This window comes from Heterocephalus glaber, unplaced genomic scaffold (genome assembly GCF_053883595.1).
Source record: "Heterocephalus glaber isolate CG9 unplaced genomic scaffold, H.glaber_assembly_v1.0 deba00001586, whole genome shotgun sequence".
In the NCBI taxonomy this organism is placed as follows: domain Eukaryota; kingdom Metazoa; phylum Chordata; class Mammalia; order Rodentia; family Bathyergidae; genus Heterocephalus; species Heterocephalus glaber.
In genome coordinates, this window is record NW_028258364.1 from 9,042,670 (window position 1) to 9,163,390 (window position 120,721).

Here is a 120,721-nt window from a genome sequence, read left to right on the forward strand (position 1 = left end):
TTAAGAAATTCACACTTTGAAATAAGGAGTGAAAGGAAATACTGTATAAAATGTATTCTAGTATTCTAGAATGATTTGATTAATCAACAGCAAAATCAAATCTAATTGGAAGATTGGGATCTGGGAGCAAAATGAGAACTGATCAAGCATTATAATATATAACCTTTAAGGAAAGATTGCCCGAAGTGAAGTGGAAATTTTTTTTTTTCCTCTAAAAAAACATTTTAAAAACAGCTTCCAGACAAACATAGATAAACTTGATGTATCCATCAATTTAGAAAAAAAATCTAAGTATATGCACTGGACCTGCTATATATCCTTCCTGAAAAATCATAATGATCTCATCTGCAAAAAGTGCATCATCCTCACCTTATCTTGATCCATACATAACATGTGTAACATGCCTTATCTGTGTTACTATACAAATAACATAATACTTAATAGTTTAAAATTAAGAATGGAGTGTGAAATTAGACACTCCTGAAGAAGCTACTACTATAAAATTCTTCAAAGATTAAAATGCAGACAGGCTTGGAGATAATGAGACAAAGGCTACTTTGGACCTTTAGGAAATAAGCCATTAGTTCTGATCTCTTGCATCTTACCTAATATCCTCAGGACACTGAGGTAAAACAATGACTTGACCAATCTTCTCCCTAAGAAGGCAGTGAGACACTATTTCAGTCCAATGGTCAGGGTTTCCCAGCTTTATTTTAGCCAGCCAGTGGGGTGCCATAACAATGTATTCACCTTTGTTCTCTACCTATAAATGTTACTTTTTTCTCATACTTTTCCTAGCAATTTGAATCTGTATTCCCGGATTTAGGTTACTCATATTTGGCTCAGAATATACTACCTTCTTACTTTCCTTTAAGGCAGAGTCCTTATTTTGCATCTACAGGTGTTGTTTTCCTAAAACACTAAGAACAATTACAGTTAGGAAAAACTATGGAGTAAGCTACAGAGGCATAACCGGTGTTCCGTGCAGCAGCTTTCAATTCTTTTTTTTTCTGTGCTTTCTGCCAAGTCTAGACATTTGAAATTTTAAAATAGTTTTTCATTTGTTTTGTGTTTGTGTTTTTGTTTTTTTTTTTAAATGGTGCTGGGAAAAGAAACCAAGGCCTCGTGCTTACTATACAAGCAATCTACCACTGAGCTACACGTATTCCAGCTCCTAGGATAATTTCAGATCTTTTCTGAAATTGGAAGTAACTTTTCAGACTGTGAAGTAACTTACCGGTTACAAGCGTCCCTCTCTTAAAGCTTGCCATTTTAACCGCCTCGCAGCGGGTATTCCTAGCGTGGGACCGCAGGGACCCGGTTCCCAGTGCCCAGGGGCCGCCGCACTCCGGGAGCTGGCCCTAAGATCCGGACCCCAGCGCACCGCCCAGGAGGGCCTGGCGCGCATGCGCGCCCCGGCGCAGCCTCTCCGGAGCTGCCGGGCGCGTTACGTCACCGCCAGCTTGCTAGGAGGGCAACCGGCGGGTTTTTCAAAATGGGAGCGCAGAGGCACCGCCCAGGCCTCGGAAGTTGTCGAGGAGACCTTTCGGTGGCTTTGGCGTCGTCGCCGGCAGCGGCGGCCTAAAGAGCGAAGCCTGATGGGCACCAAGACCGGTTGGCTGCTTGGAGCGCTACCTCGAAGGGGCTGTGTGAAGGGAGCTCATCTTGGGAGCGTCGGCTGGGGCCTGGAAACATGGCGACCTGCATCGGGGAGAAGATCGAGGTGCCGAAACTGCAGTCTGCGGCGGGGCGGGCCTCGAGATCGCGTGGGAAGGGGAGCGAGTGAAACTAACGGCCGTGGGGCGGGCACTGAGGTGCTTAGGGAGAGTCGCAGGACCCGGCCGGCTGTCTGGGGGCGGAGCGGTCAGCCCCTCGCCGCCACCCGGGAGGCCTGCGGCGGGACATCTGCTAGGGGAGTCCCGCCGCTGTCTGTCAGCGATCCCGCGGGTGCTGCCGCGCTGGAGCCCGCCAGGGCCTCCTTCCCCCTCCCCAAGGGAATGGCGGTTAACCCCGGCGGGAGCTGCGGCGGGACTCTAGCACTGCCAGCGGCTCCCAGGGCTTGGCTAGAGATGGGAGGAGGGCGTTGAGGCTGCACTAGGTTGAGGAGCCCGACTGATAGGGTGCTTCAGCTCGAGCCGGGCCTGGAAGCTCAGGAAGTCCCGCAAAGCATCACCATGTCTTCTACCCCAGACACCTGCTATATTGAGGTGTAAATACCCTCTTGACCCATTTTAGTTTTTCCTAGTCCCTTCCCTTCTTTTTTTCCTTTCAACTCCTGTGAGTCATAACATAGAATCTTTAATTTTTAGGATTTTAAAGTTGGAAATCTGCTCGGTAAAGGATCATTTGCTGGTGTCTACAGAGCTGAGTCCATTCACACTGGTTTGGAAGTTGCAATAAAAATGGTAAGAATATGTTAATCAGCGTTTCTCTTGTACTTTGTAAGTAGAGGGGTATGCCTTGTAAGGTGTCACAAACTCCTTACCTACCAGTCTTTAATTATGCTGCAAAGAATATAGTGTATGGACAACGGACAGTAATGCCAAGTTCAGCAGTTGAGCTAAGTACATTTTAGGAGAGCCTTAACCTTGCTTAAGTGTTCTGTGTTCATTAATGTTCAAAACACCTGGTATATGTTTTAATTATTCAGACTTGGAATTATGGGTAAATATCAAGTAAATAATGTTTTTATAATAATAATACACTTGGGCCAGAGATGTAGCTCAGTGGCACTGCACCTGGCTGGCAAGCACAAGGTCCTAAGTTTGATTTCCTGGTACTGGGAAAAAAAAATAATAATACACTTGTGTTAGTTCTTTAACAATCCAAAATACTATTCTTGATTGTTAGAAATAAGTCTACTAGAAATAGCATAAACATAAGCAAATGAAGAATTATATTTAAACCTATTGGGAAAGGGGAAAAGAAATTTGGTTTTAAAGCTTGGCTATACATATTTAGACTTTCTTTTCCTTATGAAAAGTTGCTTAAATTGAAAGAGGGTGTTAGAATACCTTGGGCACACCCAACGGAGATGTGGAGTGGGACTTAGACAACAGTGTGCTTTGACCTCAAAGACATATATAAAAGGGCTTCAGACTATTTTAAATAAAAATACACTTCGTTTTCAAAGTTGACTTTTAACAACTTCATATTTGAAAATTTATTGTCAACATTAAGTGTCTATTATTTTTAGATAGATAAAAAAGCCATGTACAAAGCTGGAATGGTACAGCGAGTGCAAAACGAGGTAAAAATACATTGCCAATTGAAGCATCCATCTGTCTTGGAGGTAAGGTACAAGATTTTTGTTTGTTTTTGTGATGAAGTTTCACTGTGTTGCCCAGTGTGACCTCAAACTTACGATCCTCCCACCTCAGCCTTCCCAGTAGCTGGGATTACAGTTATGTGCCACTTGGCCCAGCTATGAGATTCATGTTTTATAGAAGTAGCCAAGGAGAACGAATTTTTGTATATCATAATTCATTACACCCTTTCACATTTCAGCTTTATAACTATTTTGAAGATAACAATTATGTATACCTGGTCTTAGAAATGTGTCATAATGGAGAAATGAACAGGTACCTAAAGAACAGAATGAAACCTTTCTCAGAAAATGAAGGTAAGCTTCTTTTTTTTTTGGTAGATAAACATCCTACTTCTCAAAGTGTGGTTTTGAATAATGTGCTACTTTGTAATATTTAGTAAAGTTATTTCAGTTATTACTTTAGGCTAGAAAAAGAGATCTTTATCTCCAAAATAATCTAGTACTTATAAAGAATTCAGATGTTATAGAAATAAGAAATATGTTATTCTTCTATCCCAAAACACATTTTAAATTAAATCAATGGTAGCAATTTGCTGTTTACCTTTTAAATCTAGGAAGCTTTTTAAAATGCCACTATTCACTGTAGTTCCTTAATCAAACACAAATAACCACTGAAACCATTTACTGGAGAAAATGTGAAACATGAGTAATGAGACCCCTTAAAATTTATCACTCAACTATCAAATCTATGGAGTCATCTATACCCTTCTTACCCCCATAACTCAATTGAATATATATCTTTATAGAATATGAACTTTTGCAAAAACATAACCACAAAGTCATTATGATACCTAATAATGCCTTACTATGAAATGCAAAGTCAGTTTTAAATTTCCCATTTCTTATAATTTTTAAAAGTTGATATCAAAACCAAATAAGGTTCATATATTGTCCAACTAAGTTATCTTGCCCTCTTAGCTGAGATTGCAGATAAGGTAAGAAAGATGGGTGCTGATAAGCTTTTTGTACATTTATATGTACCGGAGAATAATTCGGTCATATGCATTTAGTTATAGAAATGTTCATATCCTTTAACTCAAATTCCATTGTTAGGGCCGGGTATTTAGCTCAGTGGTTCCGCCACCTGCTTTGCAAGTGCAAGGACCTGAGTTCGATCCCCGGTACCAAAAAAAAAAATTCCATTGTTAGAAGTGTATTCGGAGTAGCTAATACAAATTGGAAAAAAATTCCATACACATATTGGTGATGATTACTGTATTTTTCAGAGTATTTTACAATTTAAAAGGCCTTAATAATGTTAAACAAGAGAATAAGCAAAAGATATAAAGGAAAAAATGATCAGTTAATTCTCAACAAAGTTAAGAGACAAAGATAGGAAAATATGTATATGATGTATGACTAATGGTCTCTGGATGTAACTCAGCGGTAGAGTGCCTACCTAGCACGTACAAAGCTCTGAGTTCAATCCGCAACAACTGAAAGAAAAAAACTGCATGTATAGTCATGTGTACATTTTTTGTAGTCATACATGTACTCATTTTTTGTATATAGTCATGTATATGATTGGAAATTTTATATAAAAATATAAGGCATGCCTAAGAAGAGATAGTAAAATAGAAAAGTGATATAGGCAGATAATTCACAGAGAACAAAATATAAATACCAATAAACATAGGAAAAGATGTTCAAATGCAATAGTAATCTGAAGATGCTAACCAAAATTATGAAGTTACCATTTTTAGGTGGAGACTACCTAATATTAACAAGGATGTGCATGAAACTGTCGCCTATTTAAGAATAACCTGACAAGGACTGGGGATTTAGCTCAGTGGTGCCACTGCCTGCCTCACAAGTGCAAGGTTCTGAGTTTGATCCCTGGTACTGAAAAAAAAACTTGACAAGATGTGAAAGTAATAAATTTTTCTAAACTTCAACTCAGTGATTCTACATCTTGAATGTACTGTAGAGAAACCACCATACATATACATAAGAAAACAAGCATGTATAAGAATGTCTATTGCTATATTTTTTCTAGGCTAGAAAAATCAGAAATGACCCTAATATGCATTAACAGCAATTAAGTAAAATCAGTATCTATGGTATTGCCATAGAAATATTTGTTTTGGGGTCGAGGGGGTGAGACAATGTCTCGCTATGAGGTTCAGGCTGGCTTTGAACTCGAGGCAATCTTCCTGCCTCCGCCTCCCCAGTGCTGGGATTATAGGCATGTATCACCATGTCTGGCTGAAATATTTATAAGAAATATTGTAATTGGAGATAAAAGTAGTGAAACTATATTTTGATATAAATTTATGTTTAAAAAGTATTTATTACAATGCAGCCATAAATTTAAATGTATGTAAACATGCAGAAGAAAGTTATGCAAATATACAGAAATTGTTCACAGTGAATACTATTTAGGAGAGTTTAGGAGGCATCAAAGGAGCTGCAGGTTTTTTTTTTTACACTTAGTATATATTTATGAATTGCTTGTATAATCAAGAATAATTACTTTTTGAAAATAGAAGGAAAAACTGGACAAAGCTTTTGAACTTAGGGAGGGGAGGAGGCTTGGCGGGGGGGAATAAAATAAAATTTATTTTTTAAAAAAAGGATAATTGGACCGGGGATTTAGCTCAGTGGTGCTGCCACCTGCCCCTCAAGCATAAGGTCCTGAATTCAATCCCCACTACCAAAAAAAAGGATAATTACTTTTCTTAATTATTATGGACTTTTGGTTACCTTTACCATGCCATTTGCTAAAAAAATTTAGCTTCTCTTAACTCTGTAAAAAGTTCATCATTAGCTCAGTGGTTTTGCTGCCTACTGCGTAAGCACAAGGACCTGAGTTTGATCCCTGGTACCAAAAAAAAAAAAAAGCTCATCAGTTTATTTTTATTTTATTTTATTTTATTTTTTTGGTACTGGGGATCGAACTTGGGTCCTTGCGCTTGCTCAGCAGGCAGCGAAACCACTGAGCTAAATCCCTGGCCCGCTCATCAGTTTATTACATCATGAGAATGATATTTTGGTTGTTAAATCTAAGTTCTGAGCTATTATTTTAATAAGTGTTCTTGCTATGTACCTGAATTTCATAATGTATTCGAAACATTGACTCTTCAAGATTTTTCTCAGTTGTAAATTCTCTTTTCTGGATCCTCACAGCTCGACATTTCATGCACCAGATCATCACAGGATTGTTGTATCTTCATTCTCATGGTATATTACACCGGGACCTCACACTTTCCAATCTCTTACTTACTCATAATATGAACATCAAGATTGCTGATTTTGGGCTGGCAACTCAATTGCAAATGCCACATGAAAAGCACTATACATTATGTGGAACTCCTAATTACATTTCACCAGAAATTGCAACTCGAAGTGCACATGGACTGGAATCAGATATTTGGTCCTTGGGCTGTATGTTTTATACGTTGCTTATTGGGAGACCACCTTTTGACACTGATACAGTCAAGAACACATTAAATAAAGTAGTATTGGCAGATTATGAAATGCCAACATTTTTGTCAAGAGAGGCCAAGGACCTTATTCACCAGTTACTTCGTAGAAATCCAGCAGATCGTTTAAGTCTGTCTTCAATATTGGACCATCCTTTTATGTTTCAAAATTCTTCAACAAAAAGAGATTTAGGGACTGTAGAAGACTCAATTGATAGTGGACATGCCACAATTTCTACTTCTGTTACAGTTTCTTCCAATACCAGTATAGGTGGTAGTTTATTTGACAGAAGAAGACTTTTAATTGGTCAGCCACTCCCAAATAAAATGACTGTATTTCCAAGGAATAAAAATTCAAGTGACTTTTCTTCAGGAGATGGAAGCAGTCTTTGTAGACAGTGGGGAAATCAAGAAGAAAGCAGTAACAGTAGAAGGGGAAGAGTAATCCAAGATGCAGAAGAAAGGCCACATTCTCGATACCTACGTAGAGCCCATTCCTCTGATAGATCGAGCAGTACTAATAGTCAGTCTCGAACAAAAACGTGTGCGATGGATCGGTGTCACTCAGCAGAAATGCTTTCAAAGTCCAAAAGCTCAGGAGTGGAAGAAAATGAAGATAATGACAATATTTTCCACTTCTTTAAAGAAAAAGCATCCAGTGGTTCTGGATCTTTTGAAAGACCGGATAACAATCAAGCACTGTAAGAATAATTCTTTCAAAAGTGTTTTCTTTTTTTTGTGGTACCAGGGATTGAACTTGGGACCTTGCGCTTGCGAGGCAGGCGCTGGAACCACTGAGCTAAATCTCCGGCCCAAAGGTGTTTTCATTTGTGCTAGCACAAATATGAAGCATCACCTAAATGAGGTTTACCCGGCAATTAATGCCTTTCTAAAACACTGTCAGATGTTTCTGAGGCACTTTTCATAATTTTCTTATAGAGTAATAATTTTAAAATATGGTTAAGATCATTTTTAAAAGTGTATATTCAGCTGGCATGGTGGCACATGCCTGTAATCCCAGCACTTGGGAGGCTGAGGCAGGAGGATCACTTTGAGTTTGAGGCCAGCCTGGGCTACATAGTCAGGGCCAACCTGAACTACAAAGTGAGATCTTGAATCAAAAAACAACAAAAAGTATATATTCATAAGTGCGTTTATAGCATGTGTCTAATTCTTGATAATATTTAGTTTCATTTTTATATGGAACAGGTCTCCATTTCAAGGCACTATATATCAGATCTGAACCCTAAAGTATCCTGGTAATAACTGTACACATAGAGAAGTAGAAGCTGAGCTTAAATGATAAGTAATAGTACTGACTATTTCTATCATGAAAACTACTTTTTCTAGTAATTAAAGGGTTTTTTTCTGATCTATTTATGATTTTTGTGCTTGAATCATGAAAGGCCAGTGACCATACAGAAACATTATCACATGCCATGGTATTTTGGCATGTTAATTCAACTGTTTAGAGATAATTTAACTATGCAAATACTGTTTCTCATATTTATTCTAATATAGTATTCAGGTATTCAGCTATCTATTTTCTAATATTTTTACCTTAAACCATTGCCTTGGGGCTAGAGGTGTAATTTGATGGAGTACGTGTTTAACAAGTGTGAGGCCCTAAATTTGATCCCCAGAATCAAAAAGAAAAAAAAGTTGCCTGTTAAATTTTTATTAGTTTATGGGAATTTTTTTTTCCCCTTTAGCTCCAATCATCTTTGTCCAGGAAAATCTCCATTTTCAGACCAAACACCTCAGACCGAAATGGTACAGCAATGGTTTGGGAATCTGCAAGTGAATGGTGAGTTTTTAGTTATTTATTTGCAAAACATTTATTGGTACATTTTTGATATACATAATGATAACATTCATCATAGGGAGTTTGTACCAGTACATGATGTATCTTGCTTCTTTTTTTCCCCATTTTCCCCCTCCCTTATGTACAAAAGCTTTGTTTCCATTTTTTCCTTCGGCTTTATCTTTTTTCCCTTGTCCTTTCCTTCCCATCCTTCTCCCCCTCCCTTGTTCCCCTTCCCATTTGAACATTTTCTTCCCACTTCCCAATGTCTGTTGTAGAGTTTAGTCCTTATTTCCACTTCTGATTTCTCACACCAGAGAAACAAATGCGGTATTTAATGCAATATTTAATTAAAAATTAGTGACTTTTTTTTTTTTTTTTGGTACTGTGGATCGAACTCAGGTCCTTGCACTTGCGCAGCAGGCGGCGAAACCACTGAGCTAAATCTCCGGCCCCCTAATGACCTTATTAATGACTTGACAAGCACTGTAGTTTTCTATTTGCATTTTCTTAAGGAAATGAAATATTTTCAGTAAATGTCAATAAAGCTGTATTACAGTAATAAAACTGTTCACATATTTTGAATATTTACTGTAAGTCAGCTGCTCTCCTTAATACTAAATGTATGTGATTGACTTATAAAATTCTCACCTTAAAAAGGGGGAAGATACTGTCACTATCTGTACTTTACAGATGAGTAAACTACACAGTACTCAATTTGCACATGCTACACAACCATTAAGTGGAGGTGCTGGCATTCCAATCCAAGCAGCCTTGACACAGAAGCCTTTTTCTTAAGCTGTCTGCTCTTGCAGCCTCTAGCATAAGTGCCTATCAGTGTGCATAAAATAAGCAAACGATGGTTGCCCTTTTTGAAAAAAATTTTTATAGTTCATATTTGCAGTTTATAATAATTACATTCATTGTGGGTAGTTGGTACATGTACATAAGACATCTTAATTTTTTTTATATATCACTTTCTCCTTCTCCCCCTCTTCCTCTATTTTTTGGTCCCCTTCCCGTTTGCAAAAGATATATCTCCTTGTTTCCTATTATCTTTATTTTGTTCTTTAATGTATTTATATTTTGGGTTTCTCATATAAGGGAAACCATGCAGTATTTAAGCTTGTGTGCCTGATTTATTTCAGTTAACATTATCTCAAGGTAAATCCATTTTCCTATAAATGACTCAGATGTATCCTTTATAGTGGAGTAGACCTTGTTTTGGGGTAGAAGCTGATAGGGAAATTGTGCTCTGCCAGTATGACCTCATGCTAAAATACACAGCTACTAAAAACCTTTTTTATTTAAAACGTTTTTAAGCAGCTGTTATTCGAGGCATTATAGATAAAGAGCTTGATGGTTAAAACACTCCTCATTCATGAACATAACAGATTGGGAAATAATGATGAAAAAAAAACATATGGGGAGGAGGAAATCATTTTTTATTAAGTATTGTGTTACCTCACAGAGTGGATGTAATTTAAGCAGTTGTTATGTCAGCTTAGGAGACTATTCCTTCTTTTCAGAAGAAATGTAGATGATTTTCAGAAGCTCAAAAGAAAATCTTTTTATTTCCCTGCTGGAGATATTTCAAGTTCATTTTGTAAACTATAAACCTGCCACATACACACTTAATCTTGCACTTCTGTTGTGGTCACAGGTGTTTTTCTTTGATAATGCAGATTTGTCTGAGAAATAACTTCGTTTATAATAATATAGTGCTGCTGTAATTTTAAAATATTTTATTTGATACAAAGTATTTTTTCATCATGGTAAGAATGGAGGGGATGCCTACAAAATCTTTTAAGGAAAAAATCATAATGTGGTTTTTTTGAGTATAGAAAAATTACCTTACAGAGTTTTATATAATTTAATCATGCAAGTCCTTTAAAAATAATAAAGTTCAGTAAGAACTTTTTAAAAATATGAGTGCAAATTCATGATAATATTTAATAATATTAAGGCTACAGTGACAGGTTTTTTTCCCTTAATTTAAAAAATCGGGGGTGGGGGATTTAGCTCAGTGGTTTTGCCTCCTGTCTCGAAAGCTCAAGGACCTGAGTTCAATCCCCAATACCAAAAAAAAAAATTCAGTTCTATTAGTAGCTCTTCTTAGTCTTAAAAATACTATAAAGATATTCATTTGAGGGGTGGGGGATTTAGCTAAGTGGGGCTGTTGCCTGCTTTGCAAGCTCAAGGTCCTGAGTTCAATCCCTGGTACAGCAGAAAAAAAAGAAATATTTCTTTGAGATTGGTTTACAGTGTCCTTTTTATGTCACATGTGAAACTTCTTTTTTATTAGAAAAATTAGGAGCTCTTATTTTTTTACTAGTCTTCAAATTTTATTATGTATTTTTAAGGCATATAACAATATTACAAAATTCATATATAATAAAATGATTCTATATGCATATGACTAGTTGAATAAATTAACATAGCTATCCCTCACATAGTTCTCCCCCACAAATAGAGGCTATATTTGACTCATTTAGCAAAAATCCTGAATACAGTACACTATTGTTTTACTAGAATTTTTTTTGTTTTAAAAAATACTATTATAATCAGCACATTAGATGTAGCTTGTTATTTACTAAACTGCTTTTTTCATTGTATATTATAGTTCATTTGAGAGAAACTACTGAGCACAACACCATCAACCCAAACAGAGATTTCCAGGGCCATCTGGATTTGCGGAGCACATCAAGAAATGCCTGTGCTGATAAAAGAGTCAGAAAAGGCTCTGGTGCTTCTGATAATGCACATTCTGTAAAACAGCCAGATACCATGAAATATATGACTGGAGTTCGTGGTAAACCTGAGATAATTCAGCAAGAACCTATTTTCAGCTTAGATCCTCTTTCTGAACAAAGCAAAACTAGGGGTATGGAGTCAATACTTGGTCATCAGAAACATTCGTTACGAAGCATTACATGTCCTTTGGTTGCTCACAGGTTAAAACCAATCAGACAGAAAACCAGAAAGGCTGTGGTATGTGTTTTTTTTTTAAGTTACTATTTGATGTTTTTCCTAGAAAACACTTCTTGAGGATATATTTTCTAGTTCCCTGTAATGTCCTTGGACTTTGGGGTATGTTACCCCATAAATTTATTTAAAGGGAAAAGAGATTTGATATTCATGGAAAATAGCTCTTTTTTCACTCTGGCTTTTTAAGAATGGTGAATTGATACCCATGAGTTTTGAATTTTAAATTATTGACTTAAAAATGAAAAATTATTGAATGAAAAATATTTTACAACATTGGCTATAAACTGTTAAAATATTATTTTACCTACAATTCCAATGAATTGATACTTGTTATCCCTTAAGTTTTTATTTCTGTATTTAATTTAGTCTCAAAAAGACCAATGAAAGAACATAACTCTTTTTAACAACAAACTATTTAAAGAAAAGGAGCATGCAAATTGAGAATTTAAAATTTACCATATATGAAGTGGAAATGGTGATTTATCCTGTCCCTTGTTTCCCACTTCACCCAGTCTTGCCTTTGTTTGGCTTGCTATTGTCTTTTCAGAGTCCTTTTTCTCCACCCTACCTTCTGCTCACTGTTATTATTTTACATGTCATTATACATGCTCACCTTTGGACCTTCTGGCTCACAGTTGTGCTCAAGTACACCTCCAGTCTAGACTGCTGGAGTGAAGCAGCTGTTTCATTTTGGCTTTAATAATCGTTTTTACTATGGTTAGGTACTATTCTCTTAAATGTCCTGTGTGTCAGAGGTGTTGTAATAAGAAAATTTTTTAGAGATTTCTGTTTTTTCTTTAGGTAAGCATACTTGATTCAGAGGAAGTATGTGTGGAGCTTCTAAAGGACCATACATCTCAAGAATATGTGAAAGAAGTTCTTCAAATATCTAGAGATGGGGATATGGTAAGGTCCTTATTTTATTATCTTGTGACTTCAAATCGTCATTTATTAAGTTTATTGGAACATTTTAGGTATACAATATGATGACATTCATCATTGGGAATTTGTGCCTTTATGTGCTATATCTTGGTTCTTATTTTTTCCCCATTCCCCTGTCCTCCCTTTACCCCCTCCACCCCTCCCTATTTACAAAAACTTTGTTTCTGTTATTTCCTTTTCTCATATTTATTCCTTTCTCTTCCCTTTCCCCTTAAAATGTCATTTAAATATTCAGCATTTCGATTCATTTTACACTAAAATCTTTTTTTTTCACTGAAATCTTTAAATCTGTTTAAAAGCAGCTTTCCTAATATGAAAAAGTGTCTCTGGAATTCAAAAACCAAAGTAAGATGCTAAACGTATTTTAATAAACCAGTGCAGTTTTAAAAATAATTATAGGGCTGGGGTTGTAGCTCAATGGAAGACCACTTTTCTATCATTCACAAGGCTCTCCGTTTGATCCCTAACACTGCAAAAGATAAATAACTAGTAAAACAATATAAAGTCTTAGTTTAAGTTTAATAAGCAAAAAACAAAAGACTAGAGAGTATTTTAACATTTTTCTGTAAAATGATGTTTTATATTATGTTTGAACCCTTTTCATAGTTTTTGGTAAAATAGTGTATCTTAATAGTGTCTGATTAGAAATCTTTAAAATTTTTTTGGCAGATCACTGTTTATTATCCAAATGATGAAAGAGGCTTTCCTCTTACTGATAGACCGCCCTCACCTACTAACAACATCAGCAGGTACAGCTTTGACAATTTACCAGGTATGTAAATTTACTAGGAAGTAAATTTAGATAATAGATTTATATATGCATAAATTGTGTTCCTATTGATATACTAGGTTATAAATGTCTTGGCTTCAGTCAGGCTGCAGGTCATGTTCTCCTACTTTATATCTGATGGGGTTTGGTGTACCTTATTAATCCAGTGTTTTGCTTTGTTTTGTTTTTGGTACAGGGATCGTACTCAGGATTTTGTGAGGCAGGTGGTGGCACCACAGAGCTAAATCCATAGCTGTTAATACAGTGTTTACCATTCATACTTTGTGTTACGCCATTGCTACTTTTTTCGTTTTTTTTTCTTTTTTTTCTTTTTGCCTTACTGGGAATTGAACCCAGGCAAGGAACACGTCCATCTATATCCCCATCCCTTTTTAATTTTTTAAATCTTAAGAAAGGGTCTGACTAAGTTGACTAGCCTGCCTTTGAACTTCAAATTCTTCTGCGTCAGCCTTCCGAATAGCTGGGTTAACAGGCCTGGCCTTTATTCTATTTATTTGAAAATAAAACTCTGGAATATTACTTAAATATTACACAAATATAATTTGTGCACTTGTTTAGTTACTAATCTGGTCAGAATCAGTTACAAATATGTGTCTAGGGCCGGGGATTTAGCTCAGTGGTTTTGCCACCTGCTGCGCAAGCACAAGGACCCGAGTTCAATCCCCGGTACCAAAAAAAAATGTGTCTAGTATTTGACCTTTGAAATCATCATTGTGGTACATAAATGATCACAGTTAACTCACTTGACTCCTGGTTCAGATTCCGGACATTATTGATTGGGGAAATAAGTACTCAATAGTAAGACATCATTGAGGTGACTTTTAGAATTTAAAAAGGAAAATTTAACCTTATTAGGAATCAAAACAGATAAAACTGTATGTCAATACTTTCTTTCCCAAATATTGAGTAATTTTTCTACCCTTAGAAAAATACTGGAAAAAATACCAATATGCATCCAGATTTGTACAGCTCGTAAGATCTAAATCTCCAAAAATCACCTATTTTACAAAATATGCTAAATGTATTTTGATGGAGAATTCTCCTGATGCTGATTTTGAGGTTTGGTTTTATGATGGTAAGTACTGTTTAGAAATGGTGTTTTTTCCTTTTCTTTGTAATTAAGTGTCGTGTGTGTGTGTTTTTAATTCACTATAGAAAGTTACATGGCACAGCATACCACATGTCAAATCATGTAACCAATGTTTATATATACCTTCCTGTAAATAATTTGTATATACATATATTATTTCTCTTTTTATACCAGCTCCAGTTGAACTGCATCAAGATTGATGATATACAAATTTCATGAATAAGCAATCTTCTATTTCTAATGAGAACTTGGATGGAAATTATACAAAAGTGTAGCTAAAAGGATTTAATGAACACTCATTCTTTAGATTTTCTGTAGGGGTAATTTACCTTTTAATTGGAGAGCTCCCCTTTTTAAGGGGTATATATGTACACATTACACAATAATATCATTATACCTGTCCTTCAACTATATTTTTGTATGAGAGCAGTGATTTTTTAAAAAATATCATAAATGAAAAAAATCATAAATGTATAAAAAGCCAAAATATTCTAAAAAGAACAATGAATGGCCTATATTTATTGAATAGTTTTGAAAGTCTCATTTCATTAATGGTCCGTAAATGAGTATAACTGACATCTTGATCTGAGAGCTAGTATGGTAATGAAATAAATTATAAAACAGCCATTTTCTTATGTTTTAGGAGCAAAAATACACAAAACAGAAGATTTTATTCAAGTGATTGAAAAGACTGGGAAATCTTACAATTTAAAACATGAAAATGAAGTTAATAGCTTGAAAGAGGAAATAAAAATATATATGGACCATGCTAATGAGGTACATACCTACTTTTAGGTTTTTTCATATCAACTAATGATGATTACAAATTACATAGGTGAAATATTGACAGAAAGCACTCTTCTTTTGAAATAGGGTCATCGTATCTGTTTAGCACTAGAATCTGTAATTTCAGAAGAGGAAAAGAAGAGTAGAAGTGCACCCTTTTTCCCCATAATTGTAGGAAGGTAAATGTTTGAAAATCTTAAACATGTGGCTAAAATATATGGTGTTTTTTTATTTTGTTTGATGTTTACATTAGAAACATTCTTTAGTTTTCTGTATCTTGAAAGCTTTAAGGGAATATATTTGAACAGTGCTTTCTCCTGCAGAAAACCTGGTTGTACTCATTCACCCAAGGCTTTACTAGCTTCTCCTATGGATCCAAACAGCACATTGAGAGATGGTCCATCTTTGAATAAATTGGTCATGAGTAGTGCTGCTTCTCCAATACAGGCACCAGTACTTAATCCTTCAGTAAGTAAATGTGTGCCACTTCTGTAGTTTAAACCCTTCAGTGATTGGTAGATGCCCTTCTTTTTTTCTTTTTTGCCTTGAAGTTTGCATTTTATTTTATTTTATTTTCCCATTAAGTTTATTGGTACATTTTTTGTATAAAATACAGTTACATTCATCATTGGGATCTTGTACCATTACATGAGTATCTTGGTTCTTATTTTTTTCCCCTTCCCTTGCCCTCCCTTCACCCCCTCCACCCTCCCTTATTTGCAAAGACCTTGTTTCCATTTTTTTCCTTTTCTCATATTTTTTCTTTTCCCTTTTTTCCTTTCCCCTACCCCTCCCACTTCCCCTGCTCCTTTAGACCTTTTCTTCCTGTTACACAATATCAGTTATACATTTTTTAAATTACAATATCAAGATCTAGGAGACATTACCACAGATTTTACAGAATTTAAAAGGATATAGAAAGCATAATACAAAAATCTTTTTTGAAATGAATTTGACAGCTTCTAAAAAGTACCTTGGAAGACAAATTAATGAAACTAACTCTGGAGGAAATATAAAATTTGAATAGCACCTATTAAAGAAAGGATATTCCTAGCTTGAAAACCTACCTATATGACAACAGCAGGCTCATATACATTTTAACTGATAAATTATATCAAACAATTAAAGCAGAAAAAAGAAGGAACACTTCTCCCCTCATTTTAAGAACTCAACATTGTGCTAATCCTAAAACTGGATAAAGATAATAGAAGAAAAAAGTATGAACATAGATAAAAATTTGTTTAACACAACAAACTATTAGAAGTCAGATCTGGCAGGATGTAGAAAGTGGTTTTTGTTATAGGGATGGCAGTGTTGGTGCAGCATTGGAAGATCCACCCCCCAAAAGTCATCATTTTAACAGAGGAAAGGAAAAAGCCATATGATCCTGTCACTAGTTGGAGAAAAAATATTGGACTAAATTCTACAGCTGTTAATGGTAAAAGCTATCAGGCGACTAGAAGTAGAACAGAACCTTCTCAACAGATCAAAGACATATACTCCATACTCCCAGAAAGAATGCCTTTTATGAATGGAGAAGATACAATGCTTTCCCCTTAAGGTAGGGAACAAGGGCAGATAGGCTTACTCTTTGACCATTAAACTTTGAAACCTAGGCCCCACCAAAATAGTCTTGCAATAAAATGACACAATTAGGATAGGATTGGCAAGGTAGAAGCAAAATCTTTATATGTAGATGAAATGATCATCTACAGAGAAAATACTAAGAAAACTAGGAGCCCCTAGAACTTGTACTTGAATTTAGCAGGATTAGAAAACACAAGGTATATATAAAAATTCAGGTCTGTGTATACTTGCTATAAATGAAGAATTGGATATTGAAATTTAAAAGTTATGTAGGAGTACAAAGGACCTAGAAAAGTTAAAACAAAAACAAAAACAGTGTTGGAAGACGTTTAGTACCTAATTTTAAGACTTCTTCTAAAGCTACAGTAATCAAGGCAGTGTTGGTGTAAGGAAAGACATATAGATCATTTGAATAAAACAGAATCTAGAAATAGAACCACATATATATGGTCCACTGAGTTTTGAAAGATTATTTAACATTAGCATTTTATAGAATATAAACTCAATTCAAGAGCCAAGGAAGAGATAGTGTTTTCAGCAAACGGCACTAGAACACCTGGTATCCGTATATAAAAAATTAACCACAACCCTTTATTTCCATACATGAAAATAACTTGAAGGGATCTATGAACCTAAATATGAAAACTTAAAAGTATAAAACTTTAAGAAGAAATTATAAGGGAAAATGTTTATGAATTCAAGGTAGGCAAGAACTACCTAGGATACAAAAGACATGATGTATAAAAGAAAAAAATTGATAAATGAGATTCCATCAAAATTTAGAACTTTAAATGACATCATTAAAATCTTAAACAGACCATATTTACAATACATATAACCTATGACCAGAATATATAAAGAATTCTTAGAGCTCATTAATAGACAACCCAATTAAAAAGTAGACATAAGAAGATGATAAATAGCCAGTATAGCACAAGGAAAGGTGTGCAACTCTAGAATCAGAAAAATACTAATGAGTACAATAATAAGATTGAATTATACACTCATTAGGGAGATGAAGTCATGACTTTTTCTTTTTGTTGGATTCTCCCCCTTTGTGTTTAATTTGTCACACCCAATGGATTCATTCTGCTGGGTTTCCTGGTGTTGTGATCCTCATTGTCTTTTCCTAGGGTATTGTCTAAAATTTTTTTGGAGTGCCAGTTTGATATTCATGAAGTTCCTGAGGTGCTCTTTATCATGAAAGTATCTTATTTCTCCATCAATTTTGAAAGATAGTTTTGCAGGGTAGATGCCCTTCTTATAAAACTAAAATGTGGGGAGCTTAAGGTAGAATGCCTGCTTAGCATGTACAGGTCCCTAGGTTTGATCCTTAGCACTACCAAAAAAAGAAGAAGGCCTTAGTGTTTCTTTATCCATTACCTACCTCATACCAGCCTCATCTCCTACTATCTATTTGAACCTCAAAGGCCTTCTTTAATTCTTTAAATTTAAAAGTCAAAGGGCCTTTCACATGCTGGGTACTTTTTGACTTATTATTAACAAAGGAAAAAAGAAAGCTATGGAATGAGAACAGCAAATGTGTGAATTTGTTTTGTTTTGTGCATTTTCCTTGTTTTTAATAATGTGGTTAAATTTTAATTTAAAAATTTTTGTTTATAAGGGTTAAGATGTGGCTCAAAGGTAGAACACTTGGCTAGCATGTGCATGGCCCTGTGTTCAATCTCCAGCACCATTTTTAAAAATTGCTTTTTAAAAAATTACTTAAGGCTAATTAATATACAGTGATTTTTATACTCTTAAGCTGATATCAAAACACTGAGGAATAATATCTTCCTGTCCTTTACTGTTTATAGGTAGTTACAACTGAAGGACTTAGTCATATAATTACAGCCTCAGGAACAAACATCTCTTCTAACAGTCCAAAAGATTTTCTTCCTAAATCAGCACAGCTTTTGAAGTCTGTTTTTGTGAAAAATGTTGGTTGGGCTACACAGGTGAGAAGTTTCTAGGAAAGTGAATTTTCTCTGTGAATTTCTTTTGGTTTTCATGTATATTAGACAGTTGCCCTCTCAAAAATTTATTTTAATGATTCCTCCTTACCAGGATGGTTTTATACTTTTTTGTATTGATTATATCATTTAAAATGTTGGCTTTTTAAATTTATAAGAAACACTAGATATTATTTTTTTTGGTTCCGGAGATTGAACTCGGGACCTTGTGCTTTCGAGGCAGGCGCCGGAACCATTGAGCTAAATCCCTGGCCCAGAAACACTAGATATTATTGATAATAGATTATGCGTTAAGGCCTGGATGACCGATTTTTGCCAGTTGTTTTTAAGAGTAGAGGTCATAGCTGGCTATAAGGCATACATACTTGTAATCCCAACATTTAGGAGGCTGAGGCAGAAGGATCGCAAGTTTGAGGGCAGCCTGGGCTACATACTGAAACCCTGTCTCAAAAAACTTAAATAAATAAGAAATAGCAAGTAGAGGTCATAATTATAAATAACTATGACGAGGGCATTTTATTTTATTTTATTTTTTGGTTTTTTGATACAGAGTCTCACTATATATAGTTCAGGCTGGCCTTGAACTCACTATGTAGTCTAGGCTGAACTCAAACTCACAGCAATCCTCCTACCTCAGCCTCCTGAGTGCTGGGATTACAGGCATGCCCAGCTAGGGCGTTTTAAATTTTAGGAACTAATCTGTGTGACTAGAGTAATTATCATCTGGCAAAAGAAAGGAATTTTTTTTAAAGTTGAGTGAACATAAATTTCAAATTTACAGAATTTTTTTGTAGATATGAATGTACATGTATATATTGGAGAGCCGAAACCTAGAGACTTATGAGCATGGCACATGTGCTTTTACCTCAGTAGTGAAGTAAAGTGCACCCAAGTACTTTATGGGAGTAGGTAATGTTGAGTACTTGGTATGTGGCACTATGTTTTTCACATATATTGTCTAGATTATCCCCCAAAATAACAATGAAGTTGATGCTGTCACTTCTTAAAAATAGTGAAATTAGGATTCATAATGCTATCAAACTACTTGTAAGTGGGCAGAGTCTAGATTAAACCTAGGTGGGTGTGATTCCAGTGTCCATGTTTTTTTTGTTTTTTTCTCTGTATCATGTGCCTCTATTTGGAGTAGCACATTGTAAATATTCATGACCAAAAGAAGTAGTTTCAAAGACTGATGTAACATTCTCAGGCAAGGGAGAAATTCTTGAGACTTAAGGACAAAGAGTTGCTTTTGTTATTCCTAAGTCCCTTCTTGGTATGAAATTCTATGTGCAGAGAGGAAAAAACAAAAAACCTACTTATATCCAAACGGAAATTATGGGAAACAGGATTCATTTAGAATTTTTTATAACTATTAGAAAAATTGTTAAATACCTTTTAAGAACCCCAGATCCCCTACTGTATAGTCATCCTGATGGTTATTATTTTTTCTAGTTAACTAGTGGAGCTGTGTGGGTTCAGTTTAATGATGGGTCACAGCTGGTGGTCCAGGCAGGAGTATCTTCTATCAGTTACACATCACCAAATGGTCAAACAACGAGGTAAGTTCTTAAAATATGAGAGTCCGCCCTTTTCTATAATTTTGCTTTCTCTGTATTGTATTTTGAAGTAAATGATTTAATAAAGTTACTGTCTTTTGACAGTCATATTGTTCTTTGAACTTTTCATTATTTTTAGCAGTTCCTAGTCTTTTTTTTTTTTTTTTTGTACCGGGGATCGAACTGGGGTCCTTGCGCTTGCACAGCAGGCAGCAAAACCACTGAGCTAAATCTCCAGCCCTGTTCATAGTCTTTTTAATGATGCTTTATGATTATTTGCATTAATGTAGGGCAATTGGTATGAATAATCCAGGTATAATCCACTCATGGTTAAATTCCTTGGAGCCTTTTCATCTATAGCTTAGTTTGGACCTTAATATACCTGTTTACTTAAAAGAACACAGGAACAAAAAAAAAAAATCTCTTAGAAAATAACTTGATTATTTTTCCAAATGAAAGGCTATATCCCTTAATGTAAAGTGATGAATGTTTGAAAGGCTTTTTTTTTTTTGGTACTGGGGATTGAACTCAGGACCTTGTGCTTGTGAGGCAGGTGTGGTGTCACTGGGCTAAATCCCTGGCCCTGAAAACGTTTTTGAATGTGAATAGTTAGCCCTCTGTATATACAGGTGCTGCATCTAAGGAGTCAACTAATAGAGATTGAAATACTTAAAAAAAATTACATCTTTACTGAACACATGCAGAAGTTTTTGTTATTCCTTAAACAATATTTTAGCTGCTTACATAGGACTTAGATTGTTTCTGACATTACAGATAATCCATAGTTTATTTTGGTACTGGGCATTGAATCCAGGAATGCTGTAACACTGGGCTATATCCCAGCAACATTTCTTTTTTTCTTTTCTTTTTTTTTTTTTCAGAGAAGGCCTAAGTTGCCCAAACTGGGCTTGAACTTGTAATTCTCCTGCCTTAGCCTCCCAAGTAGCTAGGATTACTGGCCAGAGATGACTTTAAAGTACAGGAGAATGCATACTTTATATGCAAACACTATGCCATTTTATACAAAGGTCTTGAGCATCCTAGGATTTCTGTATCCAGGGGCTTCTGAGGACACCAAGGGAGAACTATATATTCATGCTGTATGAATGTGTTCTAGCCATCACACTAAAAATAAGAACTCTGGCAATAGCAAGAACTGTATTTAAACCATAACTTTCTAAAAGAAGAAAGTACTCACTTCTTGGCCTTTTGGCTAAGATCAAGTGTAAGAGGAAGGTACTGACAATGCTAATACTAAGATGCTACTTCATGAGAAGTTTGCCTATTGTAGTGGGAATACTTGGGGCAAATATAATTTGTGGCCATCTCTACTCATTGCTTTTTTGTTAAATATGCATATATGCAGCACCATCATTTAAAGAACTATACTTACAGTGAAAGGCTTTGTTAAAAGCACTTTCAAGTGCTCCAGGAAGTGGAAAGATGCAGATAGAAAGTGACTAGAACCCATGTCCACAGGATAAATGTTGAGATTTTTTTATTTGCTATGATCATTTGGAAATTTTTAGCATTTAATAAAAATGCATTGCTAATGTATTTTATCTTAGTATTTTCTTTAGAAGTAGGACCTTCATTTTAATGAAAAATCTAGTCACAGAGTGCTTTAGAGATTATAGTCAGTTCAATACTTTTATCAAATTTTCTTTTTATTTGAATGTTTAGAAATTGCGGGGGGTTTTTTCAGTACTGGGGATTGAATTCAGTACCTTGCGCTTGCCAGGCAGGCACAGCACCACTGAGCTACATCCCTGGCCCAACTGTTATATTTTTAAAAGAAACAAATTGAGTATATTTCTCTTGATTAAGGTATCTACTCTTTTTTTTTTTTTGGTACCGGGGATCAAACTCAGGTCCTTAGCTTGAGGCAGGTGGTGGAAAAACAGCTAAATCCCCAGCCCTAAGGTATCTACTCTTAATAAATAATTGTATACAATTTTTCTTAAGGTGCCTCTTGCTGTTGAAGAATTACTGAAAAGTATGTTTTTGGTACTCTCAGAAGAACCAAGTAATTGTGTTTTTACATTTTTTTCCTATTTCACTTAGGTATGGAGAACATGATAAATTGCCAGAATACATCAAACAGAAATTACAGTGTCTTCGTTCTATCCTTTCAATGTTTTCTAATCCAACTCATACATTTCTTTGATTAAAACTCTTTCCAGATTTTCTATGTTTAATAAATAACTTTCTGGTTGGCTTTCAATAAAGTGATTCTTTTTTAATATAACTTCTTCAGAAAGCCTCTCTGTTAAAGCGAATTTAAATTTATACTGTGAAGGATATATGCTGAGAACAAAGTTGAATGAAATTTGAGTGCCTTACCAAATATGGTGATCATAATGTAAAACAAGAAACCTAACTTTGCTCTGAGGATGTACACCTGCAAGCTTATTCTCTTCATATATTTGTATTGTACAAATTTTTTTAAAAGCAAAAATATAAAAGGTGTGTGTTGTGTTTGTACTTTTGTTTTCCCTACTTCTCAGACATGTTGAGAATCATGGATAAAACATGCCATGGTTTTAGAATTGTTGACATGTAAATTATGTGTATTTATGTTGTAAGTAACATATGTAATCATGTATATTTGTTTTATATTTATTTTTGTAGCACCAGTGAAGAAACAATTCTGCAAATGTATTTTATAAAAATAAACACAGCTATAAGTTACTTTATCTTTTGATTTATTTACTTTGAGGTAACATAAACTAATTTTTAAATTTTGTTGCTTATGAAATGCCAATTAAATTTTAAAACTTAACTAAATTAAACATTAAAAATCATTTCTGTATTTTATCTGAAAATATCTGTACATTTTAATGTAAACATTTTAATACTGAAGAATTTCATGATGCAATTAATTAGCATGAAAAGAATATTTGATAGTGGGACAGCAATTCCTAATTTAAAAAAAGGATTATAATACAACTACTTAAATATACAGATTGTTTAATGTTTCTTGCTGGTTTATGTAATCAAGAAAATATTAGAGCTCTATTAAGTAGGCAGGTAAACTATGTCACAATTATTTAATATTGTTTTGGAGAATTGTGCCTAAGGCAATGAAAAGAAAAAAAATAATTATAATTACAGCATAAATTGCAGAGTTAAAATAGCCACAACCAGCCCAATAGAAAAATGGAAAAAAATATGGAATAGATTATTCATAAAGAAATCCATATGATCAACAAAAATGGAAATAAGCTCAACTTCATTAAAGTTGGGGAAATGGAAAAATTAAAACAATAACCAAAGAGTTGGTTAAAAAAAAAATTGCACCTACAAACGCAGGTAGAAAATTCTCAGGTGTTATTAATTAGAGTATAAATGATATTAACAGTAACAGCAATATCTTAGAATTAACGTTTAAATTCACTGGTAACCTAACTTTGGGGGAGAAAATTAAGTAAGACTTAGAGAAAGTATCAGAATTGAGTTAACCTTTAAAAAAGGAAATAAAATAATTGCTAGCAAAATTTTGAAGATTGAAACAATGCACATTTTTGCTTTAACAACTTTACTAGGTACAACATAAGGTCTTTCCATCTCTATAAGCCTTTTTTTAGATATTTCTCTTACGCAAATACATAGCTGAATTTTTTTAATACAGTTTAGTAACTGCTCTACCCTAATTTGTTTACATTTATTATTATTTCTGGTATATTTTACTATTTGTTTTTATAGTTCAATTGGATTTATGTGTACTGATTTATTTTGTATCATGTGCCATATTGTAACTGCTTTCCTTTTTCTCCTTCCCTTCCCCTTGCTCATTAAAGGGTGTTTCCTGTAATTTTTTTTTGTTTTTTGCTTGAGAGGGATACAGTGATAATTTAATATCCAAAGTTTACATTATCAGGACTATGAAAATATTCAGTTGATCTCTGTCCTGTACTAGAATTACATTACTTGAACAATTTTTATTTTCTGGAGTTATTTTATTTCCTCCAAAATATAGGTAATCTGTGCCTCTTTCCCCCTTTTCAAGACACCTTTTTTCTTTTCTACCTGGACTGATTGCTGTGTAGTGTTCCAGTGTATAAATGTAATTTATCAGTTATACTGTTGATGGACCTTTGAGTATCCTGATTTTGGCTGTAAGACATTCTGGTACACAGGCACACAAGTTTCTGTAGGCTTTTACTCAAGTGAATTTGCTGGATCTTAGGAGTTAAGTATAATTTCAGACTTCAGACTTCAAGAACTATCAAATGCTTACACTTCTACCTGCAGTGTATATACTGTTGCAAATCCTCACCAGAGCTTGCCGGTTTGACATGTATCGAATGGTGTATTACCAGCCAGGCGTGGTGGCACACGCCTGTAATCGCAGCACTTGGGAGACTGAGGCAAGAGTATGGCCTCAAATTGGAGGCCAGCCTGGGCTGTAGAGTGAGTTCAAGGCCAGCCCGAACTACACAGTGAGACCCTGTCTCAAAAAACCCATGAATAATGTATTACTGTGCTTTTAAATTTGCACTTCCTCATTACTAAAAACATTAAAATATTTTATTACATATTTGCCTATCCTCTTGAGACAATGTATTTTACCTATTAGTCTGTGTGGCATTTTTCTGGTGGCTACTAAGATGCTATGCATCTTGTCTATTATATGTTACAAACAAGGCTTGTCATTTCAATCTTATTTTACTTGCTATGTAAATTGCTAACATTTAATAGAAATGTAGCTTAGTATTTTCTTTAGAATTAGGGCCTTTAATGAGATGTTTTTTCTACTTTATAGCTCAGTTAATGATTTTTCTTCTCAATCTCTACTCTCTCCACCTTAGACTTTTTTTTTTTTTTTAAAGGTAGGGTCTTGCTATGTAGTTCAGGCTGGCCTCAAACTCACCGTGATCCTCCTGCCTCAGCCTCCCAAGTGCTAGGATTAAACACATGCATCACCAGTCCAGCCTTAAACCTATCTTTAGTTCTGAGAAACCTTCAAAATTTTCCCACCTCTACAGCTTTGCACAAGCTCTGCCTTCTACCTGAAATGCATTTGTTCCATCCTCACCAATCCCAATCAATCATTCTCCATCAGATTAGTCTTTGCTAGTCATTAACTACTTGGAGAGATCCCAGCTTCCCTATTCAGGTCAGGATTCCGATACTTTTCACTCTCCTTCCGTTAGTCCAGTTACCTGTGTCACATGAATAATGTCTGACTTTCCTGCTAGTACATAAGCCTCACAAGGGAGAAGCTGTGTGCATTTTGTTTATTGCTCTGCCCTCAGCAGTTATATCACAATCAGCAAGTAGTGTGTGCCCCCTTAAATATTAAAATTACACATGAATAAAGTTCTGGGATGAAGGTAAATAGATACAATCTTATTTATTAGAAAATGAACAAACAACGTAAAATAAACATAGTTACAAGTAAATCTGCAGTAGTAAAATGGTACCCAGAATTTCTTCTCAAGTTATATTTTTGAACAGATGTAGCTAGTTTATGTCAGTAAAAATTACAAATTTATTTCATTTTGTGCAAAATAGCTTTATATGAAAGCTTATAAACTGGAAGAGTTTTAAATGTAGACAAGATTAACAATAGCTAGAATAGAGATGCTATGTGGGGTTATAAAACCATAACAATTATGAAAATCTTGAGTTTAGGTTTACCAAAATAACATTCCTTAAATATACACTATTCTTAGCTATTTTTTAATACCTTAAAGTCTCCCATCTTTTTTCACTTTATACTCATTTTATCCTACTCAAAACCTCAACTGGACCATTTCTTTCTCAAATTTTATGTCCCTGCTCTTCCCCCAAACCCATGTCGCTTCCCTGTCTTCTCTGGTGCCAAGACACACTTTGGCATAATCCCCCAGAGTCTCCAGGGCTGAGGATTTAGCTCAGTGGCACCACGTCTGCCTTGTAAGTGCAAGGTCTTGAGCTTGATCCCCAGTACGGCAAAAAAAACAGTCTTCAATAGAAAGGAAGGTGCAGTCACTTTTATAAGGTTATAGTTTATCTGAATTATAACTTTATTTTTTGGTACCGGGGATCAAACTCAGGTCCTTGCGCTTGCAAGGCAGGCAGCAGAACCACTGAGCTAAATCTCCAGCAGAATTATAACTCTATTTCTGTCTCATTTTTTCACTGCCAAAATTGGAATCATAATGGTATCTTCACCCTGTAAATACTACTGTGAGAATTACATTGTACATTACATGTTACCAGGAATATAGAAATATTTGCTCTTAATTTTTTATCATTATTATTTCATTATGGAGAGTGGAATTTACTCTTTAGGACTAGAAGTGACCTAAAAGAAAGCCAGGACTGTAGGACAATAGGTAAGAGAGACTGCAGGACCTGACCAAATAGCCAGAATCCTGGCTAAGGTTCTGATAAATCTACTCAAGAGTGTTGCTATGGGAGGCCAACAGTGAAAACAATCCCCCAATCTCCACAATTCAACAGAATGATTTCTATCAGAATAAGCCTTTAATTACCGCTGGACAAACTGGGTCTGAGAGAACAGCAGTGTAAAGGGCAGATTATTAGTGTTTATTTAAAAATATAATAAAGAAGGAAACTTCAGGGGCCGGGGATTTAGCTCAGTGGTTCCTCTTGCCTCACGAGCACATGGACCCAAGTTCGATCCTTGGTACAAAAAAAAAAAAAAAAAAAGGAAACTTCAGGAAAAATATTTTTGCATTTCATAATGCTGATTATCCAGTTTTTTTGTTTTTTTGCAGTACTGGGGATCAAACTAAGCACCTTGTGCTTGCAAGGCAGGTGTGTGACACTGAGCTAAATCCCCAACCCTCCATACAGTGTTTTAGTGATGTGTGTGTGTGGTTGTTTTGCTTTGAGTACTGGGGGTTGAACCCCGGGCCTCTGCACTGAACCATATCCCTACCCCTTTTTTCTAATTTTTTTCTTTTCAGACAGGCTGTCACTAGGTCACTAAGCAGCCCCAGCTGAGCTCAAACTTGTGATCCTCCTGCCTTGGCATTTCAGAGTGCTGGAATTACAGGTATGCACCACCATGCTCATATAGTTTTTTTTTTTTGGTACTGGGGATCAAACTTGGTCCTTGCACTTGCCCAGAAGGCAGCAAAACCACTGTAGCTCATATAGTTCTTTACTAGAAATTTATTCACATCGAGGTAGAAATGTATATAATGTGATTTAGCCAGCTTCAGGCAGACACAGTAAACTTAGGTTAAGGCCCCTGCTTCAAATACTTATTAGGCTGTCTAGATTAGGCTATTAGGTTCCATTCACATTTAAAATTCAGCTAAAATTCTGTAGCTCTAAATAGCTCTATACAGACAGACTGAAAATTGTTGTGTTCTTTCTTGCCCCTATTGAGAGACAAGGAAGTATTTAAAGTAGAGTTTAAAACTGGAGTTTAGAGTGTGGGAAATTGTAGAATTTAGTTATCTAGTTGTAAGAATAGATCAAAAGAAGTTTGTTAACTGAGAAAATTAAGTCGTTTCTGGGAAATTCCACAAGTCTGTTTATTAAAAGAATGCCAGAAAATTTTAAAAGTTTCACGGGAGAAAAACAGGTTTTCCTAGTTTTCTTATTTACCATTGTCTGGGATCAGAGAACTGCAACCCAATGACCCTACGGTGGTGAAAGAGATACGACTCACTATGCACATCTGTGATGTTTGTGGTGGGCCTGTGGGCTTGATTTCAGTGGGCTTGATTTTGGATTTCGGCTGAAGTCGCCCTGCTCTCTTGGTACCATCTGATAAGAGGAGGGCTGCGATGTGCTCTTTGATGTATGGGATTGGTGAACAGAACGGGGGACTTGTGAATTCACCTGTAGCTTTTATGAGTCACTTAAAAGTCACTTGTCACCAGAGGTTAAATCAGAAAGGTAGCCAAAATAACTAAGCTGCTTTCCTACATGTATAAAAGCCGTACTTCTTCCCTTTGTGATTGTAGAACAGTGTCAGAGGAAATAAACTGCTGTTCATCCCCCAGGCTGTCTCCTTTTCTTTCTTTAAAGGTCGGTGCTCCCCGGGGTCGTCTCCCTTTAGAGAGACCACCAACATACAGGAGTTGGAAAATAACAATAATTTTAAGAACTTATTTACTGTTTAGTGCGTGTATACAATAATATATCTGGCTTCTGTTTCTAAAGTGAATTATTAGAACTTGAAAGAAAAAAGTAGCCCTATTAAAGGTAATGCAATCCATCTTGATCTCAACCCTCTACTGCTCAAATATTAGCACTGTTCTTCCTCATATGTTAATTTAGGGGTTAGATCTTAAGTTAAAATAAGATGAGTGCAGTATTAGAATAGAGACTTAAAGAAGGCAGGGCAGAATGGTAGGCAGGTTAAATGGGGATATGAGTCATGATTTTTATTTTATAAGGAAACCAGATAATAGAATATACATTTTTATAATAAAAATGCATCTTTGAATAAATAACATATTAAACAAATTTTCTATACTTTCATTCTGCTGTAACTCATACACAGCTCTCCTGGTTTCACTGCATAGGTAACATTATTTTAATGACACCGCTGCAGTTTGCATTTATTTATTTATTTTTTTTGGTACCAGGGATCAAACTTGGGACCTTGAGCTTGTCAAGTAGGTGGCAGAACCACTGAGCTAAATAGCCGGCCCACTGCAGTTTGTATTAAAGAGGGCAACTTCACATTCACAGATCATTGTCCATTTGCTCTTTAGTTCCTGAAACTCGAAAATTGCAGTATTAGAATACTTCATTTTTGAGATAAAGAAGTTATGGCCCAGAATGTTTTTATACATCATATTCATAATTACATGTATTCCCTCTGTTACTCAATATATGTTCTTGTTATTCAAAATGTGCAAATGTACAGCCTGGCTTTGGAGACTGGTTGATACCAACTGTCTAGCAGAGCCTTTAAACCAGGGAATGCCACGTAGTGCATACTTCCACCACAGGCTTAGCTGGGTGACTCCTGAATTCTCCCATACCTTATGGAAAAGGCAATGAGTCTTTTGTATACCACTCCCAGGAGTGTGACGGTGAGTAGCACTATTCCACACACAAGGCTGAATGCCCATCTCGGCCCCAGGTAACTATACACATGGCTGATAAATACAGGCCCCAGAATCCGAGCTCCACTTCCAGAAGCTGTTAACCAGCCCATGTAGATGCCCTGTGGAGGGAAGGACAGGAAAAGCAGACAAATGCTCAGGTTTCATTATTTTAAAAACAATGATATTACCAAAGTAGCACAATCACTTTCTCTACCTTATGCTTTTAAAATGAAATGTCCCTATAAATCCAGCCAATAATAAATAATAAACAATCCCTATTAAAGTCAGCTTAAGCAAAAATAAAAAGTATGAAGGAACAACCTTTCTCCTCATTTTTGGTCCTGATTTAACTCAGGTCTCATGCACGCTTGGCAAGTACCCTACCACTGAACTAAGACTTCAGCCATAATGGGAACAATATACCTTAGTAATATACCTTCTAAAGCTAACATTTATTTTGTACCTGTTGCATGCTGGATACTGAGGTAGGTGTTTTACATGTGCTGTTTCTAATGTTCCTAAGTTTCCGTGTCTAACAAATACAGAAACTGAAACTCAGGAAGGTTGGATAACTTGTCCAAGAGACTTCAAGCTGCCATAGCTACAACTAGTATTCAAAACTATGTCCCATTCAATTTATCCAAGAATATTTAGTGTAGCATTATTTTGTTTTTTGTTCTTGTTGTTTCTTTTGTATAGTGCAGGGTGGCCCTGAACTCACTACAGTATGTACCTCACGTTGGCCTCAAACTCAGTGATCCTTCTGCCTCAGCCTCTTGAGTGCTGGGATTAAGGGTGTGCACCACCAATTCAACATGCTGCATTACATTCAATAGCCCAAAACTGAAAGCAAACTAATTGTCCTTGTTAGATAAAGTAGATAAATTGTGGCATATTTGAAAACTGGAATTTTAAGCAGCTATTTAAAAAAATAAGGGTCAGAGGAGGAGGCTTCCAGGTCAGGTCGATGTGCCACGGCTCCCAGTGCAGAGGAGGTGAGCCGCGGGGGTGCCAGCAACACCCTCCCCCCCATACCCCCCACCAAAATGAGAAGACACATAAACAAGCCTCAAAACCAGACTTTCAGATCACCTACAACAACCGCAAAGGGAAACGAGATAGAACAATCTGATACTCAACCACCTGGACTCCCTGAACTGGCAACAAAAGAGGATCTGGAAAAAATGAAATCAGAAATAATTTCTCAGGTAACAGGAGAGATTGTGCCCATAGTGCAACACATGATTAATAAGTCTAGAGAGGACACAGATAAAAAAAGAGAGGAGCTGAGGAACATGATGGAATTCCAACATAGGAAACAAATGGAATCCATAAAACAGATGCAAACATTTCCAGGAGATTAAAATCCCATTGAAAGTTTATGCAGCAGAATGAGCCAATGTGAGGGCAAACTTTCAGATACAGAAGATAAGATTGCAATTAGTGACCAGGAAAAGAAAAATTTCTTTAAAACAGTAAGTGACCACATGAGAAATCAATCCAGCAGCTGCGAAACTATGCAAAGAAGACTAACATAAGACTAATCTGAGTCAATGAAGAAACAAGAGAGAGTGCAGATGACATAAAATGTTCATAGAAGTGATGGCAGAAAACTTCCCAAGCAGGGGAAAAGAACTTGACATACAGATAAGTGAGGCATATAGGACTCCAACTAGCCTTGATCAAAAAAAATCTACACATAGGCATATAATTGTTAAGATTCCAGAAACACAACAGAAGAACAAAGTTCTACAAGCAGAGAAAAGAAACAGATCACATACAAAGGAAAGCCCATCAGAATCACAGCAGACTTTTCAACGCAAATGCTTAAGGCAAGGAGAGCTTGGAGTGATGTATTTCAGCCCTAAAGGAAAACAGCCTCCAACCCAGATTGATATACCCTGCAAAACTATCTTTCAAAATTGATAGAGAAATAAGATACTTTCATGACAAAGAGCACCTTACGAACTTCATGAATACCAAACGAGCACTCCAAAAATTTTAGACAATATCCTAGGAAAAGATAATGAGGATCACAACCCCAGGAAGCCCAGCAGAATGAATCCATCAGGCACGACACGAAATTAAACACAAAGAGGGAGAATCCAAGACAAAGAAAAAGTCATGACAATGATAAGTCAATATTTATCAGTTATAACCATCAAAATAAATGGTCTCCATTCACCAATCAAAACAAACAGACTGGCAGAATGGGTCAAGAACCAAGATCCAACAATATGCTGCATACAAGAAATATACTTAATTCAAAAAGAAACACACAGATTGAAAGTTAGAGGATGGAAAACAATACTCCATGTGACAGGAACCAAAAAAAAAACAGAAGAAGCTATCCTCTTTGCAGATCAAGTGAATTTCAAACCAACACTGATTAAGAGAGACAAAGAAGGACACTAAATCCTTGTAAAGGGAACAATCCAAGAGGAAGAGATGACAATCATTAATATATATGCACCAAACACTAGTGCACCCAACTATATAACACAAACACTAACAGACATGAAAAATCATATAAGCACTAATACAATAGTAATGTGGGTCCTCAATACCCCACTGTCACAAGCAGATAGATCAACTAGACAAAAAATAAGCAATGAAATAGTAAAACTCAATCAAACTCTTGAACAAATGAACTTAACAGATTTCTACAGAGTGTTCCACCCCACAAAATGAGACTACACAGTTTTTTCAACTGCACACAGGTCATTCTCCAAAATACACCACATACTCGCTCATAGAATGTGTTTAAGTTAGTGGAAGGAATTGAAGTTATCCCCTGTATATCAGACCATAGTAAGATGAAATTGGAGATCCACAGCAAAAGAAACTGTTAGAATTTCATAAACACATGGAAACTGTAAAACACATTTCTGAATAACCAATGGGTCACAGAGAAATTAAAGAAGAAATCAGACAGTTCCTACAATTAAATGACAATGAAAACACAACATATTGGTATCTAAGGGACACAGTGAAAGCAGTCTTATGAGGGAAATTCATAGCAGTGAATACTCATATTAGGAAAACAGAGTGAGGCCAATTAAACAACCTGATGCTGAACCTAAAGCTTCTAGAAAAAGAACAGGACAAACCTAAAACTCATACAAGAGAGGAAATTATAAAGATCAGAGGAGAAATCAATGAAATGGAGACTAAGAACAATACAAAAAAATTAATGATGCCAAGAGTTGGTTCTTCGAAAGAATAAACAACATCGACAAACCCTTAGCCAACCTTATCAGAAAAAGGAAAGAAAAGGCCCAAATCCATGCAATTAGGAATGAAAAGGGTGAAATTACAACGAACCCAGCAGAAATTCAAAGGATCATGAATACCTACTTCGAGAACCTGTATGCCAATAAGATGGAAAACACAGAAGAAATGGACAGATTCCTAGATACATATGAATTACCAAAGTTGAACAAAGACCTAAAAATTCTAAACAACCCAATATCAATGAAATTTAAAACGTTATTAATAATTTATCAATTAAGAAAAGCCCAGATCCTGATGGCTTCAGTGCTCAATTCTAGAAGACATTTAGAGAGGAACTACTGCCACTACTGTTTAAGCTCTTCAATGAAATTGAAAGGGAAGCAATACTCCCAAATGCATTCCTGGAAGCAAGCATCACCTTCATCCCCAAAGAAGGGAAAGACCCAACTGAAAAAGAGAAGTATAGGCCAATCTCACTAATGAACATAGATGCAAAAATCCTTAATAAGATACTGGCAAATAGAATGCAGAAGATCATCAAGATCATACACCCTGACCAAGTGGGATTCATCCCAGGGGTGCAGGGATGTTTCAACATACGCAAATCAATCCATGTAACACACTATATCAACAGAGCCAAGGACAAAAGCCATATGATCATCTCAATAGATGCAGAAAAAGCATTTGACAAAATCCAACATGCATTTATAAAAACCCTACAAAAAATTGGAAAAGATGGTCTCTACCTCAATCTGATAAAAAAGCCATCTATGAAAAACTAACAGCCAATATCACACTAAATGGTCAAAAACTGAAATCTTTCACAGTAAAATCACGAACAAAACAAGGATGTCCACTATCACCACTCCTGCTCAATATAGTTTTGGAAACATTAGCCATGCCAATTAGACAAGCAAAAAAAAAAGGAATAAAGATAGGAAATGAAGAAGTCAAATTGTCATTATTTGCAGATGACAAGATACTCTATATAGAAGACCCCAAGAACACCACCAAAAGTCTTCTAGACTTAATAACCAAATTCAGTCAAGTAGCTGGATACAAGGTCAACACACAAAAATCAATAGCTTTCCTCTACCCAGACAACAGACTCACTGAGAGAGAAATAGGGCAAACAATTCCTTTCACAATAGCATTCAAAAAACTGAAATACCTAGGAATCAACCTAACAAAAGAAATCAAAGACCTCTTCTCTGAAAACTATAGCACTCTGAAAAGAGAAATGGAAGACAATATCAGAAAATGGAAAGACATCCCCTGCTCCTTGGTAGGAAGGATCAATATAGTGAAAATGGCCATACTTCCAAAACTGCTATATAGATTCAATGCAATTCCAATTGAGATCCCAGCAGCATACTTCATGGACCTTGAGAAAAGTCCAAAAATTCATTTGGAACAAGAAGAGACCCAGAAAAGCAAAAGCAATTCTAGGTAACAGAGACATGGCAGGGGGTATTACAACCCCCAATTTCAAACTATGCCACAAAGCTACTGTGATAAAAACAGCATGGTACTGGCAAAGAAACAGACCTGAGGACCAGTGGAACAAATCAGAAGACATAGAAACAACTCCAGATACACTCAGCCACCTCACCTTTGACAAAGGAGCCAAACACCCTCACTGGAGGAAAGATAGCCTCTTTAATAAATGGTGCTGGAAAAGTTGGGTTTCAACTTGCCAAAGATTAAAACTAGACCCATATCTCTCAGCATGCACTCAACTAAAATCCAAATGGATCAAAGATCTCAATATTAAAACAGAAACGCTGAACTGGCTGGAACAGAGGTTAGGTAGAACTCTTGAAGACATTGGTGTAGGAAAAGATTTTATGAACAAAACCTCAGTTGCCTGTGAACTAGCACAATCAACACGTGGGATCTCTTATTAAAAAGCTTCTGCACAGCCACTGAAACCATCAACAGAGTGAAGAGACAACTGACAATGTGGGAAAAATTTTTCACCTGCTGTTCCTCAGACAAAGGTCTACTACCTCAAATCTATAAAGAACTTAAAAAAATCAGACCTCCCAAATTTAAAGACCCAGTCCAAAAATGGGCATCTGAAATGAACAGACATTTCTCACACAAGGAAGTAGAAATAGCAAATAAACATATGAAAAAATGTTCAACATCACTGGTCATTAGAGAGATGCAAATGAAAACAACGCTGAGATTCTACTTCACTCCAGAAAGAATGGCTGCTATCATGAAACCAACCAATAACAAATGTTGGTGCGGCTGTGGGGAAAGAGGAACCGTGCTCCACTGCTGGTGGAAGTGTAGACTGGTGCAACCACTGTGGAAATCAGTATGGAGATACCTCAAAGAACTAGGACTGGAAGTCCCATTTGACTCAGCTATTCCTCTGCTGGGTATCTTCCCCAAAGGATTAAAAGAATCATACCACAGTGATATATGTGCACCCATGTTCATGGCAGCACAGTTTGAAATAGCTAAAAGTTGGAAACAGCCCAAATGCCCATCAACTGGTGACTGGATAAAGAAAATGTGGTTTTTAAAAAATAAAATGGAGCACTACTCAGTCACAAAAAATGAGAAATTAGAGATATTTGTAGCTAAATGGATGCACATTGAGGCAATGCTCTTAAGTGAAATAAATAGGACACGTGTAAATACTAATAGTTTCTCTAGTGTGAGAAACTGAAAGTGTCAATAAAGACTAAAAGGTATAATAGATAATGTGAATAAGAAGAATAGGGGCAAAAGGGAAGGGGAAGTGGGAGGGGTAGGGGAAAGGAAAGAAAGGAATGGAATTAATATGAGAAAATGAAAAAATGGATACAAAGTCTTTGTAAATAGGGAGGGATGGAGGGGTTGAAGGGAAGGAAGGGGAACGGGGGAAAAAATAAGAACCAAGAGAGATTATGTAAAGGTACAAATTTCCAGTGATGAATGTCATTATATTGTATACCTAAAATGTACCAATAAAATAAAATTTTTTTAAAAACTGAAAGAAAAAATAATAAGGGTAAGATCTGAGAATAGCATAGATATACACATGGAAGGAAGTTATATTAATTGAAAATATGCAGAAACAATTAGATGTACAAGCAATTTAATGTTTTATTTTTCTGAAATGTAAATGTGGCTACGTTTGAATAAGCATAAAAATGACTTGGGTGCAGTGAAGCTTTTGTTATACACATTTCTAAGTTATTTGACTTTTGTTGTAGTCATCAGAATTGCTTTTATAGTTAATATTATTTTATTCTTTTTTGAGACAAGGTCTCTTCAAGTGATCTTCCTGCCTTAGCTTCCCTAGTACATGGGAGTAGAGGTGTGCTACTATACCCACTAATTCTTTTATTTTTAATTTTGAAAAATTAAAAATATAATCTTCAAAGTGAAAATCAAACACAGAGCTTGGTATACAGCTCAATGGCAGAGCATGTGCATAATGTGCATAGGCCTTAGGTTCTATCCCTAGCACCAAACAAAAATCAAACCCAAACCAAATCCAGAAATTGTTACCAAAATGCTTACTCTTTATAGCTTGAAAACACAGGCATTAAATTTTTTCTCTTTATTTCAACAGAGGAACACTAATTTCTGCTCTGAAAATGTAAAGTTATTAATTTAACTTTTTAAGAATGCTACAGCTGGGCGTGGTGATGCATACCTGTAGTACTAGCTAGCACTTAGGAGGCTGAGGGAGGAGGATTATTGTGAGTTTGAGGCCAACCTCAGCTTGCATAGTGACATGTATTAAAAAAATAAACAAAGGGTGCTAAAGATATATTTCATAGAACTGTTAATGTCAGGGTAGCTGGCTTACCTGAGGTTTTGGTCCCAGAAGTTTTGAATAGAGAGTATAGGACATAACATTACAGGCTGGATAGCCCATTCCAATGAACACAGCTGATGTGAAGAACTGTGCCATGTGGATCACTGGGGTGTAGAGGCACCAGGCTTGCTCGATTGGGCAACCAGTTGGTAGTTCATTGTGATCTTCTCTTGATGACTTCCAAAGACCAATAATGATTTCCCCAAATGTGGTATTAGGGATTGAATTATTATGTAAATCTGTAAAAACAAAATGAGTACAGTGCATGACTTACTAATTTTAGATAGTCAGGAAATGTTACAGAATTATGTATGTCTGTACCTTTCCACTGTATATTGGGAAACTGATTTCCCCAAGGTAGCAAGATAAAGAAGCCAGCCCATATAACAAGGAAGCCTCCCAGCAGAACAGCACGCTCACCAATCCTGTTAGGGAACAGAGACTCTGTGATTTTAAAATGAAACATCGTAACACAGTTCCATTACTTCTCGACTTCAAAAAAACTGTACAATTTTAATAATTTTAGTGATACATATCAATTAATATGAGCTAAATATGATTTACAACAAGGCTGCTCTGGAAGATGTCTGATTTCAGGTCTGGGACAGAAGAACCAGAAGATGAAGTGAGGAATCTTTTCAGAGCAGCAAGCACTGACACTATCAGGGATGATCACCTCACCAGAAAAGGGTGCAGGGCCAGTTTGAAGAAGACCAAAAACGCAACAGTGTGATGCTGAAATAATAATAATGGCAGTAGACTGAAACACACAGGGTGTTAGGGAACCAACTCATTATTTTAAAATTCAGTTATTAAAGGAAAGAATAAGTATTTATCCACCCTTCCACACACACACTATACCTCAGGTTAACTGAACAGTGGTGAAGATTTTCTTTATAGAAAGTATTATAACAAAGGTTTTAATGATAAAATACAGTTGTCACTTGTTATCTGAATGGGACTGATTACAGGACATCCCTGAGGACATCAAAATCCTAAAATACTCAAATCTCTTATACAAAATTACACGGTACTTGCATATAATCATTGTACCTCTTCCTCTGTACACATCTAGCTTACAATAACAAAATGTAAACACTGCTATCCCATATTGTTTAGGAAATAATGACAAGAAAAAGAAGTCCATGTTTAGTATAGACACTTTTATCCAGAATATTTTTTATTTAAAATTGCATGAATGCATGCATGTGGTACCTGCAGATTGGAGAGGCTTAACTATCACCATTTGGCAAGGATCAATTAATGGATCTACAATTAATGGATAAATAAAACATTGTTCTGATATAAGGACATAACACTACCTACATTCTTGCAAAAAACAACTCAAATCTCATTAAGCTAATTCTAGATACAGCTATCAGTTTTCAAGGAACATAGTAGATAGAGGAATATGCTAAACACTACAGTGATGGGATCAGCAAGATCCAAACTGGGAAACTATGATGTAGAAAACTGCAGACATCTTGATTTCAACTTGTAAGGGAGGAGAAGGGGAGGGGAGGGGAGGAGGGAGAGGGTGGAGGAGGGAGGAGAGGGAAGAGGAGAGGGCTGATTTAACAAATACCTAAGAATACTTATGTCATCAGACTTGCCTAGCATCATCAACATCCCACATGACTAAACTGACTGTTATACAAGCATTTTCCAGAAGTGTTTCTTATATACACTTTTATAAAATAATTCTCTCTTTAGGTTGGGGATTTAGCTCAGTAGTTCTGCCGCCTGCCTCACAAGCGCATGGTCCCAAGTTAGATCCCAGGTACCAAAAAATAATAAATAAAATAAAATAAAATAATTCTCTTGAAAAAATGTTATGTGGCTAAATAAATGAGAAATGTTACAAATAATATTTGCTGTGGTGACAAGGTGGTGTTGACATACTGAAAACTTAGAAATTATAAAACAAATTTAGTTATCTTAACCAGATTTTCCAAATTTACTCACTGAATAGAGTATACAAATATTACAGTCTTAATAAATTTTAAATGTTTGCAAACTTTCAAGAACTAGAAGCTATACATAATGAGAGAAAAGTTTTATGGTAGTTCACTAGCACATTCATTTATATTGTTTCACTATTTTTAATAGATTTGAAATAAAGCCAGCTGGTGATGGACAGCTATAATCCCAGCTACTTGGGAGGCTGACGCAGGATGATCATAAATTCATGGCCAGCCTGGGCAATTTACAGAAACCCTGTTTCAAAATTTAAAAATAAATTAAAAGGGGATATGTAGCTCAGAATGAGGCCCTGAGTTCAATATCCAGTACTACCAAAAAAAAAAAAAAAAAAAAAACCAAAATAGAGAGACAGAGAAAGAGATCTGAAACAAAACTAAAAGCTGGGCCGGGGATTTAGCTCAGTGGTTTCACTGCCTGCTACGCAAGCGCAAGGACCCGAGTTCGGTCCCCAATACAAAAAAATGTACAAAAGTAAAAGCATAGAACCTACATTCTGGAAAGAAATTTAACCCCCGTGAAAACAATAACTGCCTCGACTCCAAGAGCAGCAAGTATGATTCCATTGTATAACACAGCTTGTTCTTGGGTCCAAGCATACATATCCATTGTTAACGGAGTAAGGATTCTAAGAAACAAAAACAAAAACAAATTATTTTAATCACAGTAATAAAGTGAAGGATAAGCTTTAATGACACATACACATTCAAGAATTTGCATCCCTTTAACAGTGACCTCAGGCCGACATAAGCAAAAGTTTGAGCACATTTTGTTGCTACATTCCTAATCTTGACTGTTTGTATTTATATAAGTAAGATAGCTACACTGCAAAAAGTCTGAAAAATAGGAAAAGAAAACAAGCAAAACCAGTCGTAACTCCTGCCACTGTAATATAACTAAATAAGCATGGTGATACTTTGGTTTAAATTAATCTCTTTTCACAGTCGGGTGTGGTGACACACACCTGGGATCTGAGCACAGCTGAGGCAGGAGGCTTGCTGAAAGTTCAAGGCCAGTCTCAACTACATAGAGAGACCCTGTCTCAAAAGAAAAAAAAAAAAGGAATGAATGAATGGATGAATCTCTTACAGTAGTAGTGCTGTGAACTTCTGGGGATTGGGCTGCCAGTACTGCCTTCCTTTTGGGGAGCTATGACTGACTACATGGTCACCAGTGCTTCCCTTTAAACAGTGTCTGTCTGCACAAGGAATATTTAAAGTCGTCATAGTTTTCAAAATCAGAAAATGGTTGCAGTTCTGATGAAAGTCCTCCTTTTCATTATTTTTTCTTCCTCCAGGGCCTTCACATGGAGCTATTTTATTATTTTTTATTTTGAGACAGGGTATTTCTAAGTCACTAAATTGCCCAGGCTGGGCTCAAATTTTCCATCCTCCTGCCCCAGCCTCCGAGAGTACTGCTAGTGCTACCATGCCCAGCTTGAAAGCCCATTTTTCTGGTTGCTTTTGTTTTCTCCTTATCACAGCAGCATACCTGCTACTGGCTGTCCAGAACTGTTCCATAACGTCTATTATCTTACTTAAATACGCAAACTTAGCTGTGCATGGTGGTACGGGCCTGTAATTACAGTACTCAGGAGGCTGATGCTGAAGGATCATAAATTCAAGGCCACCCTGGAGACTCTACCTCAAAAAATAAAACAAAATCTTATCTAGTGCCTTTTATAAAATAAGGAATAAACAAATTATATTGCTAAAAAGTAAATAATAAAAAAAGGGAGGGGAGGAGATGAAAAAAGAATAGATGTGGTATGTACCTGCACCAAGTGTGCATGATGAATGTAATCATTATCTACTACAAATATGTACTAAGGAAAAACCTAAAGTAATAAACTTCACAACTCATAAGTAAATAAGCTGGTCTCTTTCCTATGCAATGTTACTGTTAATAAGTGATTAGAACCTACTCAATTTTTTCTTCCCCAAAAGTCTCTTACATTCCTGAGTTCTTGATCACACATACTTTTCTCCCTACCTCTGAATGTCTCTAGTCCTTTATACCATTGTTTCCTTCCTTGCCAAGCTCCTTTTCCTATGTTCTAACTCCTGTTAACTGCCTACAAAATGGAGTTTTATACTTAAAATATTTTTTGAAAAAAAGAATAGTATTTTATACTTTAACATCAGATAAGCTGGTACAGAAAACACATAGGTAGTCTCTCAAAAAGTTAAATATACAATTAGTATGTGATCTAGCACTTCTATTTCTAGGTTTATGTCCAAAAGAATGGAGAGCCAAGCTTCAGATACTTGTACAATAATGCTCACAGCAACATTATTCAAAATAGCCAAAAGGTGAAACAAAGTGCTTGCCAATGGATGAATGGACAAATAAAGTAAAACACCTACAATGGACTATTATTTCAAATAAAGTCAGAAAAGTCTGCTACGTGCTACAGCATGGTGAACCTTAAAAATATGTTAAGTGAAATAAGATGAACACAAAAGGAAAATATTGTAGGATGCAATTTACAGAAAGTACCTAAAACTGGCAAATTTGGATGACAGAAGATGGAACAGAAGTTACTGGGGTCAGAGTGGAAGGTGAATGGGAAGCAAATCTGTAGTGGTTTAGATTTATTGTTTGGGATGATGAAAATTTCTGGAAATGGACAGTGGTTATGGTTGCACAACGCTGTGCCTGCACTTAATGCCACTGAGATATACTCTTTAAAAAGTTAAAAGAAATGAAGCATGGTGGCACATGCCTGTAATTCCAGTATGCTGAGAGGCTGAGGCAGGAAGATTTCAAGTTTGAGCCCAGCCTGGGGAATTTGGCAACTGAGCAAGAGCCTGTCTCAAAAAATGAAAAAGGTCTAGGACTGTAGCTCAGTGTGAAACCCTCATCAATCCCCAGTCCTGAAAAAAAAAAAAAAAATTACAACAGCAGATGCCCCTCCCAAATAAGATGAGCTAAAACGTTCATTTATCTCAATAATTTTCAAAGTAAATATATCAAGCAAACTCTACATGTACTGACATAAAAATGTCACAATATACTGATAAGTGAATAAGCCAGCTGTCAAATGATAACATCATATAGTCTGTGAGTTTAGCAAATATTCTTTCATGGAGGTGCATAGAATAAAATGTTTGAAAACACAAACTAAAGTATTACAGTGGTTACTACCACAGAAAGCAGCAGATGTGGAAGCGCAGTTGTAATATTTGGAATTTTTCTTTTTTTGATACCGAGGATCGAACTCAGGAGCTTGCACTTGTGAGGCAGGCACGGTGCCAGTGAGCTACATCCCCAGTCCAATATTTGGAATTTTATGAGAATGCACTATTTTTATAATAGGTATTTTTAAAATAAAAGGGCCTATGATAAATAGAAGTCAATGAAGCCCGATACAGGAGATTTTGTAATATACTAGTTCTTTGTTTTTAAGTTCAAGGATTAGAGTTAAAATTGCCAAAATAAATAATGTATACATAAGCTGGGAGTTATATAGCTTAAGTTAAGTAACAATATATAAACTTTTCACATTGTGATAAGAAAAATGTCTTAAAGTTTCTTATAGCATGTATAAGCCTAACTAGCACTGCATTAAATGATAAACTTAATATATAATCTGATTTACATGAAGACAGAATAAAACTTACGTTTCAAAAAGGGCAAAAATAAACAGAACCACAAAAAAAAGAACATTGGTGGCCACAACAGCAACTTGATCGATATTTCCTTGTGATATCTGAACTTCCTCTGTATTTGCTAGAGGTAAATAGAAAAAAGAATATAGTTACCTATACATTTAATTCTTCTTGATACTAAAATAATATAGAAATTATATGTGAATAAATATTTAAATCATTTTAAGGCTGCAAAGCTGTTTAGAAGGAACAGAATTTAGCCTGGTGTAGGGGTGCACACCTGCGATCCCAGGACTTGGGAGGCTGAGTCAGGAGGATTGCTGCATGTTCAAGGCCAGCCTGGGCTATGTAGAGAATTTAAGGCCAGCCTGAAATACATAGTGACACCTCGTCTCAAAAACAAAACAAAACAAACAAAAAAACACGGAACAGAACTTATACAGCAGAAATAATTTTTAAGTAACATTTAAAAGTAAAGTGAGGGCCAGGGATTTAGCTCAGTTGTTCCTTCGCCTGCTGTGCAAGCGCAAGGACCCGAGATCAATCCCCAGTACCAAAAAAAAAAAGTAAAGTGAATTTTCTTTCTAGGAGATAAACTTATGTACCGCAATTACTCATATTTATTTTGTTTGGTGTCTATCAATCGAAAATAAGAATATATTTTAAGCAATTCCATAACAAAGTGATTTCATACTTCACATTTCAGTTGCAGGTGTTTTTTTCTACTTTACTTATTTTGTGCATGGTACTAGAGGTTGAACACAAGAGCTTCACGTTTGCCATGCAATTACTTTATCACTTAGGTACATTCCTAGATCTTTAGATGTTTTAAATTCTGGGACAAGGTCTCACTTGCCCAGGCTGGTCTTGAACTTGTAATCCTCCTGTCTCAGCCTCCTGAGTAGTTAGAATTACTGTTATAATGAGCCACCACACCTGGCATATACTGATAACTGACTTTATATTGCAACTATGTACACACATACACACACATTTTTTACAGGCTTTATGCCTGGTAGGCAAGCACTCTACCACTGACCTATATCTCTAGCCTCCTAAACCTTAAACTTAAAATGGTTTCCTGAAGAACTCAAATAGTTTACTAACTCAATGCCCAGTTCTATGATTCACTTCAATGTGTGCTTTTAAATATAGATATATTTAAATGCTATATGAAATAATTCTTAGTAAAAATCCTTCTGTCATCATGCCATTTTTAAAAAATATATAATTTTATTATCATTCACTAAACAGCAATGCAAGGGAAAAAAACTATAATGTTCAAATATAATAGAACTTAACCAAAGCAAAACTGAAAAGTACTTAAACATTTTTCCATATAATTAAAAAAAAAAATCTCAAGCATTAACAAGACGTCAAACAATGTGATTTGTTTCAGAAAGATTTTCAAAACTAATATTGAACAAATAGTGGTCTGGAAAATAATTCTAATTAGCTAGTAGACTCCACATAGGCCCAATTTTTTAAAATTTAAATTTCAATACAGTCATGTGACATGATGGAAATATAATCTGAGAAATATGTTATTATGTAATTTCATCCGTGTGAATTGCAAAGTACCACACAGAGTGCCAATTCTAAGTGCAAACTGAGAAGGTATATGTCAACCACCTGTGATGGCCCCTTAATATTATCCAGATATGCAGTTAAACACGAGATACATGAGGCTACCACTGGCATAGCAGCACACTGTTTTACAGTAAACTTTTATGTAAGTAGGATTATGCTCTAAAGGATGAAAAGCACAGCATGTTATGGTAAGTAAATAAAACAGTAACAGTCATTTATCACACTGTGTGATAAATGTACTGTGTATTGTACATAATTGTATGTGCTTCTTCTGGAAACACACCCCTTTCCTTTGATCTTAGTGACTCTTCCTTCCCAACACACTGATGAGCTCCAGCCTAGTCTCTATCTACATCTCTTCCTATAGTTTTAAACACAATCTATATATGGATTCTTTCCAGATTCCAGCCTGTAACTCTGATCTCTCCCCTTCCCCTCCTGCCACCCCTACCCCTTTGAACCTTTTCTTCCTATTTCAAATTATCAATTATTTGTTTTAATCATTTTAATCCTTAATTACACTTTCAGTTTCTCACACTAGAGAAACTATTTGGTATTTACACGTGTGTCCTATTTATTTCACTTAAGAGGATGGCCTGAATATGAATCCATTTAGCTGTAAATGTCTCTAGTTTCTTGTTCTTTATAGCTGAGTAGTACTCCATTTTATAAAAAAAACACCTTTTCTTTATCCAGTCTCCAGTTGATGGGCACTTGGGCTGTTTCCAAGCTTTAGCTGTTACAATTTGTGCCACTATAAACATGGGTGCACAAAAATCACCGTGGTAGGATTCTTTTAATTCTTTGGGGAAGATACCCAGCAGGGGAATAGCTGGGTCACATGGGACCTCTAGCCCTAGTTCTTTGAGGTATCTCCACACTGATTTCCACGTGGGTGCACCAGTCTGCACTCCTACCAACAATGTACCCACATACCACACCCCCGCCAGCATTTGTTATTGGATAATTTCTTGATAACAGGCATTCCCTCTGGGGTGAGGTGGAATCTCAGTGTTGTTTTCATCTGCATCTCTTGAATGACCAGTGATGCTAAACATTTTTTCATGTATTTATTTGCTGCTTTTACTTCTTTGTCTGAGAAATGTCTGTTCATTTCAGATGCCCATTTCTGAATTGGGTCTTTGAATCTGGGGGGGTCTGATTTTTTTCAGTTCTTTATATATTCTAGATAGTAGTCCTTTGTCTAAGGTACAGCTGCTGAAAATTTTTTCCCACATTGTAGGTTGTCTCTTAGCTCTGTTGGTAGTTTCTCTTGCAGTGCAGAAGCGTTTTAATAAGATGAAATCCCAGTTGATGATTCTTTGTGCTAATTCCCGTGCTACTGAGGTTTTGTTCACAAAGTCTTTTCCTATGCCAATGTCTTTGAGACATTCAATGCCATTTTTAAAAATCCTTATACTTTTGCAAAGAAAAAACAGTTTTGATGGAGCAGGAGGGCAGAGGACTTCCAGCAAGATGATGGAGTGAACAGCAGAGAAACGTCCTCTCTGAGATTTGGTGTCCAGATGCTGGAATATAGCAACATGAGGAAGACAGAACAGAGGGAAGTGGGTCCCAGGGACCCAGCAAGGATCTGAAGTGAGAAGTGAAGTCCTCAGGGAGAGGGAAGAGACCTCATGTAGAAGGATGTGGCAAGTGGCACTTTGTCCCTGAACCCTGACTCACTGCATGGGAGAGGTGGCCTGATTCTGCAGATGCATGGTGACTACTGGTGACCCCAGAGGCATCCACAGAAACATACCAGTGGAACGGAGTGGTGGACACAGCAGGTGCAGTGGCTGGTGAGTTCTTTGGGTTCAGATGGCCCCCAGGAGAGGGCGACTGGCCAGGAGACATCTTGGAGAGAGGCCAACTGAACTCTAAATTCAGAGTAGCTGTGGGCTGGTTCCATCTAGCAGCACCCAATGTCGGGGTGAGGTGGAACCAAGTTCAAATGAGCAAGTGTCAAGGAGCCAAGCTTAAAGCATCAGGGAGCTGAGTTCAAGCCAGCAGGAGGCACAGAGCATTGCAAGCTGAACAAATCAATTTTCAGCCTCACAGCAGAAACCAGCCTGAGTTTCAGAACTAAAGGTGTAGGCTTGTTGGAATTATCCACTACCCTGCTGTATATCTATAGCTGACTTGCTGAAATTAATCAACACAGATCTAGCACTGTGTGCCCTGTGTCTACCAGTGACAGCAGACACACCTTAAAGTGGACTTACTTTTCTTATGTTTTTGCTTTTGTTTTGCTGTTGATTATTCTTGTTTTTTTATGTGTGAACACTGTTTCAAGTTTTTTTGTTGTTTTGTCCTGTTCTTTTTATTTCTTTCTTCTCTCTTTCCCTCTCGTCTTCCTCACTAGTTTCACAGAGTTTGCAAAATCTTCCTTTGTCCTCCATCCTTGCTTCTCATCTCTTCCTCTTCTTCTATTATCCATTTTTTTCCCATCACAGCCCTTTTAAATCTTCTCCCATAAGGATAAAATTGCCATATGGAAGGCTTATTTATTGCATACAATTTTCTGATTTGTTTTAGATTTTCGTTATGTAACTACCAATTTAGTTCATGCCATTAAAGGTGGCAAATTAATAATTTCCATAGTTTGTCATTTTCTAAGCTGTGTTTCATGCTGTTGTTATTGCTCATTGTACTACTTTAGTAAAGGCATAATACTTGTTCTAATCAGTTGTACTTCCTGGTGTGCAAAGACTGAGACTGCCTAAGAGTCATAAACAACACTATAGGCCAGTGTTAAAGAATCAGGGGGTAGGCCAAATAGGCAGCAACTTATCATCCCCAATAAATTGAAGAGGCAGGATCTTACAACACACTCAAAACTCAAAGCCACCTGGAAGACATCTCTGAGAAGTAGTCATTCCTAAAGGGTTCTAAATACTTGCAATAAAGCTACTTGTAAAGCAATTTAAAAACATCAACCCAGGAATTAAACTAAAGAAAAAAAGAAAGAAAATCAAAAGACACTTAAACAAGATGCAACTTGTCCAGACTTTCAGCTCACCAAAGGTAAACCCAGTGGACAGTGAGTGGAACAATCCAAAAGCCACCCACCTGGACTTCTCTGAAGTGGTAACAGTGAAAGTACCAAAGCAAATGAATAAGGCTATAGAAAAAAATCAAATCAGAAATAATCTCTCAGATAATTATAGAGATGGTGACCATAATGAAAGACATGGTGAAAGACTCTAGAGCACATACAGATAAAAAAAAATAGAGGAGCTCAGGAAAACAACGGAAACCATGAATGCCCAAAATAGGAAAGAAATGGAATCCATTAAAAAGATTCAAACAGATATCCAGGAGATTAAAAATTTGATTCAAACCACACACAGCAAAATGAGCTAATGTGAACACAGAATATCAGATATAGAACACAGGATTGTGGTTAGCAATCATGAAAAATATTTTTTTAAAATAGCGAGGGACCAAGAAAAATCAGGAGGTAATAAAAAATGACATAAAAAACCTGTTCACAGAAATGGCAGAAAACTTCCCAAGCATAGGAAAAAAAAAATTTGACACAGATAAGTGAGGCATACAGAAATCCAATTAGCCATGATCAAAAAAAAAAAAAAACTACACCAAGGCATATAAAAGTCAAGATTCCAGAAATTTAACCCCAGAACAGAGTATTAAAAACAGTTCAAAGAGAGAAACAAATCACCTACAAAGGAAAGCCCATCAGAATCACAGCAGACTTCTTAACACAAACCCTCAAGTCAAGGAAAGCTTGGAGTGAAATATTTCAAGCCCTAAAAGAAAACAAACTCCAACCAAGATTGATGTACCCCACAAAATTATGTTTCAAAATTGATGGAGAAATAAGACACTTCCATGACAAAGAGCACCTGAAGTAATTCATAACCACCAAACCAACACTTCAAAATGTTCTGAAGGCCATTTAAGAAAGAGATAACAAGGACTACAACTCCATGAATACAAACAAAATGAATCCACCAGGCAAGGCAAGCAATTAAACTGAGGAGGGAAAAAAAGGAACCAGCAACAGGAAAATAACATGACAAGGATAATTCAATATATATCAGTTATGACCATCAATGTTAATGGTCTGTTCAACAATCAAAAGAAGGAGACTGGTAGAAAGGATGAAGAAGCAAGATCCAACCATATGCTGCATACAAGAAACACACTTAATTTAGAAAAATTCATAGACTGGGCCGGGGATTTAGCTTAGTGGTTCTGCCGCATGCCTCGCAGGTGCAAAGTCCCAAGTTTGATCCCCAGTACCAAAAAAAAAAAAAACAGTTCATAGACTGAAAGTCAAAGGATGTAAAACTACACTCCATGCAACAGGAACCTGGAAAAAAGCAGGGGTAGCTATTCTCTTTGTAGACAAAGTATATTTCAAGCCAAGGCTGATTAAGAGAAACAAGGTCACTGCATCCTTGTATAGGGAACAATCCAAGAGGAAGAGATAACAATCATAAATATACATGCACCAAATACCACTGCATCAAACTATATAAAATAAATACTAATGGACATGAAAAATCAAATAAGCACTAATAAAACTGTAATGGGGGACCTCAATACCTCAGTGTCACAAATAGACAGAACAACCAGAAAAAAAACCCAAAGAAATAAAATTGAACCCAACTAGACTTAGTAGATGTCTACAGAGTATTCTACGCCACAACATCAGAATATACATTGTCAGTTGCACATAGGATGTTATCCAAAATAGACCACATGCTAGCTCATAGAACATGCTTAGGTAAACGCAAAGGAATTGAAATTATTCTATGCATACTATCGGACCATAGTGCAATGAAATTGGAAATCAATGGCAAAAGCAACCACAAGAATTTCGTAAACATGGAAATTAAATAACACCCTCTGGAACAACCAATGTGTCACAGATGAAATTAAAGAAGAAATCATAGTTTCTACAATTAAATGATAATGTTAATAAAACATATCAAAAATATTGGGACACAATGAAAGCAGTCCTAAAAGGGAAATTTATAGCAGTGAATTCCTATATCAGAAAAACTGTGAGGGCCAAGGATTTAGCTCAGTGGCACTGTGTCTCCCTCGCAAGCACAAGGTCATGAGTTCAATCCCTGGTACCAAAAAAAAAAAAAAAAGAAAGAAAACCAGAAAAGCAGAGTGAGCTCAAATAAACAACCTAATGTTGAACCTCAATCTTCTAGAAAAGGAAAAATGAATCAAGCCCAAAGCTCATGTGAGGGAAGAAATTATAAAGATCACAGCAGAAATTAATGAGATTGAGACTAGGAAAACAATGCAGAGAATCAATGTATTGAAGACCTGGTTCTTTGACAGATTAAATAAAACTGACAAAACCCTTATCCAACCCTATTAAAAAAAAGTAAAGACTCACATCCATGCAATTAAGAATGAAAAGGGTAGAGAAAGAAATAAAAGGAATAAAGATAGGAAATGAAGAAGTCAAATTGTCATTATTTGCAGATGACATGATACTTTATATAGAAGACCCCAAGAACGCCACCAAAAGTCTTCTTAGACTTAATAATTAAATTCAGTAAAGTACCTGGATACAAGGCCAACATACAAAAATCAATAGCTTTCCTCTACACGAACAAAAGACTCACTGAGAGAGAAATAGGGCAAACAATTCCTTTCACGATAGCATCCAAAAAACTGAAATACTTAGGAATCAACCTAACAAAAGAAATCAAAGACCTCTTCTCTGAAAACTATAGCACTCTGAAGAGAGAGATTGAAGATGATATCAGAAAATGGAAAGACATCCCCTGCTCCTGGGTAGGATCAGTATAGTGAAAATGGTCATACTTCCAAAACTGCTATATAGATTCAATGGAATCCCAATTGAAATTCCAGCAGCATGCTTCATGTACCTTGAGAAAACAGTTCAAAAATTCATTTGGAACAAGAAACCCAGAACAGCAAAAGCAATTCTAGTTAACAGAGATATGGCAGGGGGTATTACAACCCCCAATTTCAAACTATGCCACAAAGCTACTGTGATAAAAACAGCATGGTACTGGCAAAGAAACAGACCTGAGGACCAGGGAAACAAATCAGAAGACGCAGAAACAATTCCAGATACACTCAGCCACCTCATCTTTGACAAAGGAGCCAAACACCCTCACTGGAGGAAAGACAGCCTCTTTAATAAATGGTGCTGGAAAAGTTGGGTTTCAACTTGCCAAAGATTAAAACTAGACCCATATCTCTCAGCACGCACTCAACTAAAATCCAAATGGATCAAAGATCTCAATATTAAAACAGAAACACTGAACTGGCTGGAACAGAGGTTAGGTAGAACTCTTGAAGACATTGGTGTAGGAAAAGATTTTATGAACAAAACCTCAGCTGCCTGTGAACTAGCACAATCAACACGTGGGATCTCTTCTTATTAAAAAGCTTCTGCACAGCCACTGAAACCACCAACAGAGTGAAGAGACAACTGACAATGTGGGAAAAAATTTTCACCTGCTGTTCCTCAGACAAAGGTCTACTATCTTGAATCTATAAAGAACCTAAAAAATCAGACCTCCCAAATTTAAAGACCCAGTCCAAAAATGGGCATCTGAAATGAACAGACATTTCTCACACAAGGAAGTAGAAATAGCAAATAAACATATGAAAAAATGTTCAACATCAGTGGTCATTAGAGAGATGCAAATGAAAACAACGCTGAGATTCTACTTCACTCCAGAAAGAATGGCTGCTATCATGAAATCAACCAATAACAAATGTTGGTGGGGCTGTGGGGAAAGAGGAACCGTGCTCCACTGCTGGTGGAAGTGTAGACTGGTGCAACCACTGTGGAAATCAGTATGGAGATACCTCAAAGAACTAGGACTAGAAGTCCCATTTGACTCAGCTATTCCCAAGCTGGGTATCTTCCCCAAAGGATTAAAAGAATCATACCACAGTGATATACGTGCACCCATGTTCATGGCAGCACAGTTTGAAATAGCTAAAAGTTGGAAACAGCCCAAATGCCCATCAACTGGTGACTGGATAAAGAAAATGTGGTTTTTAAAAAATAAAATGGAGTACTACTCAGCCACAAAAAATGAGAAATTAGAGATATGTGTAGCTAAATGGATGCACATTGAGGCAATGCTCTTAAGTGAAATAAATAGGACACATGTGTAAATACTAATAGTTTCTCTAGTGTGAGAAACTGAAAAGTGTCAATAAAGACTAAAAGGTATAATAGATACTGTGAATAGGAAGAAAAGGGGTAAAGGGGAAGGGGAAGTGGGAGGGGTAGGGGAAAGGAAAGAAGGGAATGGAATTAGTATGAGAAAATGAAAATATGGATATAAAGTCTTTGTAAATAGGGAGGGATGGAGGGGTTGAAGGGAGGCCAGGGGAAGGGAGAAAAAATAAGAACCAATAGCGTATGTAAAGGTGCATATCTCCAATGATGAATGTCATTATATTATACACCTAAAATGTACCAATAAAATAAAATTTAAAATAAGAATGAAAAGGGTAAAATCACAACAGATCCTGCAGAAATCCAAAAGATCATCAATACCTACTTCGAGAATTTGTATTTTTTTTTTTTTTCGTGCCAGGGATTGAACACAGGACCTTGTGCTTGCATGGCAGGCATGGTGCCACTAAACTAAATCCCCGGCCCTAGAACTTGTATTCTAATATGATGGAAAACACAGAAGAAATGGACAGATTCCTAGATATACATGAATTATCAAACCTGAATCAAGAAGATATAAAAATTCTAAATAAATCAGTATCAGTCAATGAAATTGAAGATAAAATAAAGCAGGAGGACAAAGTGAATGTATTGACTTCTCTTGAACCATGAAGTTATACCTGTACACTCACTATAAGCTATAACTGAGAAGTATGTTGCCTATACATCTATTTATTCAGCATAAGCTATGTAAATAGTAAGAGAATGTGCTTGTTTTTGCTATCTTTAGTGTGGGTGGCATGGACATGGTACATACAGCTTTCCTACAGCACAGAAGTTTCCATATTGTTTTCATAATAGCCTATACTTCTATCTCAGAACTCCTAAGGAGTTCTTTCCCCAATAGTTTGGAAATAGTTTGCTATATGTAGAGGGAATTACAAAGCTTAGACATTCAACACAGGCTTCTGACCTTGCTTTCTAATCATACAAAGAAGGGCCTCAGATATGGCTCAGAGGTAGAGTGCTTGCCAAAAACTAGTATTATTAGTCACACAAAGAGAACTGTTCACCAACGTTGACTCCTTTAACTAATATAACAACAATGCCCTGAGTCATACTGGAATTTGTTTCATATATGGTTAATTTCTTGTAGCCTACACCTATGGTTGGGTTTAATGAGGAATCTCAAAAATATATGCTACACTGCAAGCACTGACTTAAAATATAACAATTTTAAGAAAAGATTACATTATTATATTGATTTAAAATTTATGTATCTGGAAATAATAGTCCTATCCCATAACCTCTTTAAATCTGAATACTGCTATGGTTTGTATCCGGAATGCCCCCCAAAACCTCATGTCTTGGAGGCTTGGTCACCATTGTAGCAATGTTCAGAAGTGGGGTTTTGGAAGGAGACTGGATTTGTGAAGGTTTTAATGTCATCAGTGGGTTGATTAGTTGACGGTTTATAATTTGCTATACTTACTGGGAGGTGATGGGAATTTAGAAAGTGTGGCCTAGTTGAAAGGAGTGGGTCAGGGGGTGTGCCTTGGGGACTATATCTTGTCCCTGGCCCATCCTCTCCACCATGAGGTGAAATTTTTGCTCCACCACAGGCTCCCCAAGAAGACAGAGCATCTCACCACAGGCCCAGAAGCAATGACACCAAGTGACCATGGCCTGAAACCTCTGAAACCATAAGCCCAATAAATCTCCCCTCCTTTAAGTTGATTTTCTCAGGTATTTTGTCACATTGACAAAAATCTAAGACAAATATCTTTTCAACTTAAATAAGTATGGGAGTTTTTACCAGATACATTTTAGCCAAGGATGTATTAAAATTTAAAAATGATTTTATATGAAAGTGCTTGGTAAAATAGAAAAGTGACTTTTCCATAATATTATAAACTTGTTGAGAGCAAGTACCAAGTTTCATTCTTCACTGGGAGGACATTGGCCAAGGAGTATTTAACCATAATTAGTACTTAAATAATAGCTTATTTGGCAAAATATACCTATTTACCAGACTGGGTACTTATTTATAAATCAGAGATCAATCTAAAGGATAAAAATATACATTTGTAAAGTATAAGAAAAGCATAAAAGTAAGAAATCAAAACCATACCTATTATGCTAAGATGATTAAGAACTGCTTGAAACAGAAAGTCAATTTTGGTAGCAAAGTTTTTGAAATCACTCCAAAATCTCAAAAGTTTTAATACATTACTCTCTGAAAATAAGACAAAGTGATTCCTAGCACTGGTTTTAACCTTGCCAGTCATGAACACCAAGTGATGAGATGGGTAGGTCTCCTTAATAAAACCAACTTAGAGCTGGGGTGGTAGTACATTCCTGTCATCTCAGAATTGAGGGAGCTGGGCCAAGAGGATCACAAGTTTAAGCCTAGTCTGGGCCACTTAGTGACTCAGCAAGACCCTGTCTCAAAATAAAGGGCTGGGGAAGCCATTCAATCTCCAGTACTGAAGAAACTAACTAAATAACTAAATAAACAACTGGCATGTAGCTTACTGAGAAGGCCCTGGGTTGAATCCCCAGTATTACCTACAAAATAAGTAAATTTAGGTACCTTTTAGCTTTCAAAATCTTCCCCAGGCACCCACTACATTATCCTCGGAAGAAAAGTCAAAGTAAATACTAAACAGACACAATCATTAGAAGCACTCTGATAATGATAAAGTAATTTAATCAAATAAATTAGTACCTGCTTCAAAATTAATACTTTTACATGGTCGTCCTGAGTCATCCACACGATGTTCTCTTAAAAAGAAAAACATAAACATTTCTTTATAAAATGCTTAGTATAATATAGGAAATTTTTTTTTTTTGAGACAGAGTTTCGCTGTGTAGTTCAGGCTGGCCTTGAACTTACTATGTAGCTCAAGCTGACCTCAACCTCACCGCAATCCTCCTGCCTCAGCCTCCCAAGTGCTGGGATTATGAGGATGGGCCATTAGGCCTGGTTTAAATTTATTAGTAGCGTTCTATTATTTTTTAATGGTGTTGAAAGTTTATCTGAAAAGTAAAGACTGAACGGGCACGGGAGAAACCAGCTCTACAGAGTAAATGGGCAGAGAAAAAGAAGATTAAAAAGCAAAAATGAAAGTATATACTGTATCTGGGAAGAGCGGTACATGCTACTGTGGGACTCTGGGAACTCATGATAGCCAGTGTTCTATTTTTGGAGATTCTTGTATTGTTTCTTTTCTTACTAATGAATATAAACAATAGATTTTAAAGGTTGGGGTTTTTTTTTCATTCGTTAAGTTTATTGGTACATTTTAGGTGTACAATAGGATCACATTCACCACTGGGAACTTGTACCTTTACATGATATATCTTGGTTCTTATTTTTCCCCATTCCCCTGCCCTCCCTGCAACCCCTCCACCCTTTCCTATTTACAAAGCCTGTTTCCATTTTTTTCTTTTCCCATATTTTTTTTTCCCTTCTTTCCTTCCTCCTACCCAACCCCACGTCTTCTTCCCTTTCCACTTTAGACCTTTTCTTCCTATTTCACATTATCTAGAACTTCGGCGGCGGGGAGTTGGGGGGGTTTTGTGGTACTGGGGATTGAACCCCAGGCTTACCTACCGGGCTACATCTTGGCCCTTTTCTTTTCATTTTGAGACAGGGTCTCATTAAATTACCTAGGCTGGAGCTTAAACTTACAATCCTGCCACAGCCCCCCAGAGCATTGGGATTATAGGCATGAGCCACCACTCCCAGCTATAATTCTTTTCATATTAACACCATAAATGAAAAAGACACCTAATTCACCTAAAAGTATATATGGTCTACCATAAATTTTTCAGTGCTTTTAAATATTATTTATAAGTGGTTTTGGACAATGGATAAGGCACTCTAAAGAAAAGTAACACAACTTCTGTACTTCTGGAAAATTTCTTCTAATATGTAAAAGATAAGAGTCAAGTAATCTGTGTATTTAAGGCTGATACTAAGCCATTAATCTACTGAAAATGTTGTTTTCTTGCCATTCTCTTTCTTAGAGTTTTAGTAAATCACAACCAAACCTTGAATGTTGAAAGATCTTCATAATCTGTTCTCAATTAACAAGTTGCCTATTATTGTCGATGCCCATACTTTAAGCTGATCAAAAAATATGAGTACAATGAAAGACATCAGAAGTCAAATAAAGACTGATGGGGTAATTATCCTCCAATAATGAAAAGGTTTATTAAATTTCATAATCAACAAAATAGCTTACCATTTCTGTCTAATTACCTTAATACAGCAAGGATGAGAATAATATTTAAAATTCCCAGGAAGGCGCCAAGTAAAACGGGTGCAGTGTACATGTTTATCTGCAGCTTAATCGCATCCCATGTCACACCCTTTTCTCCAATCAGTGCAAAACAAGTCTGAAAAACTTATTAAAATGTACACAGACAAATTACTACATCAGAGAAACAGGCTAAAAAATATAAAACACTTCCCACTGGAAGTAACATGGAATCATCTATCGATATCATGCAGCAGTCTCATCAGGGGCAAGAAAACTGGTTCTTTGTTATATACACTTTATAAAGCACAGAGGTACATATATACATAAATATCTGATAGACTATTTAATTATTAGAATTTCATAGGGGATAAAGGATTTAGGACACAAGTGTCTAAAATGGCACCTTAGGGAAGCAATAATGAAAAACGTTGAGACACTGATGTTTGCATTCATAAGGACTTGTATCTAAAGTGATTTATCAGTATCTTCTCTTTTTTGCAGGGGTGGGTGGTGGTTCTGAGGACTGAGCCCACAGCCTCATGTATGCTAAGCACAGACTCTACCATGGAGCACCTACCCAGTTCCAATGTCTTCTTGTCTTTAAAAAAACAAAAACAAAAGCAAAAAACTCCACATGAAATTTAAATTCTATAGCTTCTTAGCAAGGCACTGTGGTGTACTCCTGTAACCACAGCACGAAGGGAGGCTGAGACAGGGAGACAGCAAGTTCAAGCCCTGCCTGGGCAACATAGCAATTTAGTGAGACAATGTCTCAAAATTATAAAAAAATTTAAGGAAGACTGGGAAATACAGCTGAGTGCAAAGGCCTAGGGTCAATCCCCAGTACCACAGTTAGATAGATAGGTAGATAGAAAGCTTTTAAGGTGAGCCATAATATTTACTGAGACCTTTTGTCTATACCAGGTACTGTCCTCCACATTCACAGCAGATTTCAAAAGACTCAGATAAAGTCCTTATGTAATATAAAATACAGAACTAAAATTCATTTATTTTATATTTGTGCTTATATTTATTATAGAATACTAAATCAAATTATTAGGTTTTTTGGTAAACCCATGAGTTAGATTCTTCTGCTGAGCCTTTCTTTTGAGGTGCTCAGGATTAAACACAGACACAGCTCTACTACAGAGCTATAACCCCAACCTTTTCTTAATTTATCTTCAGACAGTCTTGCTACACTGTCCAGGCTGGCCTCAAATTTGCGATCCTCTTCCCTAAGTCTCCTGAACCACCATGTCCAAACTGTTTTTACCTAAACTGAAGGAAGTAATGGAAAGTAAGGTGGGGATGAGATGTGAATAAAGTAAACTGAGTTACAGTCAAACTGATTATACAATCACAATATTCAAACCATGAACCAATTATATGTGTATATATTTCTGTGTTATTGAACATTATTCCAGGCATAAAAATGATTAATTTTTCTACTCAGTAAAATTAATTTGCCTTGCAGAAGTGTTAAACCTCACTCTTTTTTTTAAAGTTCTCAGCAAAAGGATGGAAGCTTTGGAAAAAGTAAGCTTTTTTTTTTTTGGCACTGGGGATCGAACTCGGGTCCTTGCGCTTGTGCAATAAGTGGTGAAACCACTGAGCTAAATCCCCGGCCCAGGAAAAGTAAGCTTTTAAAAAGTTCTTTCATTTTCTTCAACCTAAGAAAAATCTTAAAGGTATGGGTAAAGCATAAAAAGGAAAAGAACTTCCTATAACTTCCTTAATTCCTTCAGTGGAAAAAATTTTGTTCCAAATAAATGGAAAAAAAGAAAATAAATTCTTGTACAGATATCAAGCTAATGGATTATTTGACAGAGTCAGAAACAGTTCTGGGGCAGGGATTTAGCTCAGTGGTTCAACCGCTGCCTCAAAAGCACAAGGACCTGAGTTCAATCTCCGGTACCAAAAAAAAAAAAGTGGTCTAGAAACAGTTAATTCTGACTTTTGCAAATGGAGAAGGGAAGTGTGAGGCAGGAGAAGGTAGGGGACATAAAAAGAATTAAGTTGTTATGTACATGTACCAACTCCCATAATGAATGGAACTATTATGTACCACAAACATGTACTAATAAAAATGTGAAAGAAAAGAGTTTGAAGCCCACATCTCCCTTTTGGGCTTGGACAATTTTTCTCACATGCTCTATGCCTTGGTGTCCTCATCTATAAAATGGGACAAATAGCACTTAATTTAGAGATGTGTTAACAACGTAAAATGAGCCTAGACTCCCCCCTGGATGAAAAATAAGTCTCCCTCCCTGCTGAGGATGTGGCTCAGTGGTAGAGTACTTGCCTAGCATATCTGAGATCGTAAGTTGGATTCCCAGCATATTAAAAAGCAAAAAAGTTACTTCCCTTTTTCCCTTCAGCCACAAGGCTTTATACTGGCATTACATTTAACATTTGAACTTCAAATTCAACTTCTCCCAGGAAGGTGGGGAGGGAAAGGAGATGGAAAAAAGGAATTAAAGATATCTTATGTACAGGGCTGGGGATTTAGTTCAGTGGTGCCATGTTACCTCGTAAGCGCAAGGTCCTGAGTTTGATACCTGCTACCAAAAAAAAAATTATATATACACACACACACATATATTATGTACATGGACAAGGAACGTAAACATTATATATTACAAACATGCAGTAATTAAAAATATTTTTCCCAATTATTTTTTTTAAGTTTATTGGTACATTTTAGGTATGCAATATAATCACAATCATCATTGGCAATCTGTACCTTTACAAGATATACCTTGGTTCTTATTTCTTTCCCCATTCCCCTGCCTCCCATTAACCCCTTCATCCCTGCCTATTTACTAAGACTTTGTTTCCATTTTTTTTCCTTTTCTCATATTTATTCCTTCCCTTCTTTCCTTTCCCTTCGCTCTAATTCCTTCCCCTTCCCCTTTGGGCCTTTTCTTCCTATTTCACATTATCTATTATACATTTTGATCCTTATTTACAATTTAAATGTTACAGATTACATGTGAAAAACACCTACCTGGACCTAGAATAAAACCCAATGCTTGACATGTGCTTGTATTTGCCATGGAACTTGTTCTTTCCTGAAGGGAAGTAGCACCAGCAATATATGATCTAACAACTGCTACATTTCCTAAGAAAAGACAGAATAATCCAAATATCTTTTGGTTTATAAAATTCAATACAATTTGGTTTTATACAGAATAAATATTGGCCAACAGTATGGTCACTTCTTCCCCTTTCACAATTATACAACACATGTAAGATATTCTTATTGCGCAAATGCATGAATTATTGGGACATGGTACTTTTAGTAATATGAAAACACAGTTCTGAATGAATGAAAACAATGGTATAAAAGTATAAAAAAAGATTATCAAACTGTAAATATTCAGAAAGCTCTGACTGAATGGCAAAATACTTATTGTTACAACTATTTTTAAAAGAGAGGCATCACAAACTCTGGATGCAAAGATCTGTGATATAAGAAAGAGGAAAAATTTTATTTAGTGCTTACAATGTTCAAGAGACTCTGGTGGGAGCCACAGTACATTAAAAAGTATCATAAACTGTCTCTAATTGCAAAAAGTTTACTAATTGGTAAAAAAGGGTGAAAACGGTGCAAGGTTAAAAGCAAGTGCCAGAGACATAACAGAAGATAATCATCTATTAAGGAGTAGGTAGCCTGAGAAGGCTTCATGTAAAATGTGTAACTTAATCTGCATCTTGAAGGAAAAAGAACAAAAGAGAACCTGTAGGTAATGGGCACGTCATGAACAAAGGCAAAATTATAGGAAAACTATTGTATCTTTTTAAGGAGAGATCTGTACATTGGGCTATAGGCTACGAGATTGAGAAAGAATGAGGACAGATGAGAGAGGGCCATACATTATCAGGGTGAATGTGAACCTGATATGACCAAACATATACAAACAAATATATTACCTGCTCCAAATCCCACCAATCCTCGAGCAATCAACATGTAGTATTTATTATGAGAAGCTGGAACATGGACATAAGCATAGAGGCAGTTGGCTGCCACCGAAATAAAGATGGAAATGATAAGAGGTTCTTTTCTCGGCCTATAATTAGACCATAAACCAAATAAAGGTGAAGCTGCCATCTGGCCAAGACTAAATGAAGCAATAACCCAGCCCAAAAAACTTGCATCAGCTGTCTGATCAATCTGCAGAGAAAAGTACAATGCTTTAAGAATTGTTATCCAACAAAGTTTAAAACTTAGCACATTTATCTGAACATGTAAAATGTACTAATAAAAAATAAAAACAATTCTAACATAGAGCTTTTCTAACACTATTATTCATAGTAAGGGATTCAAACTACTGATGATACAATTAAATGTGCTAATAATCAACTGTACACAAGAAAAAAATGCTTGGGAAGTTTCATCTTTTAAAATTATAGAAATTAATGGTTTACCAAAATCTTGTTAAAAAAGACAATGATTGTACATATATATATATATATCAGTAACTTCATAAAATATTGAATGAGATATTCTTTAAATCTTATGAATACAATTCTTGAGATTTATATTTCCCCGTTAACAAAACACCTATTAGCATTTTATGTTTTTTAAAGCTGGGCACAATAGTCAAATCTGTAAAACACAAAAGTTATAGTCATTTATAGTCATTTCTCTTACTATTAAAACTATCACAAATTCTTCTACATACACAATTCAGGATTTCACCCACTTAGAAGAGGGGTTGGCTTTTCGTTTTGGGATTTTGTTTTGTTTACAGTACTGGGGAGCGAACCCAGCGTCTCATGCACGCTAGGCACATCCTTCACCACTGAGCTACACCCTCGCCATAAAAAGGGTTTAAATATCATAATGAACATTGAAGGAAGAACCGAAGGACTAAAATTCAGAAAAAAAATACATTCAGGAAAAACTTTAGTTTAAGAAAATAGACTATTATAAATCAATAGATTTTTAAAAATGTAGTAAACTATATAATGGTTTGGAAAAATGATCATTAATTTTTAGAAAATACATTTAAACAAACATAAGTGGTAGAACAATAGTAAAGAAAATCATGGACTTTTCTTTCCTAAAGGTAGTTTTAAGTAGCTTAAAACAGAAATATTTAGGTACAAGCCACATGTGGTGGCGGATACCTGTAATCTCAGCACTTGGGAAGCTGAGACAGAAGGGCTGTGAGTCCAAGGCCAGTCTGGGCTACACAGTAACTTAAAGGCCAGCCTGAACTACATAAGCAAGACCCTGTCTCAAAAACAAAAACAACCAGAGAAACACAAATATATATGTGTATATTTATATATATATTTGTTGTGTGTATATACACATGCATTTAGGCACATTTTTCATTATGGAGAATGAGAGGTGAGCGTAAGTATCATAATACATAATATTTAAAATCCTAATCTAAGGAATATCTTCTTTTTTATGTGCTGAGCAGGGTGGCATACCTGTAATTCCAGCACTTGGAAGGCTGAGGCAGGAGGATCACTTCGAGTTTGAGGCCAGCCTGGGCTACATAGTGAGTTCAAGGCCAACCTGAACTATCCAGCGAGAGACTATCTCAAAACCACCCCCCCCCTCCAAAAAAAAGAAAGAAAAAGAATATCTTCAGTTTAGGCACTCTGATTTTCATTTTCTACTCAGGAATATTACTTTTAGCTTCTTTAGCCTTCTCTATTAATTACAAACTAATAATTTCATATCATAAAAATTAATTCTCAAAATAGCAACGAAAACTCAATTTTAATGTTAAGTGTTTAGTGATTAGAAGACAAAAATGAGTATCTTCTCTGGATATCAGCTCTTCATAGTCAAGAGTTCATTTCGTGTAGAGAAGCGAGCTGACCTTTGGGAATAGCTCTATAATATCTGCTAGAGAATGGTGGAAACTTTCCTTTTAACTGGATAGTATTGTTTACAGTGACTGGGAAGCTGAAATCTGCTATATTTGGCTCTAATTGTAGCAATAAAGTAAAATGCTGGGCCAGAGATTTAGCTCAGTGGTTCTACCACCTACCTCGCAAGTGCAAGGTCCTGAGTTCAATCCCCTGTACCAAAAAAAAAAAAATTAAATGCTTCAGGAGAACAGACTATGGCAGGCGTCACTCAGGCGCTGTTATCTGTGCCCCAGGACGTTTCTCCCCCTTACAACAGAAACAGTACATCATGTCTCTGGTCCTCTGTCCAGCTCTGATGATCTCTATCATATTGTTCTCAGAATCAAATCGAAACCAGTTATTATTGCTTTTTAAGGGTTTTAAAAATGATCATTAATTTACCGCCTTATACTAAGAAAGTGGCAGATGCCTGCACTTCTGTTATATTGGGTTCCATCATAAAATGTAACTGTAAAATTATTTTTTAAATGTAATATATAGAACACAAAATGAATTTGTAGCAAACCCTAGGAAATTCTTTTGTTATAAATTACCCAAAAATGATAAACAAATCCCCCAACTTCCATTTTGTTTAAATAACTTTATATCATACAAATAAAATTCAAGTATGAAAAATGCATTATTGTAATAATAACTCTTTGCAAGTCCAAAATTCTTAGTTTATAATAAAACTGTAAAGTTAAAAAAGAAAAAGTAAAACCATCAGTGCGGTCTACTGCAGAAGTCCTACATCTTCTTAACATGTTGCAGAGAAACATTTCTGGAAGCAACATGTAACTGAAAGGAAACTACTTGTGTTTTCACCACTTTACATTATCATCATCTTTAGTATTTTCTCTTTCAAACTGAAATTCACTCCCTCTATAATGTTACTCTTGAGTCAGCCATTCTGTGCAGTTGCCACTTGCATGTTTCCAAAATCATCTTCTTCTTCATGTGTTCTCTTTAAACTGCCTGTGGTACCAGAATGAACAGATAAGGACCTTTCTATTTGGAGTAGTGACATCATCTGTATTGTTCATTTTGCTAGGTAGATGGCTTCATATTCCTGAAGCTGATGGACAAATCCAGCATTAGGATTAATACAAAATCTTCTTTCTTGCACATAAGCAAATGCATCTCTGAACTTCACCCCAAAGGTTTCCATAATGTATGCAATAACAAAGGCAAAACTTCTGGAGATCCCTGCATTTCCATGGACAAGAACTTTTCCTCCAGTTTGTAAGCTCCCATCAATAAATTCCTTAGTCATTGGGAAAAAACGTATTATATTTTCCACTGGATTATCTGCAATATCCAAGACTAAATATCTAAATAGTTGTTGAAAATTTGGTTTAATGAAGTTTGCGTCAATATCTTGTCGTATGCAAATTATGAGTTATTCCACGTTTCTGTGGTATAGGTAGCAGAGAAAGCTGGTTACTAAAGTCTCTTGGTGAACCTAACCTAAAGTTCATACCTTGCTTTTCATAGCAGAAGAATATGGGCCTAAGAACAAACCAGGTAAAATTTCCTGCATCTCTCGTCTCATACGGTAGGTCCACTCCTAGGTGTCGTCTTGCACTGTGGGAGCGAGGGGAACTCCAGCTTCATGTCCTCCATGGCCCGGCCCGCGGCGCCAAAAGGAAGGAGGGCTCCCAACTACCACTCGCAGGCCAGGACGCCCCAGCGACTCCGGTGGCGGCATGGTGGCTACGGGGAAGAGGAGGGTTGGGTGGCTCGGCCTGGCCGCCATGCTGCTGGCGCCCCCCCCCCCCCCCAGTCTCCGCATCCCTCAGGCCGAAACCAGTTATTATTAAAAAGTAGATCAAGTTCAATGCCCGGAACAACAGAAAAAAAGGAGCTCTAAAGCTAACCTGGCTCTTTAGCCTCAACTCTCTGCATGCTCTTTCCCCTCAACTTCCAGTCATGAAACTGAGGTTTCCAAGCTGAGCCAAGTTCCGTGCCTCTGGGCCTTTCTGCATGGGCTGTTCCACCGCCCCTTCTCTCAGGAGTGCCTTTCCAACCTCTCACTCCCTGGCCTCCACATTTCTTCCAGCCCACCATCTTCTGCAGGGCCAAAAAACACCTCATGCGTTGCTGATTTTGTAAGTCCCCAGGAGGTCTTCATTTGGATTAGCAATACCCCAAGCCGCCAATGTCTCTCTCACATGTGCACACACAACCGTACTTCTAGATTTTTACCTGTTTGTAATATGATAATCTGTCAACTTGTTTAGTTTTGGTCACTTTAGTTAAAGTATCTAGGGCTTCTTTAAAAATTAAAAAAAACCCAAACAAACCATAGTGTTTGCTACTGAACCTCAAAATATTCTTCTCTAGAAATTTAATGATATTGACAAAAATCAAAGTTCCAGAAACACCAGTGCTTTGTTCTGAGAACTCAGATATATATATATGGATATTTCAAGCTCAACTACAGTATTTTTGATAATCGCTCACTTATTCAATTAATTGTCACTGAGGCTGCCAGGTGTGTTGGTGCACACCTGTAATCCCAGCACGTGGGAGGCTGAGGCAGGAGGATTGCTGTGAAGTCGAGGCTAGCCTGGGCTACATAGCGAGTTCAAGGCCACCCTGGACTGCATAGCGAGACGCTGTCTTAAAAAACCACACACACATACATACACAAGAAAATAGTCACTGAGGCCTTTTCTGTAACAAAAACGTATGTGAGGCAATAGAGATACAAAAATGAATATACAGTCCTTGTCATCAAGGAGTTTCCTAGCCAGGTTCTACTTATCTTGGTCTGGAAAATCCTGATGGGCTGGAAAAATAAATAGTATGCCTTAGGCCCGGAGATTTAGCTCAGTGACACTGTACCTGCCTTGCAAGCACAAGGTCTTGAGTTGGATCCCCGGTACTGGAAAGAAAAAAAAATAGTATGCCTTAATTCTTCATCTGTCAAATGAGGATAACCACACAGGGCTGTTATGAAAATTATTTGTGCCAATATATGTATAGTGCTTAGCAGTATGGCAGCATACAGTACCCACTGAATGAATGCTACATATACAAGAATGATTTCTGTGCATTTTTTTTCTGTCATTTTTCTAATCACGTGATAGTAACATAACTCATGTATGAGTATTCCTCTCAACACCCTGGGACTACAGAATAACCGATTATTCCAATTCATAATCTCGATTTTTTTTTTTTTGGTACCGGGGATCGAACTCAGGTCCTGGCACTTGCGCAGCAGGCGGCGAAATCACTGAGCTAAATCGCCAGCCCTGATAATCTCAATTTTAAGAATGTGAGTCTCCCTGGAGATTAACCTCACCTTTGGGCAGCACATCCTAAAGCATCATGTCTCTGCTTCCTACTTGAGGGCCAGGGCAGCAAGTACGAATTCAGAGTACTATCAGATCTGTTTGTGTCTTTTGAGGAGCGATTTTGATGAGCTTTATCTTTCACACAGATGGCTTTTAAGCCCGGCAATATTCTGCAACATACTATTCTATAAGAGATAGTTACCTTAAATTAAGAATTAAAAATATTCAAGGCAGTAGTAACACAGAACTGTAGCAAGCGCAAGGACCCGAGTTCGATCCCCGGTACCAAAAAAGAAAAAAAAATTAAGTAGAAATAATGCTTATGGGCCGGGGATTTAGCTCAGTGGTTCCACCACCTGCCTCGCAAGTGCAAGGTCCTGAGTTGGATCCCCAGTACCAAAAAAAAAAAAAACCCACCAGAACTGTGGCAAAGAGCCAGATTTTCACTTCAGATAGGTTTGGCTCTGCCATTCTGTAGCTATCTGACCTTGGGCAAAGAACTTGTCCTCTCAGCCGGAATTCTCCATCTGTCAAACAGGACTGACAGTTTAGTGTCGTGCCTGGCACCAATCATCTCTCAAAAGTATCATGAAATCTCTTGAGAAAACTGACACTTTTTTTAGTTTTTAGTTTTGTTCTGTTTTTGAGGCAGATCTTTGTCGTGTAATAAAGGATAGTGTTGAACTCACTATGTAGCACAGGCTGGCCTAGAATTCAAGATCCTCCTGCCTCAGCCTCCTGAATACTGGGATTACAGGTTTGTGCCACCATGTCTGTCCAGAAAAGTTGTTTTTGTATTGCTAAAAGAACAGTTATCAGTTCACATACTCAATAAACTTACCTTTGAAAAGCATGAAAAGGATTGTACCTTTTCAAAATTCAACATATTGTGCTAGGTAGAACTAATTCTTACAAATACACTTTTCTGGGAGACTTTTGGAGCTTAAAAAGACTGGATAAGATGCCAAGAAACAAAGGAATTTTGCTATGTAGAAATATTTTTAAAATAAACATTTTACTTTAAAATAGCCTTTTTTTTTTAAGAATAGTTTTACTTACAGAAAAATGTATCAATATATATACTACAGAGAGGTCTTATACATTCCATATCCAGTTCCCCTATTATATCCCACAGCAGTTGCATTTTATTAGGTATTACAGGTAATCTAGAGATGACTAAAGTTTACAGGATGACATATGCAGATTAAATACATCATTTTATAAAAGGGACTTACTTGAGCATACAGATTTTGGTATCCTTGGGGGCCGGGGGCTAGAAACCAATTCCCCAGGATTACAAAGTGACAACTGCATATTACCTATTCTTCTCACAAATGTTACCTGACAACCCAAATTAATTCTATGAAAAAAACATGAAATTATTTCTCAGAATAATGCATTACACATTTTAGAAATTTAGAATATCTCTAGGTCAGTTTCCTTTTTTTTTTTTTTTTTTTGGTACCGGGGATTGAACTCGGGTCCTGGCGCTTGCGCAGCAGGCGGCAAAACCACTGAGCTAAATGCCTGGCCCTGGTTTCCTTTTCTTATTAGGGAGGGTAGGTGATAGGATGTAGTGACTGTCCAGGAACATCTTAGTGTCCTGGTGTAGCACCACTTTTACTCCAACTGTGTTCTGCTTTGAACAATAAGGCATATGATCACCCTACTTCCCCTTTAAAGAACTATTACATCAAGCTAGTGTAGTAGTGATTAAACTACAGAGTACCAAAGAGATTCTCTAGAAAAGGCTTAAGTACATGAGAGTTACTACTAGTATAGTTACTTCAGAGAAGAATAGATTGAAGTGTACAAACCTTTTGGAGGTAAGGCCATATTGACATTATCACAATAGAAAACCCTGTGAAGAGGCAAACTTAGTTATTTATAATTATAATATTTTAACCACTATTACAAAGAAAACTTTCAGATCTATAGCATGGATTTTAAAATATCCTGAATTTATAAATTTAGGCTCATAAATTCCTAATGTATCAAGCAATGAGATTTCAGTTATCAGAAAAAAATAAATACTAAAGGTTTGAAAAGATCATATAATTATACTGTGACCAGTAATAAAAAAGTTGAGGGGCTATTTCTCGTTAACGTACCTTTACTATAAAATGGAAATTACTGAAAGTTTGAAGTTTTATAGCAGAAATAAATGAAAGAAAAGCCACAAGTCTGTGTGGTTTGGAAGAAAGAATTCACTGTAGGGGAGAGTAGGAAGAAGAAAAATGTTCATTTAAATAAAGGAGGCAATTGCTATAAAGAACTAGAATACTTCAAGATGACTATCCCTTAAAAAGAATCAATTATCCTTGCTAACCACTGCTCAAGAAGTGTCACAAAAACTCCTACACCATTTATCAGTTTTAAACAAGTTTCAAAGTTAGATAAAGCCAGACAGAGATTCTAGAAAGCCTACTTTCAAAACAGATTTATTGAGATACAATTCACAAGCCATGCAATTGAGCCATTTAAAGTACACTAAGCAATGGATTTTAGGATAATCAGATATGTGCAACCATCACTATAGTCTATTTCAGAACATTTTTATCCTCTGAAAGAGAAACTCTGTATCCTTTAGCTATCACCCAGAGATTATCTTTGATCTCCTCTCCCACCAACCCAAAGCAACCCAACCACTGATGTACTTTTTTTTTTTTTTGGTACCAGGGATTGAACTCAGGATCTTGTGCTTGCAAGGCAGGTGTAGTGCCACTGAGCTAAATCTTTGGCCCTGTAGTTTCTATTCTACCTATGTTCCCATTTCAAACTTTCATGTGAATTAGGCTCACATCTGTAGTCTATGTCAGGCTTCTTTCATTTAGTACAATGTTCTCAAGATTCATCTATGTTAATAGCATATGTCAGTAAGTACTTCATTCCTTTTATAAAACCTGTTTTTAAAGATTTAGTTAGTTTCATTCTTACTCCTTTTGAATTGACAAATTGATTTTGATGAATAGGGAGTAAAAGAATCTGAAATCGAGGTGACAATTTTACAATAAAGAAACTTGTAAACAAGTAAAATGTTCAACACACAAATTTAAAATCTAAAGTTAAGGGGCTGGGGCTGTATAGCTCAGTAGTAGGGCATGCTCCAGAGCCTGTATTCAATATCCAGCACTGTGCATGCACATATACACACACATACACACAAACATGTGCTACGCACACAGACACACTCAAATCTGAAGCTTAATTTTTTCTTTGCTGTTAAATTGAAATTGTTTCTTAGATAACTGAAAAAAACTAGAAGTGAGAAGGCACAGTGGTACTTGCCTGTAGTCTATTACCAGGGTGGGGGGTGGTGCTGAGGCAGAAAATTGAAACTCTGAGGGTAGCCTGGGCAACTTAGTGAGCCCTTGTCTCAAAATAAAAATTTTAAAAGGGCTGGGGATGTGCTCAGTAGTAAAGCATCTGCCTAGCATGCTCAAGGCTCTGGGTTCAATAAATAAATAAATAAATAAAACAAGTCAAAACAACAAAAATAAACCTGCTGAAAGTGTTTTCAATGACATGAGGGTAGATTTACCTGTGAACCTCAGTCTATGTGTAAACTTCTGGAAAAGGATTCTTCTTGTCTACAGAGGTTTTAAAATAAGTCTTTTTCAAATCAACAAAAATTGTCATAACTGGATGTGACACCTCTATAGCAATCCTGCTATAAGAATGAAACTAGTGTAGGGCCAGGGATTTAGCTCAGTGGTGCAGCTACCTGCCTCGCAAGTGCAAGGTCCTGAGTTCAATCCCCGGTACCAAAAAAAAAAAGAAGCTAGTGTGTCTCAGAGGGTAAAACCAAGAGTCACTGAAAAGCCAAGCCAAAACCCTACTGACCTTCGTCTGGAATTATGCTACTATACACATTTTATAATAAATAATAAATTACATTACTATGTAAGCCAACTGATTCAATTTTTTTCTGATATTTGCACAAGGCATCCTAATTTATAATGCAAGATGGAATTGTATTATAAAGAATTGTTGAAAGTATCCTTTATCGTTCACTTTTTTATCTTTAGCTTTATTTACAACATATTTTTACCCAATGTTGAATTATGAATAAGACTGGCAAGTGAGAGAAAACAGGAAGATGATACATCTTAAAGAAAAAAATCACTTGTAAAATTAATATCCACAGATTTAGAGGGTCTAACCTTAGAAAAAATAATTCTCTAAAACATTTCTTTAAAAACTATCATAGTAGGGGCCTGGGATTTAGCTCAGTGGTTTCACCACCTGCTGCGCAAGCACAAGGACTGGAGTATGATCCCTAGTACCAATAAATAAATAAATACATACATACATACACACATACTATCGTAGTATTCGGGCCGGGGATTTAGCTCAGTGGCACTGTGCCTGCCTCGCAAGCACAAGGTACTGAGTTCAATTCCCGTTACTAAAAAAAAAAAAAAAATCACAGCATTAATAATTCTTATATATTCTTATCTGTTTCTTCTTTCTTTTTCCTTCCCTTCCTCCCTCCTTCCCTCCTCTTTCTCTTCCTCTTTTTGAGACAGGGTCTCCTTATGTAGTTGAGGCTTGAACTCACAAACCTTCTGCTTCAGCCTCCCAAATGCTTCATCCCTTTTTTTTTTCAGTTCAGGGATCGAACTCAGGACCCTATGCTTGCCAGGCAGGTGTGGTGCCACTGAGCTACATCTCTGGCCCCCTTATTTTTTCACGTGATTACAGATATTTCCCCATAAAAATTCATTTTGTAGTAACTACATACCTACACATTCATAAATAAAGCTAATGGGAGCCAGGCATGGTGGTGCACACCTGTAATCTCAGCACTCAGAGGAGTCTGAGGCAGTGAGTTCAAGGCCAGATTGAGCTACATGGCAAGACTCTCTCAAGAACACAAAACAAAAGAAGAAACACAAAATAAGCTGGGCATGGTGGTATAATCCCAGGACTTCAGAAGCCTAAGGCAGAAAGACTGCAAGGGTGAGACCAGCCTGGCAAGATGCTGTCTCAAAAAAAAAGCAAAAAACACAAAAAAACCCCACAACTCTTTAAAAGGCTAGAGATCCCAGGCATGGTGGCACATCCCTGTAATCCTAGCACTCAGAAGGGAGGCTGAGGCAGGAGGATTGCTGTGAGTTCAAGGCCAGTTTGGACTACATGAGACACTGTCTCAAAAAAAAAAAAATTTTTTTTTAAAAGGCTAGAGATGTAGCTCAGTCTCAAGAGATGGGTTCACTTTCCAGTACCACACCAAAACCACAACAGTGCCACAACAAGAAAAAAGACTGGTGAGCACGTGGAAAAACTGGAACCCTGAATGTTGGAGGGAATATAAAATGGTGGAGCTATTATGAGAATTCCTCAAAAAAATTAAAAATAATAAAACTATATGATTCATCAGTTTCACTTCTAGGTATATACACAAAAGAACTAAGAGTAGGATCTTGAAGTTTTTTTCACATCCCTGTTCATAGCAGCACTATTCACAATAGCCAAGAAATAGAAATAACCAAATGTTACTGACAGATGAATGGATAAACAAAATGTGGTATATTGTGAAGGGGATCAGAATATGTCATCCCCAAAATATGCTTCTTTGGTATATTGATTATGTTAAGCTGAAGACAACTGAAGAACAGCAGATGCTGGGTGTAGAGGTACATGCCTGTAATCCCAGCACTCAGGAGACTGAGGCAAGATTGTGAGTTTGAGGCCAGCCTGGGCTACATAGCAAGCCTGAGACCAACCTGGACTACACAATGAAACCTTGTGACAAAACCAGACAGAGAGACAGAGAGACAGAGGGGGGGGGAAAGGGAAGGAAAGAGAGAGAGAGAGAGAGAGAGAGAGAGAGAGAGAGAGACAGAATGAATATAAAAATGAATGAGAATAAACTGGATACAGAAAGGGCTCTCTCTCCACTCCCTTTCTGCCTTAAAGCAGGGCATACATTTTTCTTCTGGTACCAGGAACATAATGTTCTGATCACCTGAGATAGAGGATTCTATACTGAGATGTATCTTTTACAATCTTTACTAAAATAACTTTTATCTTCCATTAGTCTCTCCCATTTATTGCCTACTTACTTTTCCATAATTTACTGCTTGTAAAAGCCTTTGTCTATTCACTTCATAATTTATCATTCCCCTATATTACCTAATCTATTTGTTAGGGGGGTACCGGGGATCGAACTGGGGACCTTGCACTTTCAAGGCAGGCGGTGGAATCACTGAGCTAAATCCCCGACCCTTACCTAATCTATTAACAGCAAATTTGAATGCTTTTTCTTCTGTAAATCTGTCTTTTGTCAATTTATTTATTTTTATTTTATTTTATTTTTTGTCTTTTGTCAATTTAAATCATAGGCCTCAGGCACGAAAGAGGACAGAGGAAAAAGTTTTTTGTCATCTACAGTGGACTGCTATTTAGCCTTAAAAGGGAAAGAAAAGCCAGGTACAGTGATGCATGCCTACAGTCTCACCTACTCAGGTGGTGAGGAAGACTGCTCAGCTGTGTCCATGAGTTCAAAACCAGTATGGACAACATAGCAAGATGCTGTCTCAAAAAGAAAAAGGAAAAAAAAAAAGCCAAGCACGATGATGGATGAGTGTAATCCCAGCACTCAGGAAGCTGAGAAAGGAAGATTATGAGTTGGAGGTCAGCCTGGGTTATGTAGTCTAGGCTCAAGGCCAGCCTGGACTATATACCAAGACCCTGTCTCAAAAAAAAAAAAAAAATTCGGACACATGCTACAACACAAATAAACCCTGAGAACATTATGTTACATGAAATAATCTTGTTACAAAAAGAAAAATACACCAAAAAGAAAAATGCTATATGGTCCCACATATACGAGGTACCTAGAGCAGTGAAATAATAGAAACAGAAAGTAGAATGGTGACTGCCAGGGACCAATGGAAGGAGAAACAAGAAATTATTTAGTGGGCATAAAGTTTTAGTTTTGCTAAACAAATCAACAAAAAAAGTTTTGGTTTTGCGAGAAGAAAATGTTTTAGTGCACAGTGTACAATTTGGCTTGCCTGAGCTGTACTGAGTGAAGAACTGCCTTAAGCCACATATAAAACATACAATAATTAATGTATACAGGTAACAGAAGTTCCTTTTTCTTATTTTTTTTATAATGCAGGGCTGTCTAAACCAAGGGCCACAGGTTGGACATGCTTATTTAATAACAATAAACAACTGTCTTCATAGATGCACGCACGCAGCTTGGTAATTATGTATTGCCGGTAACCAAGTTGCACAAGTGCATGGATGTGTGATATGTGTAAGTTTCAATCTGGCTGTGTGTGGCAGGCTCAGGAGGCAGAGTTAATTAGTATTTCACTTTCCCTACATAGTCTTCTGCTGTTGCCTACACAGTCTGTATTCAAGTACTGCACAATCAGATCATGAAAAATATGGCTAAAAATCTCTTAATAATGTTAAAAGTTTACAACCTTACCAGCTGTGCATGGCCACATGCAGCTCACTTCTGTTCTGCAGACTAGTTGTATAATAACATGAATATATTTAATACTACAGAACTTAGAAATGATAAGGTGACAAATTTTGTTATGTATTTTTGATACAATACAAATAATCTTAAAAATACTAAATGAGGTTAAAATGACATTTTGTCTAAATTTTAAAATTATGTATAATTTCTAATACTTACCTATACTGCTGAGAAACATTGTAAGATAAAGAATCCTAATAGATCTCCATCTGCTCTTATAATTCTCTTGAGTTTCTATGATGTCCCATTCTCTAGTAGTAAAGAAGAAAATAATATAGATTAAGCATCCATAATCTGAAATTCCAGAATCCAGAATGCTCCAAAATCTGAAAGTTTTTGAGCACTGACACACTACAGGTGGAAAAATCCTACACTTGCCCTCCAATGATAGGTTAGTCAAAACACAAGTGCACTAAAAATATTGTATAAAATTACCTTCAAATATTCCAAAATTTTAAAAAATATCAAAATCCTAAATATGAAACACTTCTGTTTCCAAGCATTTCAGACAAATTTACAAAGGCTGCACATCCCTTATCTCGTTATGAGCAGACTTTTCTGCTAATCATTTTATTTTCTCTTCCCTAAGGTCATGAAAATGATATAACGGGTATAATTTACTAATATTGATTTCTGCTGCACTGATTATCCACGAATAAGCATTACTTTAAAAATTTTATGATTGTATTAATGCATCATTGTATATACTTAGGAAACACAAGATACCTTTAAAAAGCAAAATATTTTTCTTTCTTTTTTTTGGTACCAGGGATCGAACTTGGGACCTTGCGCTTTCGAGGCAGTAAAAACCAAAACATTTTTCAAAGCAATTATTTTGTTGGCAAATTTGTTTGAACAAATTTATTAATCAAGAGTGTTGAAATCTGTCATTCTAACAAAATGAATAAACCTGGATGAAATTTGAAGCTCAGAGTAAGAAAAAAAAGTCTCTTTTTAAGAGAGCTTAATTTTAATAGGGTTACTGAATGTGAAATGGACCATAAGACCATTAACCATTTAATACAGTTAAATGTAGAGTTATGTCTCAAGAATCCTGCAATCTGTCTGGAAAACAGACCAAAGATGAATCAAACAGGATTCTAAGACATAAATATCTTATCTGTGCACTCAAACTTACTTAAGCTAATAAGAGAGCTTTAGTCTCATCAGTGTCGTGTAACTAGACATATTTCTATCAAAACAGATACATGATGTCAAAGCCACGGCAAACTAGAATCCCTAAAACAAAGCCGGGAGAAGAGAACTTGCTGAGAGTTAAAAACAGGAGCTTCTGACAGATTTCAAAAATGTCAGGAATAGAATAGGCAGAAAAACTAGAAAGCCAACATGAATACCTTAAAAGTATAGCAAAGCAAAATAAATTAGTATGGAAGCCAACAGACCCAAATGTCTTGATAGTCCTGAAGAATATCACTATCAAAATAGATTTCAGCACTGATGTAATTTTAATGATCTGAAGACAAAATCAAGTAAAGACAAAATTGTATTGTATATATTTTGTTGAGTAAATCAGGACCAGAGAAATATATTTTCCAAAGGGTTTCAATCATAGATTAAAATAAAAATTTGGTGCTGAAAGAGATAAAACAAAAGTTATGATTCAGTCAGGTTAACTGTGTATTCGAGTTAATTTACTTGATACAACTACTATGTTTCAAATAAAATGATAATTTAATTTTCCTAAAGTTAAAAATACATACTTAAGGCCCGGGGATTTAGCTCAGTGGCACAACGCCTGCCTCGAAAGCGCAAAATCCTAAGCTCGATCCCCCGTACAAAACAAACAAAACAAAAACAAAAAAAAAAATACATACATATATATATACTTAAGTGTGAAATATAGTACATATGTTTCTGAAGCACTGCCAATAAATTAGGATCAAAATTTTTAAAATTATATGGATCAAAATATTGACGTTATCCCTTCGAAGGTTTAAAGTTTTTACTTGTACATTCAATACAGGACAACAGGGAGCCCATTTTGGACAGGTTTATTTGCTATCAAAGTATCAGGCAATTACTAAGACTGGTACCTTCAAGTACCGGTTAAAACCATTTTGGAACTTTTAATTAACAAATGTGGAAAGCTATCAGCTGTACAGGGCTAACAAAATGCACTGGCGTAGCTGCTGCAATATTGTGACAGTTAAAGTCAAAGAGGTACCTTGGGTTTCACCAACATCTCTGTGAAACTAGCAGAAAGGAGTTGGAAGTAGGTAAGAAGTTCTCAGCCAACATCAAGATTGCACAGGACAAGTATCTGGCAACGACTGCCTCTACCAATGAACAAAAGCCAACTTCTCCAGAGAGCTCTAGGGAGCTACGACACTCGTTTCCAATTTGCTCACCTGGATGTTTGTTTTTGAAAGAATCTCATACCCTTCTCGGTACGCCTACGGTCTGGTCTGCCCTCGCGTGCATACCCTGTTTTGCAATTCTCCGCTATTCTCCAGTCAATTCATTTATTCTGCCTGACTTTCTGCGTTTCTTTTTAGGTTGAGAACCCGCAACACGGGCTCACTGGCCCGCGCGGCCAAGTGCCTGTAGTTGGGGAAGAGTCACCGGCGGCCGCGAGGGGACCTCCCGGCAGTGAGGGTTCGGTCCAGTGCAGTTGATGCCAGGAAGGGCGCCAGCTTCACAGCGCAGGAAGGGCTGGGTGTCCCTCCATCAGCGTCATCTCACCTGCTGCCGGGTGTGTCGTCGCCTAAGAGCGGCTCCCGTCCAGCCTCGACCCCCAGGCTCGTCATAGTGATAGCCCGACAGCTCTCGCGACACTTACTCTCTCCTACACCCCCCAATCTCCCGCGGCCTTCAAGTGCGTGCGCGCGCCCGGCGGCCGGAAATGGGCGGGGCGTCCCGAGATCACAGGCGGGGTCGCGCGGGAGGCGGAGCAGCTGCGGGCGGAAGGGAGTAGGGGCGGAGCTATGTGTTCCCGGGCTCCACCCCGCGTCCGCACCCGCCGCCCCGCCCAACTGCGCGTGGGCTAGTCGAACCAACTCAGGGGCGTTGCTCAAACGGCCGTCCAGCCGGGCTCTAGCGTGGTGCTCCTCAGTGCACTTCACTGCGACTCGCCTTGCCCGTCGTTCCACTGTTCCTCGAGAGGCTGAGGTGCCCGCTGTTGGTCTCTTACGAAAGACGAGTCTCAGAAGCCTCGAGAGCGGCGGCGCTGGGAGGTTCAGTCCGCTCGAGCGCAGACGTCCGCCCGGCGGCCAGTAAGTAGCCGGCGTGCCCCGGCTCCTGCTCGGTTCCGCGCGCTGCGTACGTGCGGCTAGGCAGGGACCCGAAGCGCGGGCGCGGCGGGGACGAGGCTGGGGTCTGGGCGCGCTCGGGGAGCCTCTGCCTGCAGCGGCAGGTGAAGCTGGCCCCCGCTTCTCGTTCCTTAGCTCGGCTGACTCCAAGACACCTTCACCTGTAGCGCTTGTGAAGGTCGGGACTGAAGGTGGGATCCAGCCCCTTCTTATCCGCGGGTCCCCCAACCCGCGCCCAGTGGAGGCCTCGCGAACTGCGGCCTTGCCCTTGTAAGATGCCACTCGGTAGATCTTGCTGTTGGAGCCTGGTGCTTAGAAAAGGCACGGCACCTGCCCAGCCACAACTGACTCCTTTAATCTCAAGAAAGATGGCATTTTAGAAAACCAGGGTATTTTCACTAGCTCTACATGCTACTTCCTTCCTGGTCTTTACAATTGACGTCTTATCTCTACAGCCAGGCTCACAGGCTAATTGGTGGCAGTAGTCAGCATTTGTGTCTCATAAATTAACATTTTATTAGCGCCAGCTACGTTGTCATGTGATTTAATTTTATTATAACTTTTCCATGAGATAGGTGTACAGTGCACAAATTTCCCTTTTACTGAGATCTAAGATCCAGAGACATTGATTACCCAGGGTCACTCAGTGTGGACTTGGCAAGAGTTGGGACACAAACTCAGTTCTTTTCAACTGATATTTCTAACCTATGCCAGGTTTCCTACTAGTTATATGTTGTGTGTGGTATTTATTGCTGTCTCCTCTAACCTTTGTTTCATTCGTGACCTTCTGTGTGTCCAGTGAAGTACATTCCACTGGTAAACAGTTAAGCTTTCTCTTCGAAAGTATCTTCTGAATCCTGACCTGGTTTTTTTTGTATTGATTGGATTCAGTCTTTCAAATTCAGTTGTAACACCTCATAAAAACATGTTAGAAGCCATTGACTGAGACCCAAAAAGGTGATGTTGCTGTCTTTACTTAGTCCCCAGAGGCTAGCATAGTAGTATATGTCGTAAATACAGTGGACAAAGGAACTTTGAACCAGTATTGCTGGTAAAAGGATATATATCTATATATAATATAGATATGAATATACGTGATGAGTAATGCTTATTAAATTTACACGTTTCATCCCCACAACCATCCTTTGAGGTAGGAATTGGAAAATTGTCTCAAATAGAAAAAAATATTGAAGGCAGGGATATTGAAGTAACTTGTGTAGATCACCATGTAAGAAGCAGCCACTTAAATTTGGGTGTGGTAGCACACACCCACTGGGTGGCTGAGGCAGGAGGATTGGCAAATTCAAACTCAGCCCGGGAAACTTAGTAACTTGACAGGACCTTGTCTCAAAATTTTAAAAGGCTAGGTCAGGGATTTAGCTCAGTGGTTCCACCACCTGCCTGGCAAGCACAAGGTCCTGAGTTCGATCACCAGTGCCAAAAAAAAAAAAAAAAATTTTTTTTAAAGGCTGAGGATGCAGCTCATTGTGAAGGCCCTGGCTTCAATCCCCAGGAACACACACACACACACACACACACACACACACACACACACACACACGCACGCTGCTTGAATTCAGGAATCATGGAGCTCCAGTGATGCAATCGGTTAGAGGGTGATTCTTATACAGGAAACACAGGATCCTAAATATAAAGCCTGTGCTGTTTACTACTAGGCTTCCTGTGAAAGCACAGCAGGAAGACTTTTTCCCCATATCTCTTAAAACACAATAAAACAGATACTTAGTTTTTATGTAAATGAAATAATTTGCTATGATGTATTAGGCCAAGTATTATTTCCTATTTGTTTTTTGGTTTTTTTTAGTTTTTTTTATTATTTCCTATGTGTATGTTAACGTGGCTTCCTCAAGGTCACACAGCCAGTGTTTGAACCTGAGTCTTTTGCCACTACTGTTTTCCATTGCTTCCTCCAAGTGATGAATTAAGATGACAGGAACATGTGTAATGAGTACATGCACAACTGGTGAAATCTAAAAAAGCTCTAAGTATCTCTTGGGAATCCACACATACCCTAATATCCAAACAAAGTACGTATTTTAAAAAGATCTTTTTAAAGCTCTTTGAAAAGACATTAGATTATTTCCTGAATGTTTCATAGGAGGATGAAACAGTCTACTCATTGGATTTCCTTAGATGATTGTTCAGAGTAGATATCTATACCCTGCCCAAACAAGTGAACTTCCTATTTTCCTACTTTTCTTGGGTGTAAGATTAAAAGGAATTAAATTTGTTGCACAAGGGTAGTTTTTAATGGTGTATAGCTGAGTATCTAAACCCTTGCTTGCTACTTAAACTTGTTCTGAAAAGAAGTGATTTAAAAGATGAATTACTAAGCAAAACTTAGGTCTTTTATTTAGAAAATGGTGGAGAAAGTTCTTGTACATGATGTTTTTAAAAATTTAATTTATACCTTTAGATATATGTATATATAAACAATCTGTAGATAGAAATCCAGAAAAAATTAGGATTATATTGTTTAAATATGTAGGTACCAGAGAGGAGATAAAAGTACTAGTGATGACATGACTGGCCATGAGTGCCACTTTAGCAACAGAGCTCATTTCTAGGAAAGACATTTGATTACTTGGCATTGTACTAGAGATTCTATTTTTGTTTCACTTTGTTTTTCCCTTTTATATTGGCTATTTTAAAATGTAGACAGCAATTGTGTCAGTTTGGCTTGATATACATATCAAAAGTGGGTCTTCAAAAGTGGGTCTTGTTTCTGCAAGAGCTCATTGGTGTCTGTCAAGCTTGATATACAGGCTTTTTGTATCTGGGATGGCTCTAGATGGTGCCTCCTTTTGGTAAATTGGAATTATGTTTACCCTGGGCTTGGACTGTTGTTTGTTTATGGTGGTACTGAACACCTGAACACCGCCAGCCCTGCCTAGAAAGATTTACATGTTTAGATAGTCAGAAAACCTGAGTATTTTATATTGCTCTTGGAGCTGAGATACGATTTAAGACTTGTATAATCCAGAATCTAACAACTATATTTATAGTAAGCTGTGTATGTGTGATTTGCTTTGTGTTCCTCCTTTGTCAGTTGTGTACTGGGGGATAAATATAGCAAGGATTATGCTGGCTCTAGTTTCGGAGTGCTGACTTTTATCTGCCCCACCACCACCACCACCACTCAATACTGGGGATTGAACCCAGGCCCTTGACACTATACTACATCTCCAGCCCAATTTTTTATTTTGAGTGAGGGTCTCACTGAGTCATTGAGTTGCCCAGGCTGGGCTTGAGTCTGTGATCCTCTTGCCTCAGCCTCCCAGAGTTTGGGGTTATAGGGGTGCACTACTAAGTCAGCTTGGAGTGCCCACTCTTGCAGCCTGTTATACAGGGAGTCAAAATGGTGTGGTAAAGTTTTCTAGTTTAGAATTGAAAATCAGGTATGATTAAAGAACTTAGGTACATAATAAATATAGTACTTCGCAAACTATTTGAAAAGTTCATTGTTCTTAAGTATTTTCTTGCTTCCCTTGCAACTTTCTATTTCTGTATGTTTGTCTTTAGTTTTATCTTCTGTCATTGTGAAAGAATGTTGAAATTTTTAAAAGTTATGTCTTATGAAAAGTATATTACTTTTCTTCTTACTGTAAAATACTAGAGTTGGATTTTTAATTTTATCCTTTACTACATGCCAGTTGCTATTGGTGCCGTGGATATTGCAAAGGAAAACATTGAACCCAGCCCATCCCGCTTTAGTAGAGAAAATAAAAGGCCTCTAATAAAATTCTAGTAAAAGACAAGGAAATCCTGTATTACAATGACATGCCACTGTTCTATAGTTTAATAAATATGCACAAAAATGTACCAGTGTCTTATTTTGTAATACTGGGGATAGAACCTAGAGGCTTTCTACCACCGAACTACATCACAGCCTTATTTATTTACTTATTCATGGATGATGGATGGATGGATAGATGGATGGATGAATGACAGAGTCTCACTCAGTTTCCCAGGCTGGCCTTGATTTTGTGATCCTCCTTTTCGAGTTTCCTGAATAGCTAGGATTATAGGCATACACCACTATGCCTGGCTCAGTGGTATATATTTTAACAATTCCAGAAAGATCCAAGGAGTACTGTAATGAAAATCATTTATCACTCAGAATTATCTTTCCTTATGCTATCTCCCTTCCCCCAAAATATATCTAAAGTTTTGGCCTATTATTTGGAATATGTAACACTCGTCAGAATTTTACAAATTGTGTGAAGAATAACCTACTAGTCCATTTCCACCCCAGATGAATATACTTCAGGTCAGTTTGGACACTCATCACCCATAGTTAGTGCAGACCCACAAGTTAAGGGCAGTCTTCCAGATGCCACTGCCAGTGCTAATCACACTTAAGGCATCTCCAGGCTCCACCCTTCTGAGCATCTTGGCCACAAATTTAGAGACTGTTAAGATCCTTGCTAGAACTCAGAAAATTCCTGTATGGTATTAACATTGTAGCTTTAGCTGGGCATGGCAGTGCACACCTGTAACCCCAGCACTTGAGAGACTGAGGCAGGAGGATCAGGAGTTTGAGGCTGTCCTGGGTAAGTTCAAGGCTGGCCTGAACTACATAGGGAGACCCTGACTCAAAAAAAAAACACCAGAAACTAAAAATAAATGAAATTGTAGCTTAATAAAAGATACAACTGAGAAATAGCCAAATGAAGAAACATATGAAAGAAGCAATATGGAGTTGGCATGCTCCTTGTGGAGGCCAGAGCATCACCTTCTGGAGATGTCAAAGTGTTAACTAAAAATCTCTAACAAGGTCCAATGGCCAGTTTTTCCTGGGTTATCATTACATGCACATGATTGATTGAATCATTGGCCAAGTTAATTGAACATGATTTCCCTCTTCATTCCCTTCTCTGGAGGTCAGGCTGGTCCAAAGTATGTGGTTCGGCCCCAACTGCATAAGTCACTTTATGAACATAACACAAGCATTCAACTCACAAAATTTCAAGGGTTTTAGGAGCACCATAACAGAACTAGGTCAAAAGACAGATTTATTCTTTTTTGGTAAATGGGGGTTGGGTACTGGGGCCTGAACCCAAGGTATTTGCCATGAGCTGCATCCCCACTCCTTTTTAATTTTTAATTTTTTTTTTTTTTTTGAGACAGGATCTCTAAGACACTAAGTTGCTGAGACGGGCTCAAAATTTAAATCCCCTGCCTCAGCCTTCCAGAGTGCTGGGACTACAAGTGTGTTTCACCATGCCTTTCATACTGACATTTACTCTTCAAGGGAAAAAAACAAAACTAGCTAAACAATTTAAATATATATTACATTTATACTTCTGTGATTTTAATCACTTAATTATAATATATATAATGGAGACAGCATTTTGGAAGTCAATTTACCTTTTACTATTTGTTTAGAAGTATAAAAACCTGATTTACACAAATTTTCAAGAGCTCATTGGCTTATAAATGAATGTTTATCAGGTAGATGAAGTTTGAGTTTTTGTTTTTCCTGTTGGTATGAACAAAATGTCACTTGATATTGAGGGTGTTAGCTCAGACATTGTACTCAAAAGCTAAGTATAATTGGTTTCCCTTATTGTAGCGTACGGTATCTGTGGTAGTCCTCATGATTGGGGCCCTCTAATGTTTATACATTTATGTAATCCCTTCCTTTTTAGTTTTGCCAGAACCTGTGATTTACCTTTTAACCAATAGAAATATGGCAAAGGTGATGGAATGTCACTCCCACAGCTCACTCTTACTCTTACTCTTCTGGCCTTGAAGACATGAGCTGCCAGATTGTGAACTTTTATGGATAAAGCTAGGTAATAGCAAAGTGTGGATAGCCTCCAGAAGGCTAGGCTGACAAACAGAAAATAAATTCTGCCTTTTATAAATAAATAAACCCTTTAAGTGGGCTCTTCTCCATTCATGCTTCTAGACAGAAATTCATTTGATAGCTTGATTGAAATGATGAGGGCCTAAAGCAGAAAGTATAGGTTGGCTAGGGTCTTGGAAATTAATCTCAAGGAAAAATAAAATAAAAAGATGGAGGGGAAACAGACTAGGCTCAAAAGATTTCTTCAGATTTTTCTATTTGAAGATCATAGTGAAGCTTTCAAATATTTAAATTATGTAGTGTCCCTTTTTGAAGAGAATAATATTAGTTTTGAGTTCTGTTTTAAGTTAAATAGGATAACAAACTATACTTATTGAGGGCATTATCGAAAGGAAAAGAAAGCATCAATTGACTTTCTACCAAAATTTTGTAAGGAGACTGTCAACATAAAATAACAAGCTAGACATGGTGATACACACCTGTAATCCCAATAGTCTGGGAGACTGAGAAAGGAGTATTGCTAGGGGGCCCCACCTGGGCAGTTTAGCAATTCATTGAGACCCTGTCTCAAAATAAAAATTTTTTAAAGGTCTAGGCATGTACCTCAGTGCAAAGGCCTTAGGCTCACTCCCCAGTACTTTGACGTGAAATGAAATAACAGAAAGCCTTTCCAAAGAAATAAGCTTATTCAGGAACATGCAGAGGATTGCAATCAGGGATAGGCATGCTGTATTGGATGATGAGCACATCTAGGAAGATTGAGAGAAGGGGATCCTTTTAAAGATGAAAAGGAGGAAGTCATGCAGGTTACTTGAAACAAGAGTTCATTGGTTACAAGGGCTTATTGCAGGCAGTAACATGTACTGGCCATTGGTAGGAGAGGGTCTTCATAGAAATGGCTCTGATTGCAAGTGTGGATTAGTAAGGCTACTTGCAATAGTGCTGTTAGGACTGGCTGCTGCTGAAAAGATATCCTCAGAAATGGCCTTAACTAAATAAGAAGGGGAAGAGGGGACAGGGAGGGGCTGGTCAAAAAAGAAAGAAGCAAGATACATCATGTACAGCTACCAATTCTCTATGATGAATGTGATCATTATGTCTATCTAAAAATGTACCAATAAATATTTTGCTTCCAAAAAACAAATGAAAGAAATGGGCTTACCTGCATGCCTGTCCTTTAGGCAGTTTTTGTGATAATTCTTTTTCAGGTAAATATCCATGAAGACCTTCTCTTCATGGTCTTCCAGCTGTTTTATTAAGAGTTTGAGAGAAGTGACTCTCTATTGATTCTGACAGCTTTCACAGATTAACTCCAAATTCTAAATTGTTTCTCTTTTTAAAATTATGGTAAAATATTCTAATGTCAAGTTTACTATCTTAATCATTTTAAGTGTACAGTTCAGTGTTACTAAGTACATTCATATTGCTGGACAACCAATACCACCATCCACCTCTAGTTTTCATCTTCCAAAATGGAAACTCTGTGCCCGTTAAACAGCCTCCCCATTTTCCCTTACCCCAACTCTAGCAACTAATGTTCTACTTTCTGTCTGTGAATCTGAGTAATCTAGGTAAATGGAATCATACAAGGTTTGGCTTTTTATACTACCAAGGTTTATCAGTATGTCCATATGGTAGCATGTGGCAGAATTTCCCTCCTTTTTAAAACAATAATATTCCATTGTGTATATGCATGTTGATGGACACTTTAAAGTTTTAGATTTATTAGTTTAATAAAAACAGTGCTTTGGGCCAAGAACGTAGCTCAGTGGTGTAGCGTCTGCCTGCCTGGCAACTGCAAGGCCCTGAGTTTGAGTCCAAGTACCAAAAAAAACCAAACAAACAAATAAAAAAAGTGCTTTATAGTTGTATCTTTGCATTGATGACATCATTTAATATTTGTGACACGCCCCTGTGATTTGATTTTCTAACTCAGGTCAGTAAACTGTTGGCCAGCCTGTCTGTCTGTGGCATGTGAGCTAAGAATCGTCTTTGCAGATGAACATTTGTACTCATTTTTATGATAGGGTATTAAGTTTGAATCCATTTAAGCAAATTTCTAAGAAAAAAATTTATTCTTATCAATATGCTTGTACTACGAAAAAATACATCCAGCTAATACTACATTTTGAATTTCTGCAATTTAAAAATTATAAAAATCAATTTGCTTTCTTACTATATAAATACTTTATGATAAACTTAACTTTCCCTCTTGGATGATGAAAAGGGAGCAAATATATCTGTCATTATTTGTTGTAAAGAGTGAACTAACAGACTATGTAGACCTGTAGACCATGAAAATACAGATTTGAGTATTAAAAGATGTCATAGTAAAGGTAACCAACCAGTGATAACATTGCTATTATTAATAGATATAACTTAAATTTGTAGAGCATCATATAAGTGATTTATATAAATTTAACATTTCATTCATATACCTGTTTTTCAAAAAATATATCTGATTCTCTAAGGACTCAATTCAACAATTTACTCTCAGTCTTTAATTTTACCTGATATTGAAAGAAATAGTAAATTGACTTTCTGTCTTGATTAAAATATGAAAGATTTGGCGGGGGTGGGGGGGTGGCTCAGTTGGTGAAATGGTTACAAAATATATATGAAGTCAGGGCCAGGGATTTACCTCAGGGATGTATATGAAGTCCTGGTTGTTGAAAAAAAGAAGAGAAAGAAAAAAGAGAAATTTAAAGTCATTTGAAATTTTGCTTCTAGATGCTGTTTGCTACTAATGGGTGTGAGCAAGTTAGATATTCTATACCGGAGACTTCTCCTCACAAAACTTTTTATTAGAGGATGGGGACGGCCAGAAGATCTCAAAAGGTATTTTTTTCTGAATAATTGTTTTGAATTTGTTTTAATGCAGTTATAAAATCCTTTGCTCCCAAATAGAGTGATTGATTGGGAAATTAAACGTTAAATTATTAATTATTTAAAAATTAATTGCTTCCTTTTATCTTTTTTTAGTTATCTCTCAAGTTTTAGCTCATAGCATCAAAAATTGGACTATGTAAAAAATAATTCCCCTCTTTAAGAGTTCTCAAAAACACAGGGCCAGGGATTTAGCTCAGTGGTTCCACCGCCTGCCTCACAAGCCAAGGACCCGAGTTCTATCCCCGTTACCAAAAAAAAGAGTTCTCAAAAACACAAACTAATCAGGCATGGCGACTATAATCCCAACACTCAGAAGACTAAGGTAGGAGGATTGCAAGTTTGAGGCCAGCCAGGGCTACATAGCAATTTTTAGGCCTGCCAAGGCTACACTGTGAGACTTTGTTTTAAAAAAAAAAGAAAAGCATTACGCTGGGCATAGTGACGCCTCTGTAATCCCAGAATTTAGGAGGCTGAGTGAGGCAGGATGCCCTTGCATTTGAGTCCAGCCTGGGCTACAGCCAGTCAGAATTACATGAGACCCTGTCTAAAAAAGAAAAAAATAAAAGAACTACATAAATACAAATTAGGTTTTTTTTAAACTTCAGTAATTATTAAACTGGTTAGTTTCCAGGCACTGACTTTTCTCAAGTAACCTGAATTTGTAATGACTATAAAATTAGAATAAAGCTGGGTGTGTTGGCATTGCCTATAATCCCAGCACTCAGGAGGCTGAGGCAGGAAGATTGCCATGATTTCCAGGCCAGCCTGAACCACATAGCAAGACCCTGTCTCAAACCAAAAACAAAAAAGCCCCAAATAAATGGGATACACTATAGCTCATAGGAAAATCTGAACTTAAGAAAATTAATTTGCTGTATTAGTGCCTTTAATTTTTGTTTGATAAAAATTAAATTTTAATATGGTTTATGAACTGAATTTGCTAATTTTTAATCAGTATTAGTCTCACTAGATAATGAATATAGTAGGTATATAACAGGTGAATGTTTTTCCTTTCTATCTCCTTTCTCATAATAGACTTTTTGAATTCAGGAAGATGATTGGAAACCGAGAAAGATGCCAGAATCTGGTTTCAAGCGATTATCCAGTGTACATTGATAAGGTATTCAAATAGAAGAAATGCAGTTGGAGAACTGTAGGGAACAGGGGAAGGGGACGTTACCAGAACCTCTGCAGTAAGTCCTAGTCTCCTGCGAGCCACGGCAGCACACGGCAAATTACAGGAAAGGTAGAAAAATGAGACTGAGAAGAAGCTGAGCTTTGGGTCTGATCAGTGCTGCTCTGGGTGGCAAAGACAAAAACCCCTAGCTTGCAGCACCTTTTATTCAGTTCATCAGAAGAAACAAATGTCACAAATGAATATGTAGAGTTCAGTACTTCACCTTGGGATAAACAAGGTGTAACAAAAGACTGGGGAGCGGTGGAAGTCTAAGAACAATGAGGAACTAAGCTGACGAAGATTTGATTCCTTCCAGGAACTACAGATTTGATTCCTTCCAGGAACTACGCAGATGAAGATTTGGTTCCTCCCAGGGTGTCTCCTGCAGGTGTGGTCTTGTTCTGGAGCATTACAGCATCATGGGATCACTAAGGTCTCAGTTGTGACCTGAGGCCAAAATGGAATTATGTCTCGGAATGCCATAGCTGGCCTATAGGTGGAAGAACTAGGCCTAATCAAATGATTTTTCCCTAGAATTATGTAGCATTGTTCCCAACAGAGAACTTCTGGTTTAACATAAGTATGTTCCAAGAATAGACTGAATGTTGGAGTATAACAACAAACACTAAAAAATGAGTGTGGTGGATTTTCATGTAATATTTAAAGAATGCTTAACCAGATATTATTAATAAATATATTCATATATACAGTATTTGGGAGAATATTATTTGCCTAAATACAAAGAAGTACTTAGCCTGGATCTTTCTGAGTCTCATTTTTGTATCTGTAAGCTCAAGAAGGTTTAAATAAATTATTCAACATTATAGAATGTAGGTATTAAAGGGGAGTAATCTGGTTGGAGAATTGGCTCATAAAATGATATTTCAAAAAAAACTATTAAAAAACACAAGGGAAAATGTTATGGGATGGAGTTAATTGCTTTGAGAATGGTAGAAGTTCTATAAAATTAGAGAATATGAGAATGTTTTTGAAATGGTTTTGCTTTTTAAGCAACCAGTGGTGTTTCTGCCAGATATTTCTAGGTTAATGTAATTGAATACTTTGAGATATTATAGGAGAAGGGATATAGTGGGAGGACTTCTTACAGCCCTCACTGCCATTCAACCAAAGTCACACTCTCCGTGTGTCTTTTAGGTATTGGATATCTTTAGAAGACTTCCTTTTTCAAAAGATTTCCACTGCTAAAAACAGATTTCATGACTGAAAACCTCTACAGCATAGTATGTATGTCCTGGATTTAGAAGATTTTTCTATTGACTCCAATTTTACTATTTGTATTTTAAAAATATTTCTATTTTCTTTTTTTTTCCATTAAAAACTATAGGTTCAGGGCCAGGGATTTAGCTCAGTGGTTCCAGTGTCTGCCTTGCAAGCTCAAGGTCCCGAGTTCAATCCCTGGTACCAAAAATAATAATAATAATAATAAAGCTTACTAAATAAAAAATCAGTCTCCTTCTGCATTCTTCTGAGTTGCAGGGGGTTTGAGAACACTGCATTCCTATTCATCATTGTAAATTTGTCATCCATGCCATCGTCTGGTGCTGGTGGCACGTATAGAAGTTATATTGCTCAAAAACATTAGGTCCTGGTGTTGGAGAGCCATTAGAGGTAATGCAGTTGGAGTTCCACAGTGATATGGTCTAGACAGAAGACACTGGAAAGGCCCAACGTGGAGCTCTGTGTCCCCTGGCAGGACTTCCCCCTATTAAGGCAAAATGCCTCCGACTTCAATATGAAGACATTTGGTAGGCCACACTCAATGAGCACCTCTTAGTTTTATGTCTCCTGGTAATATTTCCTGTATATACCCCTTTAAATTAATTGTACAGGGTAATTAAAACTTCTTTAAGATTTAAAAAAAAAATCAGTCTCCTTTATGCTAGAAGTGGTGGTTCATGCCTGTAATCCTAGCCACTCCAAAGGCTGTGGCAGGAGGATTACATGTTCTTGCTCAGCCTTGCCAATTGAATGAGACCATGGCTCAAGATTTTTAAAAAAGGATTAGGGCTGTAGCTCAGTGGAAGGGCACTTGTCTAGCATGAGCAAAGCCCTGGATGCAATATTCAGTACAGTAAAAGAAGAAAAAGTCTCCTTTAATGTCTGCCACTTTCTGCCACCTATTTCCACTTCTGTCTCAAGGAGGAATTACTTTTAAGATCTAGGCTCCAGTCATGGTGGCACATGCCTATAGACTTGACTACTTGGGAGGCTGAGGCAGGAGGATTGTGAGTTTAAGGTTGGCCAGGCTATTCATCAAGACCCTATCTCAAAATTAAAGGGCTGATAGTGATGATGCTCAATGATAGAGGCCCTGGGCGCATGCTCTCTCCCTCTCCCTCTCCCTCCCCTCCCTCCCTCCCTCTCTCTCTCTCTCTCTCTCTCTGTCTTTCTCTCTCTTTACTATGTAGTTCACAGTGACCTTGAACTCACTATGTAGCCCAGGCTGGCCTTGAACTGGAAATGATCCTCCTGCCTCAACCTCCCAAGTGCTGGGATTACAGGCATGTGCCACCACGTCTGGCTGAGCTCAGGAAAAAGATTTTGGGATGCATTCTTACAGATCGTCTCTTGATTTTTCAAAGCTTTGATATAATTCACATACCATAAAATTTATCTTTTATCTTTTTTTTTTTTTCCACGGTACTGAGGATTAAACCCAGGACCTTCACACAGAGCTACATCCCCATCTGTTTTTATTTTTTAGTTTGCTAAGTTGCTTAGGCTGGGCTCAAACTTGTGATCCTCCTGCCTCAGGTTCCCATAGTTCTGGAGAATTCACCTTTTCAAAGTATGGTTTCCAAGATGTATAACCATCACTCTTTTCACTAATTGCAGAGCATTTTCATTGCCTCAGAAAGAAACATTATACCCATTGTCTGTTATTTCCTATTGCTGACATTCCCTACTTGCCGACAATCACTAATCTACTTTCTGTTCCTATGGACTCTCCTATTTAAGATAATTTCTTATAAATGGAATCATGCAATATATGGCCTTTTTTGTGTCTGACTTCTTTAACTTAGTATGACTTTAAAAATATTTTAAATATTTTTGTGGTACTGAGAATTGAACCCAGGGCCTCAGACATATTAGGCAAGTGACTATACCAGGGCTACATCTACAACCTTTTTTGAGGGTTTTTTTTTTTTTGTACCCGGGATCAAACCCTAGACCTTTGCGCTTGTGCGGAAGGAAGCAGAACCACTGAGCTAAATCCCCAGCCCAACCCTTTTTAAGTTTTATTTTTAGGTAAGTTTTCACCAAGCTGCTCAGACTGGTCTCAAGTTTGCGATACTCCTGCCTCAGCGATACTCCTGCCTCAGCCCCGAGTGTACTTGAGGTTACAGGTCCATGGCACCACACCCAGCCAGCATGCTATTTTTAGGTTCAGTATTTTGTTCTTTTATATTAATAAATGATATTCCATTGTATGATATGCCATATTTTGTTTTTTAAACAAGACATTTGAGTCCTTTCTACTTGGCTGTTATGAATAGTACTGTTGTGAACATTGTGTACAAGTTTTTGTGTGAACATTCATTCAGTTTTATGTATACCTGAGAGTTTATTAGTTCATACGACAACTCTGCATTTTATTTTTAGTGCCTATTAACTTAAAAAATACTGAATTTCAATATGGTGTTCCATGCCTGCATATATTTTGATCATATGCATCTCCTCTATTACTCTCCCTTATACCCCTTTTCTTTCCCTCTTGGTCTGTTCCTTCTATTTGTTAAGTTTCCCTTCTATTTTCATGACATCTTTTTTTTAGATTCCACATACTAGGGAATACTTGTCTTTCTGTGTCTGGCTTTTTTTGCTTAACATGATACTCTCCAAACCTATCCATTTTCTTGCAAATGACATAATTTTATTCCTTAGAGCTGAATAATACTCCGCTGTGTATGTGTACCACTTTTTTTTTCAATCTATTCATCTATTAATGTGTAGGCTGGTTCCATATCTTGGTTATTGTGAATTGTGACAAAAATAAAAATGGATATGGAGGTGTCTCTACAGTATGTTGGCTTTAATTTTTTCTGGTATATATGAAGGAATGGTATATCAGGTCATATAGTAGTTCTGTTTTTGGTTTTCTGAGAAACTTCCATACTGATTTCTACAGTGGCTGTACTAATTTACAATCCTACCAGAAGTGTAGAAGGGTTCCTTTTTCTACACCTCTTCACCAGCATTTATTGTTTTTTCTATTCTTGATAATAGCCATTCTGATTGTGATGAGATGAAATCTCAGTGTAATTTTGGCTTGCATTTCCCTAATGGTTAAAAACGTTGAACATTTTTTCATATGCTTGTTTGCCATTTGTACATCTTTTGAGAAGTATCCTGTTCAATTGCTCATTTATTGATTGGGCTATTTGATTTTCTGGTGTTAAGTTTTTTATGTTTGCCATTTGTACATCTTTTGAGAAGTATCTATTCTGTTCACTTGCTCATTTATTGATTGGGCTATTTGATTGTCTGGTGTTAAGTTTTTTATGTATATATTCTAGATATTAATCATCTGTTGGAAGAGTAGTGACAAAGATTTTCTCCTATTCTGGAGGCTACCTCTTCTTTAATTGTTCCCTTGCTGTGCAAAATTTTTAAGTTGATGTAGTCCCATTTGTTGATTCATGGTATTATTTCCTGTGCTATTAAAGCCCTATTCAGGAAGTCTTTGCCTGTGCCTATGGCTTCAAGTGTTTCCATTGTTTTCTTCTAGCATTTTCAAAGGTTCAGGTCTTACACCTACGTCTTTGATCCATTTCTGAATTGAAGGATCTAGTTTCAATCTTCTACAAGTGAATATCCACTTTTCCCAGCACCATTTAAAGTCTCTTTTCTCCAGAGTATGTTTTTGGTGTCTTGGGCTGGGGATTTAGCTCAGTGGTTCCACTGCCTGCCGCGCAAGTGCAAGGTCCCAAGTTCAATCCCCGGTACCAAAAAAAAAAAAAAAAAAAAAAAAGCTGTTCTTGGTGTCTTGTCAAAAATAAGATGCCTGTGGGGCCTGGGGACTTAGCTCAGTGGCACTGCGCGCCTGGCTGGCAAGCACAAGGTCCTGAGTTTGATCCCCAGTAGAGGAAAAAAAAAAATCAGATGGGTGTAGTTGTGTGGATTTTTGTGCCTTCTATTTTGTTCCATTGGTCTATATCTACTTTTGTACCAGTACCATACTATTTTTTTTTTTTTGGTACCAGGGATCGAACTTTGGTCTTGTGCTTGCAGAGGCAGGCGCCAGAACTACTGAGTTAAATCCCCGGCCCCAGTACCATACTATTTTTGTTACTGTGGCTTTGTAGTATAATTTGAAATCAAATATTGTCTGTTATGCCTCTGCCTTGCTCTTTTTGCTTAGGAGTGCTTTGGCTATTCTGGGTTGTGTTTCCATATGAATTTTAAGATTTTTTTTTTTCTAGTTTTGTGAAGAATGTCATTGGAATTTTGATGGGAATTGCCCTTTTGGTAATAGGGCCATTTTAACAATATTGATTGTGCTGATTCATGAACATGGGAAGTCCTTCCATTTTCTATTGTCTTCAGTTTCTTCAGTGTTCTGTAATTTTCATTGTAGAGGTCCTTTACCACCTTGATTAGGTTGATCCCTAGGTACATTTTATTTCTATTGTAAATGGAATTGTTTTCCTGATTTGAGCTATTTTATGATTGGTATATAGAAAAATTATTGATTTTTAAAATGTTGATATAGTATATTTAACTGTTTTTCCCCAAGTACTTAGAATTGAACTCAGGACTATCACATTGAGTAATATCCTCTGGCTTTTTTCAATTTTTTATTTTAAGACATGGTCTTAGGCCAGGAATTTAGCTCAGTGGTTCTGCTGCCTGCCTTGCAAGCACAAGGACCTGAGTTCGATCAAAACAAAAACAAAAACAAAACACATGGTCTCACTGAGCTGCCATGTGCCCAGGTAGGTCTCAAACTTGCTGTCTTGCCTAAGCTTCCCAGCATTTGTCAGTTATAGGCAGTGGCCACCTGGTTTATATTTACTCTTTAAGAAAATATAGAAAACTGTTTTCCCTAGTTTCTGCACCCAAGACATTCATGGTGGTGCACACCTGTGAGCCCAGCACTCAGGAGGCTGAGGCAGGAGGATTGCTGTGAGTTCAGGGCCAGCCTGGGGTACATAGTGAGTTCAAGGCCCGTCTAAACTATACAGTGAGGGGCCAGGGATTTAGCTCAGTGGTTCCGCTGCCTGCCTCACAAGCACAAGGTCCTGAGTTCAATCCCCTGTACCAAAAGAAATTTAAAAATAAATTAAAAATAAACTATACAGTGAGAATTTGTCTCAAAAAAAAAAAATGGCCAGGGATTTAGCTCACTGGCACCACACCTGCTTTGCAAGTGCCAGGTCCTGAGTTTGATCCCTGGTACCGCAAAAAAAAAGTGACTAACCCATTTTACATTCCCATCAACCGTACCACTTTTGCCGCCAGTTTTGCCACATTCTTACCAGTATTTGGGAGTAATTCACAAATGTATTTCATTGTGGTTTTGACTTGAATTTTTATAATAACTGATGTTGAACATCTTTTCATGCGAATACTGGTTATTTGTAAGTCTTCCTTAGTGAAGCAGTTTTTCAAATCCTTCACTCTTGAAAGGGGTTACTTACCTTTTTAATGTTGAGTTGTATCTTAGTTGTTCAATGTATATTATTGTATATCATGTGACTCTTAAGTTTTTTCTTATACCAGCTCTAGTAACACTTTTGTTGAATTATATTCCCTTTCATATTAGTTTGTTCAGTCTCATTAATTAGTAATTAATTTGTGTTGCTCTTTTATCTAATAGTTTATTCTGAAATATATACAAAGAAAACTTTAAAACTATACTAAGGCAATAGGCATGGTGACACACACCTGTAACCCCAGGACTTGGGAAGCTGAAACAGGAGGATTTCCTCAAGTTCAAGGCCAACCTGAACTGCATTGTGAGACCTTGTCTCAAAAAAAAAAAAACCTAAAGCATAAAAATGACTAAAATGGAAAGACTTCTTAGATAAAAAATTTAATACCAATGTTAGGTCTCCTTAAGCATTTTTTAAAATGCAGTACAGGGCCAGGGATTTAGCTCAGCGGTTTCGCTGCCTGCTGCACAAGCGCAAGGACCCAAGTTTGATCCCCGGTACCAAAAAAAAAAATGCAGTACAATTCCAATTAAAGTATTTAATTTAGAATTTCGATCCATGTAAGTATCTTAAAATTATTTTGGAAAAATAGAATACAGTTAGATCAGGAGCACTCTTAAAAGGAAGATTAAGGAGAGACTAGTTCACTAATATATCAATGAGTATTACAAAGCCATAGTTATCACTATACCATAATATTGGTGCAGAAATATAGGCTATTAAAATCTAATAAAGTGTTTCAAATAAATTGCAAAAATTTATGGAAATTCAATAAATGATGTAGTATTCTAAGTCATTTGCATATGCATTTTAAAATAAAAGACATTGGCACAACTAGCTATAATTTGTGTTTTTAAAAATGCTAGATGGAGCCGGGGATTTAGCTCAGTGGTTTCATTGCCTGCTGCGCAAGCACAAGGACCTGAGTTCGATCCCTGGTACCAAAAAAAAAAAAATGCTAGATGTAGTTTAGTGGTAAAGTGTTGGCCTAACATGTGTGAAGCCCTATGTTCAATCCTAAACACAACCGAAAAAAGTTGCTAAAGTTAATTTTATAGACACAAAACCAGAAACTAATGGATGTTTGTTTCTGACTTTAATGAAAATATGTGGTACTTTTCTGCTACTTGTACTTCAGTTTTTACTGTTGGCTTGATTTTTTAAAAATTTCTACTATATTTGAGGGGAAAATAAGTTTAGGTACTGAATGTTAGCTAATTTCCATTTTTCCTTATTTAACATGTTGACATATGACTCATTACCTCAATAGGTTGCCAGTACTGAACCACTATAATATATTCAATATCAACTCTTATTTGATTGTGGTAAATTATTATAATTTCTAAATTCTTCTTATGATTATATTGTTGAATTCTTTTAACTAGTATTTTATTTTGAGTTATTGTTGTCAGTGTATGAATGAGATTTATTATTTTCCCAACTAGGCTATAGTAAAAGATATAGAAAGAAAATAAATGTGTAGTAACAATGTCTTTTGAAAAGCAGAGTAGAGCTAAAAGGAAATATAGTAAGCCCTGGAGAAAGTTAATTCAGTAGAACCTTTTTATTATAAAAACATCCATGGTAGACCAAGATATAGTCTACTTGCATACATCTTCATTTTTCCTTTCTTTTAGATTGAAGAGCAGTCAGACTGTAAGATCCTAGATGGACACTTTGTCTCCCCAATGGCCCATTATGTACCTGATATCATGCCAATTGAATCTGTTATTGCAAGGTAAGAATTTTTGAGAAAGATAAATGAATAAGCTAATTGTGTTCATTAAAGTCTTATCAACACCAAGGGCTGGGGATTTAGCTCAGTGGCACTGCACCTGCCTCGCAAGTACTAAGTCCTGAGTTCAATCCCTGGTAACTGAAAAGAGTCATATCAACACCATATTATTTTAACACTGTGTTACTTCAAATCATTTAGTAATGAGGCAAATCTAAATTACTGGAAAGACTGAATCTAGAAGCTATTTTAATTCTTGTAAGAACACACAGTAATGGGCTGGGTGTGGTGGCGCAAGGCTATAATCCCAGCACTTAGGAGGCCAAGGTAAAAGGATCCTTGTGAGTTTGAGGCCAGCCTGGGCTCCTCAGTGAGTTCAAGGCCAGCCTCAACTACTTAGTGAGACCTTATCTCAAAAAAAAAAAAAAAAAAAAAGAGTACAGAGTATTATGTATACAAGTATGCTTATCGAAGCCTTGTGTTTTTTTTTTTTTTGGTACCGGGGATTGAACTCAGGTCCTTGCGCTTGCGAGGCAGGCAGCGGAACCACTGAACTAAATCCCCGGCCCTCGAAGCATTGTTTATAGTTGCAAAAAAATAGTAGTGCCCTAAATGTTCAGCAACAGGAGATTAATTATTCATATAATGGACACAGTTACTGACATGGCAATATGGTCACACCATATGAATGCCTTAGTTACTTTCCTATTGCTGAGACAAAATACCTGACACCCATAAGTTAAAAGAGGAAAGATTTATTACAGCTTACAATTGGTAGAGGTTTCGGTCCATAATTGGCGGGCTTGAAGGTGGAGGGACATTGCAAAAGAGAAAGCATCCATGGCATGGCGAGCAGAAGGCAGTGTAGCAGCAGCAGTGAAGAAGCAGCAAAAGCAGCAGCCAGTGAAGCAAGCCTCCCTTTCTCTTTTATCTCATCCAGGGTACAAGCCTTTGTACCACCCCTGCTCAGATTGGGCCTTTCCATTATGCACACCCAGAACTATGCTAAACCAATCAGTGAACTAATTTAGTACCACACACCCTTAATCCTAGTATCACATACCCTAGATCCAGCCACCTCCAAAAAGTACCACCTATGAGCTCATGCAGCTTTGGGGGAACATCTTGATAAAGCCACAACAATGAAAATATAAGAAGGTAATAAAAATGATTGTTTAATTCCACTTTTATAAATACAAGCACATGCCACTATCACACAAAAATTTCTAGAATATATATATATTAATGTGCCAACCCTGATTATCTCCAAGTGGATTTTGGCTTTTGAAATTGCAGTCTTAAATTTGTAGTGTTCATAAATTTCCTATGATAGGAAGAAAAATATTTTTAATTGAATAAATTAAAGAGTACAGTAACTTAGACTAGATAGACTAAGTAAAGCTCAGGATAGTTTGCAATTAGCATATCAGTTTGTGAATGTAAATGAACATTCCAAGAATATGCAAGGTTTTTTTAATAAAATAATTTTGTCACAAACAATTCTCCTTAGCTTTTTGCCTTAAGTTTTTTTTTTCTACCTGAATTTTAAAATTTTTAAAATTATTTTTATTGGTACATTTTAGATGCACATGATATATCTTGACTCTTTTTTTCTCATTCCCCTCCCTTCCCGTCAACTTCTCTTCCCTTCCTTATTTACAAAAGTTGTTTCCATTTTTTCCTTCTGTTCTCTTCTTTTTTCCTTTTGATACCCAAGGTTTTTAACTCAGTAATCATACCATGGTTGAAACTTAGCTTTTTTGGATCTTCTTTATATGATTAGTGCAGTACTTAGATTCTCAAACTTGATTCTTTCCACAATTTGGTTGCAAACCTAACTGGACAAGAACCAAATCAAATTCAGTGGTTAGGTTCAGTGTTGACCTTATTTGAGAATTTGATTTGGTTTTCTTCCAGTTTGGTTTGCTACCAGAATCGTGGAGAGAATTGAGTTTGTGAAACAAGATACCATGTAATGTGCCTTGTTGAAACTTTAGTCACAGAGTACAGAGGTCAGTTTTACTCCAGTCTTGTTAATGGATTTTTAAAATTGTTTTAAATTCTAAATCATGGTTGAAGCTAAGTCTTTCCTTCTATTTTATACTTTACCTAATTCTGTTTACTTAAAAGGAACAAGGTACTTTATTATTTTCCTCTGCATTGTTGATAATAAACCATTTGCTGCTTCTGGTAAGTGGTTTCTCCTGTAAAGTTTTTGTTTGCAATAGCAATGGTGCATATATGTGTATAGGTGAAAATCCTTCATTCAGAAAGCTTTTATTCTGTAATGGAAATGGAAACCTACCTGAGCTTTATGTGGGTTACATTGGAATCCTAAATAAATTCCAGTTTATTCCAAGAAATTCATAACCTAATAAATGAATCTATATAGTGAATTAATGGAAAATCAGTTTTAAGTATTATATTCAGTTATTATTTCATTATCTCTCAAGTAGTATTTGAAATGTTTTTCTTTTAATAACTTCAAAGTAAAATGCAAGCAGTATTATATAGTGGAAAAAACCAGAACTTTGGAATTAAACAAATCTGCAATTGAACTCTGACTATACTACATATTGACCTTAAGATTTTTGGTCAGTTAATCTCAGTACATGCCTGTAATCCCAGTACTCAGGAGGCTGAGGCAGGAGGATCACCATGAGTTCAAGGCGGGCCGGGATTTGGCTCAGTGGTGTTGCCGCCTACCTTGCAAGTGCAAGATCCCGAGTTTAATCCCAGGTACCAAAAAAAAAATTTTTTTTTTTAAATGTGCTCAAGGGGCCGGGTATTTTAGCTCAGTGATTTCAACGCCTGCTACACAGGCGCAAGGACCCAAGTTCAATCCCCGGTACCCCCCGCCCCAAAATGTGCTCGCTTTGGCAGCACATGTACTAAAATTGGAACGATACAGAGAAGATTAGCATGGCCCTTGTGCAAGGATGACATGCAAATTCGGGAAGAGTTCAAGGCCCGCCTAAACTACATAGCCAGACCCTGTCTCAAAAACAAAAAAAATTATAAACAAATAAAACCAAAAAGCTCCATAATAAACCTGAAAGCATAATATATGAATGATCTATATTTTGCTAGTTCATATATTTATTTTTACAGTGCTGGAAATCAAACCCAAAGTGTTGTGTATCTTATGCAAGTGCTCTCCTTCTGAGCTACATCCCCAGTCCAGCTACACTTTGTTATTTAAATAATATATTTGGTACAATTTTGAATGTAGAATAAAATCAACATGCTTAAGAACAACTTTAATGCTAAAAATAAGAATTGCTTGAGGGCCAGGGATTTAGCTCAGTGGTGCCGCACCTGCCTGGCAAGTGCAAGGTCCTGAGTTCCACCCCGGATTCCAGGGGGGGAAAAAAAAAAAAGTATTTCTGGTTTTATTATGTAGCACACACACATTTTATAAATGGAGTAAGTTTTTATAAAAGCCAAAAGCATTTTATTTAAAAGTATGCATAATTTAAAATGAGTGCATTATATCTACCTTTTTGAAAAACCTAAACTCAATTATGTAAAAATTATTTTTGACACTCAGAACCTTACACTTGTGAGGCAGGTGGTGGCACCACTGAGCTAAATTCCCAGCCCTGAAAAATGAAATTCTTTTCTTTTCTTTTAAAATTTGTATATTTATTGGTACATTTTAGGTATACAATACGTTTACATTTGTCATTGGGCGTTTGTACCTGTACATGATGTATCTTAGCTCTTATTTTTCCCCCATTACCTATGTGCCCTTCACCCCGTCCACCCTTCCCTATTTACATAGACTTTTATTCCATTTTTTTTTCTTTCTCATAGTTTTTCCTTTCCCTTCTTCCCTTTCCCCTTCCTCTCCCGCCACCCCCAAACCTTTGGACCTTTTCCTATTTCAAATTATCAGTTATTCATTTTAATCATTTTCATCCTTATTTACACTTTCAGTTTCTTACACTAGAGAAACTATTTGATGATTTTTTTTATATAAAAGGGAGTACTACTCAGCCATAAAGAATGAGAAACTAGAGACATTTATAGCTAAATGGATGCATATTGAGGCCATACTCTTAAGTGAAAAATAAAATTCTTATAAAGTACACATAAACTATCTCTGGAGGAATACAGCCATTTTACCAGAAAACAAACATTAAATTTGCCCTTTTATTGGAATTCAATTTTTGATAAAATTTGCTCAAATTAAGGCTGTTTAAAATTATTGTGGTTCATTTGGAATTTTGACGTGTACATTTCCACTTTGCGATATCCGTAAGAACCAGGGATTTAGCTCAGTGGTACCACCGCCCGCCTCGCAAGTGCAAGGTCCTGAGTTCAGTCCCCAGTACCAAAAAAAAGAGAGATATCCATAAGATACATAACATTTCATTTCACATTACATGCAGAAATCCTGTTTTGTGGTAAATACTCTGATAAATCTTCCTACCTCAGTCTCCCAAATCGTAGGATTACAGGGATATGCTATCATACCTAGCTCTCTTTTTGCAAAGAATATAGCTTATTACACAGAGTGGAAAAAGCAGTATTTATAATTTAATAGATATTATTTTAAACAACATACATTAAATTTTAAAATTAAATATAAAATTTTATAATTTCATAAATTAAATGTCAGAACTATCAGTAAAATAAGGAAATTTTTAAAATTTATTTTGATTGTTAGCAGCAATAAATAAAAATCAATATATTTATATAATATATAATATTAAACATAAATTTATTTTTAAATCATTCTCATCCTAATGTGACATCCAGTAGTTTTCTACTTATTCTAAAGGGTAAAAATAACTAAACTGCATACAAATTTTCCCACACTATAAAAAATTCTCATAATTAATTCCTTGCTAGATACAGAATTATCAATTTAAAATAACTTCCTTTGCAGTTCAGAAGGTCTTCGTACATTTTCCTCATTATCCAATGTTATTGAAGAAATAGCCTTATACCTTTATAGGTAACCAATTTCTCTCTAGAAACTTTTATGATCTTTTCTATATCCAATAATGTTCATGTATTTTACAGTTATTTCTTTACCCCCTTGTATCTTTCTCTTTTGTTTTTCTTCATTACTAGGGAATGAACCCAGGGATGATATACCACTGAGCACATCCCTAACCTTTTTTATTTTTTGATCTTGCTAAGTTACCTTACCTGACCTTGAACTTGTGATCCTTTTGCCTCTGCCTCTCTCAATGAAGAGAATAGGCATTTACCACTATGCCCAGCATGTCTCTTCTTGTGAGATTTCTGTTAGGCAGATGTTGAGCCTACTAGATTAATTCTCTATATCTTTTGACTTCATAATTTCTCTTTGAATTTTTGTGGTGTACCTTACATTGACCTTTTTCTTCTAGTCCTTGCATTTGGTATTTGGTCATTTTATAAATTAATTGAATAATACAGACTCTGTTAAGTTAAAATGCACATTGTAAACCAGAGAGCAACTACCAGAAAACAAACAGAAAATAGATAGTAAGAGGAGATAAAGTAGAATTTATAAATACCTAATTAATCCAAAAGAGGGTAGGAAAGAATTTTATTTTACTTTATTTTATTTGGTTCCCAGGGATCAAACTCAGGACCTTGTGCTTGTGAGGCAGGCAGTGGCACCACTGAACTAAACCCCTGGGCCAGCAAAGAATTTTAAAAGAAACAAAGAACAGGATAAATACCAAAAAGGAGCCAATAGAAAGCTTTCTATCATATTTCTCTAAGAACGTTTTAATTATCCAGCTTATTGTCTTTTTCTTTTTCTTTTTGATAGATTTGGAGGTTTTCTCTTTTTCTCTAAGGTTTTAAATTAGAATTTGTATTATACTTCAAGTTTGTGGGGGTTTGTTGTGTTCTGTTTTGTGTGTTTGTGTGTGGTGCTAGGGATTGAACTGTGGGCCTTTACATTGAGCTATATCTGCAGCCTTTTTATTACTGTTTCATTTACAGGATCTTGCAATATGGTCCAAGTCTATCTCAAACTCACTGTTTAGCCCCAGTCAGCCTCCAATTCTCAATTCTTTTGCCTCAGCCTCGCAAGTGCTGGGAGTACAGGTGTTTCGGTGTTATAAAAACAGTATTTCCATTATATGGAATTCGTATACTTCCATATATATGGAATTCTAGAAGATACAGACTTATCTTTAGTGACAGAAAACATATCCATGGTTACCTTGGGACCAAAGTGGAAGGAGAAATTGGCTGCAAATGAATAAGAGGAAAGTTTTAGAAAGGACAGAAATGTTCTCTATGCCAACTGTGGTTTTGCCAGTATATATATCTTTCAGACTTCATCATACTATACAAATGGTTGCAAATTATTGTATGTAAATTATACCTCAATAAAGGTGATTAGAAAGAGACAAAAAAATAGTTTCTGCCTCTGCTGTAGCCGTCTTTGTCTGTCCTTGGTTACAAATCTAGCTGTTGAATTGGAAGCCTTTAAACTCACCTTAGAATGTAAGGCTTATTCATTAAGTATATGTACAGCTCCTTATTACAAAATTATATTACCTCCAAAACATGTTTAAAGTTTGGCACAGTTAATGTCTCTTTGATGTTTGCTCTCCATTTGGGCAATCATCAGCCAGTTTCTTACTGCTTAGAATCAGAGATACTTAGGATTGACGAAAAGCATTTAGAGGTCATCTAGCTTTTATTTCTTTAAGTGCTCTTGCTTTTGTCACCACACTAGTAGAGGAAAAGGGGCAAGTGAACTTCCACAATCTGTATACCTTTTCTACCTCAAGAGATTTTGGAAACTGGAAATTGGAAGCCACCCAGATCCAAAGAGAAGGTCTGGGTGTGTAGCTCAATGCTAGAATATTTGCCTGGCAAGCAAATCATCTCCAGCAATACATATATGTACAACTGTGTGCATACATGCATACTATGATCCAAGGAGATAAATCACTTTCTCCCCTGTTCCATATTGTCATGTTTTTGTTTTATGTCCCATATCTATTTCATGGGTAGGATACTTTTCTCATTTCTCATATAGCTGACAAAACATAGGTCCCACTGTCCTAATTTCACATTACCAAAAGAACAAATGTCATTCTCTAAATTTGGTTTACACCTGGCCCAAACACTGTGCTAGAGGTATACCCACTAACCATGGGACACTGGGAAAGACTACTGAGAAGACAATACAATTTGAGCTGACAGACTGATAGCCTCCACAAGATGGGTGGTCAGTAAGGACTGCAATAAAAGATTTCTATTGGAGGACAGAATGATGCACATATGTAATTCCAGGTACTAGGGAGGCCAAAGCAGGAGGATCACAAGTTCGAGGCCAGCCTGGGCAACTTAGCATGACCTTATCACAAGAACAATAATAAAATGTTTTTAAGGTCTGTAGATACAGTTTGGTGGTAGAGCACTTACCAAGCATGTCCAAAGCCCCAGATTCAATCTCTTGTATGAGGAAAAAAAGATTCCTGTTAACTTCAAGCTGTTCTTCCATAATGAAGTCACTGTGTGCATTAGCATGGGACAAAGGAGAGTACAAACACATGAAATGTCCAGTATTCTACAAAAATTCTCAAATATTTTCCTTTCCCTAAAAATCTTTCAGATATCAGAAAACGGGACAATAAAGAAAGATGAGCTTGAGACATTTATAGCTAAATGGATACACCCTGAGACCATACTCTTAAGTGAAATAAATCTAACACATGTTTAGATACTGCATTGTTTCTCTAGTGTGAGAAACCGAAAGTGGAAATAAGGACTAAAATGTACAATAGACATTGGGAAATGGGAAGAAAATGTTCAAATGAGAAGGGGAACAAGGGAGGGATAAGGGGAAAGGAAGGAAAGGACAAGGAAAAAAAAGAAAAAAATTGAAACAAAGCCTTTGTACATAAGGGAGAGGAGGAATGGGGGTAAAAGAAGCAAGATATATCATATACTGGTACAGATTCCCTATGATGAATGTTATCATTGTATATATCTAAAATGTACTAATGTTTTATTTAAAAAATGAGACATTGCTGAGAATGCAAAAGCAAAGGTGTTTATATTAGTAGTTCTGATTATGAAATTTAAAATTAAGAATTCTCATGAGCACAGAATAATCATTGAACTATTCCTAAGTGTCTTTGTATTTTATTCAATAATTTATTGACAATAAATAACTAGTAATGATAGTGCCCTTCTGTTCAAGAATTGAGGTTTTATGTTGCCTGAGAATGCAGCCACATTAAGTCAGACATTGAGCTGGATTAGTCCAGTAGATTATGACAATAGCAATTTTTCTTTTGCTTATTTGGTTTTTTGGGGGACATACACATGATAAAAGGTAGAACTATATTTAAAGATTTAATCATTATTTTAAGGCTATGTTGATGTCTCCACAATAGAAAAAAATTTGGTGAACTGCAGGTACAATTCAGTGGTAGAGTGATTGCCTAGCATGCAATCCTGGGTTCAGTCCCCAGCACCATAAAAAAATGAAGGGAGGGAGGAGGGGAGGGGAGGGGGAAAAAGTGTATAAGACGGTATTTTTGTAGCTTTTGGACACCCAGTAGTTTAATCAATTATAACTTGAGCTGGATGACGTGGTGGTGCATGCCTATAATCCCAGCACTTGGGAGGTTGAGGTAGAAGGATTGCTGTGAGTTTGAGGCCATCCTGTACTACATAGTGAGACCCTGTCTCCAAAAAAACCCAAAACATTTATAAATTGAATCTGAAAAGTCTAATTGCTGTTTTCTTCCAGATAATTATAAAAATTTTAGGGAAAAAAGGGAAAGGAATAAATATGAGAAAAGGAAAAAATGGAAACAAAAGTCTTTGTAAATAGGGAGGAATGGAGTGGTTGAAAGGCAGGGGAATGGGGAAAAAAATAACCAAGATACATCATGTAAAGGTACAAATTCCCAATGATGAATATCATATTGTGTACCTAAAATGTACAAATAAACTTAATAAAAAAAAAGAAATAGGGCTGGAGCTTTAGCTCAGTGGTTTCACCACCTGCTGCGCAAGCACAAGGACCCAAGTTCGATCCCCAGTACCAATAAAAACAACAACAACAAAAAGAAATAATTTTAACAAAGGACATGAAAGATGTATACACTGAAAATTATAAACATTGATGAGAAATTAAAGAAGATATAAATATTATGAAAAAGAATTGAAAGGTTGCATTGAAAGCTTTTTCAAGAGACTTTTTCTTTTAAACAGGTTCCAATTTATTGTGCCTAAAGAATGGAATAGCAAATATAGACCTGTGTGCATTCATCTTGCTGGAACAGGAGATCATGTAAGACTTTATTATAACACTTTAATCCCTAGATAGCTTTTTAACATATTCTCCTTTACAGATGTGGTTACTATACTTGTTCAGTATGTCATCTTTTCTCTTCTTAGCATTACTGGAGGCGACGAACACTAATGGCCCGTCCTATGATTAAAGAAGCCCGAATGGCTTCACTGTTGTTAGAAAACCCTTATTATATCCTTTTGTAATACCTAAGAAATATTTTTCTTATTTACTTTTTATATATTTAGTTATCAAAATGAATCCCAAATCCAACTTTTCCAAACTAGTTCAGTCATCAGTTCAGAAAATAAGAAAGAAAGAAAAAGAGTGAAAGATTATTTCATGCCTTTTAAAAAACTAATGTAAGGATTATACTTCTATTGTATAATAATAAATTGTATTTTTATTTCTTGAGGTATACTTATGTTGTTTTTTAATAAGTCACATGCTTGCTAGTAAAGAAACATTTGTGGGGGCCGGGGATTTAGCTCAGTGGCTCTTCATCTGCCTCACAAGCACAAGGTGCTGAGTTTGATCCCCAGCACAAAAAAAAGTCCTGAAGAAACATTTGTGTTTCAAATGCATTTATGGTATAATTTGAGGGCCGGGGATTTAGCTCAGTGGTTTTGCCACCTGCTGCGCAAGCACAAGGACCCAAGTTCAATCCCCGGTACCAAAAAAATAAAAAGAAATCTCACTTTAAAAAATAAAAAAATAATAATTTGAGCTTAGAACGGTTCTTAAACTTCAAGATGACAGACTATTCATGGAAGAAATGAAACTGATACACAGATTAAAGAAATATTCAACATTACTGGTAATAAGAAATGTAAAGTGAAAACAATAATTACCAATAATTTTTGAAATTAAAAAACATGAAAAACAATACTGGGGAGGCTACTATGTGTTGGGCACTCTTATTACTAATGACTGAAAATCAGTTCAACCCTTTAGAAATGCATTTTTACCATGTGTATCAAGAGCCTTAAAACATCTTGCATCTGAGCTGGAGGTGTGGCTCAGTGATACACCACTTGCCTAGCATCACCTCAAAAAGAAAAAAAATTAAAATCTTAACATTCCTTGGCAGAGTAACTGATTCTGGGGGATGTATTCCAAGAATAAATTACTAAGATAAAAGAAACTAATATATTTATACAGCTTTGTTTATAATTGTAAGCCATTAGAAATAACTGTATACAACAGAGAAATGACTGAGTAAACTGGTTCATATTATTAGAATTGTATATAATTGGTTGTGTTTATTGCTGTACCACTTACTGCCTTTGTGACTTTAGACCTGTTACTTAACCTTTTTCTACCTCAGTTTTCTCATTGATAAATGGGAATAATCTTGTAGGTTATTCAGAGTATTAAATACTATTATCTAGAATACTACTTGACTAAATAATAAGCATCCAGTAAGTTTTAACTGTTATTAAAATTTATAATGTGTGAAAAGTAGTTATGATATAAAAATAGAATATAAAACCATATGGTCTCAGAGACAGAATGTGTGTTTACCATGCACAAGGCTCTCAGTTCACTCCCCAGCAACAAAACAAAAGCCATGTGGAATAATGCAGACATGCAAAAAAACCACAAAAACCTAAAGACAGAATTCAAACCAAAAACTATTCATGAGGAAAATACTAGAAGGGAATACACAAAAAAGTATCTCGTTTATAGATAAAGTACTTTTTCTTCTAAATGCTTTTCTGTATTTTCTAGATCTCTAATAATAATAATAATCTCTAATAATAAACATAACTACATAAACTATAACAGTAAACTTTATTTTAAATATAAGTAGAAAATTTTACAAACCTGTGATACACTGAAAACATTAAATTATACACTTGAAATGGATGAATTATATGATTATATCTCAAAAATTATGTAAATTAAAAGAAAAATACGGAAATTGAACGTAGTTGGACATGGTGGCACATATCTATAATTCCAGCTACTCAGGTGGCCGAGGCAGGAGGATTGCAAGTTTAAGGCCAGTCTGGGCAACTTAGCAAGACCCTTGTCTGAAAATAAAAAGTGCTGGGACTATATAGCTCAGTGCTTGCCTAGCACAGGACCCTGTGTTTTATCCCTTGTATTACCCAAAAAAAGAGTAAGAAAAATCTGAGAACTTCTTCACACCCTACAGAGGTAGCTAGATACTACTTTTGTCAGTATTAAATTGTGTTCAGATTTAACTATTCTAATATATTTTGAGACAAAGTTTATTTAATATTTTAAAACTTTCTCTTTGACCCACATTCTTAAATGGCTGCAGGAAACCCAAGGACCAAGTGTAAGTATATATATCACCTTCATTTTTGCAGTTTTCATACCAAATTTTCAGCAATATTAAAATTTTTGGTAGCCTTCAGTAAACTATTTCTACGTTTAATGTCCATGTATTATGAGAGGTACTATATATAAAAGAGTAGGAATATTGACTTTAATTTTTATCTTAAGATTGTTTTTTAATGTCTGATGAGGAGCTTTAATAGACTGAATTGATATATTTTTATACAACTATCTGAAAAAATGATAGAACTTTTTCCTTTTATTATATAAAGATTAAACTTTCTTTCTGGTCTTTTAAAATTATGAACTTTGGTAATTATTTGGCATTTCCATTATGTACTATATTGTGTTTTCTTTGGCTAGCTTATTTATTTACTTAGTTTTTTGAGACAGTGTCTCACTGTGTAATCTAGGCTTGTCTTGAACTCACTATGTAGTCCAGGCTGGCCTCAAACTTGGAGCATTGCCTCAACTTCCCAGGTGCAGGAATTAATAGGCATGTGCCATCATGCCTGGACTTTTGTCTTATTAAATAAAAATTTAACCCTAGAGATGAGAAGTACTCATATTTATAAGTTGCATATTTTATGAAAATAATATATACATGGCGTTAGTATTAGGTTACCTTTACTTTCCTTTTGTAAAAAAAAAAATTGTTTTAGGCTGGGAGATGTAGCTCAGTGGCACTGCGCTTACCTGGTAAGCACAAGGTCCTGAGTTTGATTCCTGGTGCTGGGGGGGGGGGTTGTTTTGAGCCAGGCGTGGTGGTGCACACCTGTGATCCCAGCACTCAGAAGGCTGAGGCAGGATGATCACCATGAGTTTGAGGCCAGCCTGGGCTACATAGTGAGTTCAAGGCCAGCGTGAACTACATAGTGAGACCTTGTCTCAAAAAAAAAGTTACGTTTATGTTCTATTGTAATAATTTCTTTTTAAAGTGGAAGAAAACTGTAAATTTGTTTTTCTTAAAATCATTAGAAATTGTAAGTACAACAATAATTATTTTTCCATTGCCAAGTGTGCTGGCACATGCCCGTAATCTCAGCATTCAGTAATCTGAGGCAGGAGGATTGCCATGAGTTTGAGTCCAGCCTGGACTACATAATGAGTTCAAGGCCAGCCTAGAAAACGATCATAATGTATACCTAAAAGGTACTAATAAACTTAATGAATAAAAATAAAAATAAACTTAAATTCTCTCGGTGGAGGGAGGATGGCAATGAAGTTCTTATGTTTTAAATATTTTAATTTTCTAGGCACTGTACTAAGCACTTTGCATGGATGATTCAATTTGATTCTTACAATATCTTTCTTTGTTGCTTTTTACTCCCTTAAACTGCTTTTCTTTTTCTTTGTAAAACTTATCTCTATGTTATGGTTTGTAATCTAGATTTCCCCCCAGAGCCTCATGTGGTCATATGTGGGGCTTTTTGGAGGTGGCTGGATTTTAGGTGTGTGATGTTGGGATCAAGGATGTGATGCCATATTGATTCTGGTGCAGTGCTAGGATTAAGGGTGCCTCACCCTGGGTGTGAGTGCTATCCGTCCTAATGGTGGGTAGTGTGGATAAGATATAAGGGATAGAAAGAGGGTCCCTTGTAGCTTGCTGCTTTTGCTGCCATCTTCCTGCCATGAACTATTTCTCCTCTGCCATGCTGGCTTGCCTTGAAGCCAGCCAATTATGGACTGAAACCTCTACAAATTGTGATTCCAAATAAACTTTTCCTCCTTTAACTTTGGTGTCAGGTATTTTGTCTCAGCAATGAGAAGCGTAACTAATACATTCTACTTGATATATTACAAAAAAAAAGAAAAAACATGAAATCTAACTGCCTGATATAAACCTGCATGTATTAAAATGTAAATGCGGGGCCAGGGATTTAGCTCAGTGGTTTCAATGCCTGCTACACAAGCGCAAGGACCCGAGTTTGATCCCCAGTACCAAAAAAAAAAAAGTAAATGCATGAAATACTCATTTCTGTTTTGTTTTGTGGGCTAGGAGGTCCAGTTTAAAAAATGTGTCTGACCTTTTTGTGATGGGAGGAGCCCTTGTTTTAGAATCTGCAGCTCTCTTGCACTGGCTAGAGAGGGAAGGTTATGGACCATTAGGAATGACTGGAATATCCATGGGAGGACACGTAAGCCTTTTTCAATTTGTATTTCACTCTGATTGTAAGATCTATGGAATCTAGTTATTTTAGAAATTCTCCTTAGGTATGGAATTAACTTCAATCTTGGTGAAGGTGGGAAGCAGAAACAAATTGACCTTTCATTCTAATTATGAAGTGATTTTTTTTCATATATATCTAGGCATTTTATTGTACTTTTCTCCATTAACAGCTTAGATTCTGGGCTTAATATCTTCTGGAAATTTGATATAAAGTTTAATGTTTCAAGTGTCAAATATAAAAACCCAGTTTTGCTGTTAAATTGATCAAGATAGTTGAATTGGAAAATATTTTCCATTTATCTCTTCACTCCCAGTAACATCAATATATTTTACCTTTGTGTCTTCCAGAATGTACCGAAACCAACTTGTAAATGGTTTCTGTGTCTTTAGTCTGTTTTCTCAATAATGTTTTAAAATTTTTTTCCTATACACTATAACTAGATTAGTTTTTCTCTGATCTCTGCTCTCTCCTGCTCAGAACCTGCCAGAAGTTTGCTTCTACATCAGGTTCTAACTGTTCTGGACACTAGTATCCCCTGTCCCATTAATGCCCTTTCACTTAGCTGAACAGCACCATCCCCTTGTAGTTCCAGTTTAGAGCTTACTAAAGAAGCTGTGGTCTGCTCAAAGCCTTACCTTCATACGGTATCTCCCATTAGTACTTCATCTCTCTTTTTTTCATTAATTTTAATTAACTGCTTCGTTACAAGAATTTTTTATTTTTATTTTTATTAGTACATGTTTGTAGTATACAATGATTACATTCATCATGGGGAGTTGGAACATTTATATAACACGGCTTAATTCTTTTTACATACCCATTCATCTCTCCTTAGTACTTTTCATTATACCATAATTGTTTAGTTTATGTGGTAGTAGCCCTTAACTTCAGACTCTCACTCATGGGTTATTTTGGTTTTGTTGGTTGTGGTGGTTTGGTTTTTTTGAAACAGAGTCTCACTTTGTAGCTCAGACTGGCCTTGAACTCACTATGTAGTCCAGACTGACCTCGAACTCACAGTGATCCTCCTGCCTCAGCCTCCCAAGTGCTGGGACTACAGGCATGTGCCACCATGCCTGGCCCACCCAGTTGTTTAGTTTAGCAGTTTTCTCCACGAAGCAGTTGATTCATTGAAGGCTCAGAACATCCTTTCGTTCACAATGTAGCATATATTAGTCACTCAGTATATATTTTTTTAAATAGGTATATGGATTTTTCTATAGGTCATTTGAACTATAAATTTAAGTTTTTTAAAATGTACTCAAATTCAAAGGAACTACCATTGAAACTAAGGATAGAAAAGGATTTATTTTCCGACCTACTAGTGTTTCCATTGTTATGACCCAGGCTACTGCCTAAGAACTGATCTCCTTACCTCAAATCTCAACCTCTAGTTAATCTTGAAAATCGGATCACATTAGCTTCCTTGAATCACTTTCACAAAACTACTCTTTTGCTCAGAACTCTTAATTTCCTACAAAACAAAGGGACCACTCATTTGATCCTGATGAGTCTTTGCGGCTCTACCACTTTTACTCACACCAATGACTTCATAAGCCTACTGACCATCCAAACAGGATATTGGCTCTTCCCTACCTGACACTTCATTACCATCTTGATTTTAAACAAATGGCTGAAAAGATTCAGCCATTTCTTGAAGACTTCTCTTAACTGCTATAGCCAAAAGTCACTTTTCCTTTCTTTAAACACATGCATTACATTATTTTATATCCATTCTATAATCTGCTCTATAGTTCACAAATTCTTAGCCTCCTCAGCCACACCTCAAAGGTATGAGATTTTTCTGATTGTGATTTTGCATGATCTGAGCAAGTCACTTAAGTACTGAGTGCACTTAGTCTGCTGCCCAGCATCTCTATCTCAGGACCCTTGCTTTGTACCTAAAAATGGTATAAAGTAGGTGTTGGTAAATGTTCTCCAAGTTTTTATAATTTTTATTTCTAAGAAGGAAATTTTATGTTGCTAAATTTGAGATTTGGGGAGTTTAACAGAGTCACTAGACATTCTCATGGGTGTTTAGAGACTTTGTGTTCATGTCTTACCTCACCATTAACTATTTTTCATTTTAACAAATAGGCAATTTAAAATAAGCTTTCTCAACTGATTTATTATGTTACAGATGGCCTCCTTAGCAGTATCCAACTGGCCTAAGCCCATGCCATTGATTCCATGTCTCTCTTGGTCCACAGCATCTGGAGTGTTTACTACGGTAATTTAATTGCAATCATTATTTAGATAGTTAAGTATATAATTAAAGGTCATTGTTTTGAAGCTCCCCCAAATCAATCACAGGTTGAGTTATTCGGTAGAAGGTGTTAACAGGACTCAACATATATTTGTATTCATGACCAAGACTTAATTATAGCAAAAGAGCCTCACCTGCCTGGCAAGTACAGGGTCCTGAGTTCGATTTCCAGTACTGGGGAAAAAATTTATAGCAAAAGGATATAACAACCAACGAAAGGAAGAGGAACACTAGGCAAAATGTGGTGCAAACCTCCAAGAGTCTTCAACCAGTGGAATCTTACAGTTTGTCCTTAATTCCTCCAGCAGTAATTTGTGACAGTGTGCAAAGTGCTATCTCTATTGCCTGACTCTAGTACTCCAGGTATTTTAGTCAGGCATGAGTGAGTTAGGTACCCTTTGCCTAGCATGTACCAAAATTCCAGAAGGAAAGTGGTATTAAGCAGAAACTACATTGCTTGTACAAACAGCTTAGGTACAAATGATCCACTCTTTCTTTCCATTTAGGAAGTTATATATCAGTGTAAATGAACAGCTCACGACTCAAGTTGCCAGACTCTGGTTAAGGGCCAACCCTTTCTAAGGATAGGCAATCACAAATCCGCTATGTTAACTCTCTTATACACAGTGATTAATAAAAATAAAAGTATTGAAAATATGATTTGATCTTATTTTTATTATTTTAGGGTGTATTGAGTAAATCAGTTAATTGGAGGGAGCTGGAAAAGCAGTATTATACACAGACGGTTTATGAAGAAGAAATTATTCACATGCTTGAATACTGTGGAGTAAGTATTGTTTTGATTCAATCTTAAATACCACCCCCCCAAAAAAGGAAAAATGCTTAATTCTTTGATTCTTTCCCGTAATTTATCAGCTTTCAGGATAATGAATTGGTTCTATTACTGTCCAAATGTAACAATTGTTTTTTGTGTGTGTGTGTGGTACTTGGGATTGAACTTGGGACCTTGTGCTTGCCAGGCAGGCGAGGTGCCACTGAGCTACATCCCCAGCCCCTAAATCTGACAATTCTGTTCATGAATGTAAAAATTTTGCCTAGTTTGAGTTATTGACAGTCTCAAGAGATTTCATAAAGTAAAGGGATCTTCCTAGTAGCAATGCAGATTTTATAATTATCTGACTATAAACCTCACACTTAGGAAGTTAGGGTTTTGTTTTTTACTTCTTTTGGGGACAGAAGTCTTGCTTTATTACCCAGGGTGTCAAACTTGAAGTCTTCCCACTTGAGCCTCCAAAATAGCTATGATTGCAGGCATGTGCCATAATCTTCCATTACCTCAAATGTTAATTATTTGCTTCCTTAAGAACTTTATTACAATAAAAACACACTTTATTACAAAATAGCTTTATTAATTAGTTCCTTGTGTTCCACTATACCTAGAGCCAGAAAGATACCTACATTTGAAAGCTTCTGAGAAAACTTCCATCTGTTTTTTTGAAGAAAGTTCGTAAAGGGCTGGGGCCTCCTGCCTTGCAAGCGCAAGGTCGCAAGTTCGATCCCTGGTACCAGAAAAAAAGAAAGTTCATGAATGTCAGTTGTTTGAAATGGCAGTATAGTCTTACCCAGTACTTCTTGTGTCCCTTAGAACTAGTTCACAGTAATGAATGTTCAAAAAATGTCAAGATGATTTCTTTATTGTGATTTCACAGTCAAAAGAAGTTAAATTTAGTTAGGTGCAGTGGCATTTAGCTGGGTGCAGTGGCTATAGTCCCAACATTCTGGTGAGCTGAGGCAGGAGGATCCCAAGAACAGCCCAGCCTGGGCAACTTACTGAGATAAGAAAATAAAAAAATTTTAAATGGACCGAGGAATAGTAGCTCAGTGCAAAGGCCTTGGGTTCAATCTCCATACTTTAAATTTATTGATGTACCACTCTGAGTATCTAGAACTCATTAATCCTTGCATTTCTTTCTTTTCTTTTTTTTCCCCCCCATTTTTGAGACAGGGCTTCACAGTGTAGTCCAGGCTAGCCTTGAATTCACTATGTAACTCAGGCTGGCCTTGAACTTTTGATCCTCCTGTCACACCCTCATGAGTAGCTGAGATTGTGGACATACACCATCACTCTCAGCTCCTTGATAATTTTTAATACTTGTTTGTTCAATCTGAGTAAGGGATATTAGATAGGTGGTATCTTTTTGAGCTTATATTTACATTACTTCCAGTAAACACTCATAAAACTTCTAGAAGTTCTAAGATGAAGGCAGATTATGGGATTTCAAACTCTCACAATTAAACATGACACAGATTGATACCCTTTTTTGTTGTGTAGGAATCATTTAGTAATAAATACACATCATTTATCTTAATCTTCCATTAAATTTTGACATCTTTTCTCTTTTTTAAAAAGAATGATATGTTGGGGATTTAGCTCAGTGACACTGTGCTTGTCTTGCAAGCTCAAGGTCCTGAGTTCGATCTCTGGTACCAAAAAAACAAAAACAAAACTTATTCACAAAAAGGATGATAGATCTATACAAAATAAAATTTTCCATTTTGACCGTTTTTAATTGGATAGGAACATCGAGTATATCCACACCATTTGCAGTCACCACACCATCCCTTTCCAAAACTTTTATTTTCTACTCACACGAGTACAATCATAGTGTTTGTCTTCTTTTTTGTTTTGTTTGACACAGGGATTTACTATGTAGTCCAGGCTGGCCTTGAGCTTGCTTTGTGGCCCAGCTGGCCTCAAACTTGTGGTCTTCCTGCCTAATTCTCCCAAGTGCTGGGCTTTCAAGCATGCACCACCACATATGGCATTATTTGTCCTTTTGTGTCTGGTTTATTCATATAGCATAATAGTCTTCAGAGTTCATCCAGGTTATGGTATGTATCTTAAAAGAGAATTTAAAATTTTAATTTAAAAAATTCATTTCTGGGCCGGGGATTTAGCTCAGTGGCACCATGCCTGCCTTGCATGCACAAGATCCTGAGTTCGATTCCCAGTACCGGGGGAAAAAACAAAAAAGATAATACTCTATTGTGTATATATGTATGTATGTATGTATATATAAAGCAACATTTTATGTATCCTTTGATGAGTATTTATCTGTTTTTAAAAGGTTGTTAAAGTTCTATTTTGTATTAAATAGTTTTTTCTTTCATATATTCAGACAGATTCTTTCAAAATGGGACAAGAGTTTGTGAAACGCTTCCCTAGCAGTGCAGACAAGTTGTTTTCCAGAAGTTTAAATTTAGATATGACAAACCAAGTTGTGTCCCCAACACCTACTGAGTGCCAAACTTCTCGTAAAACATCTATCAGTGCTACATCAGAAGGACTCTTCTTGCAAGATACCTCTAAGATAGACTGCCTGAATCAAACACTTTCAACCAACAAAAGTAGTTACACAAGTTATAACCCTCAGTCATACCAGGTACTCAGCAAAGAACAAAGAAGAAACAGTCTTCAAAAAGAATCTTTAATATTTATGAAAGGAGTCATGGATGAATGCACTCATGTAGCAAATTTCTCAGGTACTAATTTTTATATATAATTGAGAATATTTCCTGGTGTGTAAATATTTGTGAAATATTTTAAAGATGCTTTACAAAATAATTTCATGTTTTAAAAGGAATATTTTTGTTACTTCCAGAATGTGTTCTCCAAGATAAACTGCTCATTTAAATGTATCATATTTTATCGATGAAAATCTTTCTGTGCCATCTCATCCATCCATCCATCCATTCATTCATTTATTCATTCATTGTTTTCTTTGAAACAAGGTCTCACTATGTATTTCAGGCTGGCCTTAAACTCACTATGTAGTCCAGGCTAGCCTTGAACTCTCGGTGATCCTCTTGAGTGCTGGGATTACAGGCATGTGCCACCATCTTTCTCATTTAAAAATACATTGGAGGGGAAGTGTAACTTAGTGGTAGAGCATGTGTTTAGCATTCACAAAGCCCTGGGTTTAATCCTCAGCACCAGAAAATAACAGTGATAAATAAAAATACACTGGATCTTGTATCTTTAGAATAGTCATCTTGTGTTAAGGATGAATATTATGGTAATATAGTATATTTAATACTTAAGAGTTTGATAATTTTTTTCCTTAATAGTGGTATATTGTGTGGTATGTTTTATTTCCTAATATGACTTATAGTATTTATATAAAATCTTAGACCTTTTTAATGTGTAAAAATCCCATACTTAGTTCCAGTTGACCCAAGCCTCATTATAGTGGTACAAGCCAAAGAAGATGCCTATATTCCACGAACAGGAGTTCGAAGTCTACAAGAAATTTGGCCTGGTTGTGAAATCCGATATCTAGAAGGGGGTCATATTAGCGCTTACCTTTTTAAACAGGGACTCTTCAGGTAAGATGATGTGTCTAAACAGGTATTTGTTTATTTGTTGTTTGTTTTTCTTTTCCCTCAACAAGTAGGAAAGATTAGGCATTTTTATTGCATGTGTTAGTCCCTTCTTGCCTCCCACAAATCTCACATTGAGGTATTTTCTCTCCTTTCCTAGCTTGTCCTCTTTCTTTTTATTCTAGAAAACTTGGCATGTAGGTTATCTTAGGCATGTTTTTTCAGGTGGTTTTACTCTCTTTAAGCACTAATAGTCATGTATTTTAGGGTGTGTGAAGGAACACTGTGTGGTTTGTAGAAGTTGCTTAGGTGCATGGATAAGTTCTTTTATTCCACTCTGATGTTTTCTCAGAATGGCTTGAGCATCTGTCACATAATATAGCAATGTGTTTTAATTAGCAAGTAAATAGTGAATTTTAAGGAGAAGTGAGATGCTGATTTAATATTAATGACTTTTGATATTCGAATACTGACTCCACTATTTTTTATTCATTCATCTGTTTTTTGTGGCACTGGGGATTGAACCCAGAATCTTGCACTGAACTGTATCTCTAGCCCTTTTTGTATTTTGTTTGCAGTACTGGAAGTTGAACCCAAGGAGAACTGAGCTTCTTCCCCAGACCTTTCTACTTTTTTGAGATAGAAATTGAACCCAAGGAACACTGAACTGCATCCCCAGCCCTTTTGAAAAATTAATTCATTTGTTTATTTTATTTCAGGACAGGATTTGCTGAATTGCACAGGCTGCCCTTGAACTTGAAACCCCCCTCCTACCTCAGCCTCCCAAGTGCTGGGATTACAGTGTGCCACCACGACTGGCTTTAGTCACATGATTTAAAAGGTGTATGCATGCAAGCACAAGGTCGTGAGTTTGATCCCCGGTACCAAAAACAGGTGTATGCAGCTCAGTGGTAGACCAGTTGCTTAGCATATTGGAAGTTCTCAGTTCAATTCCCCACACTGTGAAAAAAAAAAAAAAAAAGCCAGGCACAGTGGCATGCACCTATAACCCCTGCACTTCCAGTACTCTGGAGGCTGAGGGAGGAGGATTATTGTGACTTTGAGGCTAGCCTGAATTACATAGTGAGATCCTGTCTGGGAAAAAAAAAAAGGCATATGTGTACCTTTCCTAACCCTTCTCCTACCATCTACACAAGCCCATACTGTGACTTTAGACATCAGGAAATCAAATTGAGATTCATTCAACCAGAGCAAGTTCCCCAAATTAACCCTGGGGGGAAAATTCACCAGTGGGCTAACATGAGCCTTTCTCCCACTCACCTGCGGTCAGCTATTGCTGTCACACCTGCCCTTAAAAAAAATCTCTTTGTATGTTTATACTAACATACAAATATCCAGCTTTCATTTGTTTCTCTTATGGTTTTTAAGATTTACAAGGAACAAATTTTGAGCCAAAGAAAGAAAAGCTTGTTAGAAATCTATGTCTTCCCTAACATAATGAAAGTCATAATCTGTTAGCTGGTTCTCAGTTTTAAAAATAATCTTCATATTTTTGTTAGAATATGGGGAAATGTTTAAACAAGTAGGACATAAGAGCAATATTATCTCATAGTTTTTATTTATACTGGGTGAAAATATAGACATGTGCATTAAATAAAACATTCTAGAAGAAATAAATACATTAATAACAGATGCCTTTGAGTAGTGGCATTATAATGTCTTTTTCGCTTTTCCATATTTTTTGATTTTCTGAATGTTCTACAGTGAAAATGTACAGTAGGGAAAAAATAGCTTCAAAAATTTTTTTTGAGACAAGGTCTCACTATGTATTTCAGGCTGGCCTCAACTCAAAATGATCCTCCTGCCTCAGCCGTCCAAGTGCTGGGATTACAGGAATGTACTACCATGCCTGGCACTTAAAAAAAAATATATATATATATTTTATATATATATAAATGTAAATTTATATATACTTATATATAATATAAATATAATAATATAATATATTATATTATATTTATATATAATATAAATATATATTTGTTTGGTACCAAGGATCGAACTCGGGTCCTTCTGCTTGCAAAGCGGGTGGCAGAACCACTGAGCTAAATCCCCAGCCCCTAAAAATATTTTTTGAAGGGCCAGAACAGTTTGTTCCTTTCCAATTGAAATATGAAAATATCCAGTGAAGTTAATGTGAAGTTAAAAGCAACGATTTTGATTTTAAATTCAGTTGCCAACCAAATGTTCTTAGTTTTTTTTAAAAAAAAAATGTCGTTCAGTGAAATAGATTGAATCTCACAGTCTAAAGGTTACATAATTTTCAACAAAATAACAGAGATGAGAAGAAATCAGTTCTTTGTCTTGCTATTTGTGTGTGTGTTTGTGTATGTGTGTGTAGTGTTTATGTACAAAGAAAGGCTTTTAAGAAAAGATACCCCTGGCTCCATCTTCAGTTGAAACACATTTCAGGTTTTCCAGTAGTAGTGGTGAGGTTCCATGGAGCCAGTCCCCCAACACACAACATTTTTACCCTTTGTATAGTTCAGAGAGATGGTTGGTTTATAAACCACAGGTAATTTTGGAAATACAGTAAAGGTGTTGTCTGTCCCCCACTCCTTATGCTAATGACTTACTGTTTTTCTTTTATATTTAATTGTAGACAAGCCATCTACGATGCATTTGAACGCTTCCTCCATAAATATGCTAACTAACTGGACTGCTGTATTACAGTATAACCAGTGCAGCCATTGTGTTTCTTAGAAAAGAAACTTTCATCCTGTGATGATGCGAAGAACCAGCAGACTGTACTATATATCTAATTTTTACCAGTTTAATCTGGAATTCAGTGTTACAGGTCAGTCAGTTATAAATGTTAAATACTACATTTCATTACTTTCAGAACAATATTTGAATTAAATAATTTGAAGTATTTTGCTATTGTGGGAGTCCCATATACTCAATATCTAGTCTGTTTATGAAAACAGCATTTTAAACTGAGTAATTTATTAATTTAAAATAATTTTATTCATAGAAATCTTGGTTTTTAATAGAATTGCTAAAACGAAGAAGATTGTAATATATCAGCCTGTACAGTATACCTTTATGACGTTTCTGCCAATTTTATTTGAGAAATGTGTGGTTTTTTTGATGCATGGTGAGTTTATAGTCTTATTTACAATTACAGTTAATTTTCTGCCATAGAAATATTTGTATATAAAATCACTGTTAAATTTGAATTTTAAAAAAATCCTGTTTTGTAGATAAGTGCTTTTAATAATTAAAATGAGTAGGCTGGGGATTTAGCTCAGTGGTTCTGCCTCCTGCCTTGCAAGTATAAGGTCCTGAATTTGATCCCCGAATAATAATAATAATAATAATAATAAAATGAGTTGAAATACAGATGGGATGAATTAAACTAGGCTAGACTTTAAATTTTTACTAAAGATTAGAATTCTAAAAATGCCAAACATTTCCCCTACTTGAAAAATTTCAAGTCATGAAAAAGGGAAATAATGGAAGACCTTCTATTACATTGATGGTTCTTTGTTTATCATTTTCCTGTATACTTACTCAATTTGCTAAGCATCTGACTTTAGCTAAAATACTTAACAGCTTTGCCTTCTTAATTTCATAATACCATTTATGAAATTGATTTGTCTGCCGGGCATGGTGGCGCATACCTGTAATCTCACTGCTAAGGAGGCTGAGGCAGGAGGATCACCATGAGTTCAAGGGCAGCCTGGGCTACATAGTGAGTACAAGGCCAACGCAAACTGCAAAGCAAGACCTTGTCTCCAAAATACAAAGAAAAGAAAAGAAATTGATTTGTCCCATACAGACTTTTGAAGTTTTATATATATAATAACTTTTTTTCCCCTTGGTACTGAGGATTGAACTCAGATCCTCGAGATTGCTAGGCAGGCACTGTGCCACTGAGCTAAGTCCCAAGCCCTATAATAATGTTTTTAAATGGGGAATTATATGACTAAATTTCATGCTTATTTTTGCAGGTTTTTTCATGTTTTGTTTTTTTTTTGAGGTAGGGTCTCCCTATATTTCCCGGGCTCAAAGTTCTAATCCTACTTTAGCCTTGTGAATGCATTATAAGTGTGTGCTGCCATGCCCAGTTCTTAGTGCTTTCTTTTTATGTTAAACTTCTCCAGCTGAGAGTTAAAGTTAAAAAGAAAAGAAAATATTTTTAGGTATTGTGTGGAGGTTTGGATTAAGTGTATTTGAGGGTTGCTTTTTTTAAAAATCTGTGTTGTTTATGAATTATAACATGTAGTTTTATAACATGTAGTAAGGATGTACGAGTTACAATGTGCCTTTGCAGCCTTTTTAAAGATTTTGTAACTTTAATGCCTCCATCTTAATTTTTTTTTTTTTGGTACCAGGAATTGAACTTGGAGACTCACGCTTTGCCAGGCAGATGCTGTGCCACTGAGCTTCATTCCTGGCTCTCCATCTTAATTTTTATAACCATTTAAAATTAGCTAGGTGAGGTAGCACACACATGTAATCCCAGCACTCAGGAGGCTGAGGCAAAAGGATTGCCATAAGTTCAAGGCCAGCCTGAACTACACAGCGAGAACCTGTCTCAAGAAAAAATAAAAAATAAAATTATTAATGTGACATCATTGATGGCCCACAAAATAGTAATTTCTTTAAAACTGCCCTGCCATAGGGCCGAGGATTTAGCTCAGTGGTACTGCGCCTGCCTTACAAGCGCAAGGTTCCAAGTTCAGTCCCCAGTACCAAAAAGTAAAACTGCCCTGCCATAACAAAGCAATACAGAACAGCTTAGAACCTAAAGCAGTGTTACATGTGCAGAACAGAACCTTTATAGTTTTAACTCCCAAGTATAAAGTCTGCTGAAGTTCTTCTACAAAATAACCTTTAAAGATAAAATAAAACTTATTGCCACCTGAATTACAGTGACTTTATGTCAGGCATATAGTGAGATATGATTGAATGCTTCTTGAAAAATGACTTTGGGCTGGCGATTTAGCTCAGTGGTTCTGGCGCCTGCCTCACAAGCACAAGGTCCTGAGTTTGATCCCTGGTACCAAAAAAAAAAAGAAAAATGACTTTGGTAAAACCAATAGTTTATTCTTTTTCATATAAACATTTCTTACTAAGCAATAACATACTATGGCATGTGGTTTTCTATTGATAAACAAATGAAATTTCAGTACAAGTTTTTTTTGAGACAGGGTCTTGCTATGTAGTTCCCAGTGGCCTTGAACTCAGCTGTGTAGCCCAGGCTGGCCCTGAACTCATTGTGATCCTCCTGCTTCAGCCTTCCAAGTGCTGGGATTACAGCTGTGCACCACCACACCTGCCCGGTTATATAGTTTCAACTTTTAGGCCTAACTTTCCCCAAATGTGAAAGACTATTTTTCTTTGTTTTGCAGTAGCAGGGATTGATTCCAGCCCTTTTTGTATTCTTAATTGTAATTGGAGATAATGAGTCTTGTTACATTGCCTAGATTGGCCTTGAATTTGCAGTCCTTCTCCCTTAGCCCCCAAGTAGCTGGAATTATGGGCATGCACCATGCACCACCACGTGTAGCCCAATATTTCATCTCTTACCTTGATGTTTTAAAAGTGTACTCACAATTCAGGCGTGGTGGCGCACACCTGTGATCCCAGCACTAGGGAGGCTAAGGTAGGAAGATCCCTGAGTTCAAGGCCAGCCTGGACTACATAGCAAGACCCTTTAAAAAAAAAAATTGAAAAGTCTTTAGGCTGGGAATCCATTCCCAAGTTTGCCCTTGGATTCCCTCTTACATCACACTACTCCACTTTGTCTTTCCTACTCAACATTGAAGATATCTAAGTTTGAGACCCCTGATTTTGATCTGTGATTAGGAAGTTTCTGAATTTTATGATTTGCTAATGTTGTATTACTATTAAGTCATTTTATCTTATGCATTTTAGATTGTTTCTTATGAATGTATCTTTTTTTAATGTGGTGCTTTCTTCTGCAAACTACTGAATTTTTAATATTGTAAGTAAAATTTTTAAATGTCATTTTTGAAGACTTTATATTTCATAATAAAAGTCTATTTAAAAAAGGTAATTATTTGGGTTTTTTTTTTCCAGCAAGCATAATTCCAAATACAGAAAACACACGTTACATTTGATCAAGGTACCAAAATTGGGCCAGGGATTTAGCTCAGTGGTTCCACCACCTGCCTCAAAAGCATCCGAGTTCGATCCCTGGTACCAAAAAAAAAAAGGTACCAAAATGAACCGAGTATATTTATTCCCTCCTTGTTTGGTTTTGTTTTGTTTTAGAGGGGGTACTGAACCCAGGTCCTTTCTTCCCCTTAGTTATTATACCCACATAGTAAGGTAAAAATAAGAGAGGGAGACTTTAGGACAGCGGTGGTGAACATATGGCACACATGTTATTGTGTTCTTAAGATAAAAGATGTTAATGTAAGAGTTTTTTCTAAACTAAAACCTCAGTATTATAATTAAACAATGTTGGTACTTTGCTGGCAGTAAGTAAGTGGCTTTTGGTTTGCAGTTTAGCACTTGGTCTCTAAAAGGTTTGCCATCACTGCTCTGGAACAGTATCAGTATCTCAAAGAACCAAATATTTTCCAAAATGTGTGTGATCTGGGGGAAAAGAGCATTCTGACATACCATAGTTATCTGAACTTAGCTTGATCTTGGATGTTATCACCTTTCTGCTAGTAGATATGCTTCAGGGCTGAGGGGATGTAGCTCAGCGGTGCTGTGCCTGCCTGGCAAGCACAAGGTCCTGAGTTTGATCCCTGGTACAATGAGTGCATTTGCCTAATATATACATATATAACTTTTTTTTTCCTGTGCTCAGGATGGAACCCAGGCAAATGCTTGACCACTAAGCTATGACTCAAGCCATTCCCCTGGTAATTTTTTTTTTAGTACTAGGAATCGAACTCAGGACCTTGCACTTGCCAGGCAGGCACAGTGCCACTGAGCTACATCCCCAGCTCTTCCCCTGGTAATTCTAATGTGTAGTCAGGTTTAAAAACCACTGAGCTTGGGCCGGGGATTTAGCTCAGTGCTTTCACCGCCTGCTGCGCAAGGACCTGAGTTCAATCCCTGGTACCAAAAAACCCCCAAAAAACCATTGAGCTACAAAGGATTCAAGGGACGAACTGCTGAAGTAAAAGGAAGAAGATACAAAGTCA

The 120,721-nt window shown here is 36.5% G+C and overlaps 3 protein-coding genes, 1 non-coding gene and 1 pseudogene across 19 annotated transcripts; 3 read left to right on the plus strand and 2 right to left on the minus strand.

Annotated features, from left to right (window-relative positions):
- The first annotated feature begins 1,474 nt into the window (after positions 1 to 1,474).
- On the plus strand, positions 1,475 to 22,957 carry Plk4 (polo like kinase 4). Of its 2 annotated transcripts, none has more exons than XM_004854997.3 (16): positions 1,475 to 1,723; positions 2,310 to 2,405; positions 3,197 to 3,292; positions 3,508 to 3,622; positions 6,455 to 7,451; positions 8,463 to 8,557; positions 11,178 to 11,545; positions 12,344 to 12,448; positions 13,154 to 13,256; positions 14,200 to 14,349; positions 15,008 to 15,141; positions 15,238 to 15,329; positions 15,474 to 15,618; positions 18,555 to 18,695; positions 20,163 to 20,269; positions 22,331 to 22,957. In XM_004854997.3, the coding sequence occupies exons 1-16, from the start codon at positions 1,694 to 1,696 to the stop codon at positions 22,431 to 22,433; spliced, it is 2,877 nt and encodes a 958-aa protein (XP_004855054.1). In that variant the 5' UTR covers positions 1,475 to 1,693; the 3' UTR covers positions 22,434 to 22,957. The 2 variants fall into 2 exon arrangements, with proteins under 2 accessions (XP_004855054.1, XP_021092134.1); XM_021236475.2 differs by lacking the exon at positions 1,475 to 1,723 and adding an exon at positions 1,997 to 2,207.
- Positions 22,958 to 25,605: 2,648 nt separating this feature from the next.
- On the minus strand, positions 25,606 to 74,490 carry Mfsd8 (major facilitator superfamily domain containing 8). Of its 5 annotated transcripts, none has more exons than XM_004854957.3 (12): positions 74,338 to 74,490; positions 71,794 to 71,885; positions 65,951 to 65,994; positions 58,894 to 59,134; positions 57,968 to 58,081; positions 54,960 to 55,104; positions 53,421 to 53,476; positions 41,953 to 42,061; positions 38,823 to 38,957; positions 36,671 to 36,774; positions 36,341 to 36,588; positions 25,606 to 29,411 (listed from the first exon to the last, which is right to left on the minus strand). In XM_004854957.3, the coding sequence occupies exons 1-12, from the start codon at positions 74,400 to 74,402 to the stop codon at positions 29,196 to 29,198; spliced, it is 1,569 nt and encodes a 522-aa protein (XP_004855014.1). In that variant the 5' UTR covers positions 74,403 to 74,490; the 3' UTR covers positions 25,606 to 29,195. The 5 variants fall into 5 exon arrangements, with proteins under 5 accessions (XP_004855014.1, XP_021092135.1, XP_012931360.1 ...); XM_021236476.2 differs by having other exon boundaries at positions 74,004 to 74,379; XM_013075906.3 differs by lacking the exons at positions 65,951 to 65,994; positions 74,338 to 74,490.
- On the minus strand, positions 61,736 to 62,312 carry LOC101699489 (serine/threonine/tyrosine-interacting protein pseudogene; annotated as a pseudogene).
- Positions 74,491 to 74,615: 125 nt separating the features above from the next.
- Abhd18 (abhydrolase domain containing 18) lies at positions 74,616 to 119,694 on the plus strand. Of its 11 annotated transcripts, XM_004854959.3 has the most exons (13): positions 74,616 to 74,867; positions 83,467 to 83,574; positions 84,661 to 84,745; positions 93,117 to 93,217; positions 102,407 to 102,485; positions 102,593 to 102,677; positions 104,766 to 104,793; positions 106,792 to 106,930; positions 109,104 to 109,193; positions 109,915 to 110,016; positions 112,370 to 112,733; positions 113,414 to 113,576; positions 116,194 to 119,694. In XM_004854959.3, the coding sequence occupies exons 2-13, from the start codon at positions 83,483 to 83,485 to the stop codon at positions 116,243 to 116,245; spliced, it is 1,380 nt and encodes a 459-aa protein (XP_004855016.1). In that variant the 5' UTR covers positions 74,616 to 74,867; positions 83,467 to 83,482; the 3' UTR covers positions 116,246 to 119,694. The 11 variants fall into 11 exon arrangements, 10 of the variants coding, with proteins under 10 accessions (XP_004855016.1, XP_087049399.1, XP_087049400.1 ...); XR_015443904.1 differs by lacking the exons at positions 102,593 to 102,677; positions 106,792 to 106,930 and having other exon boundaries at positions 104,776 to 104,793; positions 116,194 to 116,388; positions 117,929 to 119,694; XM_087193273.1 differs by lacking the exons at positions 102,593 to 102,677; positions 106,792 to 106,930 and having other exon boundaries at positions 104,776 to 104,793.
- Positions 96,082 to 96,188, plus strand: LOC147823405 (U6 spliceosomal RNA). Its single transcript, XR_015443945.1, has one exon. It is a non-coding gene; the product is annotated as a U6 spliceosomal RNA (small nuclear RNA).
- Positions 119,695 to 120,721: the final 1,027 nt, after the last annotated feature.

Excerpts from the sequence above, each read along its gene's own strand:
- Plk4 (XM_021236475.2), top strand. The coding sequence starts at position 2,175 with ATGTCTTCTACCCCAGACACCTGCTATATTGAG. Across the intron at positions 2,208-2,309 it reads CAGACACCTGCTATATTGAG|GATTTTAAAGTTGGAAATCT; the intron begins GTGTAAATACCC and ends TTTAATTTTTAG. Across the intron at positions 2,406-3,196 it reads TGGAAGTTGCAATAAAAATG|ATAGATAAAAAAGCCATGTA; the intron begins GTAAGAATATGT and ends TATTATTTTTAG.
- Mfsd8 (XM_004854957.3), bottom strand. The coding sequence starts at position 74,402 with ATGACGAGCCTGGGGGTCGAGGCTGGACGGGAGCCGCTCTTAGGCGAC. Across the intron at positions 55,105-57,967 it reads GGGTTTTATTCTAGGTCCAG|TTTTTCAGACTTGTTTTGCA; the intron begins GTAGGTGTTTTT and ends CATTTTAATAAG. Across the intron at positions 29,412-36,340 it reads TTCTGGGACCAAAACCTCAG|GGCATCTACATGGGCTGGTT; the intron begins GTAAGCCAGCTA and ends TTCCCTCCACAG.
- Abhd18 (XM_004854959.3), top strand. The coding sequence starts at position 83,483 with ATGGGTGTGAGCAAGTTAGATATTCTATACCGGAGACTTCTCCTCACA. Across the intron at positions 83,575-84,660 it reads CGGCCAGAAGATCTCAAAAG|ACTTTTTGAATTCAGGAAGA; the intron begins GTATTTTTTTCT and ends TTCTCATAATAG. Across the intron at positions 106,931-109,103 it reads GAATATCCATGGGAGGACAC|ATGGCCTCCTTAGCAGTATC; the intron begins GTAAGCCTTTTT and ends ATTATGTTACAG.